The sequence below is a fragment of the Solanum dulcamara genome, chromosome 7 (genome assembly GCF_947179165.1).
Source record: "Solanum dulcamara chromosome 7, daSolDulc1.2, whole genome shotgun sequence".
NCBI classification, from domain to species: Eukaryota; Viridiplantae; Streptophyta; class Magnoliopsida; order Solanales; family Solanaceae; genus Solanum; species Solanum dulcamara.
In genome coordinates, this window is record NC_077243.1 from 4,165,073 (window position 1) to 4,309,251 (window position 144,179).

Genomic DNA, 144,179 nt, shown 5'->3' on the forward strand with positions numbered 1-144,179 from the left:
GCTCTGAATCTCTGAACATGTATATTTATGTAAGTTTCCCAATTATAAACATACATAGGAATGACGCTGATATATCGCGATTTGATTCATAAGTCATTTTCATTATACATCGCTAGTTGATACAAACCAAACACACAATGTATCAGTAAAATATAAGTTTTAATGCTATTTTTGTTGTGTTCATGATATATTAGGTGTTATTAGTTGATTCATAAGTTTTATAGATATTACAATATTTGGTTTGTATCAATTAGTGATATATCATGAAAAATACTTATGTATCAAATCGCGATGTATCAGCGTCCGTATGTATCAGAAATCTAAAAGAAAAAGGAAATTTGGGTAATTACCAAAAAAGTCAGAATAAATTATAATTGAGCCTTTTAATGATGGGATTTTGAAAAAATTACCATAGTTTTATTTTGGTAGTTATTTTTGTTTTCGGTTTATAATTGCACAATTAGCTAGCTTTTAGAATTCTTAGAAACACGCCAAATTATATTATACATTGAGTGAAGGAAATATTTTTAAGAATGTTTTTTAAAGCGCCTTAACCTAAATAATATTCTCCATCTTTTTTTATCAAAAGTTAAAGGGACAAATGCCAAATGGTTACCAAATAGTGATCAATGATTTGATATTTTGACAAACGATAATGTCCTCTCAAAAAGATGAAACAAATGATGATGCGAATTAATTGGGAAATAAAAGGAAAAGAAAAAGGCACCATCATATATACATGACAATTTTCTCTATAAGTGGCATAATATGAATTTGTTTTGATTGATTTATTTTAAGTGTTTTTAAATAATAGATTTTATTATTTGAATAAAATAAAAAAATTTGTTTATTGACATTTATTTTTTAAATCAAAAATAAAAAAATTATTTATAACTTTTGACTTATAAATCATAGGCGATAAATCCATTGAAGCAAATTCATAGCCATATATATATATATATATTTGTGCATGGGAAATTTGACATTGCACAAGTCTCAATCTAGTTACTGTATTATTTATATAATCACAAATTAATTGAAAGTGAAAGGCATGGCATCCAACATAATCTTAGGCTAAAATTTGGCCATATCATCATCTACTTCGTACATTAATATAATAAACTATTTGTGCCTTTTTCTTTTTTACTGATTATGAAGAAAATAATCAATGATTATTTGCTTAATTATACATATCTTGCTTTATTAATGTTATATTTATCATAAACAATCTTTTTATCTCATAAAGATAAATATAAAATATGCATATATTTTTGAAATCTATTTATGAGATTACACGAAGTATATAAATTGTTGTTGAGGAAATATTTAATGAATGAATAATAATAGTATAATAAACATTCTGTGTATTTGGATATAAAATCCAATTATTACTTGCAATTTTTAATTCACTCCTCACGTGCAAGCACTTTTCTTTAAAAATTCTATATTGATTGGTGAAAGGAGTCAAGAAGCAAGAGTACAAGAAACTTTGAAGAATCCCAGAAGAGAAAAAAAGGCTGCAAAATTAACCACAAGGCTGAATGATGTTTTTAATTTTTTTTTTTTTAATTTTTAGAGAGCATACTTTCAACAAGAGTATTCGATGGGAATCAAAGGCTAACAATAAATAAATAAATATGGTAGAAAACAAAAACACGCATGCACACAATATTACATTATTATATAAATAAACATTTATTATTTTGGTACATATCGACAGGACAAACCCACAAAGGTTTGTCTAGGGAAAGTCCGACCCAACAAAAGATGGTGGGAGACATGGATGAAAAAAGTCCTTTAATTTCTTTCTTTCACTATTATCTCTTTGTTTTTTTAATTTATATTCTATATTATATTGAGGTTCAATTATAATTATATTATTAACGCATTATAGTGTTCATTTGAGATAATAGCGCTTTCAATCAAATTTTAATTAAAAATAAAAAAAATTCAAACTATTTTATCACAATTCATATTAATTTTATTCTTTGATCAATTCCACAAATTTTAATTTGTTTGCTTATAAAATATCTCTTTGTGAAATTTCTGATGGAACCAATGCGATAAGGACAAGGCTTACGTCGTTGCCATTTCTCTGCTCTAATACAGGCAAAAAAATATTTAAAAATTAGCTATATACTTTATCGATAATTTATAGATAATAGTTCTCACTTGGGGGTATTTTATTTTTTTCTTAAAAGACAAAAAAAAAAGAAAAATAAATATGCTACATACAAGTGCGTGCCTAAATTCACTTTCCGTTGTTCATTCGACCAAAATTCATTCTTAATAATTCGATGTATATAATACATGGCAGCCCTCATATAGCTCCACTATTTTTAATCAGTTAGCATTTGTTTTCTAGCAATCACCTTACATTCTTTTCTTCAAAATATTGCACCGACGTACTTCACCTCCTCTCACCTTTTCTCGTTAATTTTTGGTATCTATATTAAAATTAATTAAATTTAAATTCACATATTGCATTGACAATTTATGAAATTGATACTTATAATAAGATTTTTTTTTTCAAAATTTGAATTTGAAATCTTTAATTAAATATGAAGAAATCTCAACCATCTCACCATATCTTACGTTAATTAATTTCTGATCTCACGTGACTAAAAGAGATATTGCACTTTTAGTTTGCCTTAACGACAATGAAGATCGATTGTTATTAATAATAGTTTCTACATTAGAGTAATTTATAATTGTCAAATTTAATGTGATGAACTATTATATGTTAAAGAGTTTTGCTAAACGTGTTGTACATTAGGCTTTTTTTTTTTCTTTTTAGTGTTTATAACTTTAATCACGATAACGAGAGAATGGGGCCCAAGTGCCATTTGCCAAGTTGCTCATAAATTATTCCTATTAAAGTCCGAATTATGTATTATTACTCTCTCCAACATTTATTTTGAAACGAAAGAAGTAGATATTTCCTCCTTTAGACATATACTTTTATCATATAGGTAACTTTGTAGACACTTAATGCAAGGTTGCAATCTTAAAGGGTTGAGTCATCATGAGTTAGCTCATGTGTTAAGCTCCCTACTTTCTATTTTTCAGATGGAGGGTTCAAACCCAAACATTAGTTATCCCCTTTTGCTATAAATAAATAAATATGAAAAGTTGCAGCCTCATAGTTTAAATATTTATCTCAAATATCAGAAAGATAGCTAACACGAAAAAAGAAAAATAAGGTAACATAATATAGCAGCTAATGTAGACCATAACTCCAGGTAGACCAACTTTACACCATTGTTGCACACTTGCATTGCATGCACTAGTAGATGATTTTTGAAGGACATAAAGGAAATCAACAAGTACGAGGTTAAAGTCCATCAAGCAAGAATTTTCCACGTTGGCAGTCACATTTAACGGCAGGAAATTTAAAGAAAAAAGAAAACCAAATTATAACAAGGAAATTAATTGGAACGAAATTTTCCGAGTATATTGTAAGTGTAACTCAAGTTTTCGTTTAAAGAGTTAGCCGTTTGATTTTACTAGTAGTTATTATATGCGAATATTGATTTTATTATATCAGGGAGGAGCGGGGAAAGAAGAAAGAAATATACTATGTTAATGATAGAGTTTGAAGTTTGAACCCTTCACCTCAATTGTGGAAGGTACGCAGGAAACTCATCAAGTTAATTAACTCTCAGTCTCACGATTTTGTTTTCTTCAAAGTTATTGGTCGATATAATTTCATGAACTACTATATGAATTATTACACTAAAATTTTAGTCTTGCTTGATGGGCTACCCTAACAAGTGTGATTGACGTATAGTTTCTTCTTTAATTAGCTAGAGATCATATAATAAGAATATAAAATGACTACGATAAAAGAATAGAGTTAAACTAAATGTGCACGTAAGTGATGATATAATTATGAAGAAAGAGACAAAAGCATAGAGGTTTTGAGAAGCAGAGCGTTTGGTATCCTACCAATAAGGCAGAAAGTGGGAAAGCAATCCCATCAACATTAGAGAAAATTACAAATAGGTGGGCAGACAGGGCACACATCATATATTCTCATAATTTTTGTGTTGAAAGTTGAAATATAACATGTCCCAAAATTTATAATAAGCATGCTAATATGTACTATGTTGAATTAGCTTTTTGTATTTAAGAATAACAATGATGGAGAGAAAGACTTAAAATACTAAACGTTATAAGAATTTTTGTTTGTCGATCGATCTCTTCAATTTCTTGTCGAAATAGCACGCTGATATATAAGTTCTTTGATTAGACAAACAAAACAAATCTGTTTACTTGATTTATCTTTTCACTTTTTTCTGCTGCTTCCTCTTAATTCACTTTGATGTCCTCCAATAATATTAATTTATAGGAATCATAGTAATCGTTTACGTTAATATATAACATTTGACTTTCAAATTTATCTAATTAGTTTTTATTCTCCAAAAATTATGTCATTCGCATGTTACGTGTTGCCATCAGTGTTATAAATATTGGAATACCCTTAGAATATATAGGCAACTTAATTATGACCTACCGAATTCTAAAGAAAAAGGGTACCACTTATTTTAGAATCGGAATAAGGAATTTTGAAATTCACCCCACCTATACTTTATGAAAAAAATTGAAATTTAAGAGGAACTGGAAGTCACACTTGACTCTTATAAGGAGAAGATTACTACCGACTAGGGGATCAAAATGAATTGTATTGAATGCCCTACTCTTGTGATCCTACATGAGAGTGTGAGAATCGAATCGAAGAAAAATCAGAAAAGAAATTAATAGTTCGGTGGAAGATCAGTACTCAGGACCCGTTGGAAAATCTATTCTAGATCCGTCTGCCGATGCACATCTTTTGAGAGTTACATAATATAGATTTAGATATTATATTATAAACATACATATAAACAAACTCCCCATTCCTTCGCTAGAAAGGTATTATTACTATTAGGGGTGTACATAAATCGGGTTGGTTCAGATTTTTTATAAACCAAATCAAACCATTTGTGTCGGATTATTAAATTTATAAACCAAACCAAATCAATAAAAGTCGGGTTTTTCGATATCAATTTCTCTCGATTTTTTCGGTTTTTTTTGGATTTTTCGGGTTTTTTCGGGTTTCTCGGATTTTTCATAGTATCTAATAAAAAGTATAGAGCAGTGCTTCTTAAAAAGAGTTCTAGTACAAAATATCAACATATAAGATGGAGACAGAACACTGTTTGAAGTTTTAACTTTATAATATAACTTTATAAGATGAGTTTTTTTTGTATATTATTTAGATGGACTTCTCAAGTACAAATCTAAATGTAAGAAAGAAAACATAAATTATGAAAAATTTTAATTTTTTTTTTATAAATTATATTTTAATAAATATTTTTATGTATAACATAATTTAAAAGTAGTATATCTATAATCGGGTCGGTTTGGGTTCGGTTTGACTTTTTTTAGTTAAAACCAAACCAATCCTATAATGGTCGGGTTTTTTTTCCAAACACCAAACCAAGTCAAACCAAATCACTAGTTGGGTTTTTTTTCCGGTTTGATTCGGTTTGTCGGTTTGTCGGTTTGGTGCGATTTATCGGTACAGCCCTAATTACTATTACAACACCACTATCACTAGAGGCGAATTTGGAGAATAATTAATGGGTTCTGCGAATTTAACTAAACTTACTTCTCCCTCCGTCTCAAATTATGTGATATTTTCTTGTTTTTCGAGAGTCAAACAGTTTAAGTTTGACCCAAAATTTGTGCCTCGAATCATAAAAAAATTTGAAATGAAATTTATATATTTGTAAATTGCATAAAAGTATTGTAAGTCGCAATAATGAACAATTCAAAATATTTAAAAGATATATGAAAAATTTACGATCAAAAATAGATTCATTTGAATCTTGAAATTTGTAAAGTGCCATGTAAATTAGGATAGAAGAAATATTTAATTTTCTACTCAAACTATTGGCTATGTATACGTATATGAATGAAGTTAAAAATTTATACATATATAATCTGGTTATATTTATTATTTTGAATTTATGCACTCAAACAAAAATTTTAATTCACTTCTGACACTCTCCCCTCTCCACCGGAAAAGAAAACGGATTGCATCATATGTAGAAATGATTGGTATCCTTAGTTTTTTCATGGAGACTATCTATTAGAAAACGGAAAGTAGGCAAAGGTCACCCAATTCTATGACAAAAGCATTAATATTTCCTCATTGCTTGCTCACTCATTCTACCACTCACCATAAATGCAATATTCTCATGATCAATTTATGTGGCAGTTTGAATTTTGAAAGTTAAATAATTTAATTTGAATTATAAATTTGGATATGAAATTTAATAAGTCAGAATTATTCATAACTCAAGATATTTAAAAGATGCAAGAAAAAAATTAAAATAAAAAAAAATTATTTGAAATTTTGAAATTAAAAAAATATCACATAAATTGAATGGAGAGTTACATATAAATTTCAGAACATCTCTTCACCTTTTCGATCGGAAACTAATTACAACACTCAATGAGTTCGTCCATGGGTATTATGGTTTGCTAAGGTGTAATCAGGATCGTCATGGGTCGGTTTTGGATTCATGTGAATATAATAATTTTAATTCAAATTCTGTAACATTACTGTATACTCCACTTAATATTTATAAATATTTTATTTTTGAATCTAGTTAGTATTGTACTATAAACTGGATAGTCTACGCTCGATCAATGTTTTGATTTTTTCTTGATGTACTAATTAATAATTATCCTTATAAGTTATAAACAAGAAGTTGATATGTCGTGTGAAATTCGAAACTCATATCTAATTAGTGTATAGTAAAGTTTAAAAAGGATGTGTTCGATATAGAGGAAATTATTTTGCCGAAAATATTTTTATTTTATTTTTTTAATGTTTGATTGATTAAAATTTTAAAAAAATATTTTTCCTAGAACACAAGCTTCTTAAAAATTAGGAAAATGTCCTATTTATTGAAATCAGAGAAAACTAGTTTCACAAGTACTAATATTCCACATTGATTATATAATTGTGTCCTTTTTATGTTCCAACACCTCGTCCCCATCCCTAACACCAGTAACTCACTCCTCCTTTTATAATATTTGTCTAAATTATATCTATACAAATAATTTTAGAATTATATTTTTTTGGCTACCTACTGAACACAAGAAAATAAGTAAGAAAAATAATTATTTTCTTATGATTTTTTTTCTTCTTACCGAACACACATAATTGCAACTAATATATTCATCAGTTAGGTAAAATCGCACATTGTTCCTTTCATATCAAGAATTTGTGAAGGCACTGAGGTTGTTAATTAAACATTAGATTAATGTTCCAAAGGTCAAATTAATTTTAGGATTTGGGAGGATCATCACGTGCAATGTTTAATTAAATTTTATTTTTGTGTTTGAAAAGGAAATTTAACTAGCTAGGGTAGAGATTATAGATGCTGTCAGCAAATCAAGGCTAATGGGTTGGTAAAAACGTCGTCTTCCCATTAATAATCATTATTTTTTACTAATAAATAGGATAACTTTAATTAGTAGTAGCCTAGTAGGTGCCAGACCAGCCTGACTTTCTTAATTATGATTTTTTTTAATTTTACCTTTTTCTTTATTAACAGTGATATGTGTTTGAGATTATACTTTAAATCATTTCACTACAGAATTTTGTGTTCTAAGTTACGTATGGATCGTTAATTACTATCTTAATCATGGTGGTCAAATTCAGGCTTATCCACCATATTATTAGTTATAGAAAAAGAAAAGAAAAAAGAAACGAGAGTTTGTCTCTTTTTAGTTGTCATGATAAGATTTGACAGAATCTTTAAGAAAAAAATTAATTAGAAATGTTGTTTGACTAATATATTCCTTATTAATTATTTAATTTTTATCTATATATGTATCTATTAATTCTAGAATAATTAATGCTAAGAGCAAAGTTGAAAAAATATAATTAATTTTTTCTTGATTATTTAAATTGATAACCATTTTAGAACAAGTACTTTTAATATACATGACAACTAAAAAGAGAAAGAGGATCGGAGTAACATTGACACTTAATTTCTAGTTCCAAACTTTTTACCCTAATTAAGAAGATGAAATAAGACAAGAAATAGAAACAATTTTTTTGTTGTTGTTCACGTAATACATAATATTTTGGTAATATACAAAAGATTTATGGTAGTTCGATGAAACATTGGTGTGAGCATGTTGAAGCAAAAATTTCAAATTCGAATCCTTGAAATAAAATCATTATTAATAAGGAAAACTTTACTTCAAAATAGGATTTTCTAGTGCAAATTTAAGTTAGTTAAGCCATAAAATGAATATCAAATGTAAAAAAATAATAGGTGCGACACTATAACAACAGATTATATTTATAGTAATAGCAAAGGCTTACAACTTAAAGAAAAGAAACAATATTAATGAGAAGCAGAACTCAGAGATGAGGAAATACAGACATTTGACTCCATAATATGCATAATGCTTTCTTTCAATCTATCGGCCTTTTAACCACTTGCTTCAAATAAAACTCTTCAAAATTTCACTCGGTTCAGTAATTTCAACTAAATCAACCTAATTCACCACTTCCATCCTATATACTCTTATAGAGCTCGTTTGGATTGGCTAACCAACTTAAAGCCCCTTTTTAGCTTTTGGACGTGTTTGCCTAATGCTGACTTTAAGCAATAAAGTTCTTAAAGTCAGTCAAAAATGAAAAGTTAGGATTCCTAACTTTTTTTTTTCCAAAGTGCTTAAAGTCATTTTCTTTGACCATATAAATTACTTTTATATCCCTTATATTTTAACTAAATTCTCAAACTACCTTTTTTTTATTCTTTTAACCCTAAAATTCACATCATAAACACTTTTATCCAAACACTCAACTGCTTATTTATAAAAATAACTTTCAGCTCTTCAAAATTCGAAAAGCACTTCATACATAAAAGTTACTTTTTTAAGTCAATCCAAACGGGCTCATAGAGTTAACTTTGTTAATAACAAACACCATTAAAAGTTATGATTATATGATACTATCCATTTATTTTTAATCAAAAATTTCAAATTCGAGGCATAAAAATATTAATAAAAAACACTTTAATCTAAAATGAAATTTCTTGGCATGAGCTGTAATTAGAGAGCCCAATGAATAAGAAGCAAATTAAGAATGAATCGTGTGACAATTTACTGTTGACCATAAATATAGGTATGTACCTTAGATATTTATCATTGCATTATTTTTGTCTGGCATTGGATATAATATTCTTAGTAAAATGTTACTACGTAGCTTATTAATTACTTGTTTAAAACCAAAGTATTTCCATGATCCCTACATTTACTTCTGATTGAAGAATTAAATTACAGGAGTGCATTAATCATTCTGATTTAATTGTTTATGCATTTGTTAATGTATTCTATAATCTGTATATAGTGCTATTTTTAAGGTCTCTCCAGTAGTAACTAGTAAGTTGCTCGATTTGATGTAGACCCCGTCTATTTCTTTGCTACATTTCTCAATCAATCACACAACATAATACGTCTTATTCATTTCCTTGTTTTTTTTCTTTAATATGATTTCATTTTTATCTTTTTTCTTTGTTTGTTGAAAAGAGTATATATTATATAAAGTGGGTTTTTCTTTTCTTTTCTCTATACAGCATCTATTTTTTCAATTTTTTTCCTATCCTAAATGTAGCATCCATATAGTAGTTCTAGCAAAAGAATAATATCAATATGGTTGTAAAGGGAGAATTTTTCAGCCGTCTGTATATTGCTTTCGTCTTCCTTTAGCCAAAGCCCTCACAAGTCATTTATGAAGAATATGCTTCTTGGGAACTTTCGAAAACTTTTATAAACCACCCAAATTAAGATTCCTTTGCCTCGTCGCAACGGATTTATGAGGATTTAGAAATAATTTTTTACTATTTTAAGTTAATATTATAATAATAATAACAATAATAATAATAATTAATTTTATAAGTAATTGTTTATAGATATTTCATAAAATTTCTTTGTATGTACATATAAAAATTTGAGCAAAAATTATTGAATTTATGTTAAATCATAACTAGGCCTCTTGATCCACCTTGCTGCCTCACACGTGATTTCTTTTAATGTACATATATTATATATGTTGAATTCTCTTAAAAGACGATGTACTTCCTCCTCCGTTTTAATTTATGCGGTATCTTATGATGTAAATTTTAATTTAAATTTTTTTAAAATTACATGTTCAAATTCATATTCCAAATAAAAGTGTTTTGACTATTCAAACTGTGACACATAATTGGGAACGAATCTTAATTCCGCCTCGCCCAACAACCAAAAATTTTCTTTTCCCCGCTAATTAATAGACTACAAACTAAACATGATTTTACAACTTGAGGGAGAGTTAATTAATTACGTTTCAGCTAATTAAGCACAGATCTTCTATTTTTCCTCTTCCCTCTACTTGCTTTTCGTCATCACTTTGTTACAACTTACATCTTTTCATTAACAAAACAAAAAAAAGCTGTGAGCTTTTTTTCTCTCCATGCCAATGACTGCTGCAGGCACTGATATTAATTTGCATGGAATAATTATAAGTCCCTCTTCAAAGTCCCATAAAAATGTAGTACACCAATGTAATCGGCAAGGCAATCAACATCCCAAAAATGACACTGCAAATTTGTTTACAAATAAAACAATCCAAAATTATCAGTCGTGAAATTACAAAAATTAAAAATAAACAATAAAAAGATGTTCATTAATTTATACTTACGCTGTGCTAAGAATGTCAGGATGAACGTTGTATTCCTTGGCGAAGACAAAGGGAACAATTCCTTGGGGTAGAGCTGCCTGTTTTTAGTAGAAATCAATTGTACACACAAAAGTATAATAAATAAATATGTCACTTTACCACGACACCCAGTGTAATTCTAAAAATAAGATATAGGGATGGTACCTTTAACAATTTAAGCCTAAATAATACATTCTAAATTGCAAATTCTAAAACTTTTCCAACAACGACAATATACCTAGTGGAATCTAGAAAGGGTTGTGTGTATGAAATTTTTACCTCTGCCTGTATGGGGTAGAGAGTGTGGGGTTAGAGAGGTTGGTTCCTAATAAAGCTTCGGCTAAATTATGAAACATTCCCTTTTGAAATAATTGTCGCCGTGCCAAAATCTTATATTTTATGAAGGAGTTTTTTCATATAAAAACATCCAAAGTTGTTGAAGGTTTTATATATATTAAAACTTAAAAGCACTCATATAAATTATGAATTCACTGGTAATTAAATTATTAAGTTTTGAAAGTGTATGGGCTCGAAGCAGCAGGTTGGTTAATTAGTTTATTTAGTGGTAGGTCATAGTGGAGAGTTTGAAAATAAAATAATTAACATAGCCATATATGTTTTATATATATGCTTTTAATAAAGAAAAAAAAAAGAATATATATATAGTTAATTAAAGTTTGCAAAGATTTGACGCTGACCTGTACAATTGCCACGTGTAATAGAGTTCCACGAAGACCAACAGCAATAGAAGCAGCTGCCATAACAGCTGGACCTGTAAGGAATCTCACAGCCATGGCAAAAGATGCAACAGAATTCCCACATGCTATGATCCTTGGTTGCAAAGCCATGAACAGACCTGTCATCCATCAAACTATTCATTTTCTTACATGCAAAAATATACAATTTTTCTACTTCCAACTATACCATTAAAATATATGTATGCAATATCAAATTGAAAAAATAATGAAAAAGTGGCTATAGATAGCCCCATCTCTTTTAAGTGCATGGCATCATGCACCAAGGGGACCATTACATTTTACTTGTAATTATAGTGGAAAGCAAAAATATTTGATGATTCTTTCTTTGGAATTACAGGATTACTCGATATTTATACTGGTGAGACATAACAGATATTCATAAATTTTATCGAAATGCACACAAACTGACAACTCTTGATTGACAGAATTACTTTGATATCTATACTGACGGAACATAACAAATATTGATAAAATCCATCGAAATGAATACATATTGACTAGTGTTGCAGATCGACAAAATTACTCAATATCTATGTTAACGAGATGTAATAAAATCTCTCGAAATGCACATACAAACTGACTCAAATATTACAATTATTAAAAAAAGCAAGTGCATGGCATCATCACATCCACTAGTGGGGTATTACTACTAGTAGTAGTTATCATGATTGTAGCCATTGAGAAAAAAGAAGGAAGATTTAGAGAAATAAGAAACATTGAGATGGGGTAAAGAAGATTTAATTAAAGAAATAAAGAGAGAGGCATGTTATGATGACCATACTGTTGGTTAACTTTGCTTTTTTGCACGCTCCCCCTTATAAACAAGTACTAATTTAATATCTTAGAGAGACAATAAAATAAAAGAGATAATGTGTGCACACACTAATGGCCTCCTTGAGGAAATAATGAAAGTACTCACCAAGACTGAACATTGCCATGCCAAGTCCTGCATCTGACAGTATAGATATGGACTGTGCAATTATAGCAGGCATCTTCAAATTCCACCTACATTTTTTTAATAATCAGAATATATACCAAACCAAAAACAGAAATTGGTAAATTTACCTGAATGAAACTAGAGACCAAGTGAGGCCAAACAAGCTTGAATAAGTGTTTGGGTTCCTAATAAGTTTTCTCCAAACCATGATGAGTATGAGCCTAGTCATTACACTTGTTGGTGGCATGACTTTTGCTTTGTTTTCTCCAGCTTTTTCACCATCTTGGTTGTTCATTTGATCAGCTCCATCTCTATTTGCAAAGCTGAAATCATCTCTCTCCATGCAGTTTTCTTGATTATTGTTTCTTTGCCCCTCAACTAATTAAGCATAAAAAGAAGGTACTTAATTAGATAATGTTTCTAATTAAAAGCAAAGTGATTAAATTAGGAACAAACTAATTGAAGCATCCAAAGTGTGGCCTAGTGATCAATAAAGTAAACTAATTACCGTGAGGCTTCAGGTCCAAATTCCAGTAAAGACAAAACATTTGGTGATTTAATTTCTTCTTATCAGTTTAAGCCTCGGTGGATAGAGTAAACTGATACGGGACAAAAAAAATTACCTTTTCCATGAGAGATAGGTACTCTCACATCCTTATTAGGTGCAGGCTGGTCTAAATTAGCTGCATAATCATGGCCTCCAAAAACATCAGAAACAGGAGAGTTACTTGAACTCCAAACAAACATATGAAGATCCTTGCCACCTTCTTGATCTCCCTTGTTAGCTGCTTTCTTGGGTGCTTTGGTGCCATTATTACTAGGTGAAAACATGCCAGGATTTGGTGCTGGATAATGAGTGTTACTCTGTGCTGCTGCTGCTCCACCATGGTAATTATTGAATCTGGATTTCCCACTTTCTTCCTCATAATTTGAAGGCCTTGGAGTTGGCCCTCTTGAATTATTAGACATCCCATAAACATCATTTGCACCAAAGTTTGAGTTCCTCCCACCAGTACCAGCCACCATTGAGTAAAAATCAGTATGATTGAAACTAGACCCTCTTGGGGTTGGGTTTCTTGATGACTGCAGAGAGTAAATCTCTGCATTTGTCAAATTTGATGGCCTTGGTGTAGTAGAAGAAAACCCCCCTGACCTTCTTGAGAATATGTCAGACCTTGATGCATTTGATTTTCTTACAGTGACATGAAGCTTCCCATCTTCTTTTACTTCTGCTTCAGTCTCCAAAACTTGTCTACCATCTAATGACATGACATCAGAATCAACATGGATAGAGACAATTGAGCCAGCCGTATCAGGAAATTGCTCAGAAATTAGCAATCTTGCACCTCTAAACTCAAACATAAAAAGCATCAAAGTGTACCAAATAATACACTGTAGTACAACTATTTGCACCATTAAGCTCCCAGAGAAATCACCATACATTCCTTTTAACAAAGGAATACCCATAACTAAAGTATTTGGAAGAGTTGACAGAGAAAAAAGTGTTATACTCCATTCCAAACTACCCCTTTTGCTCAAATTAGCCCAAACAGCAAGAACCCCAAGAACAATAAGTTTCTGAAGTGTGTCTGCAGCAATGAATCTTAAGTTCATAGTGTAAGGATCATTAGCAGCTATAAAGTGGAAAGACAGAAGAGGAACTGCAAAAAGTGCAACAAATCTGTTGATTCCAGAACACTGGTCTGGTGAGAAAATCTTCCACCACTTGACAGAGCCATAAGCTAGTATCATAGCTACATAAAGTGGCACAACAGCAGTCATAACATGGTAGAAATCAGATAAAGTTATCATCTTTGCTAAGTTCTTGAAATAGCCAAATCAAGAAAACATACAAGGAAGGTTTAGAAATAAGGAAATAGAAGAAAGTTTAGTAAGAAGGAGGAAATGGGGTTGGTAAATATAAGCAAAGAGCATGTGTTTTGGTTTATGGGGTTGTGGGGAATTTGCAGAAAGGAGGAATATAGAAAGAATACAGCTTTGAGAGTTGCGAGCAAGCTTGCAGTCTCCAAAGCAAAGGGGGGATTTTTCTAATTATATTTTTGCCTATTTACTACCCCTTTGTTCTTTTCTTCTTTGTTTTGAGCTGTGTTTGGATTTGAAAAGAAAGAAAGAAAGAAAAATGGGGTCTTATAAATTGGTATAATCTGGTCTGGTAATTTGATATATGGCTCTATCTTCAATGGTTCACAGAGTTGTGTAGAGAAAAAGCATTTTGGTTGGAGGTGGTGTCCCTATTAAGTACTTGTTTGCCGGAGCTTTCTTTTTTAAGTCATTTTCTTCTTGTTTTTGGTTTTTTGGCTCGTGGGCTGTTCATGGGCTACGCCTGTTCCTCTGCTGTTTATTTTTATCACCTTTTTTTCTATCCATTTAAATTTATTTGTCTAGTTTAATTTAACTTGATATAAAATTTAAAAAAAGTAAAAAAGGCTTTTGAATTTTATGATCTTAAATTAAATATATGTAGAATATACTAAAATATCATTTAATCTTGTGGTGTTTAATATGTGATGTGAAAAGTTAAAAGTAAAGAGTTGTTAAAAAATGAAAGAGATATTATTTTTTAAACCAACTTAAATAGAAAGTAAGATAAACAAATTGAAACGAAGAGAGTAATATAGTTGTATACAGTCAAAAGTATATTCAAATTGCTCTATAACAATATTTCACCCTAACGATCGTATTTCTTCAGAATTTGATATTCATATTATATATATATATATATATATATAACAATATTTCGCTATTAACCGTAAAATATATACATAAAAGATGTTATTATAATGAGATTTCACTTTATTTCTTTTGCCTTTTAGCCATTTTGTCAAGGCATGCAACATTCTAATGCATGTGAAATTGATACAAGGCACTATTGCCCGTCACTAATAAGTTCTATATTAATGTAAAAAAATATCTTCTATTTAGGTTCTGAAAATGGTGAATCTGAGTCCTGATTGAGGCCTTGATGGGGCATTGTGACAAGAACAGGAGCTAAAGAACAAGTAGGCTATGGTGAAATTAATGGTGCATTTTTGTGGTGGACCGGTTTAGTTTGTCCATTCCAAATTAGACTTATTACAGCCATTATTCTCAGGGATGTTCTCTTTATGATCAAAATGTTAAGGGTTGTTTGGTGGGAGGTATGAAAAATGAATTCAAACACAAAATAATCATGTTTAGTTAGAGGGATCAAGATAAAAAACAATATCTGCATAACCTATGTTGTAAAATATTTAATTAACCGTATAAGAGAAAAAATAGTTCCTACGTAATCTTATGTAGTGTCCCACACACCCACGATAGGAAAGGGTTAAACATACTACTGTCTCATATTAGATGGACACTTTCAACTTTATATGGTGATTAAGAAATCATTAATACATTAAAAGAATTTACCATTTTGCCCTTTGTTTATATTAATACAATAGACATAGAGTATAGAAATAGGTAGTATTGAGAATGGTTTACATTCAAAAGGTCATATTAATTGCAGGGATAAAATAGAAAAAAATTTAATTAAATTTATCTTGATTTAATAAGTGATCAAGTAATATGAGACAAATATTTTTAGTAAGATATTCATCTAATATAGGACTGAGGTAGTACTTCCCTAACATTTCTTGAGGTGGAAACTCCATGAAATACTTTCTCTATTTCATATTAACTGAATTTCTAGAGTTTTTTTCATTGTTCAAAATAATTGAATTGTTCAAAGTTCAAGAGAAATGTTTGAATCTTTTTTCATGTTTACCCTTCCCATTAATGAAGTTTTGTAATTTTCTAGACGTTAAACTACACTACTTATAAAATTATACTCCAATAAGGGACTTTATATTTATGATTTTACATTTAATCATCTTTATGAGGCTAATTAAACAAAAGGATAATCGAGAAAAATATGATTCAAATTTTGTACTTAAATGTTTTTCTTAATATATATGTATTATCTTAGAAATTCAATTAATATGGAATAGAGGGAGTAGTAAATGTTATTTTTAGAGGGAAGATAGAGATAATGGTAAAATAATGTCCTAGAAGTTATAAAAGCACAAGCATGCGTTGAAATGAATGATGGATAGCAGTGGCAAATTGGAGCAAATTAAGATTAGCGTGTCACAACTCTCTTGGACTCCCAAAAACAAACATTATGTTTAATTTGCACAAACTGCTATATATTGGTACTAGGAAATATAATGCTTATGTTTCCCATGGACTACAAAAGGGCAATGTATTTCTTTGAGCACATCTCGATTATTTTATCAAAGACATTGTTATTCAGTTGTAATTATAGAAATTAGAGCATAATATATAAATTCGGTAACTTTTTATGTGAACTCAATAACTCTTATTATTAAATATAATTCAAAGTTTCATACAAGTACAAAATTATTGAGTTCTGTCGAATTGATAGCTTTGATCTTGAATATAGGTGCTTTTGTCTCTGTTCATTCTTTACCCTTACCCTTACCCTTTTCTCTGAGGTTTTGGTCCGTTTTGGTTCAAATTTGGATTTGTTACTTTACAAGAAATTTCGTGCTGTTGATAGAAAATTAATAGAATATTTAGACCAATCTTTTGGGAATTTTATACATAATTTAAGTGCAGATGAAAGCTTTGAATTTCCCAAATTTTTTGTCCTCTACCTCTAGTAGACAACTCTGTCTATTCTTCTCTTTCCTCCTCTCATATAACTGATATCTATGTGTCCCATTCACACAATTTCATTGAAACATGCTTATACATATGTATATGGACAATGGTTGCTATCTAGGAGTTCTGGTCCAACATATATTAGTAATGAAATTAATCTGTTGCAAAGTAATCAGATTAATTAGCATAAAGAACTAAAAATTGCCTATGGTGTGTGGCAATCAAATGAGTAACTTGAAAATGGAATTGGCAATAAATGAACTATAGTACATTTTACATTTAGGGAAAGGTGAAACAAGATTTGGGTTTTGGACACCAAATTCTAATTATTTGGGCCTGTACAGCTTCAACAGCCATGAAAAAAGCCCTCCTATACTATATTAATGTGACATGTATATTTATTGTTAGAGAGAAAAAAGCATTTAATTGCGCAATTTGTCCTTGCTAGTCTTTGATTTTTGTCTTTAGAAATAAATTCTTTTAGGACGGGAAACATAACTTGTAAGATGCAAAAATATAAATTTATGTTATTTGCTCTGAGTGAAAAGAAACTAAAGATCGACACAAAATAGGGGGAAAGCTGCAAATGACCCGGGAAGAAACTGACTAAATAATGATTCAAAAGTTGGTTTTCTGAAAGGACAAAAAGAAAACATGGAATGTCTTAAAATCAACTAAAGGTCGTATATATTGGGAGGAAAAGAATGGAGAACCATTTTAGTTGTCTCAAATGTTCACTTTCATTGTTCATAAGGACAAGCATACAAATAAATACCATAATATTCACACAAAGGTATGCACTTTTCTGCAAACCTGTATACTGAGTACTTAGCATATATAACACGACAATGATTCCAGTGATACAAGAAAAAAGGAAGAGAATATTCAAACCACATATTCGGTAAGCTAGAAACCTTGCACAACAGATCAGTGCAGTGTGCAAAGGTAACTTAATTGAACTTCTATATAACAAACTCCACTTATCACAACTAGAGATCAATTGTGAGAGCACAAACTAGTTCACAGACAGCAGTTTACTGCAACCAGATGTATATACACACGCTGTATTCTATAAACCCTTGGAACCAGGAAGGTTGATCCACTGAAGTTGAAGTTCGACCTCTCCACATTCCACATTTCTCAATCTTAGGCACATATCTTGCACAACCTGCCCATCTTTCCATACAACATTAGACGCTTCGGACAGGCAGTTAGATCTGCATGGTTGTATTCTTGTAATAATGGTGCCATCTGGGAGGTCACTTAAGTTCATCTTGAGAGCCTCTAGAAATGGTTTGATGTCAAATTCAGCATCTCCCATTTTGTCATCTTTGCTGAATATGTCGTGATCATACACAGTCTGGAAACAGGCATAAACAAGAAAACATAAACAAGATATACAAACACTGGAAACTTTATATTATGTAGGAACATTTGAAAACACCCAGCAAGTGATCATTAGCGAGAAATGGTTATGTTTTCTGCGAAACAGAAGGGTCTTATCTTATAAGATAACCAGCAAACAAGAAACTTTACCAGCATAACAGGAAGATTGGGATCTGCAATAGAAAGAGTTAAATCATCATTCCACTCAGGATTAACATCCTTTTTTACAACTCGGGTCTTCAATTTCTGTGTTCAAGTTGAAAAACAGGCAAGTCAAAAAAATGTCAGAGAGAAATTAATAATATACATCAAAGAGGAAGAATTCACAATTTACAACACATTTCAAATCTGTGGCTTCACATCTTCCATGTAGTTAATAACAAAATAACACAGTAGTCAGAGCATTGAACGAAAAGAAGAGCCAAGTATTCGAGTCCTTATGTGTGTTTTTTCCCGCTCGCTGATTTGGAAGCTTGAAGTACCGAATGAGTCATGCATTATGGCAAAAAAACAGATATTTACAAGTCACAGAGTATTAAAGACATTGTTATCTTATGACATCATTTAGAACATGACACAGATACAAAAAATGATGCTCTTTTGGTAAACTCAGACGAGTACAAAAAGATTATAGTACAACAAATCAAAAGATTTGGCAACAAGGCCGCAGATATCTTAGAATTTATCTATTTGTTTGCAACAACTTTCCAAATCCTAGAAAATACATGGACAAGTCCCCAAAAAAATCTCAAAAACTTTTTTCTGAGTGATACAAACACCTGGGGCAGGTAAGATTCTCCACCAGTCCACCAACGTTGATGAACTATTCACCCCATCCCAAGATTTTTAACGAAGGATGTTCAACATCTACGATATATACATAAAAAAAGTAATTTTAACCGTGTATAAACAATGTAATTTTCTACCGACGAGGGTTTGGATGAACCTTTGGCCCTACCTGACTCTGCCCATGTCCATCACACACACATGACCCATTCTACCTAGTGGCCGAGCCAGGATTTTAACTCAGGAGGTCCAAAGTATAAAGAAAAAGCTCAGGTGCGGGATGAGCGCAGTAGCCCCCTTGACATACTCTTTGTACAAGAAATCACAAGTATTTCATTGGTTCATACAAGTAAACACCAAACTAATAAAAGATACCAAGGACAAAGGTACATTGATAAAAAGAATTTTAGTGGATCAGTTGTATTACATAGGTTATTCCTAAAACACATGAAAATTAAAGGATGAAAAAGGGAACGAGACGGGGAAGAAAAATATTTACCTTAACCCGCTAAATTTAACTTACCTTATCATACCCATTAAGCATTTCTTCCTACTTTTACCCAGCTCCATCGAGCATTCTTAAAATTTCGTGTTTTTTATACTTTAATTTTGTAATATTTTACTTAATTTTGCACTATTTTAAAAATTTTAAATTAGTATCCATTCAATCACATGTTAGAGGCCGTTTGGATTGACTTAGAAGTTGTTTTCAGTTTTTTTGTGTGTTTGGCTGGCCAACTTAAAGTCATTTTGTGCTTAAAATAAGCCCCAATAAATAGTTGGGTTTACTTGGATGAACTTATTTTAAGTAGTTTATAAGTTGGAAACAACTTATAAGTCAAAAAAAAAAGTTGGTCTACACCTACTTTTTTTTTTTTAACTTATAAACAGTTTTCAACTTATAAGCTGCTTAAAAAAAAGTCAATCCAAACAGGCTATTACTATGAAAATCGTCAAGATTTTCTAAAAGTGTGCAAGAATAGAGTTACTAATATTATAATGCATATTCAGAAGATTAATAAATGACATCGTCAATCTTTTAAGTTCATATAGTTCAATTAACTAGGTTAGTCATCATTTGTAAAAAAGATAAATGAAAATAAATCAAATAAGTTTAGTTTCCATCTCTCGAAAATAGAATTGGAAAAAACAGAAAAAGAAATTCCATGAATTCTATTAAATTGATATTGTTAAAATGATATTGATGATTTTTAAATTTCTTCATTTAATTACATCTAATTTACCTTATTTTTTTTAAAAAATAAAATCATATTTCTATCTCAATTTCAAGTTTAATATAATTCATCATTTTTAAAGAGTTTATTCAAGTTAAGTCTTTACTAAGCTTCTCACTTGTTATCAGTTGGTTCATTTTAATATATATACTCATAAAATCAGAATTTGACCTTATGTATATAGTATAATTTTTCGACGAAGGGGATTCACCTGATTCTACCCTATTACTGTACTTTTCAGAACCTGGAAGATCAAGCTCTCTGTACCTAGAACTTATTATGGTGTAAACTTCACAAATCTGCATCAGCCAAAAGGGTTTATCGCTCCAGACTCACCACCTAGAACTCCGAAATTCGGAAACCTTCGCAAGACAAGAATTACAACAGCACACCTTACACATTCAAAAGCCTCCTTAGTATGGACAAAACCTACAAAAAGGATATTCCTTTTTCGAAGAGATTACAACCCTTTTCTAGAAGGGAAGACTAAAAATATGATAGAATTGTTTAAAATAAATAAACTTCAACACCCCTTCCCCAGCCCCATTCTGGAACTCATGACAAAAAAGGACACTTAAAAATAATATTAATAACAGGAGATAATTAATTAGACTTAGATAATACCATCGGAAGACTTCCAGAAAAAGATTGTAACCAGAAAAACCACGAATTGCAAAATTAAACCCTGTGATTTTAATTCTGTACTGGGTTAAAATAAAGGGGAAAAAAAGGTAAGGGGCGGTCTCTCTTTCTTTTTTTTTCCCGATTGCAACATTAATAAATCCCAATAAAACGGAGCCCATTGTCAAACATGAACTGGTAACGCTAAAGATGACATCTTTTTAGCGTAATTTCCACATAAATTTTTTAAATACATCCTTCATATGTCAAGCAAACTGATTATAAACCCAGATGCATAAATTCAAGAAAAGAAAATTACAGCCACTGGGTGATCCATGCTCATAGACTTAATAACTTTCCTTACATGAAATTTCAAAATTTTCCTCCATAAATGATCATATCAGCAAATATCAAACATTACAATCACAGTAGTAGACCAAAAATTCGATAAATAGGAAACAGTTAAAGAAGAAGAAGAAGAAGTGTAATTGGGACCTGTTTAGCCATCTTGAGGACAACGTAGGGATCACTGCTGCAAACATCGCGAACAGCTAGATTCACACCTCTCTTGACTCGTACTCTCAGAAGACCCAAAAGATTTTCCATTTCAGACTATTGGTCGCTGTTTGCCGATGTTCTTGCTAATTAAAGCCGCCCCTACTCTTTCCTTTATAAAACCTCCAGTATACATTTTATATATAAATAACTTATTTTCCGACTATTTATCAAACGTTACATAACTTATGTTAGTTAAAAAATTATATAAGAATGAATAACCTTCTTATTGATTACCAAAAGCTCTCTGCTTCTCAATCTAAAATAAGTTGAAACAAACTATATAAATTCATATATTTCTATTTAAACTCAACTCATTTGTTATTATATTTAAATTAAATTAAATTAAATATATATAAATATTTTACGTGTTAATGGAGCTCTCACTTGAAATTAAGTTTCCGTGTTTAATGTAACCAAATGTTGATTTTGAATCAAAATGAAGTTTGACTCTTATTACGTCCATGAAAAGAGTTATAACCTATCTTTAAATAAGTCCATATTAATTAAAAGTAACTATAGATATTTCGAGACAATTTTTTGATAAGTAATTTATGTTTCTCTTATGTTATTTCTTCCTAACGAATACAACAACAACAACAATCCAGTGAAATTTTACAACGTGGGTCTGGAGAGGATAAAGTGTACGCAAACCTTACTCCTACTAGGACGGCTGTTTTCGAGAGACTCTCGGCTCAAAAGAAGCATAAAAGAGGTCAGATAAAGATAAGAAGTTCAAAGCGTTATGGAAAAGCAAATAACGAATAACGCAAATAACGAAAGCAATACAGATAAAATAGAGTAAATAATCATTTTTTACTCTTACCAGTAATTCTAGTTTTATGTGTTTTTTTTTTGTATAATGGAGTAATACTTTTGGATTAGCGTAAATAAAGTATTATGATATGTGAGATATATAACACGTAATATGATTGCAACAACTTAGTTATAACGTAATTTGATAGCAACTATGACTTAGTTGTGTTGGTGTAGTTGAATTTTCCCTTTCTGAGATCGTGGAGAAGACATGTACAGTTCAATAAATTTTAATTCATTATCTCTCGATTCGGAAGGGCACCAACGGTCGTGCTATCATACAGAATAGCTGAGATGCTACGACAATGGATATAGACCTCTTTCCTCCGCTGCTTACCCAATAGACTACAAAAAAATAGATCAAATAGCAACCTCCCACGTATACCAAGTCAAATAAACTTTTCATTGTTGAATCTACAAAGCCAGTATCTTTTTTGGGGGATTTAAAAAGGGTGGCGGGAGGGGCGAGTTCTCCTATAACAAGTCAATTTATTGGAGCAAAATACAAAAAATGATGAAAAGTCTGAAAGAGGCAATTTCAGAAAGTTGCAATTAAAAACAAAATTATTGTTTTGTTATGTATTGGATGTTTTTTTCCAAGTGAAGCCCACTTGAAAGTGGGCAAGTTGCCCACTTGATCTTCCTTTTCATTTCATGCTTTATCTTTTCCTCTTTTATAAAATGTTATCTTTGACATTAAGAAGTGTACACAGAAATACAGAAGAACATAGATACTACTTCCTCTTACTTTCTCTTTTTTTGTATTTACCGAGTTAATTTATTTTTATAACACGTTATTAGTACGAAACATTAATTTTTTTTCAAAAAATTAACTTCTATATCAGGTATATCTACTGAAAAATTTAATTTTTAGTTGTCTTTGTTATTTTTAAAATTAATTTTCATCATGTCAAAATTGAAATTTGTAGCACTTGATATTTCTGGCAAAAATTATTTATCATGTGTACTTGATGCTGAAATCCATCTTACCGTTAAGGGTCTTGGTGATGCTATAATCGAAAAAAATGCAGCATCAAGTCAGGATAAAGCAAAGGCTATGATTTTCCATCGTCATCATCTAGATGAAAGCCTAAAGGTTGAATATTTGACAGTGAAAGATCCACTTGAATTGTGGAAGACTTAAAAGGGAGGTATGACCACCTCAGGGCAACGGTATTGCCAAAGGCTCGTTATGAGTGGATGCACTTACGATTTCAAGATTTTAAAATTGCAATTAAGTATAATTTTGTTGTATTTAAAATAACTTCCCAACTAAAATTATGTGGGAAAACTATAAATGATGAGGACATGTTGGAAAAGACACTAACTACTTTTCATGCCTCTAATGTGATATTACAACAGCAATATCGTGAAAAGGATTTTTAAAAATACTCTGAATTGATCTCATGCCTTCTGATGGCTGAGCAACATAATGCTATTTTAATGAAAAATCATGAAGTCCGTCCCACTGGAACTTCTTTATTACCGGAAGCAAATGTGGTAGAAATATATGGCCAGTCTGAAAGAAGACAAAATAAAAATCAAGGTCACAATAATGTGCGTGGGCGTGGTAATGATAGAAGACAATATAATAATCGTTGTGGTGGTGATCAACATAAAAGAGAGAACAATATGAGTTCTCAAAGTGGATCTTCAAGAAGTAACTGTCATCGTTGTGGCATGAAAGGCCACTGGAAAAAATGAATGTAGGACGCGTGAGCATTTTGTAAGGCTTTATCAAAATTTCTTCAAAAGAAAGGCAAATAGAGGTGGTGCCTCTTCTTCTAATGCTCGGATAGAGTTACACTTGGCGTTTGAAAATAATGTTAATGCAGGATCTTCGCATAATAATAATATTGAAGCAAATTTAACTTTGAAGGGTAACGATTTTAATGACCTCAATGATATTACTCGTTTGGAGGTTGGAGACTTCTTTAAGAATTATAATTGATGTTTTATTTTGTTATATGATTTACAATATGTTATTGTTTTTTTATGTATTTTTGATTATCATATTTTTTTTTACGTTTATCCATTTAAAAGAAAACAATATTGTTACTTATTTTATCTCTTATAATGTATTTTTATTTTATGAAGATAAATAAATTCTCAGTCTTCAATTGGATCCAAGATAAATAATGGAGATATGTGCATTTTGGATAGTGCCACAACTCATACGATATTAAAAGAAAAAAAATATTTTTGTCATTTAATTATGAAAAAGGTTTATGTCAATACAATATCTAGTAGTACAAAATTGAGTGAAGGCTCTGGAAAAGCGGCCTTATTACTACCTAGAGGAATGATATTGGTAATTGATAATGCATTATATTGTAGTAAGTCTCAAAAAAACTTGTTAAGTTTCAAGGTTATTCGCCAAAATGGCTATCATATTGAGACTGCGAATGAAGAAAAAGTTGAATACATTTATATTACTACAATAAATACGGAGAAGAAAATTATGCACGAAAAATTACCTGCACTTTCTTCTGGATTATACCATACAAATATTGGTATTGTTGAATCACATGTCATAGTAAATAAAATATTTACTGATTCTAATAATTTTATCATTTGGCATGACCGGTTGAGCCATCCCAATCATAACATGATGCGCAGAATTATTGAGAATTCACATGGACACACTTTGAAGAATCAGAAAATTCTTCAATCTAAGAAATTCTCTTATGTTGCTTGTTCCCAAGGAAAACTAATTATTAAACCATCAGCACCTAAGATTAGGATAGAATCCCCTCCGTTTCTGAAACATATACAAGGTGATATATGTGGGCCAATTTACCCTTCATGTGGACCATTTAAATATTATATGGTCTTGATAGATGCATCTACGAGATGGTCACATGTGTGCTTATTATCAACTCGCAACATGGCTTTTGCGAGATTGTTAGCTCAAATTATAAGGTTAAGAGCACAATTTCCAAATTATGCAATAAAGACAATTCATCTTGATAATGCTGGTGAGTTTACATCTCAATCCTTTAATGATTATTATATGTCGATTGGAATAAAAGTTGAGCATCCAGTCGCTCATGTCCATACTCAAAATGGTCTAGCAGAATTATTGATTAAATGCCTTCAATTGATAGCTAGACCATTGCTAATGAGGACAAAACTTCCTATTTCAGTATGGGGACATGCTATTTTGTATGCAGCAGTACTTGTACACATAAGACCAACAAATTTTTATGAATTTTCCCCATTATAGTTGGCGTTTGGAAGGAAGTCAAATATATCCCATCTTAGAATATTTGGGTGTGCGGTATATGTCTTAATTGCTCCACCACACCTCACAAAGATGGGTCTCCAAAGAAGGCTGGGAATATATGTTGGGTATGAATCTCCTTCTATTATAAAATATTTAAAACCTATGACTGAAGATTTATTTACGACAAGATTCACTGATTGTCATTTTGATGAATTAGTATACCCAACATTAGGGTAGAATATAAGCAATTGAAAAATGAGATAGATTGGAATTCCTTATCACTATCTCATTTAGATCCTCGAACAAATCAATCTGAGCAAGAAATTCAAAAGATGATTTATTTGCATAATATTACAAATCAACTGTCGGATGCATTTACTAACCTTCCACGAGTTACTAAATCACATATCACAGCTGCAAATGCTCAAGTTCGAGTTGATGTCCCGATAGGATAACTTGTTCAGGCAAATGAGTCTAGGTCACGCTTAAAACGTGGAAGACCAATTAGTTCTAAAAATAAAAATCCTCGAAAAAAAGAAATAAATGATCAAGATGATCATAATTTAGAGGCAAGTACTCAAGAAGAGCCCAGAGACACAACAAATGGTGATACCACCGAGGAGGTCCAAGTACTTGAAAATAATGAGAATAAAGAAATCTCAATAAGTTATGTCTCGATGGAAAAACGGTGGAACCGAAATGATATTATGATCAATAATATTTTTGCTTATAATGTTGCCTTTGAAATAATGCAACAAGATAAGGATCTTGAATCAAAATCTGTCGATGAATGTAGACAAAGAAATGATTGACCAAAATGGAATGATGAAATTCAAGCAAAGTTAACTTCACTTGAAAAACGTAAAGTTTTCGGATCAATAATCCGAACACATGAAGGTGTCAAGCCAGTAGGGTACATATGAATTTTTGTGCGTAAACGAAATGAAAAAGGTGAAGACATAAGATATAAAGCACGACTTGTAGCCCAAGGTTTTTCGCAGAGACCTGGCATTGACTATATGTAAAATATTCCCCTATGGTGGATGCAATTACCGTCAGGTATCTAATGAATTTGGAGGTTCATGAAAAATTTAAAATGCACCTAATGGTCGTGGTCACTGCCTATTTATATGGCTCATTGGACCATAATATTTTTATAAAAATTTCCGAAGGGTTCAAAATGCCTGAAGCATACAAGGATTCTAGAAAAACTTGCTCAATAAAGCTTCATAAATCCTTAAACAGGTTGAAATAATCAGGGTGAATGTGGTATAATCGTCTTAGCGAATATTTGCTAAAAGAAGGATATAAAAATGATCCGATTTGCCCTTGTGTCTTTATGAAAAGATCTGAATCTGAATTTGTCATAATAGCAGTATATGTTGATGATTTGAATATTATTGGAACAATAGATGAACTTTTAAAGGCAGTAAAATATCTGAAAAAAAGTTTGAAATGAAATACCTTGAAAAGACAAAATTTTGTCTTGATTTACAAATTGAACATTTTACAAATGGGATATTTGTACATCAGTCAACATATACTGAAAATATTTTTAAAAGGTTTTTATGGATAAAGCACATCCATTGAGTATCCCAATGATTGTGAGGTCTCTTGATATAAATAAAGATCCATTTTGATCTCATGAAAATGATGAATAGCTTGTTGGTGCTGAAATACCATACTTTAGTGCAATTGGTGCATTAATGTATCTTGCCAACAATTCTAGACCAGATATAGCTTTCTCAGTAATCTTGTTAGCAAGATTTAGTTCTTCCCCAACGCGAAGACACTGAAATAAAATTAAGCATATATTCAAATACCTCCAAGGGATCATTGATATGGGATTGTTTTATTCAAATGAATCCACGTCACAATTGATTGGTTACGCAGATGCGGGATATTTATCTGATCTCCATAAAGATCTATCGCAGACAGACTATTTATTTACATGTGGTGGTACAGCTATATCACGATGTTCAACAAAGCAAACTATGGTTGTCACTTCTTCAAATCATGCAGAGATAATAACCATTCATGAAGCAAGTCGAGAATGTGTTTGATTAAGATCTATAACTCAACACATTCATGAAACATGTAGTCTTTCTTTGAAAAGAGACGTTCCAACAATATTGTATGAAGACAATGCTGCATATATAGCTCAACTGAAGGAAGGATACATCAAAGGAGACAGAACAAAACATATTTCACCAAAATTATTTTTTACTCATGATCTTCAAAAGAAGGGTGAAATAGATGTCCAACAAGTTTGTTCAAATGACAATTTAACAGATATGTTTACTAAGGCATTGCCAACTTCAACCTTTGAGAAATTGAGATACAAGATTGGAATGCGTCATCTTCGAGATATTAAATGATGTCTTCATCAGGGGGAGTAAAATATGCGCTGCACTCTTTTTTCCTTAACCAAGATTTTGTCCCACTGAATTTTCCTGGTAAGGTTTTTATTGAGGTAGCGTTCAAGGCGTATTACTAGATGTGTGCTATTTTTCCTTCACTAGGCTTTTTTTCCACTTAATTTTTCTTAGTAAAGTTTTAACGAGACACAATATCTATGAATGTTCAGAATAAATATGTATATTATTTCTTATAGAATTTTTAAGGAGACCCATTATATATAGTCATCCAAAGGGGAGTGTTATGTATTGGATGTTGTTTTTCAAATGGGGCCCACTTGAAAGTGGGCAAGTTGCCCACTTGGTCTTCCTTTTCGTTTCATGCTTTATCTTTTCCTCTTCAATAAAATGCCATCTTTGACATTAAGAAGTGTACACAAAAATACAGAAGAACATTGATATTGCTTCCTCTTCTCCTCTTACTTTCTCTTCTTTTGTATTTACCAAGTTAATTTCTTTTTATAACATGTTTGATCAAATAATCGAGTTGGGTCTGGGGTATATAAGTAATTTGCCTATTGATTCTAGTATTGCACAGGGCAACCACTACTTTGCACATTGTTGGATGTGTTGGGCGTTTCAATTTGGTATTTGAGGTGGGGCCTGCCACCAGTGGACAACCACGTGGAACTCTTTTTGATATTAAAAAAAAAAACGAGCCAATTGCATTTTGATAACTTTAATTAGTAATTAGGGCATATGTATCGGGTTTTGAATCTTATCGAGTCGACTTATATCCATTTCGAGACATATGAAATCATTAAGATATCAATTTATCGATTATTAATTATTATTGATTCGATTATTGATTTAACTATTAAGATTTTATATTAAAAAAATTATTGAAAATCATTTAGAATTAATGTGACAAATCAAACGAACCATGTATATTAGTTAACATATTATATTTTGGTCAAAAACAAACACTAACATCTTGTAGAATAATCAAAAGTATGAGACTGTCAAAAATAAAAGTCTGAAACTAAGTCCTAAGTCAAGACTCTATATGTTGAATGATACAAAAATAATTTATTAAATTACTATCAAATTATTGATTAACCCATTTTTTTTTAAAATAATCAAATCTTTAAAAATCGATAACCCAATAAACAAAAAAATTAATATTGTTACTGAAACCGCTAAACCAATAACTCATTATCAATAAATCAATAATTTGATTTGAGTTATTGATTTTGAATCAGTTTTGAACATCCCTATTGGTGATTACTTCATCTTTAATGAAGTCAAGTTACGCATCCAAATTCGATAAATGATATTTCAAATCAGAAAGCAATATAAACAGAAGAAAAGTATGGAAAGTGTTTACCCGAAAAATGGTGCAGTTGAATTTTTTAAAAATGATCTAAAGAAACGTGAGTTAGAGCCCGTTTGGATGAGCTTAAAAAAAATAACTTTTATGTATGAAGTGCTTTTAAAACTTTAAAGTGCTGAAAGTTATTTTTATAATTAAGCAGTTGAGTGTTTAGATAAAAGTGCTTATGATGTGAATTTTAGGGTTAAAAGAATAAAAAAAAGTAGTTTGGGAATTTAGTTAAAATATAAGGGATATAAAAGTAATTTTCATGGTCAAAGAAAATGACTTTAAGCACTTTGAAAAAAAAAGTTAGGAATCCTAACTTTTCACTTTTGACTGACTTTAAGAACTTTATGGCTTAAAGTCAGCAGTAGGCAAACACGTCCAAAAGCTAAAAAAAGGTTTTAAGTTGGTTTTGACCAACTTAAAGCCAATCCAAACGGGCTCTTAGATGCAAATATTAAATACCATAATATGCACACAAAAGTATGCACTTTTCTGCTGACCTGTATATTTGAGTACTTACCTTATATAACTATAGCGATACATATAAATTTGAAGAGAATATTCAAACCAAATATTCGATAAGCTAGAAACCTTGCACAAGCACAAGTCACAACAGATTGGTGCAGTGTGCAAAGGTAACTTAGTTGAACTTCTATATAACAAAACAATCTCCATTTATCACAGCCAGAGATCAGTTGTGAGAGCACAAACCAGTTCATAGACTGCAGCCAACTGCAGCCAGATGTCTATGCACACAGTGTGTTCTATAAACCCTTGGAACCAGGAAGGTTGATCCACTTAAGTTGAAGTTCGACCTCTCCACATTCCACATTTCTCAATCTTAGGCACATATCTTGCACAACTTGCCCATCTTTCCATACAACATTAGACTCTACGGACAGGCAGTTAGATCTGCACGGTTGTATTCTTGTAATAATGGTGCCATCTGAGAGGCCACTTAAGTTCATCTTGAGAGCCTCTAGAAATGGTTTGATTTCAAATTCTGCATCTCCCATTTTGTCATCTTTGCTGAACGTGTCGTGATCATAGACAGTCTGGAAACAGGCAGAAACAAGAAAACATAAAGAAGAAAATACAAACACTAGAAAGTGTAAAGTCTTATGTAAGAACATTTGAAAGCACCCAGCAAGTGATCATTAGCGAGAAATGATTATGTTTTCTGCAAAACAGATAGGGCCTTATATGATAACCAACAAACAAGAAACTTTACCAGTGTAACAGGAAGATTAGGATCAGCAACAGAAAGAGTTAAATCTTCATTCCACTCAGGATTAACATCCTTTTTTACAACTCCGGTCTTCAATTTCTGCGTTCAAGTTGAAAAATAGGCAAGTCAAAAAACTCTCTGAGAGCAATTAATAATATACATCAAATAGAAAGAATTCACAATTTACAACACATTTCAAATCTGTGGCTTCCCATCTTCCATGCAGTTAATAACAACACAACACAATAATCAGAGCATTGAACGAAAAGAAAAGCCACATGTTCGAGTCCTTATTATTTTTTTCCTGCTAGTACGGTAGTATCTGCCATTTCACCCCTGATTTGGGAAGCTTAAAGTACCAATTGAGTCATGCATTATGGCAAAAAAAAACAGATATTACAAGTCCCAGACAGTGGCGGAGCCACCTTGTGGTCATCCGAACCCCCTTTGGTAGAAATTATACTATTTATACATGGTTAAAATAATTTTTTATGTCTATATAATAGATGTCGAACCCCCTTAGTCAAAATATTGGGTCCGCCACTAGTTATCGAGTATTAAAGACATTTTTATCTAAGCCTTGAGAGGGTTTAGGCTTATTAGTGCATGTCGTAGTACTAGTCATATACTTGTAGTTCTTGGTTTTGTTATCTATAGCATATGTTGTTTATTGCCTTTGACTTCCCATAATATTTTGCTGCTGTTATTGCTGCTTTTGTCGATTGTACACTGTTTTTCTTCCTCTTCTCTTACTTGGGTTTGATGCACTTGAATTGAGAATCTTTCGGAAACAGCCTCTATAACTCCATGAGGTACTGATAAAGTCTGCCTACACTCTACCCTTCCTCTGGGTATGTTGTTGTTGTCGTCGTCATCTTATGACCTAATTTAGTACATGAAACAGGTAACAAAAATGCTGCTCTTTTTGTAAACTCTGAGGAGTACAAGAAAATTATAGTACAACAAATCAAAGATTTGGCAACAAGGCCGCAAATATCTTAGAATTTATCTATCTGTTTGCAGTAGCTTTCTGAATCCTAGAAAATACATGGACAAGTCCCAAAAAAATTCTCAAAAACTTTTCCTAGTGATGCAAACACCCAGGGTATGTAAGTTTCTCCATACCAATCCACCAAAGTCGATGAACTATCACCTACTCCTGCCTTCCTTACACCTCAGTCGAAAGGGAGCAAGAACATTCCCCACTCTAGGGCTGTTTATCGGGCGAATTGATCGGATAATTTCACTTAACGATTTGGCCTATCGGATATCAGTTTTTAAATTTACTAATACACTAGCCAACCTATAAGATATCGGTTGGTTCGGTAACGAATTAGTAATTATCGAATGATTATCGGGCAGTGTATCCGCTAACCTCTAATTAATTTTATGGTACATTTTTTTCGATGAACGCACCTTACAAAAGAGATGAATTCTTTTCACTATTTTAAATATAGTGAGCCAGGGGTTTCTTTACGCCATTATCTCTTTTAAACTTTAGTGTTTTTTTGAGTTTGCCGACTTGCTCTCTGTTCTTGAAGGCAAAATATATAATTATAGAAAAGTAAATAAGTTTTCTTGGCTTTACGGCTTTAACCTTTCAGAGTTAGGACTAACAAAGTAAAAATATATAATTACTCTTATATATTATGGTAAAATATTAAATGAGGCTAATATATCTAAAATAAAAGTATAAGTATGGTAATCCTTAATTGGTTAACGGTTTATCCGATAAGAAAATTAAATAATCCGCCCCCAAACCAATAAGCCATTAATTATAACTAAATACAGGAGATGATCAATTTGACTTACATAATACGACCAGAAGACTTCCAAAAAAAGATTGTAACCAGAACTTCCACGAAATGAAAAAACTTAACCCTGTGATTCTAATTCTGAACTGGGTTGAGAAAGGAGAAAAAAGAAAAGGGGCGGTGTCTTTTTTTTTTCTTCTGATTGTAACATTAATAAATTCCAATAAAAAACATGAACTGGTAACGCTAAAGATGATACCTTTTTAGTGTAATTTCCACGTAAAATTTTAGATAGATCCTTCAGATGTCAAGCAAACTGATTGTAGACATCAAAATTTTGTACGACTCAGGACGAGTCATATTTCAGTTATATTCACTTGAAAAGACCTCTCAAAAATTTCACAAATTCATGAAATATTCATAAAGAGATCAAAATATATCAAACTCTTCTTGATAATCAAATACTTCAAGAAGATACACAAATCCTTTCATTGGAGATCAAGTTCAAATCATTCTGGCTAGTTCGAGAAACACGCTACTAACAACCCTCGAATCACGATGCAAATCAAATCCAAATCATCCTGATTCGAGAAACATGCCATTAACAACCCTCGAATCAAGGAGAAATCCAGAAAGAAGAATCAACGGAATGAATAGATTTGTACCCACACCTTTTATCAATAAAACTATGTTTCTTCAGATTTTATATATGGTTGATTTATTTTCCATTTATTTAAAATTTGTTGCAAACGCTGATTATAAACCCAGATGCATAAATTCTAGAAAAGAAAATTACAATCACTGGGTGATCAATGCTTACAGACTTAAATGTAACTTTCCTTACATGAAATTTGAAAATTCCTCCATAAATGATTAAATTAGCAAATATCAAACATTAAAATCACAGTAATAGACCAAAAATCCGATAAAAAAAAAACAACATGGAACAGTTGAAAAAGAAAAAGAATTAAGTGGAATTGGTACCTGTTTAGCCATCTCGACGACAACGTAGGTGTCGCTGCTGCGAACATCACGAACGGCGAGATTAACACCTCTCTTGACTCGTATTCTCAGAAGACCCAAAAGATTCTCCATTTCAGACTGCCGATGGTCTTTCTCCTTTTTTCTTTAAGCCCCCTAAAAATTTAATGTTAGAACTTCTCAATCTAATCAGAATATTTTGTTACTATCTTACATAAAAATATTTTAAATTTTAAATTCCATCCAAAATATTTTGTTTTATATAATTAAAAAGATATTATTATTATTATTATAAGAAAACCTTATTTTTGGATGAGGTATGAAGTGGTAAATAGTTTATTTAGAGGTTCATTTTGTATAGTTTTTTATGGATTTACTTGCAACCTCAATAGCCCATTGGGCTTTCCTCCACCGGGCCAATTAGACTATTTCAATGCAATGGGCCAAGTCCAAATCCAATTCAAAACCCATTCCATCCATTCGGCCTCTACTGATTTTCCCTCCAAAAAGAACACGCTGCAAAGATGGAGCCATGGGAAGCACTGGATGTAGACGATTCCGATCTCCACTCTCTTCTCCGCCCTTGTAAGCGACACCAACAAAACCCTAATCTCTCCACCTCCACTTTCACTTCATCTTCTCCGGCGCTTATCACGCCGCCTTCTCGAACTCCAGAAACCTCACAACTAGAAAATTCTCATAATCAGTTACAATCGCCGCCGCAACGCCTCATTCCCGGTCCGGCGGGTGCCGTACAAGCTGCTATTATTCAACGAACTTACGATCGTCAATGTCATAGTTCGATTTCCTCTCAAAGTGACAATCCGATACCTACGCAAGAGTACATTAGGAGAGCAGTCGAAAATTCTACCGATTTCGACTATGATTTCCAGTCCAATCCGTGGCTTTGCGCTCTTGAGTTTGTTGGTATGTATTTTAGGGTTTTAGTCTTTGCTTGGAGGTAATACTATCGTTTCGTTTTCTTTTTCATGGATTAGGTGTACATGTATGTTTATTCAGGTGCGGAGAACGGGAAAATTCCATGTACACCGTTGAGCTCTGTCAATAAATGCCTAGAAACTGCTAGGGTCGATCAGGTATTTTCATTTTTTGTGCTACTGGATTTATGGAACAAGGATTAGAGAAATGAATACTGCAATGCTATTTTCCAGAAAGAAATGGGACAATAGTTGAAATACTAGGCTCTGGGCTGTATCACTACACAATTTCTGATAATCCAAATGAAGTCTTAATTTAACTAGTTTCACTTAACAAAATGCATAATTATGCGAATTATCAAATTTAGATGGTCATGCACTTGTGCTCACTTATTTCTGCAATAGCTCTTACTCCTGGCAATTATTGTTTTCATAGGTTGTGGCAGTTGTTAAGTCTTGCACACAGAATGGTCTTGGTGGTCTGATGGTGACTTTGAAGGTATGGTTCTTTTGAGCATAATGTTGATTACAGTTTAAAGAAGTTTGCAAGCAGCAACTGATTTTATTAGTACCAAATTTAGGATCCTACAGGTTCAATTGGTGCTAGCATTCATCACAAAGTACTTGGCGAAAGTCAGCATGGAAAGGACATTTGCATTGGCTCAGTTTTGATACTGCAAAAGGTTCTTCCAGTTACAATTTTTTCTTCTCTTTGACATGTTCAAACCAACCTCTAAACTCCTGTTTGGCCTTTTTCCTACTTGGCTCCCTTTGACATGATAGCCTTGAACTCTTGGTTGAAGATGGAAGGTCCTTCCCACATTATGATATCTCACTTGTCTTCTTCCTGTTATATCTAGAGATCTCCGAAACATAGTTGATGTGTAATATTTTCACATTACTTAAAAACAGCTGACCCTATTTTGGAATCCAGGTTGCAGTGTTTTGCCCTTCAAGCTCAACATATTATCTTAACATAACACTCGCGAACCTGACAAAGGTGCGCATGCTAGCCAATTATTTTTTGATAAGTCACATGCTTAGCTTACTATTATGGAACAGAAATCATTACACCCATACATTATCATTGACTGCAATCTTTCAGAAACAAAAGTAATACATCTGAGATATTTTTTCCAATTAATTTCTTGAAGTTATACTGTTCTAATTAGCTGAACCAGCTTCGTCCTCTTCATGTATGATGTACCTGGGGAGTTTTGTGCTAACCGCAAATCTGAGTTACTCTAGTTCTAAGTCAAAAGCTGTGTTCTAGGGATGAAAAACATGATTTCATAAGGAATTCTTTACATGTTGTCATGAAGCTCAATTATAAGCACCAATTAGACACGCTGAAAACTGTATGTCATCAATGTCAACTGACCTCATTTCTTCTTAGTGCAACTCGCATAATTGGATACGGTAGATGAAGAAAAGGATTTGACAGAAGTCTGTTCTGAGGACTGTCAGATCAATGATATTATCACCATATATTTGTTTGTAATCTCTATACATATGTGTGCTTGAATTCTCTGCTTATGTGGTTATGTTACTTTCTCCATGTAATGGATGTATAGTTGCCTGAGACATGATTTTGTTAACATGTATGGGTATATCTTCTTTCATCCTGAGTTAGCATTCTCTAGTGCGCTCTCTCTCTCTCTCTCTCTTGCTTGCTCTTAGATACTACAATAACTCAATATAAAACATCTGCAAGTCACAAAGGAATCATATGCAAAAGTTTTAGATCTTTCACTTGCCCATAAGGCTATCAGATGAGGACTACTGGAAATTGGTGTTCTTTGTCTTGTATCCTCTAATTTGACATTGTACAGTGAGCACTTATGCTTCATATGCACTTCCACTGGGTATCACATAAGCTTCATAATTCTGTAACAACAGAAGAACGCTATAAAATTTTGTCAATGATGTATCATAATTATTGAAGCCTTGAATGTCCTCCTAAGAGCATTAAGTGCCCTTCGTGCAGGTTTTCTGCAAGGAAAGTGGACCTCCATTAGTGAACAGCCAAGCAGCATATGAAGTCAGCTACAGTGATCCTGAAAGTGGTGAGGATTGATATTTCTTTTTTGTTGTTGTGTACATGGCAAGTCATTATAATAGGAGGATTTTCCTTGGACAGTTGCACTATCAATGGTTTATAAGAGAGGTTTCTAGTAATCTAGCTGATTATAGTATCATATAAACTTAGCAGCATCAGCCTCTGCTAGAAAAGCTAGTGCACTGCAGATCACGGACAAAGAAACAATTGAAGAAATCCTAGATGATAGGACCATAGAGTGCTCTGCAGGTGGGAAATTCTGGAGTGAGATTCTAATGGAGAAGGAAAATCAAGCTCCAGATAGCTACATATGCAACAACAGTAGTGGCTTTGAGAAGACCTCAGTTGAAGACAAAGAATGTTTACAGCAGATACAGAGTAGTGCCAAAGGATTTGAAGGAACAGTCAGAAACAGAGGCGCTTTTAACGAAAATAATGATCAGCAAATGGGAGAGTATTCTCGGCGTATCCTTACGCCGAGGAACAAAAGAGAGAGTCCAACAAAGAACCACTTTGATCCAGAAATTCTGGTTACTGATGAAGTCAAGGATCATAGACAGCCAATTGCTTCGAAGGTGTCACTGCCTCAATGGACAGATGATCAACTGGATGAACTGTTTGCCTGCGAGGATGATGATGAATGAACTGTACAATTTTTTGTGTTTACGTTGGTGTTATTTCCAGTCAACTCTAAAAGTAGTTCTCAAGTTTTCGACATCATCATCAGTAGGAAAGTATAATAAAGTGTTTTATACTATTTTGATGCACCTATTTCACCATATCCACCACCATCAGCAGCATTATTATTTTGGTAGCAAGTGCCTTCGAATATATTCGATTGAACATTGGATCAAGACAAATTCTAGTAGCGACTGGTGAGACTGCAATGATAAACAGCTGAGGTCGCACAGTCGATTTTGGTTTCAAGAATGGTTTAGAGCCTGTTTGGACTGGCTTATTTGAAGTGCTTTTAAGGTAAAATAGTTTAAACACTTATAAGTGTGTGGATGAATTAAAAAAGTGATAAAAATAAGTAGAAAAATAAAAGTCAATCAAACAGGCTTAGTACTCTACTAATATACCCAGATGTCCCTATTTTTGTATCATAGTAGTTAGTATCTTTTAAATTTATGCCAGAAGAATATCACCCATTTAAAAAATATTTTAAACTGTAAGGGTCCTTTTGTTTGAAGATAAGTAATGTTTGAATTATTTATGATAGTAATAAGTTATGATAGAGTTAATTTTTTATTAGTTGTTTGATTTGTCATATTCAAATAATATGAATGACATAATTTCTAAGAATAAACTATTTATTTATAAAATTATCCTCCATTTCATTTAGTTTTTTTTACACTTTCTTTGTAAGCTTTAGTTATTTATTTTTAACCATAATATAAATTTTCAAACACCATGTCCTATCAAACATTGTACCAAAATTGGGCCAGAGAGAGTAGTTCACTGACACGTTTCTGGACTTTTTCCTGAAATAATCAGTACTTTATTTAGGTTTTAGTCCTCCAAATAATGTTTATCCCCCAAAAAATTAGATTGGTTATGTTGAACGATGAAGTAATAGCTCGAAAAGTTACAATTTGAATGCAATATCTACTAAACGAAATTGCACAAGGCATCAAAACTCTATTATATTTTTAAGCTGCAGCCGAGATCTAAGGGGTCGCTCCTCATCTTCAAAGTGGAAAGAAAGAATTTCGACGCTTGCTTTCATTCCTCGTACTTTCAATCATTCCATTCATCATATTTCTGCTGAGATGACCCACTTCGACACAGAAAAGGTTCTGCAACAGCAACCATTTTAAACATGTTTACCTATGGAAACAACTTCTTCAGCCTGTCGGCAGACAGAGATGCTCTTTTGTTTGTTGGCTCAAGAACTAGTGCGTATCTGAAATCTGCAAAAGATAATAAGGAAATCGAGTGTAAGAGAACACTGCAAACAGAAGTTTTAGGATGGACAGGTCATCTATGAGTTCCCCACAACGTTTGCTCCAACGACTAGGTACAATTTTCTTTCAAGCACAACCAAATCTTTCGCACATGTTTTCTTAATTCAGAATCCAACTAAAGTAGTCCTAGTTGAAGTAGACCTTCACAGACCATCCTAGAGTACTTTTTCCCACAAATGTGCCTCAGGAGATGTGATTCAGCCGTTAAGTATGCTTATGAAGGAGATAGGAATTAACAGCTGAAGTTGTTTAGACTCACCTTCAATTGCCTCTTTATAGTAGCTCAGCATTTCTCGTGCTGTGCCCCTTCTTAAGTAAGCCTTGACATTCTGTGGAGAAGAAACAGCAAGAACGATCACCTCAGAAAAGTATATGAAACGTGGGCAAGACCAAGATGCATAGCAATTGAGAATCACAAGCTTCAAAAAGGAGACATTTGTATGGCATTACCAGCTTCTGCTAGTCGTCACTTTTTATCATGACATGCAGAATACTCAAGTCGACAAATAAACCTCATTCCTCAAACTCAAGCGCAGTACCCAAAACCTTCTTCTCGGATCCCCCAAACCACCAAAAGATTAAATCTACCAATAATTAACTGTCTCTACCTCACAAAACCTTTTGCAGGATCACCAAAGCAATATAATTTCTAAAGAGAACTAGAAACTCAATCACACGATACACTATTAAAGACCGCGGCATAAGAAAACAAACTAAGTTTTTTTTTGGGTAATATGTGTCTAGATCACAATGAATTACACTGAAACGTAAACTAGCAAAACACATGAGAGTTGGTGAGGTAGGAGACCACACCTTTTTTCTTTTTCTTTTTTTTGAGTAAGGTAACAATTGTATTAGTAAAAGAAAAACTAACCACCAGTAAGGATGCTAAGTTAAGAAATTTACAAATCCCAAAAGAGTATTAACCATCATTGTCCAAAAACCTATAATCTTATACATGGTCATGTTCCATTAACACCAAAAAAAGAACAAACTAAGACAGTTAGGAGGGCGCACCTTCTTATCAAGATCAATGGCTTTACTGCTATCGGCTTCAGCTTGGAGGAAGCTGGAACAGAGAACTAAAAATTAGAAAATACGAATTTTACAAACATGGTAATAGAAAAAGGGGAAAATGGAGAAAGAAATTACTTTCCAATCTCCAAATGAGCAGCAGCCCTGTTGCTAAAGTATGTTGCACTGTTACCATTGAGTTTGATAGCCTCTGTGTAGAAGCCAATGGCTTTCTGCCACTGTTTCTCTTTGAAGGCTTGATTGCCCTGTGAAAAAATTGCATAGTATAAGAACCAAATCTGTGAATATTCAGGGAGCTCCAAAATAACCCCAAAAATGACAGAACAAAGCAAAATAGTAAAGGTGCATTAGCAGAATAACCAGCTTGTCACTTTCACTAAATTTATAAGATTCTCACTCCTGAGTTCTAGTTTTTTTCAAATTTGTCAATCAAGCTCATTGCTGGGCTCGGAATTGCTCCAAGCATAACATCACTAAGCTCCCTCTCTTAGGCTTATGACTCCATACTATAATTCTTTCACACCCTGCTAAATGGCTGCAGAAACCTGGTCACGTCAGCTTATTCCTTTCCAGAATTTTGTCAGATAGGATATACAACACTTATTTGGCTAATGTTCCCTAATTGAGGAGGTAGGATGAACCCACGTAACTGATATAGTGTGCTAAGGGGAACTCCAATCTGCCTATGTTTTTTTTTTTGTTCGCTAAGGATTCACCTACAATTTCTTGTCCTGACAAACAGTTTCAGCACTGGTAAAAAAAAGCTACGGGCATCATGCAAATGCTAATCTCTTGTGTAAGTAACAGGGTATTGTGCACCAAAAGAGAAAGGCTTGATGTCGAAAAGGGGGATAGTTCAGGAAAACAAGTGAGTAGTGACAGGCTCAAGCAAAAACCATCAAGCAAACAAACACAGAAATTTGAACCCAGGTATATTTAGTATGTATAGCAGATAAATTTGACTGATGGTTATGGCGAACTCAACATTTAAGAAATCGACAATGATATCCTGCAAAAATCCACAGCAGGTTATCCTTTGTGTACCTTTTCTTTAGCCATTTCGGCAGATGTATCCTTGCTCAAGGCATTACCAGATGCTGATGATTTTGTGGCTAACTCTGCCTGTTCCTGGAGATCTGCATACATGGTCTGTATGGTGTCGAGCAAAAATCTGTCACCTCCCTGCCTTGCTAAAAAGGACACAGAAATTGGGCATTTATCATGAAATCCCACTGGTACGCAGACCTACAGTTGGGAAGCATTAAGTTTAGAGAAGTCTGATTCAATGCTGGGTTGATCAAATATCTAAGGCCAATTTAAATTTCTGTGTGCTTGGGGTTCAGAAGCACCAGAGAGAGAGAGAGACCATTCACCTGGCAGCCACCTGACATGCTAGCTATGCTTGAAAATGAGCATGACCTAATCTGATAGTCCTCGGATTGAATCTCCTTTGCACCAGTCTTTGGAGTAGGCTCAGAAACTGTGGGGATGACCAAAATTCCATCATCCTATAGAAATAGTTAAATTCAGTAAGATTAAGATGACGGCATAAGACAGAAGATATCAAGATATTATTCCAATAAGATTACTTAAACATAATAATAGCAGAGAAATAACAGAAGCAGAACTTCATAAAATTAGCTGAGATTGAGATATTTAGTCAGGTAGATACTAGGCTCTACCATTTAAAATATGTATTTAGATCATGCATGGCTCAGTGTTATATTCTCAAATAACGTTTCATAAAACAAAAAGCACATAAGACAGTATTTTTCCCAGGAGGTTCTGAAATATTTACATTAGGTTCAGCATCAAAAGACAAAAAAGCAACATTTTGGTTGGTCTGCTATAAATGTCACCAATCAATGTAGTGATTTTATCGTGTTTAGCACTCAGCCTCATTAATATACTCCATTTTATATTGTATTTATGCTTTTACCATGAAATACCAATAACCAAAGAAACAGTAAATAACAAAGAAATGTTGACCAACTAATGGTCAAAAGGGGGTATTAAATGTTACCAACTAACCTTTCAGTATGATATGATGAAGTACTAGCTGAAAGTCGTAAATCCTTATAGACAAGGATTTGTTAGAAGGGTTTTCCACCAAACCAAGGGGTAGGTTGGAAAGAAATCAGGCAGTCCAATCACAAGAAACATCAACTGAACAAATACTAATAAGTAATACTTATTCAACAGATAGATTGGACAAAAATCAGGCAACCCATTATTAAAAAAAACATCAACCAAATGAACACCAGCACTACTTACTTTCAAAAGATCACTTAGAGCTGAGCGCATTTCGTTCCTAATTGCATGGCAGCTATCAATATTTGAATCTGTGATTTCCAGCGCTCCTTGCATTTGGGCAGAAATAATAGGGTCCAGATTGGGCTTTGCAGCATTGATCCACTCCAGATGATTTTGTTTGAACTCGTGTCTGTGCACAAACAATAAAAACTAAATTTAGATAGGTGAATTACCACACTCAAAAAAATTAAATTTAGATAGGTAAATTACCACTCAACAGAAATACCAGGAAGATCACCTATGCGTAACATTAGAAGCACCAAATAGATGACAAAGAGTAAGATAGAAATTCAATAGAATTTTCTTGTGGTCAAAAGCTATAGCATGTATAGAACCCCCCCTTCCTCTCAAGCAAGTAAGTGCCCAAATATATATATGCTTTAAAATGTGGCCAAAACTAACACAAGCAAGATAATGTCACAACTACTTTCGCAAGCTTCCATCAGATAACGTGCTCCAAGCTTCAAACCAGTAAGAAATGTGCCTAGTGATCTATGTGGCATCAACCTACATCTCACCTCCTAAGTATATGCATAGCATATGATAGCAAATTCGTTGATGAAGATTTTCTTTCACCATTGGACTTTTTGTCAGCAAACAGTTTTAAGCTTGGAACTTTTGAGTTTAAATAGGCTTCCAGATTCTCATGTCTTAGGATTTGTCCTGCAAGAGGTGATTTTCAGAAGATGTGGAAAAAAAATCTCATAAGATGCACAGACTACAAACACATACTTCCAAACAGCTTTTCGACAGCTTTGGTCACTGCTTGACTGACGCAATCACCAGGAAACTTTAGTGACTGAAAGCAATCATCAGCTATCACAACATTCCTTGGATTACGTTGAGCAGCAAAAGGAACCTGCAGCAGCACATGCCCAACACGGCGCAATATGCTGGGATCTCTTGCAAACCATCCTGCAGTTATTTCAAATTCACTAAAAGCTAAACATAGAAGACCAGATAAAACAACACATGGCATTCAACTTAGTTCTTTTGCAAAATCCATATATACCTAAATTATATTCCAGACTTAACAATAGCAATATAAAATGTTCATCAAGAGAAATTCCGGCATGGTAACCTACATCTCTCCCACCTTCAACCCTATCGCCAGAATCAATGGTTCTTCCCATACTGCTCCCTTGGGTTGGAGGTGGAGGGTGCTTTTCACTTGAGCTACCCTCTCCTGTCTGATCATAAAGAGCAACTTATAAGAGTAGAAAACCAAGAAAAGTACAAGACCAAGTTGTTGGAAACCTTTGCCCGCAGTCTCCTTTTTACAGGCATTTGCCAGAATTCTCATGCTAATTCACCTTCAGCTATTATTACCCCTCTAGACCAAAAAAAAAATCAGCTATGAATACCTACAGGTATGAAAAAGACCGCAATTGTCCCCTTGTGCTGAGTCATTTTCAGTTGGAAAAAAATACGCTCAGTAGTGCTGGACAAACATGCGTGCAGTCAGTAGAGATAAGATGACCAGCATAAGAGCAATGCTGTATGGAATTCCTGATAGAAGGAAAGATAATAGCACTGCAACTAGATGATGGAAGAAACTTTAGCCAACTTAAAGTTGAGAAAACCTTTGCACACCCAAAGGGTAGCGGCTGCGGGTTTCCCTTGTCATAAAATAAAAAAAAAGAGTTGAGAAAACCTGATCTGCATATGAATAAAATATACCTAAATACCCGATTCCTTCCCATTCTTATAATTTATTTAGCTACAGTTTTTCCAAAGTAAATTATCCTTGATACTCCATGTTCTCAAATATAAGATTGTCAAATAGGTGATTATGACTTCCCGAAACTACTTCCTTGCAAATTTTTGTAACATGGCATGGATAGAAATAAGGGTACAAGGATACTACAGAGTACAAGTACGGGTAGAAAAACTAATATATAGAAGAAGATTTGGAGTGAGTAGACATGACTAAGTTTCTCTCTCTCTCTCTCTCTCTCTCTCTAGATCTCCAATCTTTGTTGTCAGACTCTTCTCTCTCCGGCTATATTAGCCGTTCCGCATCTTTCACTCAGTCAAAGCATCCCAATGTTGAGCATATCCGGTACAAATCCTGTACTGACCAGTATCGTGTCAAATTGCTGACACCAGTATTCCGGGGATGAAGGATCCAATGAATATAGATATCGTTACCAACACATCCAAAGGCCGCAAAGAAAGAGATATAAAACCAACTGGACTTTTAGTTTAAGTCACCCACATTGGATTCTTAATTCTTTTTTAAAATAAAGTGAACATTTTAAATTAAATCATTAACAGTCAATCTCATTGTTTCAACCAAAATAACTCGAGAACTCATAACTTTCATGTCATTCACTGGTAGCTCATAAAAACTATTTACTAAGCAACTAGCACTAGAAGAACCACGAGGAATAGATATCACCAAAAGACGAGCAGATTATTCAAACCCCAAACAAAAAGACAACTTTTCCTCATATAAAAAGGATAGGAATCTTAGCACAGTGCCATGATCCCAACATGTCAAGCTCAAAAGACTCCACAAAAAAAAGGATGAAGAGAAAGTGAAAGATGTTAAGCTGAATAGAAGATGACATGGACATACATACCAACTGTGTCAAGACTAGCTGAAACAGGAATTATGCCGGTATGAGAAACTGTCCCGTAAGATGGCCGAAACCCTAAAACTCCACAGTATGCAGCAGGTACTCTCACACCTCCAACAGCATCAGTACCTGGATAAAGATGTACTGTAACTTAGAAGAGCTTACCAGTTATTACCCTGTATTCATTTCGAATAAACATGATGTGCTAAAGTGAAAAAGTACCAGTCAATAAAACCAGTATAATATATCTATATTCAACAAAGCATCCTTTTCTTCTTGATCGTTTCTTTTAAATTTTGTGGCAAAAAACATTAAATGAGGTCAAGGAAGTTTATGCTTCTCTTGAACTTTACCTAACCATCATTGGAGTCCAAATTCATGGCAATTTGTCTTTATCACTTAATTACCTAAACCAATCAGTTGCCGTTATACTTGTTCAAAATAAAAGTTAGACCATCTGAATCGAGATTGAGTTAGAAGCTTCATTAGATAGTTTGTCCATATGAATAGAAAATAATACTTCTAACAACAACTACAAGATGTTGCATATTTCAAATGTTCAAGAGGATGTACACCAGTCAAAGTCCAAAGGGCTCGTTTTTTACATCGTGACTCAAAATTTACCTACATGGCAATGCATACTCAAGCCACAAAATGGCAACAGATGGGCAACGTGAGTTTGAGATGAAAAAGAACTCACCCAAAGAAAAATCAACAAAATTTGCAGCCACAGCAACAGCAGCCCCACTAGATGACCCTCCGGGCATCCGGGCAGGAGTAGCCGGATTTGTTGGAGTATCAAAATGTCTCTGTTCACCACTAATACTGTACAATGAAGATGACAAGAATGATCAATGACACAAGAAGGATTCTAAAGTGCAGCAGAAATATGTGTAACATGACACGAATGGGAACCAGCACTTGCTAAAGAATCAACAAATTAGAAAAGATTTCGAAATTTAACAAGTGAAAAGTTCAGGAACAAACCCAAAGGCCATGTCATCTACAACAGTTCTTCCAGTACATGTGGCTCCTCCTTCAACAAGTGTCGTGACCACGGTAGACGTCTGACTAGCAGGTTCGTGAGTCCTTGACCAGTCTGGGTTCCCAAACCCTGTCACAAATCCATTGATATCGAATCTGGACAATCAAAATTCAATATGACTTCAGTAGTTCTAACATAAGCAAATGAATTTCGAATAGGAATCCAATAGCAACGAGACAAGTAAACGGAATATGAGAAAAGAAGTGGGGATAGAAGTGCTGCAAAAACAAGTATACTACATCATGGACATTCACTAGATAGAGATAGCTTTTTAGAAACTTTGTCAAGAAATTTGAGAAGGCCCCTGTTAGGCTCTCCATCCCAACATATAAATCAGCAGTAGTAACCCAAAACTGATGAAAACAAAATTGTCAGCATACAGAACTATGTAATTTCCAGAATCTAGTTGAAACAAGACTACTTATTTCAGCCAACAAGGGCAGAACGCAAACCTCACACTCAAGAAAGACTGGTTATACAGTTACCAAATCAAACATCAACTGCGCCTCAATCACCTCAATCTCAAATTATGGAACTGTGGACTTCAGCAATCCAAATCCTCTTTGTGGATTCTTCTATATTTGAGTATAAAAATTAAATCTTTTTTTTGTTGGTGGGTCGATTTTTACAACAAGTCTAATAGTAACAAGACAAAGTTACGAATAAAAGAAACAGTAACAAGAACAAAAAAAACTAGTGTTCCCCAATTCTCAGTTAATTCTCAGGATACGCTGAAAATAAGAAGCTTACACATCGGAGATGGCAAAAGAAAGACCAGTAAGAGGATGAGGAGCTTTAGGTGGAGGGGGCTGAGGCGGTGGCAGAAGCTTAAGCCGTTCAACAAAGGCTCCAAAGTCTTCTTTAACAGCTTTCTTCAGCTTTCTGGTCATTATGAGTATTCCAGCCAATCCTAATCCCAACAAAACCCACAAATTTGCTGTCTGTGACGCCATTTATTCACCAACAAAACTCTCTATTGGACTACTGTTTTTGCTCAAAGATTGATTTTTTTGTAACGACGCTCAGTTTGGGGGTTTGTTTATAATACTTTCTTGGATTGTTCTTCCGCCCAGGGGGTGGGGGTGGGGTAGGGGGTGAGGATAGAGCAGTGGAAACCTAGAAAGAAGGTAACATTGAGCTGGGAATGGGATTCAACAAGTTGAAGGTATGAAATATTCGCAAATGTTACAAAACGCCCCACTAAGTTTCGCCTATTTTTAGATAAGCCTCGTTTCTTTTTGGAAAATATATGTAAATTACTTTACTAATGGCAATGGGAAGTTAATTAGACAATCTAATTTTGGTTCAACCGAAATCAACCCCCACCTTTTATTTAATAATGACAACATATAAGTAAAATATTTACGTTAATTATTTCTATCTTCATACTTACTTTATAAAAATAACAAGAAAAATGGGTGATTGATTAATTATTGTATTAACTTTGTATAAAAATTAATAATTATATAAACTAGTAGTAATAGTTATTCATATTTGTTTCAGTCACTACTAAGGTTGTTTATGGTTATGGTTAAAAAATCAAATCGAATCGCAATTCGAATCAAACCGATTAAAAAATTAATATTTGGTTTGGTTTGGTTAGGTTTGATTTTAAATTTTGAAAATCGATACTATTTGGTTTGATTTTGGTTTTACTAAAAATAACCTGCAAAAATAATCAAATCGAACCGATAAATTATATATATAAGTTTCATAATTATTTATATATTATTCATAAATAAAATATAGATATTTTACTAACTTAAGTCTCTGACTTATTATTTTCTCAAGCCCAACACTTAAATTTTGGTATATAAATTTCTTGTACCCCTCCTCCTCCTGGTAGTTCTTCAATTGTTGAGCTTGAGTTATTTTTTTGCTATAGAGATTTGATCTTTGGTATATAATAACTTTAGTATTGCTTAACTAATTCATTTTTTTCGTGTAATAATAACTCTGATATTGCTTAATTAAATCCACACTATTTTTCTTATGGATTGTTCATGTATTAGGTGTTGTATCCATCGAGATGTGGATACCTTCAATACATTTATTATTTTCAAACTGAAAAAATCAAAAAAATTGAACCAAACTGACAATAACTAAACCGATGGTTATTTTTTTGGTTTGGTTTTAGAAATTTTAAAATCGATAAAATTGATTTGATTTTGATTTAAACCACCAACCAATCCAAATCAAACCATGAACACCCCTAGTCACTACTTCAAATGAAATCACTATAAATTAAGAAGCTAATCAATATTTTGAGTAGGAATAAAAGAGTATTTACCGATATTAAAACTATTGAAATAACAAACGAATAGTATATTATTTAATATTCACTAAATTTAAAAACAATTGTCAATATCAGTCTGAATTATTTTCAACAAATTTTTAAAGTTATTACTCGATACTTATGATATAGGTCAGTTTGGTTAGCATCCTCCTTCTTTACTACAAGTTTTGTTGGAAGATTAAAGGGGACGAAAAACAAATAACTTCAACAAGTGTGCTAGCAACTTTGCAACTGGAATCACATTTTGCAACACATGTTCCTGCTATCCACTTAGCCTCTACTATAGCATGCAATATTAATAGATGTATGGTATCTAGGGTTAGGCCAACTTCTAGTGTATTTTTAAATTTTGATATAGGTAGATTTTATAATTTTGTAATGTACATTGTCTATATCGCACCTAGCTCTCTTGTGGTTTTTATTATATGTGTATATATATGATTAGGTAGTAGTATTATTATTATCTTTAACATATACATTTTGAATAGATTGTTCCATTCATTAGACGAACACTTGTAAAAATAATTTTATTGTATTAAACACACATTAAAAAAAAATTAAGAGGAACGAAAGTGTTTATCTAATGAACTTTCAAGGACTGGAGATGGAAATACCTTTCCTGGTATTTTTTTTTCACCCCCTTAATTTTTCTCATTTGCTGCTACTGTCAGTGTCGTCCATGAAAATTAGTCAAATTTGAACTCCAAAACCCTATCAAAAACCCTCCTACTTTCTTCAAGGTTTTCTGAAAAAAATGTCAGCTTCTAGATTGTTCTTTCTCTTCGGACCTTCTATTGTTCGCAACTTTAACAAGCCTACGAATATCTCTTCTCCATTCTCTCCAATTCGCTTCACAAAGCCATTGTCTTCCCCTGTTGTACGTTTCCGCAGTTACAATTGTACCTCAGATACAATCGAGACAAATACAATCGAACCATTGGTCAGTCCTAGAAATCATCCATGGCCAGAATGGGTTGCTTTCGTGGACCGTTTGAAAAGCAAAGGATACATCAAAGAAAGTACGAGCATTAGTGAGGACGGCGATGGAAGTATTTATACGAATATGAATTTGTTGAAAGACGCGTGCCTTAACTTCTCTCGCGATCGTTCAGACATTTTCAAGTGAGAAAGCTCCTGCTTTTTGACATTTTAGCAGTTATAGTACACATTGTTCGTCAATGAAATTAAGTAAAAGGGAAAGGAAACATGTGTTAAATCTCGAAAGTTGCAAATTAAGATACTTGTAGTCTCAAAAATTAAGATACTCGTTGTCTCCCATTTGGCTAGATTTGCTAGTCCAAACTTGAAATTTTGAGTTTTTGAAGTTGTGTTACCACATACATTTTCATTGAAGAAAATTTGAAGTTTTGTTTTTTAGAAGTTAAGTTTCAGACCAGTTTTTAGGAACTTCATAATATCTGAAGATCAAATTTCATGGCCAAATAGATAGTTAAAGATAAATTTTCATAATATGATCCAAAATAAATTTCAAGAAGCTAGAACCAAAAGGAAAAAAGTGGATAATAATAATAATAAAGGCCAATGAAATAACCCATTTTACTGGGAAGATGTCTGTATTGGTTGTCAGAGGTTTTCTAAATGTTTGCTTCTCGAGGAAAGTCATAGACCTTAATATCTGCTGAGACTATGTATTGCAATTCCCACCTCACTTGAGATTATGAAAGAACTTGACTATACTTTGCAGAAAGTTGTCTACCCAAAATATGCAGAGAGTTGTGGAAAAGGGTTGTCCTAATCTATTCAGGAAGGTTGTTAACTCTGCGAAAAGGCTAAGGATGCATCTAAACCTCGATGAGGGAGAGGTGAGTTGTCTTTTAAATTATTAGATGTCCTTGCTTTTGAATTTCTTTTTTCTGGTCAAGTTAGATTGATTGCAGTTCAAGGGTCATTTGACTTCTCTCTGTGAACGTGTTCTTTGAGGTTTTACGTAAGGAACTTACTTGCAGGTATGTGGTGCGTGCAATCTCCGTGGATCATGTGATAGGGCTTACTTGATATTAAAGGAGTCTGAGGGTGTTGCACGTACAGTGGATATTGTGCGAGTCTTGCTTATTTATGCATTCGATTCTGCTGTTATATCAAGTGGAGCAATGCCTCCTGGTAGCGAGCTTATCGAAGTATCTGCAAGACAATTGCTCTCAGAGTTGGCTGAATTATGTGAGATGCCTGTTGATCCTGATCATCCAACACCTGCCCCCAAGGCTTCTCCAAGGAAGAAACAGTCTGTTGGCTCAAGAACAGATGGTCTGGAAGATGTTGAATTGAGAAGAAGAGATTCAACTGGTCTTGAGTAAGTTTTCTTGGAGGTTATAATGTTTCTTTTTCTTAAAAAGAAAATACTGGACTTCTTGCAAGGTATAAAAAAAGGGCAGCCCGGTGCACTAAAGCTTCCATTATACTTCTTGCAAGGTATAATGGAAATTATATGCATTGTTTTGATACCGTAACTTATATGCCTTTATATCAATGTTTTAAGAGTCCTTTTAATATACTATAACTTGTACGCCTCTTATTCTGGACTACAAAGGTGTAGGCAGGACAACATTAATTCTATCTAAACTTGATTAACCATAGCACACACCCAGTGTTGAAAATGTATGGGCTTTTATGCTTTTCCCGTAAATTTTCCCTCCATCCAGAAGCTCCAATTTCATCCAAGTATTTAAAAATGTGTGGGCTTTTATTATCTACTGTATCAAATTCGAACATTCATGGTATAACTGTTAACTAATACATGCAAAATGCGCTCATTCAGCTTAAACTCTAAGCGGCCAAGGATAAGGCGTAGTAAGTTGAGTAGTACTGTACTGATGTGGAGTCCAGATATGGTGGTTACCGTTACTATTGTGTTCAGGGGCTGCTCATATGATTTATTCACGCGAATAATCGAACTTCTGCCTTATCAAAAAAAAACAAAAGCACTTGTAAGAGGTTTTGAGTTTTGATTTGAAGATTTCATCTTTCCTATTTTATAATTTTTCTTGTTGCTTATTAGCTGAAATGCATTGGGATGGGATATTCATTTTTCAATGTTATATTCTAACATGAATATTTTGATGCTCACTGGAACGCACCATGCTTCTCTGTAGGGGTGAAATGCCTAAAAGAGATGTTGAAATGAAGCAAGGAGATTGGGTCTGTTCGCAGTAAGTTCTCATTTACTTTCGGCATTTCTGATACGTTGTCTGCATGTGTATTTGGGTGTTTTACCTGTATATTTGATATGCTCTCTATAATTCTATCAAGTATTATTAGGGACTTCGAAATCAAGCTTTCCATTGAATGAATGATCTAGAAGGACCCCCACCCCCACCCTGCATTTTTATTTTTTTGGGCATTTAGTAAGCTCTTCACCTGTTTACTGTGCTCCCCACCCTGCATTTTTATTTTTTGGGGCATTTAGTAAGCTCTTCATCTGTTTGCTGTGCTCCCACCAAATATATCTTCTTAGAGCATTCAGGCAACTAAATTCTCTTTCTTTTTTGAATGACGGAAATTTCAGTTGATACATCAGAAAGGGCTCAATGAGTTGACTTCTCTATGTGTTAGCTTTTATGTTTTTTCCCTAGGCAGTGGACTTTTTCTGATGCTAGTAAATGGATTTGAAAAAGAAAAAACACTTTTGATTTGCCTAACTGTGCTTATTACAAACAAATTGTGTTAGTCTTTCCACTGATTGAATTATCAGAGTCCTCATTTTCCTTTTCCCTTTTTTATTTGATTTGGCAACCTTCTTTTTGGCTGACCACCAAAACCTCCAGCCACTGCCATTCTCTGGGGCAATGGTAGTTTTTCCACTTTCTTGTCTCCTTTGGTGACTTGACCCCCCTACGTAATGGCTAAAGTCGAGGAGCTCTACCATTAGAGCAACCCTCCCTCGTCCTCTGTTTTTCTTCCTTTCTTTTAGTGTTACTTCCTTGTGCTCATGTTCCCGGCATGTACTGACATTGACTTGCTGCAGGTGCAACTTCATGAACTTCGCCCGCAATGCACAGTGCCTGCGATGCAAATCAAAAGCACCTAGTCGAGAAGCTCCTGTGGTTCGAGAAATGAAAAAGGGTGATTGGAATTGCCCACAGTAAGTTGAATCATATGATTTACCAGCTACTATATATCTCACAGTTAATCAAAAAAAAATCCTACAGTTATGAAGCATATCTGTTCTTAAAACCCCACTTGGCAGATTATATTGTTTCATAGATGATGACCCCACTATGGATATCAATAGTGCCATCTTTCTTTTATAATTCTAGTATGAGCTATTGAATTCACTGGCCTAGTATGAATATCACCGAGTACTAACAGCTTAAAAAGTGACTTTGAACTATACTTATCTTTTTCTTTATAAACTAACGTCATTTTGCTTTGTACATGCACGTATACCTCCTGCAATATCACATTGTACGCTTATGATGAGAAAACACTCACTCTTCTATAACTACGAACAATATAAGATGTTATTGTCCTGCACACGTTGTTGTCTTTATGGCCTTCCAACTCGGTTTCCCTTTTCATTTTCAGTGGTGTTAGTTCTCAATTCTTTTCATGTATTTTTCTGGGTCTCTGTAGATGTACCTTCATGAATTTTGCTAGCAATACCAAATGTTTACGCTGCCAAGAGAGGCGTCCCAAGAGACAGCTGAATCCTGGAGAATGGGAGTGCCCCTCGTGAGTAACTTTTGTTGATTCTGCATGTTTCTGTTTTGTGGATTCTACTCATCATACTTTTGGATTCTTGTACAGATGTGACTTCTTGAACTACAGAAGCAACATGGTCTGCAAGAAGTGCACTTGTGAACGTCCCAGAGACGCAAAGACACAGTCAAAATACGAGCAGCAACTTTGGACTATGCCATACTAATGTAGCTAAAGATCAACTCATACAATCGATCGAGGAAATCATCACAACAAAATATAGTTGACACAGTTTTTTGATGTGTCAGGTGAGTGGATATGGAAACGGGAATAACATATATGCATACATTTCTTCCTCCCGATGTTACTTTAGCAACTAAGAGATGTTTGTGAAGTTTTATTTCATTTTTTTCGTATAATAGTTTCTAATTATAACATGCTGTAGAATCTAATTAACAGTGTTTCATGGTCACATTTTATTATTTTTTGAAAGTGTAAGAGTATATGGAAATTAGCTGTAGCCTGTATGTGGGAGCATATCCAGGGTTTCCGGGGAGTTTTAACTTTTTACTTTACTCTGTTTCAGTTTGTTCACTTTGTCTTCGCGTGATGAGTTATTATATTTTTCTGAACTTGTGGTAAAAGAAAATGAGTAGATTAGAGGACACGTTCAATTGATAATACTAATAAAAAGAGAATCATATAAATACTTTCTGTGCCATCCAAAACGTCTTAAAGCTTTTGATTGAATAGAAATGAGCAACATAACTAGGACTGGTGAACTTTATGTAGCATATTTGTTGCACACAATTTTTTTTCTTTATTTCTTTATAACCATATGTTCGGGCCAACTTCTTTGACCAATAGGTCACACCCTTGGGTGCAGTGTTACATACAATCTGAATTTTTTTTCAATGTTAGTGATGGTTGGATTGACTTGTGCAGACCTCGCTTATTTCACTAGGTATTTTGGTTAACTATGTTCACCAAAACTTGACTCATCAAAAAAGATCACATGTTTTTCCTTGTAAGATAGCTCCTGAATTTGCCAAACAGATTGTCCAAATTTGACATTTTGTGAAGTTGGTATATAGGAGAGTAAACATAAGAGAATTTGTCACCATAAAGATTAGGCATAATACATTAAAGTATACTTTATCTAAATCTCATAGTAAAAAAGTCCAATTACAATTTATCCTTCATTTTTCTTAAATTACTCGATTTTTCTGATTTTTTCTCTGATTTTTGATACATTAGTGGTTCTTTTGATACATCACGTTTTGGGTGTATAATAATTAATGTTGTTGATTTATTTATTGATAGTAATGTAATTTAAGTTAGGATTAGTTGTTTCGATCAATTACCGTGCTAATTAAGGGAAATAATCCTTAAAAAAATGTAACAGTTATGAAGAGAAAGAAAAACTCAAAAAACAGAGCATAACTGCGAACAAGAAATTCAATTCAAAATTCGATTTTCATCAAGCGAATCGAGATGAATATCTTACTGATAAAACTTCAGACATAACAGCAAGAATATTGGACTAAAAAAGGACCATTGATGTATACCAGAACCAACTGTTGTACCATTCACAAGTGCAAGTCCTTCCTTAGGCTGCAACTCGAAAAATCCACCTATAACTCCAGCAATGCGGAACGCTTCCTCAGCATTAAGTTTCTCACCATTGGGTCCAACAGCCTTGGAATTAGGCCTACCAGTGAGCAAACCAGCAATGTAGGACAACGGGACAAGATCACCCGAGGTAGTGATCGTGCCACATAGAGGCAAACACGGGGTTATGTTGTTGTTAATCAACTTTGTAATTGCTTCTAAGATTTCAAATCAACAAGATGTATCACAAATATTAAAGCTTGATACATGAGAATCTGTTACAAAAACAACATATATCAGAATCATTAAATCTTGATACATAAACAAGATGTATCAGAATTATTAAATCTTGATACATGAGAATCTAATACATAAACTAGATGTATCAAAAGTAGTAAAACTTGATACATGAGAATCTGATACATAAACAGGTTGTATCAAAATCATTACATCTTGATACATGAGAATCTGATACATAAACAAGATGTATCAGAAGCACTAAAGTTTGATACATGAGATTATGATATATAAACAATATGTATGAGAAGCATTAAAGAATGGTACATGAGAATCTAATACATAAACAAGATGTATCAGAAGCAAACAAGTTTGATACATGAGAATATGATACAAAAACAAGATGTATCAGAAGCAGTAAGGCTTGATAAATGAGAATCTGATACATAAACAAGATGTATTAGAAGCAGTCAAGTTTGATATATAAGAATATGATACATAGACTTTCATCTTATATTCGAGTTTGATACATGAGAAAAACTTAAAAGTTTGCTAAATTGTTGAATAGCCAAAAAAAAATATTTACTATTGGTGCAAAACCATAATTGTACATTCTATTACTACAAAATTCAAAAAAAAAAACTACTCGACGTCCATTGGTTCTCCTTTGCTAGGAGAGATGAAATCTCTCTTAGGTTTTTTTGGATCGTCGTTTTCGCTAACATAACTATTCTTGGCCTTCCGACAATCATAATTCCACAATAGTGCGACATATCTTGAACGGAAGAATTCGGCATGTAGTGCAGTAGTTGGAATAGAAATTCCATCACTAAGATATTCAGCAAAAATAGCCAGGAAAATACCACAATCCCTGCAAAAAAAAGAATACACAACTTTTTAAAAAAATTGACATATAAATGATTTAAATACAACTTAAACTTATACATAAACTAAATCTATCTAAAGCAGTAAAGCTTGATACATAAGAATCTGATACATAAATAAGATGTATCAGAAGCAGTAAAGCTTGATACATAAGAATCTGATACATAAACAAGATGTATCAGAAGCAGTAAAGCTTGATACATAAGAATCTGATACATAAACAAGATGTATCAGAAACAGTAAAGCTTGATACATGAGAATCGATACAAAAACATGATGTATCGGAAGCATTAAAGCTTGATACATAAGAATCTGATACATAAATTAGATGTATTAGAAGTAGTGAATCTTCAGAAAAAACGATATTTAAAAAAAACACATATTAGATGAACTCATACCTTTGGAAGATTAGGGCGTGTTGTAACCCCTTCAATCTTTTTGTCTCCTTCTTTGGGTGCATGTTGAACTGGAGATTTCGACTTCAATTTCGCACGTAGCTTATCCAACTCTGCTGGATCGTTACGATGTTTGGATCTAACCTCGTCGTAACCTTTCCAAGATGAATCAGAACCCGATGAAACAAGAATTCTTTGAACCCTTCCTTAACTAAAATGTATGAAAATAGAGAGATAATGCAGTTGAGAATCAAAAGGAGATGATAGATTGTAACGTCTAACTCGTGTGAGTGATTTTAGGCAAGAAATTAGGATATGCTCAGTGAATTTCTTAAATTTTTGAATCTTGAAAATGGAGAGAGAACGAGAGAAAAGGATTTAGAGGAGAGAGAATGTTTTTCAGTTATGTATCCGGAAGATGAAGAGGCAAACTGAAAATAAAGAATTTTAATAATTTTTTTAAAGGGTTGAGACTTTTAGAAAATATGATAATAAAAGATGTGTATTTTGATAATTTTTCCATACATAAATGTATAAATGTGCTCGTCCAAAACTCTTTCTCACTACGTTTCAGAAAATATTTTCACATGACAATTAAGAACAATGAAGGAAATTCCCGTCTAGTAATTATACAAATATAAACAAGGGATCAAATAGTAGTTAAGAGGGGAAATGCTCCCACGAACTTTCCCATCCCCCAAACAAACGAGAGAAAATGGAGAAGGCGATATTTTTTTTTTACTGTATCTTAGAATGAGCAATATACTTAAATAAGCCACAACATGGATATAATAAAGTATCGAAATCTATACTAATGAGCAAAAGCCAAATCATGCTGTGACAATCCTCCACTACATCCTATTAGTCACTGTGTATGACAAATATATAACATTGCCCAAAACAAAAGGGCATCTCTCTATGAGCAAAACAAGAAAAAAATTTCTACATATTTTTCTTGCGAAAGAATTTTAACTCTTTTCACATGAAGAGAATACAAGAATGGAATCTATCTGGAATCTATCTGGAAACAGATTACCGGACTACAGGAACACCTTGCTCCCCAAGTTGATGAGGAAAGGCGACCTCTCCAGCAGCAGCAGCAACATGCCTACGCTGCCGCTCGCGTAGGTAAAGCACCGTTAGAAGGCATACAAAGAGGGTGAGAATTGTTGCATTTCCTTCTTCCATTAGGACATCCTCCACCCATGCTTCCACTTTGGGGTAAACTTCTGGTAAGGAATCAATTAAGTGAACCTACAAAAAAGAAAATAACCAAAAAAGGGCCCATATCAATCAGAATATCCATTAAAAAGGAACAAAAATATAATATTTCTACTATTTTTTTCTGTCAAACTTGAGGATCAGTTACGACAGCCCCTCAACTTCACAAGTAAGGAGCCAATAAAAGGGTTTTGCAATGAAAAGAGTTCAAATAGTACTCTTTTGACCTACTCTTATTACATATACTAGTAGAGCACAGAAGTCAAGCTCCACTGATGTTGGACTATATTCAGCTCGTCGGATTAATCTGATCTCAACTACTTTCGCCGTCTATCTGATCTCAACTACTTTCGCCGTCTTTGTACTCTCGGTGGTTTCTATTGAGTTTCTTCTAAATATGCTTCTTAAGTCCCTAATCTTGGCCAAATTTACAACCCTGTCCAGTTGCACATCATGTTTCTTTGTAACACCACAACCTTGAGGATATCTTTCCACATTGTTATTCCTCTGCTCACCATCTCCCACAACTTCCACTAAACGATCCAGACTACACCCTTGCTGCCAATTATGATAACTTTGGGGCTTTGACATGGCAACAACACTCTGTTTGAAGCATCTTAAGAGACCCATGGCACCCTTGAATACGTCAAACTAGAGTATTGTACGATGTTTTCACAAAGCTAACACTATCACTCCTCCAACTCAAGTGCTATTAAACTTCAAAATAAGTAGTTCTTCTTACCCTACAGTTTTTTAGGATTTGGATTGCCCTTTGTCTTTCCACTATAAATGGACTCCTGTATTACCATCAGTTCATCCACACTCATACACATACAAAACCCAATTAGGGTGATTATTAGGACCAACATTCCCCAGTAAGCTAATATGGTAAATGGACTGCATTTGATAGCTCCTGCAAACTCTGGTTCAGTTTCTTTTTTTGAGGAAGGTAACAAACTCTGGTTCAATATGACTCAAGGTTCTTTTATACTCGTAGAGAATCCAATCATATTCTGCAAATGCCAAAGGCAAGGTCCCTCTGACAATCAGAGAAGCCTCATATTTCAATACCCAAGAACTGGTGACCCCACAAGGCCAAAATCGGTTGTATAAAAGACGTATACCAAAAAGTAAGGAACCTACAAACATATATGGTTTTCAATGAAAGACACCCAATCCTCTATACAACCCGGAACTACGTAGTGTACCAAAACTAAATAAGGGATCGAAGACTACTCCCGAACTGTCCAAAACTCATTTCTACCCTTCAAAAGCCTCCTGTTTCCTTTTAGGACATGAACTGATTAGTCTTCTCTCTTTATCACAGTTTTGACCAGTGAAACAAGGGATCATCCAATAAATTTATGAGTGCGAAGTGGCTAGAGGTACTGAAACACAAAATGAACAATCAAGTATGTGTGTGCATGTGTACATGTATTTGTATGCAGTGAGAGAAATGGAGGAAATATTTACCAGGATGCCATTGGCGTAGTTTTTCCTTATCCACAAGCTTGCAAGGGCCAATGTTACAGGCAACTTTGCAGCATGATCAGCATCCAATGCTTGATCGTAATAACGCTTGGCAAGATGAAGATCAAAAGGTAGTCCCTGGCCATGCTCATACATGTAACCCAGATTAAACATAGCTTGAGCATTAGATTGTGATTTTGCATGCATATATGCCTCAGCTGCACGGTCATAGTCCCGCTCAGTACCCTATAAAAGGAAACAGATGAATAGTCTTCCATAACTTCATTAATGTGCAATTCAAGCCAAGGAAAGAAGAGATTACAATAAAGATAAACAACTTAAGGCTACTACTACTGGATGTAAGCTAACATACCCAACCATAGTAATATGTGAAGAGATTATTAGAATAACATAAAACAACTTGAAGCTACTTCTACTGACTGCAAAATAACATACCCGACCATAGTAATATGCATCTCCAATAAGCAACGCAGCATGTTCATTACCCTGCTCTGAAGCTTGCCACCACAAGGCATGCGAGCGTTGATGCCTCTCTTCATCACTGCAAATTCCAGATTCTCCCAAACACATGCTTCTTTCTCCATATTTGTCAAGGATCCATGCAGCATTACTTTGTGCAATCTCATAGCCTAACTCTGCCATTCTCGAATATAGAAGGAAAGCCCTGCCCACATCTCCTCTCAAATACGACTCTAGTGCCCATCTAGACAAAGAACTCCATGGTCCACGTTCTGCAACTAGTTTGTACAAGGAAGATGCCTGAAATAATGGATGGCATGTGAAAAGGGGGAAGGACCACAAAAAAGGAAAAATAAAAACACATCATCCTTTAAGGTTATTTTATGCAACTTAAGAAGATAAAACACTTAGAATTTATCACTGTGAACATAAATGCTTCGGCAATTATTATATCATGCTTCTCTCCTTTTTCTCAGTAGACTAGCTTAGTGTACACGTTTGGCACGTGTATCTCGCGTCAATCAATAGAACTATATACAAGAACGAAATTATTAAAAAATAGCAATTGACGTTAAAATAATGTTATATCTATGTAAATGATAAGAATTTCATATAGGAAGGTTTAAAAGTTACTTTAAAAAATGTGAACCTCTTTTTTAATATTTTTAATTCCTTTATTTATTTATTTTGTTTACTATAATTTAAGTAAGATTTATATAAGGTAAACATATTGATTTTGAAGTCTTAAATGTTAGAATTTTTAATATAGTTCAAATAAGAAGCATAATTGTTGTCAACTTTAAAGTACTTAATATTAGGAGTTCTTACCCATAACAAATAAGTAAGATTGATTACCTTTAATTAATTTCCAAGTCCTACATATTAGGATAATAATTAAATGACAATTATTTGAGGAAAATAGTAAATGGCAATTGTAGAATCTTTTAATAAACGGCAAAAGGTTCAATCAACATTTCTAAGGACCTTCATGCTTTTAAAGTAACATAGATAAAGGAGAATAACCTTGAAAGCTGTGTGAGTTCACGCCTTTACAAAATTTATACATGACTCTATACAAGGCTATCTCCATTCTCCTCTTTACTCAAAAAAAATGTAGAAAAGATATGACGGGATATTTCTCAGTAGAGAACAATTTACTCAGTACATTCCATTTTTTATGACAGTTTTGATAGGACATAGATTTTAAGAATTTACTTTAATTGTTCGTTATATTAGTAGTAGTAGTAGTAATAGTAGAAGAAGAAGAAAATATTAACATAAATGATAAATAGCTAGTTTCATATAGAAAGCCTCACATCAAAGTTTTAGATACTTGAGAGTTGAATGAAACAAGATTCTTGGAAGTTGTCATAGTTGTACCAAAACATTATTAGTATATTGATGTCAAATATTTTGGAAGGTCTAATAATGAGACGTGACATATAAATTGGATTGGAGACGATATATTGCCACTCCACTCTATCAAGCTATTCTCATCAAACTCTTCATGATAAATATATGGCTAAGAGACTCTACTTCGGGATTTGAAGCCAGTTTCTAAATAAGGTCATTTAGTACAACTAGACACGAAACAGAAGGCATACCCGTGTTGTTGTTTCTTTGGGACAAGTGCCATAAAGCAAACAAGTCTTGTGTGGTGTTGCAACTCAGGCAGAATATAAGAAAGATCAACTAACAACCAAGTTCATTCATGAGAAAGTAAAATATAAGATACTGATATAAGGTCGATAATCCCAGTAAATGTACAAGTAGATGACCAACTGCATTTGACTCACCAGAGGAACATTCTTCTTAAGACCTACACCAGTATGGAACATTTTTGCCAGTTGGTAAAATGCTTTTGGTTGACCAGCATCAAAAGCTGTTATAAAATATTTGGACGCTATTTTAACATCCCTCTTCACCCCAATTCCTTTAAGATACATTACACCGAGGTTGTAGAATCCACCAGCCTCTCCATTGTCTGCAGCCTTCTCAAAATACTCTTTGGCCTGCAGCAGAGAGCAACCAGTATGTCAACTGAATCCTAGACAACTTTTTCAATAGAGTCTATACCATGAATCTAACTAATGAAACTTAAACATAAAAGAGTATTCCTCTTTTTATGAGAAAAGTTAGTAATCTAAAAAGGTGATTCGATGCGAGCAGCAAGCACATGAAAATGAACAAACCAGTGAACTGAGAACAATATAGTGTTAAAAGCTAAAGGTAAACCCATGGATAGAGAAAAGGAGATCCAAGATTGCTCTATTATTTTTATGGGGAATTAAAGATGATAAAATCTCTGTGCATTTACCTTGTCCAAAAACAGCAATGAAAGAACAGAAGTTTACCTTAGTGTAGTTCTTTTCCACTCCATATCCTTTGACATAGAGATAGCCCAAACCATTGTAAGCAGAAAAAAGTTGTTGCTTGGATGCAAGAGTAAGCCACTCCAATGCTTTAGTAAAGTTCCTTTCAACTCCAGCTCCTCTTGCATATATTTCCCCAAGGAGTTCCATAGATCTCGCCTCACCCTTCTCCACTGCCTTCAGAAACCATGATAACGCCTTGGTGTGATCACGTCGTACTCCCCTTAATCCAAAGTAGTAGAAGATCCCAATTTTATACATTGCACCAGCATTCCCTTTTTGTGCCTGGTATTCCAAAATCTGGAAGTCCTCATCCTCCTCACCTCGCGACTTCCTCAAGGCTTCCTTATTTTCCTCTGCTCCACTGTGGATCCTCACTGGTTCAATCACAGGTGAGTCCTTTGATATCAGGAAACTGTTAATGGCTACCTCTGCCAATTCAGCATACAATTTCACAGCTTTATCATGCATCTGCGATTAAACAAACAATCAGCATAGATGAGAAAATATAATCTTTTCTATTAACTGCAACAAACGAATAGAACAACTCAGACTCAAAGCATAAGAATGTTATATAAATGCAATTTCATGTCTCCAATAGCAGAGCTCCAAATTCGCCAGAACTACAACCTAATAAACCTGCTCGTGCTTTGCTGACATCTCTTTTTTCTTTCTTATACATCACCTTGCAAACAAGAAACCAAACCCAACTATAAGATCTCTCAACACAAAATTCACAATCCTCCCCGAGGAAAACTACCACGTTTTTTCCCTTGATGACTAGGAACCAGAAACAATTTAGAGCTCTGTAGCTCACTATGCACCAGCAACATTAAATGTTTCAAAAGCGCAAAAGCAGTTTTTTTGCATATTACAGACAAAATGTGAGCATTCCTAAACGCTTATGATTCTCAGATTGATAAAAGTTGAGGAACAAAATCTCACCTCTTGGCGAGAATACGTATAAGCAAGTGCCATTTTGGATTGCATATTGCCGCTTTCGGCAGCAAAATGGTGGTACAGAAAAGACTTAGATTTGCTCCTCTCTCTTCCAATCCCCATTCCATACAGAAAGCCCAAAATGGACTGCGCGTGGGGATGGCCAGCCGAGGCAGCCGCTTCGATCTCAGTCGCCGCCTCCTCCATCGCCCTTTCATCGCCTCTACTGTATGCCTTGACTATCTTACTGACCGAAGAGTAGTATGCGCCTTCATGTTCAAGGTGAATTTGCGGCGCAGTAGTGGGCTCGAAAATGGGGCTCCATGAGCCCGGATCAAGCATATAATCCGGCTTGGCTTCGGAGTCAATAAAATCATCGAATCCAGAATCCGACGGGTCATCAAAGAGGTTTGTAGAATCAGCGGCTGCTTCTTTGAGGTCTTCCTGAGAGAGGACGAGCACCATTTGGCGGCCGAGTGTAGAAATTGGGAGAAGAGTGAGGCATAGGAGAACGAATGCTATCTTTGAGGTTTTTCGATTTCTCATCTCCTTATAGAATTTTGATCCTTAATGGAGGCCGGTGATGTTCGTCGGCTGTCGTTCGTTAGCTTCCGGTGAAAGAGTCGAAGACGACGGGAACGTAGAGCTCTTATCGTGTGTTTCAATTGACACGTCAGTGGTCGTCACCTGAACCATTAAGAACATGCCACGTCATTGTAATCTTGAAGAAATAAGATTAAAGGAAAGAAATAAAAGAGAAAATTCTTTTACCTTAAGAAAGTAGAATTATGGGATGAATTGTTTTCAATCAAATTAAATACGTCATTTTGATTCATTTTTGCACCTCTTGTGTTCTCACCTTATCAAAGCACATGAATGTTTAATAAAATAGCTTACAATATAAAGTAGTCATATGGCATTGCAAATTGAATTTTTCTCTAAATTTCTTTCCCAAATTAATTTAAACACCATTGATAGCTATTAAACCTTATTGGAGTATAACCGAGTTAACACTATAGTATTTTTTGAATTTCGATTCACTATAACAAAACGAGTATTTTGTCAAGTCATCATTAATCATCAGACTTGTCATTTTCTTTTTCTATCTTCTTCGTTATTGCAATGGTACACAGTAAATTATCATCATCGACGTTTGATTTTTATGATAGTAATGATAGAAAGATATAAAAGTGAAGACAAAGAAGATCATTGTAAGCCACCATTTTATCAAGCGAAAATATATTTTTCAACAATAATTGCAGAATAATGATTATTAGCCATGGTTGCTTCACCCATCGGAGGAGAAAAGCTTCATGTGCTCATAAATATATTTATATAATTTCAAGGATAAAGAAATAAAATAAAATAATGATTATTTTCTTAAAATTACTGTAATAATAGCATAAAACAGTGCATTGATTCGTATTTTCCATTTCTAAATGAAGTTCACTGTCATTTTTTTATTTGGCGAAGAAGATTTATGGAAATAGGAGAAGTAGGTGAAGCTGGGAGGAAGTTTTTCTTCTATTTTTATAAAAGAATAGTCCTTTTTCATATTTATTTTTATAATTTATGACATTTAACACTTGACAATTCAAATTTGGGGCGTGAAAAACACTTACTATTTTTCTTATAATTTAGATTGATCGAAAAAGAAGATTATAGTATTACTTTCAAGTTGTTCAAGGGGGGTATATGACTGCCCCCCCAAAGTTTGTCCCCTTTTACAAACATGTACTAGTTTAGGGTATACTTATTATATTTTCTCTCAAATTAACTGTCATAAAAATTAGAAAAAATTATGGAACTAGGCAAAAATTTCAACTTAATTACGGAAAACAACTATAGTTTAAAAATATTTTAAAAAATTACTATATGTTGGTTTTATAGCAAATTATATATTTATAATTATACTCCTAAAATACATCCTATTTTCATTCCCTTTCAACCCATTCTCTCTCTCTCTTCCTTACTACTTCTCTCTTATTTCTCGCTTCTCTCTCTCCTTTCCTTCTAATTTGTTTTACTTTCTCTCTCTTATTTCTCACTTTTCTCTCCTTTTATTTTAATTTCTTTTCAATATTCCAATTAGATTTTTAAGAATTAAAAATCACAATTTCATTAAATTCGGTAGCTTTCTTTCGTGTATGTATTCATCGAGGTAATCTCAGCATTATTTAATTTTGTTTTGTATTTTCATATTTATTCATATCGTACTCTCAATCTTTTGTATTTTATTTTTGCATTATGTATCTTTGCGTTTAATATTGCTATTCATTTTTGTTTCCGAAAATATTGATGCAATGTTCATTTTCAATTTATGCATGTTAATTATACTTATTGTCGCCATTTGATTTGTATTTTCATAACAAAATAACATTTGTATTCATTTAAGCATTAGTATTCTTGTTTATTCAAAGTGATTAAACAACTAGTTTGGTATTCAAAGTAAAAATGTAACCAGTTGTATTTTACATGTTATTTTTAAATCACAATTTGTACTTGTATTCAAATTCAATGTATATTGTGTAGTATTCTAATTAAGCAAAATGTATACATTTGTGTTCAAACTATATTTTTTTGTGTGTTATATTGAAATTCATTAAGGAGAAATTTTCAGAACTAATTGTATGTATATTGAATTCAAGATAGCTTTTGTAGGTTGTATTTCAGTTAAGCATGAATGTATTTGTCTTCAAATTCAATCAATAATTGTATTATATTCATATTTTATCTTCAGCTTCATACAGTTGAATCTCAAATCTATATCAATTTGTTTAGAAACTTATTTGACTAAATCTTTATATGTTGCATGCTCCTTCAACATAATCGTCTCGATCGTGTAATCAATGTAAGAATTATTTTGGTTCCATCTTCCAGAGTGCATGATCAGAAACCTAATGCTTCCCATTCTGCATCAAATTAAATGTATCATTATTTCAAGTTATACTAATATATTTTATATTCTAAACTTAATTGCAAATAGACATTTTGTATCACATACCAATTTGTATGCTAAATTTTTCATCTATTATCACCTTACATCGCACATAAAACATTTTTGTATTCCAGCCTTACACTTTATATTCCACAACAATTTGTATAAAAAAATTCATTTGAATTAAAAAATAACATGTATCCTCAACTTACTTGTATTATAAGTATATTTGTATTATAATACATTCTTTGTATCTAAGATTTATTTGTATCTCAAATTTACTTGTATTCTAAAATTATTTGTATTATAATTATATTTTTTTAGTTCAGTCTCAAATTTATATTTTATTCTTATTTTGTATTACATTAGTTAAACTACATAAGTGAATTCACCACCAACGATATCAAAGTTGTATTTAAATTCATCTACATAAAAATACGTTTCTTTTTGTATTCCGAACTTAACTCACCACCAAAGAATCAAAATTGTATCCAAATTCAAATTTATATAATGTACACGTTTGTATTCAAATCTTTCAACATTATTTATACAATTCGAATGATATATCAAAATTATATTCGTAACTTATTCGGCATATAAATCTCACAATTATGTAATCCAAATTATTACAAATAGAAAATATAAATGATGTATAAAAACAGATTCAACAACTATTGGGAATTTAAATTATAATATATTTGGATCGAAATAGGGAGTCATTTACCTAAACAGTTTTGGTTCATTTAACTGTAATGACCCTCAAGGTCATTTTTTTGGGAATTTTTGTAAAATGACCATTTTATCCATCCCTTTAGATGCCTCAAGTCATTTTTAATTGTTACCGGGTGTTGATTTTTAGAAAATCTTATAAAAAGTTAAGTCTTTGGAAATTTTGAGTTTCATAAGCTTTAAGTATTAAAAAGTGGTATTTGGGGTCAATCGGAGCTACGGGTCTTGGAATGGAATTTTCTCGATTCCAGCAACTCCGAAATGTCGAAATTGGCTTAGGAGACTTTACGGAATCAGTTTTGGAGTTGTAACAAAGTTTTGAGACCTTGAGTTGAGAAATTGAGGAATTTTAAGCTAAAATTTAACTTTGGTCAACTTTTGGAGTTCCGATGCTCGGAATGGAATTCCGACGACTCCGTTGGATTTGGGAGATGGTTTTTGGTCTAGAAGAAGTGTTGGTTGAATTTTTAGAGGTTCCGAGTCCATTTTGGTATTTTGAAGGCCTAAGTTAGTTTAGTTGCGACTTTTTGAGTTTTGGATCAACGAGATCTCGAATTCAAATTCTGATGGTTTCATCAGCTCCGAAATGACCAAATTAGGCTAGTAGCACTATTGGAATGACTATCGAGGCAATGGATACGAGTTTGGGGCCATTTGACGCTTTTGACTTTGAAACTTAGCTTATGGTTAACTTTGGTCAACATTCTTGGAAAACGCGCTCGAATGAAAATTTTGACAGTGCGGTTAGTTTCGAAATATTGATTTTGATCTAGAACGACCCTTCGTTCATTTTTCAAGGCTTCCGGACTAATATCGAGACTCGTTGGGGAATGAGACTTAAAATGACTTTTGGGTGTGGGATCTACTTTTTATTAAAATGATCTCGTATGGGAATTCTGAATACGCCATTGAGTCCAGAACATCGAATTTAGTGTGTTAGCATATTCATTTTATTTTTATCGGGTTCCGAACAAATTCCAAAAGTTCGTTCGGAGACTTTAAATTGTGGCAAAAATCAGAAAATCTGCAGCAAGAGTGCAGATTTTTTTTTTCAAATTTTCTCCTCAATTTTGAACCCTCATTTCTTGAGTTCTAGAGCTCCAAATTGGGTGATTCAAAAGGAAATATTGTGAGGTTTTTCGTGGAGAACGCATTGGAGACATTGAAAACTGATTTGGAGTATTCGATTCAGGTAAAAATCGTAATTTTATTTGCAGCAGTATTCATTTTCGGAATGGATTTTTGAAGAACTTTGACAAGTTATATTTTGACCAATATAAATCCGATTTTGGTGATTCAAGGGTCTAAATTCAATAGAATTTCGTGAGGAATCTCGGGGTAATCTCATAAACGCTAGGAGAAGCTTCGTTTGAGGTAAAAATACGTTTTTAGTTACTGATTTAGTCATTTTCGGAATGAAATTTTATGGAATTTTGAAAAAGTGTATCTTGGTCAATATAACTCCGTTTTGAGTGATTCTTGAGGCTAGATTGTTGGATTTTTCGCAAGAATCATCATAGTACAATTTGTTTGGGTTGAAAGAGTCTCGTATTTTCAAAATCTACTGATTTCGATGCTGCCATTTTTGGTCCTTTAGTTCGAATTTATGAGTTTTGGTTGTTTGATCATCTTGTGTAATTTTCCACCCCGAATTGTATTATAAATCTGATTTTTGAGCTTGGGGTGACGTTTAGAAACTATTTTGGGGGTCAAATCTGGAATTTCGTATGTGAGTCCTACAATTTCCGTTTTAGACCCCAAAATTGGTCCGTCTCCAAAAATTATGAAATTAGTGTCTAAACGACCGTATCGACGTTGTGGTTCTATTTTTGATAGCTTGGCAGCGTTCCGAGGCCGTTTAAAAGGGAAAAGCTCTAGCACAGTGATTTAGAGCCCGCGTGTTTGGCCTACAGGTAGGCTACGGTTTACCTATCTTTAGATTGAGCTGGAATGTGTGAAAGTATGTTGAAATAGTTGGAATTTGGGTTGGGTAGTTTGATTGTATATCTTAAGTGGTAGAAATCATGTTTTAGGCTTATTATCGGGTTTTCGGATATTTAGAAGCATGTGTATCGTGTCGTTATTTGTTAGTATTATAAGGAGAGTTGAATGAGCATGTTATTGATACTGTGGGGTATGTTGGCCTTAGTATAGGATGTAAACTTGCTTTAGATGTCTCGGCGTCGTTCCGATGGACTTAGATCCTTGTAGAATGGTGTAGCGGGCTAGTGTCTGGTACTTTGGCCTTAGCTAGGCGTTACTCTTGCTCTTAAAAATACCATCATTCATAACTCGGTATAATCGTGACTTTCGTGATGCATCGGCAACACTAAAATTCGTGATCGTTGACTTTGGCTCCGATTTTAGTTTTGGCGGCCTATTAGTTAATTCATTGGGAAGGAAATTCTCGGTACTATTATTTTTTTTATTGGAAAGGATAATATTCGGCACCATAGGATAAAATATCTGTGAGCATCCGAGTACCCAGTCCCGGCCTCTATTCTGAATTATCGGGGAGCATCCGGGTACCCAGCCCCGGCCTCCGCCGACTTGCTAGTATGACGAGCATCTGGGTATCCAGTACTGGCCTCGATCATATCGATGTGTTACGGCGAGCATCCGGGTACCCAGTCCCGGCCTTAACCGCACTTATGTATTATGGCAAGCATCCGGGTACCCAGTCCCTGTCTTGACCACTTTGAACATTCGGGTGAGCCTCTGGGTCCCAGTCCCAGCCTCGACCCCTAAGTCACCACTAGATCGATTGACTCTTAGAGATTCTGGGTTTGGAAATGATATAGTACTTCGGCTCCTAACATCGCAGATTCTTGGTTCCTAGCCTTGGTAGTTGTAGCTATTCTGTGTACTCGGCGGGCTTATGGGGGGTCATCCGAGTTTTTATTTAACTTGCGCACAAGTGTCCTGGTTGGGCTTATGGGGGCCCAGTTGGGTGTAGTTAGCTGTAGTTTTCATAGGTAGTACTCGTTTCCCTTTTAATGCTTATGTTGACTCCTATTTAGGCTATTCTTCTTTTTCATATTGTTTTTACCTTTTTTGCTCAGTCGGCCTATGATGCCTACTGGGTACCTGTTGTCTTGGTACTCATACTACACTTTGCATCTACTTTCGTGATGCAGGATCGAGCACCAGCTATCGTTGTGGATAAATCGAGCCTATTGCAGTCAACTTCGGAGACTAGGGTGAGTACTTGGCGTTTTTAGATCATTTCTGTCTCCTTCAGCATGGATGACCCGTCTTTTGCCTTCTGAGACTAGCCAGTTGTTTTATATCTTTTCGGTCCACTTTTGGAACTTGTACTCGTATTTTCTGTTGTAGCAGCTCTATACTTGTGACTTCCAGGTTCTGGGAGGGATCTTTAGTTGTTTAAAACATGTTTTGATTTACTTCCGCTTACTCATTCTGTTTACTTTTATAATTCGATGCTCTTATATAGTTTTTGCCCTCAAACACATTACTTGAAGTTCCGGGTTGACGGTTTGGCTTACCTACTAGAGGGTTATAGTAGGTGCCATCATGACCTAAGAAATTGGGTCGTGACATTAACAACTGCGATGTCTCCAAAACGAGTCTTGTTTTGTACGAGTATGGTGGAAGAACAATTATGAACTGCTCCAAATTTCCTTGCAAGATGTGTCAACGTTTTGAATTTTTTTAGAAAAACAAACTAAGAAAATTGATAAGTTTTTGAATTGGGTTTCAGAAAGACGAGAGAGAATGAGGAATAAAGAGTCCTGTAAGTAACAGGAATAATTAGGGAGTAAATTATAGGAAGTTACCAAATATAATCTGAAATTTAATACATTCAGTTATTTGGTATTTTTTTTTGTATGCAACATGAGAAAAAAATCACAATTTGAAGGTATAGCAAATAAAGGTATAACTATTAACTGCGATTTGCAAATATTGAAAGTATAGCTATGGAGTCCTATTTAAGACTTTAAATTTGCTATTTGTAGAAAATTTACCTTTTAAAATGATCTATGATATACCATTTCGAACCATCCAATTTAATTCTCTCAAAAAAATTATATGCTCTCAATTGCTATTATAACCCCAGATTTTGACGATCACAAATAGTATTGAATATGATTTTAAAAGCTAATTCTTTTTGTGCTTAGAAATTGTTTTAGCACTAAAGAGCTAATGTGGTGCTCTGAAATCGAGCTATTGATGTGGAAATATAGTTTATATATATGCAAAAAAAAAAAAATTGAAATAGAAAGTCTATGCAAGTGAGTCTCGAAAATAATTAATTTGAATATAAATATTGAAGAAGACGACAATAGCGACGTTAAAGCAATAATAATGTTATTGAAAATTTATGCTACTAAGTACAAATGAATTGGAATATAACAATTACTATAATACTGATTATTCAATATTCCTTTAACTCATTAATTGATATACATTTCTTTGATTCATTAAACTTAACTTAGTAATTCACAAATTAACACGTTAGTTGTTGATTTACCTCAAATCAACTTTTTGTTTATTTTTAATTTCAATTTGTTAAAAGTAAAGACTAAATACTAAAAGTGAATTAGTATCACAAGAAAAAATCAAGAAAAAGGAGAAATAATAGAGAGAAACTGAGATAGGAAACTTGTTTCCCTTAGTTATGTTTGTGTTTTCTATCCAATTACAATGGGCATTCATAAAATTATTTAGAACACTCCACCTTGGATGCCCATATAAAATAAAAGTTTTATTGAAAGAACAAGTATATATAGTTATTTAATACATATTGATTGTTGTCTCATTAAAAACCTTACAAAAAAAATTTAGTGAGACAAAACCTCGTAAGAAAAAAAGAGTACAATGTGTATTAACTCTCCTTGATGAGAACATCAATTCAAAAACTTGAATCTTCGCATTCCAAGTTTGTGTACTATCTTCTTGAAAGTTGCAGTTGGTAAAGACTTGATGAATAAATTTGCCACATTTTTACTTGAACGAATTTGTTACACGTTGATATCACTATTCTTCTAGAGCTTATATGTGTAGAAAAGCTTTGGCGAAATGTGTTTCGTTCTATCTCCTTTTATGAATCCTCCCTTTAGTTGTGCTATGTATGTTGCATTATCTTCATATATAATTATGGCTGTTTTGTCATATTTCAAACCACATTTTTCTCGAATGAGATGTATCATGGATCTCAACCACACATTCTCGACTTGCTTCATGAATAGTTATTATCTCAATATGATTTGATGTAGTGGCCACGATAGACTGCTTTGTAGATCTCCAAGATATTTCTAAGCAATGATCTTGTTATCAACTGCAGCCTTTTAATTAATGACTTGGCAAGGCCATTTTGAATATGAGCATAAGCTACATGATGTTTTACTCTTATCCCAATCGATGAACAATAATTATTAAATGTTTGGGATCAAAACTCTGCAACGTTATCAAAGAGAATTGTTCAACTCTGATTATCGTGAAACTGTGCCCATAATTATATAATTTGTGCCAACAATTTTGTAAATGCCAAATTGTGATATGACAACAAGCACACATGAGACCATCTACAAAAAACATCTATTAGGGCCATAAAGTATCTAAACGATCCACTATGTGGGTGAATAAGTCCACGAAATCTCTATGTATACTTTTTCAGAACACAGGAGACTCAATCCCAACTTTTGTTGGTGACAGTCTCACAATTAACTTGCCTTGATAATTAGCAGTACAAGAAAATTCACCATTTGAAAGAATCTTCAAGTTCTTTAATGGGTGACATTTGAATTTTTTATAATTCGTCTCATCATTATAGATCCAGGATGTTCCAGACGATCGTGCCATAGTCCAAAAATATTGAAATTAAAAACTTCTGATTTACTATAGAATGCGCCTCAATTGCACTAATCTTTGTCCAATATAATCCAGAATATAAGGTTAGAAACTTTTCTATAACATATGTCTAGCCCGGGACATTTTTGGTTATACCAAGATATTCAAGATCTATTTCATCAAATGTCATGATATGATAACCATTTTCACGGATATCTTTAAAATTCAACATGTTTCTCTGAGACTGAGGAGAAAACATAACATTATTTATTATGAGTTTAGTTCCTTTGGACAAAATTATAATGACTCTTCTGAATCCCTCAATCAAATTAGCACTATCAAAAATCGTAGTGACATTTATACTACCCGTACTTAAATGAGAAAAATATTTTTCATTTTTGAATATCGTATGCATTGTACCAAAATTAATCAAACAAATATTTTCATAATTGTTTTGAGAATTATTCATATCTTCAAAAAAAATGAAATAGATTTTTATTTATTTATTTCAAAGTAAGTTAGCTAATATAATAATATATAAAAATGATGATGATTATTTATGTGGATATAAAAACTTTTATCTAGTCATCATAACAAGCTTAAAGTCTCGATTAATTTTTATCACAATAATATATATAAAATAAGGACTCACTTTTATTGCAATAAAAAGAATTAAATAAATTAAATAATAGAGAAAAATAGTAGTAACAAATGAGTGCCACATTTTGCTAAATCATGTCTAAAGAAAAATGGAGGAGGCAAATCTTATTAAGAAAGTGATAAATAAAGTGGAGCAGTAATTTTATCAGAAAAATGATAAATAAAGTGGAGGGAACAAATCTTATCAAAAAATTTCAATAAAGTGGAGGGGACAAATTTTATCAAAAAGTTTTCATTATCATAAAAAATTTTCATTATCATTAAAAAAAAACTCATTATCATAAAAATATTTCTATTATCATAAAAAATTCCCATTATCATAAAAAGATTTCCATTATCATAAAAAATTCCCATTATCATAAAGAGATTTTCATTATCATAAAAAAATTCCCATTATTATTAGTCGAAATATGTTACTTTAGCATTATTTTTATGTCCATTATTGAAGGTAAGTTAGTAGTAATGCATGATTTTCGGTCATAAAATTAGTTTTTTATCCTTTTTTCTTAGTGATGTCTGGTAAAGCTCTACCAAATATTCGGAAGTATGACAATCACGTTCATAGTGACTCCTTCACCACATCGAAAGCAGTTTGTTCTAACTGTTTCATATTTCTCATCTTTTTCTTTTCCCTTTTTATATTGATTTTTCTTTGGTGAATGATTAATACCAGGAAAAGAATTCATTCTTGGTCATAATTACGGCAATGGTCATGTCCATGACTAGGACCACAAACTCCTTCATGTCTAGCATGGTGGGCGTACACCTTATTCTCTTTAGAAAATGGTGTAGATCAGTAGGTCAATTCTCATGATTTTTCATCAACAAATCATTAATTTGTTCATCCACGAGAAAATGAGAAATCAGTTCAGAATACTTTTTTGAAATTTTTCTCTCGATATTGCTGCTGAGGAGCACATTTGAGACGTGAAATGTGGAGATTTTTTTTATTATTATATCAACATCATTAACCGTATGTCCATATAATTTCAATTGAGAAGTAATTCTGAATATAACAGAATTATATTCATGAATAGACTAAAAGTCTTGTAACCTTAAATGCATCCAATCATATTGTTCCTTTGGATGTATGACAATTTTCAAGTAGTCATATCTTCCTTTCAAGTTATTCCACAAAACAAGTGGATTTTTTACATTGAGATATTCAATTTTTTAAAATTTCAAGAATATTATTGGTCTAGCGCAATCTTGTTTTGATGCTTTATTTTTAATTTTAATGGTGTCTCCAAAACCCATTGAATCCAATAATATAGTGTCTTTGGATGTATGGCTATTTTCAAGTGGTCATATCTTTTTTTGAGTTATTTCACAAAATGAGTAGATCCTTGACTGCGAGATATTCAATTTTTAAAATTTTGTCAATATGATGACGCAAGGATATTTGATGCTTACTTTCAATTTTAACGGTGTCTTTGAGACCCATTGCATCCAAATGGATTTCAGCATCTGGTATTCATTGTGTAATAATTTTAAATTTAGTAAGATTAGCCATAATAAATATAATTAAAATTATAATATCTTAGCCTTCAAATATTGAAACGGTAGAGTCTCGTACTGATAACGTGTTATAAAGTAAAAATTAAATACTAAAATCGAATTAGTATCATAAGAGAAACGACAACTTTTGAACGCCTTTACGCTGAACTAGAAGAGAAAGACGGGGATATGAAATTGTTCAGGCTAGCCAGGGCGCGGGAGAGAAGGGCACGCGATGTGGATCAAGTGATGTGCATTAAGAACGAGCATGGAAAAGTATTGGTGGACGAGACCCTCATTAAACAGAGATGACAGTCCTACTTCCATAAACTCTTGAATGAAGAAGGGGACAAAGAGATTGTGTTGGGAGATTTGAAACATACAGGGAGGTGTCACGATTTTGGGGGGTTGCAAGAGTATTACGGTTGAGGAGGTTAATGATGTTGTTCGTAGGATGCGCTGGGGAAGAACGACCGGACCTGACGAGGCTCATGTGGAATTTTGGAAGAGCGCAAGCTCGATAGGTTTGGAATGGCTGACTAGGTTATTTAATGTTATCTTTAAGAAGACAACGATGCCCGAAGAATGAAGATCGAGCGTAATGATCCCTCTATACAAAAATAAGGGGGATATCCAGAGCTGCAACAATTATAGAGGTTTCAAGCTTTTAAGCCATACTATGAAAGTGTGGGAAAGAGTGGTGGAAATGAGGGTAAGGAGAGGCGTGTCTATTTCAGAGAACCAGTTCGGATTTATGCCAGGACGCTCAACTATAGAAGTCATCCATCTTATGAGGAGACTGGTGGAGCAGTACAGGGAGAGGAAAAGGGATTTGTATATGGTATTCATCGACCTAGAAAAGACCTATGATAAAAGAGATACTATGGAGATATTTGGAGGCTAAAGGTGTACCTGTGACATACATTAGGGTGATCAAGGACATGTATGAGGGTGCCAAAACCAGGGTAAGGACAGTCGGAGGCGACTAAGAGCACTTCCCAGTTGTGATGGGGTTGCATCAAGGATCAACTCTTAATCCATTTTTATTTGCCTTGGTGATGGATGGATTGATGCGATAAATTCAAGGTGAGGTGCCATGGTGTATGTTTTTCGCGGACGACATAGTCTTGATCGATGAGACTCGTAGCGGAGTTAACTCTAAGCTGGAGGATTGGAGACAGACCTTGAAGTCTAAAGGGTTTAAGCTGAGTAGGACCAAGACATAGTACTTAGAGTTCAAGTTTAGTGAGACACCTCAGGAGGTTGGCACTGAAGTTAGGCTTGGTGACCAGGCCATCCTAAAGAAAAGTAGTTTCAAGTACCTTGGGTCTATTATGCAAGGCAGCGGGGAGATTGACGATGATGTCACACATCGTATTGAGGCAGGGTGGATGAAATGAAGGCTCGCTTTCGGTGTGTTATGTGACAAAAAGGTGCCACAACAACTTAAGAGCAAGTTCTACAAAGTGGTGGTTAGACCGGCTATGTTATATGGGGCAGAGTGTTGGCCAATTAAGGTATCTCACGTTCAAAAGATGAAAGTTGCTGAAATGAGAATGTTGAGATGGATGTGTAGGCATACCAGGAGCGACAATATTAGAAATGAGGCTATTCGGGACAAGGTAGGAGTGACCTCGGTGGAAGACAAGATGCGGAAAATACGACTGAGATGGTTTTGGTACGTGAAGAGGAGAGACACAAATGCCCCAGTGCGGAGGTGTGAGAGGTTGGCCATGGATGGTTTCAGAAGAGGTAGGGGTAGGCCGAAGAAATATTGGGGAGCGGTGATTAGACAAGAGATGACGTAGTTACAACTTACTGAGGACATGACCTTAGATAGGAGGGTGTGGAGGATCCACATTAGGGTAGAAGGCTAGTTCATAGTCTCGTTATTCTTTATTTTTAGTAGGTGTATTAGCGCACTATAATTCCTTGTGGTCTGATTTCTGTTATAATCTATTACTTTCTGTACTTTGATTGCTCTATTATATCTGGCTTGCTTTTGGTATTTGCTTAGCTTTGAACTTCTTATCCTTATCTGACTTCGTTTATGATTTTACTGAGCCGAGGATCTTTCGGAAATAGCCGTCCTATCTTGATAGGAGTCGGGTCTGCGTACACTTTTCCCTCTCCAGACCCCACGTGTGGAATTTCACTGGATTGTTGTTGTTGTTATCATAAGAGAAAATCAAGAAAGACAAAAAATACTAAAGAGAAAATGAGATAGAAAACTTTGTTTCTCATAGTTATTTCTATGTTTTCCATCCAATTACAATGATTTTTATAAGCATAAAACTGATATAATAAACTTTCATAAAATTATTTACTATACAATTCGAATCGTAACCCAAATTTTGATATTGACTTCAAAAAGAAAAAACAAAAACTCGATATAGAGCCCGTTTGGATGGACTTAAAAAAAGTAACTTTTATGTATGAAGTGCTTTTAGAACTTTGAAGTGCTGAAAGTTATTTTTATAAATAAGCAGTTGAGTGTTTGGATAAAAATGCTTATGATGTGAATTTTAGGGTTAAAAGAATAAAAAAAGATAGTTTGAAAATTTAGTTAAAATATAAGGGATATAAAAGTAATTTCCATGGTAAAAAAAAATGACTTTAAGTACTTTTGAAAAAAAAAAGTTAGAAATTCTAACATTTCATTTTTGACTGACTTTAAGAACTTTATGGCTTAAAGTCGACATTAGTCAAACACATCCAAAAATTAAAAAGAACTTTAAGTTGGTTTTGATAACTTAAAGCCAATCCAAACGGTTCATACTCTTCCTATCTGAGAGTAATATTCGCGGGGGGTCTCGGGTTTCTGCTGACCCGTCCGGTGCAAATAAATCCCGGCGAGAAATCCGGCGAAAACTCCCGGAGTTTTCGCTCTTAGCAGCTTCGTTCCTTGTCGTCGTCTTCATCGCCATGTCGATAGAGATCAAACTTTCGCGATCCAACCGCATTTATCGCCCTAATGTACTTGAAATCTGAGCCGATTGCATCTCTATGTTCACCTATATTGTGCAAATTATCAAAAAGAGGAAGTATTCTACTGTTCCTCACTTATTTAGTAATGAATAAACTTCAATTGCAGGAACTAGTGGAAGGCAAAATCGTAACGAAGCTCTCTTCTTCCATTTCCCATCAAGGCATTCGACTCAATGTCAACGCTTCAGTCAACTTGCAGGTACTTATTTCTCATATACTTAGTTTTATCCTTCGACTAAAATTAGTTTTATCCTTCCACTAAAATTGTAGAATTTGAAATAGTCCAGTCCAATGCTTTAGCTTATTCGTATGTTTAAAGTTGAATTTCAGGTTCGAGGAGGATCAGCTGGTGTTATTGAATCTTTTTATGGTGTTATCAAGCCTATAACAATACTGTAAGCATGCTTCAAATTCACTTTAAACTACTTGTTTAAGCCTGTATTTGTGGAAGGTTGTCAGGCAATTTTGATTTAGGAACTTGTCAAGATCAAACACTTATCATTATGTGAAAATCTATAGTTGATAGCAAAGGCGCAACTTTATTTTTTAACTAAATACACTACGCAAGCGCCATATTCGATCATGACTCCGACCCAGGCCGTCCTAGCCCCTCGTGGGCCTTGCCATAGGCAAGATGTTGGCATTACAACAATCCCCCTTCCAACACCTGCCTCATGCAGCATGTTGCTCTTGGGAATCAAACCCATGACCTTGTCTCTGATACCCCTCTTGTTAGGATCAAGCGCTTACCATTATGGCAAAAGCTATAGCTGATAGCAAAGGCGCAACTTTATTTCTTAACTAAGTCCACCACGCAAGCATCATGTTCGATCATGACTCCGAATCGGGCCATCCTAGCCCCTCGTGAGCCTTGCATTACCCAACAACATGCAATTTTCACTGACCTGTACAACATACTCAAATAAGTTAATTATGTCAATATTGAATATCTCCATGGTTTCATCCTTTATCGACTTTCTCATTTTATCCGTCGTGACTAGGAAAAAAAGGCGCTTCAACAATTCATGCATTATTTTTAGTCTGTTTGTATATGCCACCCAAAAAATCAAAACTTTTTTCTTTTTTTCAACTTTGTCCATATTGTTTGTTGTACAAGAATGCAATCGTGGACAACTGTCTCGGAGACATGTTTTCTTCACTTTTAAATGATTCTGATTTTTAAGTTTTGATATAAAAGCATTTTGATTTTTGTAATTTGTTTATACTAACCTGATTTTTCTGGGGAAAAATGTAGGAATAAGACTGTTGAGGTCCTAAAATCTGGTAGGATCAGCTCAGGTACTACAGAGGTATGTTTTTAGAATTAAGTTATGGTGAATTTTTGTTGTTTTATGCTTCTTCGATTCATGATTTCTTTTGGTTGCTAAAAGACTTCCTATCTGGTAACACATGCCAAGGTTTTGAGTTTCCTCTTCAAAGTAAAAACTTCATTGACTTCCTGCAAATTACATATATGAGAACCAGTAGAAGAGAGGAATTATGACAAAGAGAAAAGAGAAGCCATCATTGGTTCAGGAGTGTATGAAAATTATTGTGGTACTTGGTTGTGATCTATCTATCATGGCTTTTCTTTATTCCTCAAGTACTACACTTTTTAAGAATAGACGACTGATATTTAGGTAATGACCCCTCCATCTGTTCCTTTGCCCCAACATCCCATCCAAAAAGAGAAAAAAAGAATCCCTTTTCTTGTTCCTGATCCTGTGGTTGAATATTTTGAATTCACTTGTTGGGCTTTCATGTTAAACCTTTTATTCAAAAAAAATTGTTATCATCCTTAGTTATGTTAAATTATCAGGAGAAGTTCTTATAACCAGTCGCAGAAAAACAAAAATGTTCCAGAAATCAGGAGAAATCATATCAACTCCTCCCCTACCAGCTACGCAGGGCAGTAGTATTTTATATCATTGTAGATACTTATATCAGGTTTCTGTCTTGGGGAGAATTGGGTTGTGAGAGTGAAAAATGCTTCAAAGGAATCTGTGAAAGGGAGGAAGGAATCTTCAGAATATTACACTTGAAAAGTGGAATGCAACCCTTTCATTCTCCTATATTCTACATGCTCTAGTTTACTTATAAACTACTTTTCTTGAGCCACTCAGAGTGGCTGTTTTTTATTTTGTTTATTCCTTTTCAGTTCTTGATTATTCTTCTTGTTGCCTAGATTCCATTTTCCTTCATGTTGAAAGATCCAGGAGAAAAACCCTTGGAAAATTTTTATGAAACATATCATGGTGGGGATATTAGCATTCAGGTACATTCTGACAAGAATTTGCTGTGCCCTATATGTTATCAATCTGTTTCAGTTTTCTTGTTTTTTGATGTATATTATATTTCAATGTAGTATCTGGCATCTGTAGACATTTCAAGAGGATACTTACACAAGTCTCTATCTGCCACAGTGGAGTTCATAATTGAAAGTGAAAAGGGTCTGGGCCTGATCTCTCTTTCCTCCTCTTTTTTATGGGTCATATAATGTTCAGTACATGAAAAGCACTAAATCTGCCTTCCTAAAATGCCTAATTCAGAGAATCTTCCAGAGAAACCCATTTCTCCTGAAATGGTCATCTTTTATATGACCCAGGACACACAGAGGCATTCACTACTTCCAGAGCTAAAATCAGGTTCTTACTTTTTTTTTACTTTTCCTGGATAAATAATCAGGTTCACTTGTTATAGATTAGAAAATTACTCTATAAATAGGAAAACAGATTTTGTGTTTGTATCTAAACTTGGATACAATTAGGAGAGAAGGTTTGTAACCCTTATTATTGAGTACCAGCTTCTTCTTTTTTGATTTGGAGTTGAAAGAAGGGAAACGAAGAGTAAAGAGGAGGAATGGGAGAGAAATAAAACTGGAGAGGAGAGGAGAGGAGTGATAGTAATGAGTAGACGCAGAGATTGTGTTCCTACCACAAGTAGGTAGAAACATCAGGAAAGAAGACCTCTTCTAATTAAGCTTGTTGTAATTCCCAAACCAAGAAGGAACGTGGTGGATTATGATAGAGATAAACATATATGAAGATGTTTGATTTCCCATTTAAAATCATATTAAATGAGTGTTTGTTGCTGTATAAAAAAATGCCTGTTAAGCTCTGAGTTGTATTTGGGATCTTGATTCCAGGTTCATTCTCCATTTTCTTCCACTTGTTTAAGTAATACATAGGAAGAGGATGAATGATGCATCAAAAGTATTTGCAATAAAAATCCTAGAAAACTGAGTGCTTTTTGGAATGTGAAAAATGTGGATTTTCAAGAATAAGAATTATAAGATATGACTTGAAACATTGTTCAAATTAGGAATTTCTGTTTGTTCTTAATCTTAGTACACGGGTAATGGTCAAATCCCTCGATACTTTAAAATCAACCCTGGAAGAAGCCGTGTTTTTTTTATTTTATGTTTTGCATCCAGAATTATGTCTTGATGTATAGCATTGTTAGTAGAACGAGAACATAACAGTTGGATGGTTGAAACTCTTATCCTGAATAGGGGGATTTAGGGTAAGCGGGAAAGTGTGCACGCTATGTTCTTTGTCGGATCCTATTGAAGGTGAGCTAACTGTTGAATCATCTGCTGTTCCTATCCAATCCATTGACATTCACTTGCTCCGGCTGGAGTCAATTTTGGTTGGAGAAAAGATAGCAACCGAATCCTCTCTGATACAGACAACTCAGGTTTGTAACTGCTCCTGTGTTTCCATGAAAAGTTGTATACCATATTCCTCATACTGATAGTGTGCAGAAACTTATCTGTTTACTAGATAGCAGATGGAGATGTATGTCGAGGCATGACAATCCCCATCTACATTATTCTTCCCCGTCTTTTGACTTGTCCGTCAATCTTTGCTGGGTATGTGCTTGATCCAATTACTCTTTCTTCTTTGCAAATTCCTAAGATTTTATCTGCAGGCGCCGTTGTGGCCTCTCAAGAGTTTCATCTCGTTTGTACATTGTACATAAATGTAATGCAGAGAGAATTTTGGATTCCCAATTATGCTTGCAATTGAGTCAATCCAGATCTATAATTGCTCTGCTAGACCATACAGAGGAAAGAGTGTGTTTATACGTTTATGCACCGTGGATGAGTTGGATATTTTCCCAGCTCATATTTCTGAGTTCAAAGCCTCTGTCTCGTGGGTTCCCAAAGCGCATATCTACTGGAAACTTTCTGATAATTAGATATCAACCAAAAGAGAGTTAACCTTAGCTCAATGTATTTCAATCCATAGAAGTTGCTCCATTATTTTTTTGGGATATTGGTGAAACTTTCAATAGAATAATGACCCGGGTTAGTAATTAATCTGTTTGGCTTTATTTGACGTGCTGGCCTTATGTTTACATTTAAATCCTTTTTCTTCTCTTGCTATTATATTAGTAGTCTCCACTTGTGGGATTTTACTGGGTATGTTGTTGTTGTTGCTATTATATTAGTAGCAGAATGACTGATATAATCATCTGTGCAGTCCCTTTTCCATAGAGTTCAAAGTCACCCTCGTAATAACCTTTCATTCAGAGCAATCGAAGGTGCATTCGAAATCCAATTTCAAAATTCTTAAATCATGGGTGAGCATCTCCATCTGTGTCAATAGTTGCACACATGTACGGTGTCTAAAGTTGTCAATCTCTTCTGTAGCATGCAGCGGAAAGTGTTCCCCTTGAACTAATTCGGACAAAGTGAGATGCTGAAATCAGGTAATTATCTGAGATTGAATAAGTAATTGGATTTCTTGATATAACCTCATTAGTCCTGCACATTTTAGTGCTTTGTTGCACTTTTGTAAATAATTTGTAAGTATAGCCTTTTTTAAATATCTTTTTAGGGATACTGAAGTTATTGCATAGGTCAAGGGACGAAGACCCACTAACTGATACTGGATTTGGCACCTTGAGGATAGACTTATTATGTGTAATCTTTCATCTGAAAGATGACTATCATCAAGCTCATTTGGTCGCCGTTATGCCCATGAAAGAATGTTCTTGTTCTACATGTGGAAATTTTCCAGGACATCGTGCAAAGGAGAATTGCACATCTAGATGGACAAGTAAGCTGTAATTGCGGGATGTGAAGATGAACTTATTTTACAGTAAGAGATCTGCCTGTTTTTGTTTCTTATGCTTACTCTAGCGACTAGCTGTTTAGAGTCTTACACTGGAGAAAAGATTGTACATGCAAGTGCAAATTTGCCAAACTGGTCTCATGCAAGAGACAGAAAATCTGTCTACTATGTCAAAAAATTGACCCACAAGCCTTGGTTCTTAATATATGCTATATGTGTCTTTCATGTTGGTATAAAAGTAACTCTGGATGTGTTCTTTATCTGAGGTATGATAATCATTAGATAATCCATTACTGTTTCCTCTTCGGGCTAATTCAATTATACAAGGTATTGATCAATATAAACTTGCTGAAATTGCGTGAGAAATAGTGTACTAAACAAATGAAGATTGACATTTTGTTAATCAATGACCAGAAAATCTGGTGGCAAAAACTATCTTAAAATCTCTGAACTTTGTGGTTTTTTTATATCAAAATCCTTCCCAACCCTCTTACGGGTTTTGATGCTATAACTAAATGAGGTAATCCACACTACGCCATTTAGACAAGAATCAAACTTCAGTGTTCAGTCGTCACTTAATTAAAAATTTAGAAACCTGAGAGGTGCTGACCATTTAGTCAAATATTTGAACATGAGTTATTGTTGAAAAAAACAAGTATTTCAAGTTAAGTTAAAAGGGTATTTGGAAGTTGAAATTGTGTTTGGACATGCATTTCACTTGAAAAATCTTGAAGTTTCTACCAGTTTTTCAAACTTAAAAAACTTAACTTCAAGTTGGAGTAAAAGTTGACTACCATTTATAACCAAACAATTATTTGAAAAAAAAATAAAAATAAAGTTGAAAGAAGCAAATAAACTGACAAGTCACTCACTCAAAAAAAGCCTAAACAATCTACTGATAGTCACAACTTATACTTCAAACGTTTTCATCTTGAAGAAGCACCTTTATTAGTTCTAGTAAATAGGACACAGAACTAACAAGCTAAAAAGAAGTACCTTTATTAGTTCATTTGCTCCTGAAGAAATCCTAAAACAATCTATTCAACTGAAAATTCATACACCATGTTGTGTATGTACTTGTCACCAGGCTGAACAACAACAGATGGGAAATTTGGTGTGTTGACAGCATTTGGAAACCCTTGAGTCTCTAAACAGACTCCAGCATGTTTGTTATACACAGCTCCACCTTTACCAACAACTCCATTCACATAGTTTGCAGTGTAAAACTGCATGCCAGGAGCATTGGTCCATAAATTGAGTACTCTGGAGCTCTTAGGATCCTTGATTTTTGCAGCATGCTTCAAGCTGTCTTTCTTGTCTCCACAGTCGAGCACATAATTATGGTCATACCCTAAGCCAACCTGCTGGATATCACGGCCAATCTGCTTTTCAGAGGTGAAATCAAACGGAGTGCCTTTAACAGGCATTATTTCTCCAGTTGGGACCGTGTACTGATCAACAGGAGTGATATGATTTGCCCATATTTGGGCTGTGTTGTCGAGAATATCTCCTGAATTATGGCCACCAAGGTTCCAATAAGTGTGCTGGGCTAAACTAACAGGAGTAGCCTTATTTGCAGGCACAGCTTCCATGTCAAGTCTGAGTGTCGTCTTAGAGGTAAGCGTGTAAGTTGCAGTAACAGAAAGATCTCCCGGGTAACCTGTATACAAGGTGAATCAGAAAGCAAATCCCCTTACATTAGTCGAGGATGAATGGCTAGAAAGAAGAGAGAAAAATACCTTCCTCGCCATCACGACTATGATACTTGAAGATAACTGATGGATGTTCACCCTCCTTATGTTCAACAACCTCCCACATAACCTTGTCAAAACCCTTGTGCCCACCTTTGAAGAAATAAAAATAGTAGCATTAAGAGTACAAACAAAAGAGAATAAACCCATTGAATTACCAAAGACTTCCATCCGCTGGGAAATAACATAGTGTTTAGCAGGAAGTCTCCAGTAAACAGAAAATTCCCTTTCTTATTAGTGCAATACTTACTGAAATAACCAGTGCAATATCATAGTAATTCACTATCCCGAAACATTGTACTCAACGATAAAGATTCTTGCAGAATCACCAGACATTTGGAAGGAAAAAAGAATAGAACACACGACTATGTATTTGCTAACAGTAAAACAATATTCCTTGAGAATTTGTTACCACATGAGGGTATTTAACTTCCTGAAATTGGTGAAGCTCACACATGTTCATCAACAGCTATCTATCCACTGATGAAGCTTACGAATGTTCTTATTATAGAACGCAATGTACGCCAATTTCCAGGTCGACCATTAATAATGAACTATAAAATTCTGACAGAATATAATTTTTCTCAATGGCATCATTTACGAGAAGCAGATCTAACAGCCGAAAATCGATTGAAACGAGTAAATTCTATACAATAGTCTAACCAGAAATATAGTAACACCCCCACTCCAATCCCTTCTTGTTGTGGCGCATCACCAGTGATGATCTAGCATATAAAGATCAAAATTTTTGGACACAACTGACTTAACCAATAGACAAAATAAGTACACAGAGTTGAAAGCTAAGCCCAACTATGAGATGATTATGAAAAAAATATACAAGATCTTACCATGGAGGCTGTTTGGGGGCTTATTGATGGGTAATGTGTAATCAACTCCATTCAGAGAAAACTTCCCATCTTTAATCCTATTTGCCACTCGACCCACAATGCAGCCAAAGAATGGGGCTAACCCTTTCTGATCAATTAAGATAAAATCAAAATCAAAATCAAAAGATCAGAAAATTCAGTCAAAGATCAAGCCATGAAACAAATTAAAGATTGAAATAGAATTCGACTAGCCTGGTATGGCTCGAGGGTATCAAATCCAAGAACCACATCACCCAAATTCCCTTCAAGAAAATTCAATCAAATAGATAATCAAAAATCAGTAGAAAAATATTGAAAACAAGAAAGATCCAATTTTTATGATATCAAGAAGGATGAAAGATTGAAAGGGGATTTTTCAAAGAAAAGAAAAAGGTACCATCTTTATCTGGTACAGACAAGGAGAGAATAGTGCAACCCAAATTGGACACTTTGACTTGCATGCTTCCATTGTTGAGTTCCAAGATTTTAGGTTCCGCCATTACTGTAAAAATTAAGGATTTTGATTTTTTGCTGACAACTAGAACACTGAAAGAGGTGTGTGTATATACAAGTGATGACAAGATAGAGAGAAACAGAAGTGGCGCGAGGACAAGGTGGTAATTTCAATGAGCATTAATACGTCAGTATTTATCCTTTTAAATGAAGTAGATTATTTTTTTTGAAAAAAAGATTCAAATATGCCATTGAATTTGAGAAAAGACTTATTTATGTTATCCGTTAAAAGTTTGGCTCATTTATGTCATTTTCGTCTGAAAAAAGGCTCATGCATGTCATTATTTGTTAACTGAAATGACATATGAGTCAAACTTTCAATATGCCAGTAGTGACGGATGACACTCCTTTACTCTAATAAAATTTTCCCAAAGTTTTGATATATTTTGTTTTATGAATCTTTCTCTAATGTGAATTGCGATAGTGGGGCGTGGGGCTGGTATTTTTCTCAAACAAAAATTTATAATTATATCACTTAATTCGCTAATAAATAATATTTGAGACAACATTTTCAAGTGGATTTATTATAAAGTGGATATATCATACATTTTATTTTAGAAAGACTTCACATGGTTAGGGGTTGTTATGGATATTTTACATCAAATCTAACTCAATTACTATAATTAAGCAATTTCAACGTAAGAAATCAATCTCAACGTAAAGCTGGTAGACATAACAAAAATAGGATGTAGATTGCAAAACAGGACAAAATTCTGGGGGAGCAAAATGCTAAAATGCCAACCCAAAGAAAAAGAAAAACCTTAAAGTTAGGTAGGTCATAGATTATTGATGAATTTTAATTGGAGCAGGGAAAAAAAGTTTTATATATAGGGACTTTTGTGTTACAGTGCTAAAGTAGAGGACTATCTCACAAATGAAAGTGAACATGAGAGATTATTATCTCTTCTTTATTAGTACAGGATAATTAGTGCGTTTACGTTGAATCAACCAAATTCGAACTTTATCGAGTCTCAATGCAAGTATCAGACACAGACACATAGGAGGGAAACAAAAATGAAAAGTAAAAACAGACATCTAGTGTTACAACTTGCACTTTTATTCTTCTTACATGCTAGGGCTGATGCATTAACAAGATATTCAATTTGTGACAACGAGGGCAGATAAATAAGATAATAATCTTTTCTTGACCCCAACGCTAACTACTGGGCATTTTCTTGGCCTAGCCCGCCTGATCAGGAGTCTTACACCTTAGTTGGTAAGAAGAAGAATGTTAGCAAGCTTTCCCGGCTGAGCCAAACAGACGCATCTTTTCCGCAATCACTGCTTTCATGGCTTCTTTTGCAGAAGCCATGACATTGATGAGATCCTTCTTACTGGGGCTACTCAATGCATCCATATAAGCCTTGCGCACTTCAGTATTAACATTGAACTTTCTGACACCTAGCTTTATACATTCCTGTTCATTATAAGTGAGAGTAAACTGAAAATTAATCTCGGATTGTCTATCATCTAATCCTAGCAGTAAAAAGGAAAACATTTTGATAAGTTGCCTACCAAAACTAAATCTTCAAAAGAATTGATAACTGAATTAAATCTTGAAATGAAAGAGCATAGATGGATGTTTTAAGATTTATATGCCTATCTAAACAAGTTTGTGACTGAAGCGTAGTTGTTCTTTTGCATTGCTTCAAGGAGTCTCTCAAATCATCAAAGGGACATCACGACCCCCAATTACCACTTAAGACTGTCCTTTTATCAAGAATATGGATAGGACCTTCAACACCGAGAGATTTTCCACCATTACCCCTTTTAAACTCCGTTCTTATATTTGTACTCAGCCTGTTCAACTTCCCCCTTGCCCTTTATGTATTTCACTAAAATGAATCAACACAAAGATGTTAGAATTTAGTATACCTCTATTATTTCCTTTGACAGTCCAGAGGCTCCATGAAGAACAACATGAACTCCTTTCTTTGAACACAAGCCATAGAGGTCCTGTTCTCATAAAAAGAGGAGAAAGAGTGAGTTCAACTTAAAGTAGGAGCAGATGCAGCTTTACTTGGAACATAAATACAGATTCAAAACAATCTTTCGAGAGATGCTATTTCACAAGGAACTCATCTATTATTTTGTTTCCAACTGATGCGTGATTAAAAAACAATCACAATTAGAGAGTGATTTTGGAATCAACAGGCACAACAGAAAGAAAAAGATTGTTGATTTTCTTCAGAGCATGTATCAGTATAGCAGACCAATTTTATAAATCAACATCAATGTACTACAAGTTCGAGAATTGCTGCTCTTATTTCCAAGTATATAATGTGACATGAATAGGTCACAAAATGTTTTAGCATCACAAATCATCACAAGTGGTCATGTTCTCATAGAAAAGGCAGGCGTCTGATATATGAAGTGTAATTGACCAAATATTGACCTCCCTCATGGTCTATATTGATTGCCATATTAAAAATACCCCGGACAGTTAACTCTGATCCTAAATCAAAAAGATGTAAAGGAAACAAAAAGAGGGCGGGAATATATGCATTAGACCTTCAGCAAATCAAGTCTAAGATTTGGACCACTTGGAGGATATTTTCCATGAACATTTCCGATGCACACTGCCAAAGCATCTATGGCCGTCGCATCAATGAATTCATGTGCCTGAAAAGTCATATGAAAGCAAGTTCAGAAATTGAAAGAAGTTGATTTTAACCTGTGGGTGGAGGGTTCGGGGGAGAGAATGAGAGTGAGGGAAAGGGACCTGATTAATATCAGTCAGCTTTGCTTCATAGTCTTCTACAGTCAAATCATCTTCAGTACCTGACAATCTTCCCAATTCAGCTTCTACCAACATCTTTTTCGAGTGCGCCATGGAAGAAATGTACTTCGTATAGGAAACATTATCCTTGAAAGGAAGGTGTGAGCCATCTACCATGAGTGAGTCAAATCCCTGTGGTGTGGTTGAAGTTAGGAGTTAGCACACTGACATAAGAATCTTTGAGCTCTATTTGGTTGGGGAAAAAGTTAAATTAATGTGGAGAGCATAATAAATATGCTCACTACTAGCAAATGAAACTAACCATCTCAAGAACTTCCAACAACTCTTGCTTGGAATTTCCATGGTCAAAGTGAACTGTTATAGGAACCTGTCATTATGAATATGGTTAATGCTTTCTCGGAGATCAAGCAAGATAAAGAACGTGCAGAGGCACAATGATCACCACTCAGATTTTCCAAGTTCAGTTCTCAGTCATCAAAAGTAAGCTGTTTATACATACTTATGATAGAACTTCAGATATATGACATAACAGAAACTAATTACTCCAAAAACCCTACATCTGCTCATAATTTCCAACATTAAATTTTTAATCAAAGAGCATAGATATTAAGAGAGGAAAACCTTTTCTGGATCACAGATTTGACACCCGACCGAATCCATAATATATCGGACACTAGATGTTTTACCGCTTCAAAATCCTGTGCAAGTATGCCAAAAAATTCTGGAGCTATTTGATCATTACTAAGTAAATATTTCTTCTTTTTTTATGCTGTTCAATCTTATTGAAAGATTTAAAGATTCCATATAATTAGTAAAGAAACATATTTCCTTTTGATTGATCGCAGCTTATATTGTGGGACTACACGGGGTATGTTTCTTGCAGTTGTTGATCACTCCTTATATTGATTTTTTCACTTATCCACAAATTGCAGCAGAAAACAGGTTCCCTTAGTCACTGTAGTGCAAATCCATGTTTATTGTCTGGTAGGAGCAGCACTGCAGCAGTATGCATGATTAAATCTAGTTCAATTTTTATCCATTATTCCAGAGTTGCTACAAGTTGACTCACTATCTAGAATATCACTTACAGATGCTTGTTCTGCAGCTGATATGCAACATGCAACAAGTGGAACTCCTCCTTCCTTTAGTGCACTAGGATGGATCTGGAGAATAAAAATAGGCAAAGATTCTTATTGTCACACATGAACCAGACATTATGTTCAAGTAGAAATGTCTTCCCTTCTTTTCCTCCATCAACAGATTAAGCATTCAGAAGAACATATATGAAGATGGAAAACGAAATGGGAAAATCAAGAACTTCAAATTAAAAGATAATAACATAGATAAAATTAATAAATTAAGATAGAGCCCTCAATAAAAGGACCACAAAAAGAATGTCTTAGTATCTCCTGTAAACTAACTTATATACTCTTTTGGTACAAGGGATAAGGAATAATATCCCACGATTTGTTCTATAATGATGGGATAAGTTATCCCATATATAAAGTGGGATAACTATCCCATCGGATAACTTTGTCTCCCATGCCCCATACCAAACAACCCCTTAAATACTACTTCAGTTCTTCTGAAGTAAAATATTAAAAGTGAAAATTAAAACAGATTAGTAGTATGAAAATAACAAAAAAAAAAAACACAATTCTTTCATGATTTTTTAGCACTACCACAAATTTAAGAAAAAAAATGTTATCTTTCAACAGTGCATGCAAAAGTGTATTCAGAAGTTGTAAATATGTCAACTTTTCCGAAGTAAACTTATCAGGGCTAGCAATGACTCTGCTTAAACCTGTAAGATAGCAGGACTATTTTCCTCCTCTGCTGCAGCAACAACTGCCTCAACTCCTTCCAAATTGTAGACGTTAAAAGCACCAACAGCATAGCTTCCCCTCTCAGCTTCCTATTGACAGAACTGAAGTGTAAATCAAGATGTAAAAAGAAAGAGAAAATCATCAAAGCAAAGCCATTCTACCAGTAAGAGTTCCTTAGTTGATAATCTGCCAGGATGAGCCCAGCGTTTCACCACTTCTGCCAGAGCTTTACTGTCGCCAACATTACCTGATATTCACATTGATAGATAAATATTAGGGACCAAAGTACAGGTATTCAACGGAAATACAAAACTTCCATAAATTACCTGGGAAGACAATATATGGAACCTCTGGATGTCTGCTTTCAAGACCCAGCTGCCACAATGGAATACCCGCAAGAGCTTGTCCCACTACTTTAGCACGTTTTGCTTCTAAAGCTTTTGTGGCAAGATCTGATGAGGTAATTCCCCCCTAAGAAAGAAGAACTCAAGCAATTGGTCAAACACTACAGCAATTTCTGTTTATTAAGTTCTCCGGACTTGTTCAGAGAATATGTCAAGATAATGAAGCAACATAGAGCTGTTGTGAAACCTAAAAGATTTACGGCACATGCTGTCGGGGAAAAGAGTTTATAAAAGAAGTTTAGGTTCCCCTTAAACAAGTGCAACTAGGAAAACAGGGAGAACAAAAACCCGGATCAGAAAAGTCGGCCATAAAACAGTGTCCTTAGTTTCGTTGCCACATCCATCCAATACCTTGCCAGGGTAAAGAACATCACCATCTTGGACCCAATCATCAAAGTCCTCTTTTTGGGACTTAAGAGGCATAGCTTCCATCCTACGTTGACTACGCAGTTCTAGGGTTTGAGTCAATTAAACTCTTATCCAACTCGGTGCTCAATACTACTCCCAAAACATGTGCTCATATTAGCCTCATCATCTAGTCCCATTGAACTTTAATTTAAAACATCAAACTCATCATCATCATTACCTCTTCATCAATCATTACACTTCAAAACATCATTTAACCCAAAGTATCAAATTCATTTAAATTCAATGCTTTTGTTCTTTCAAAACTCAATAAAATACATATATAGTATTAGGGTTCATGGGAAAGTAGCCACGAATAACAATTCCAATAATATGAGGGATAAAATTAATAATAATCTCAATGCATAAATATATCTAACTCAATAGAAGAAGAATTAACGCATTTAGAATTCAAGAATTAGGGTAAAACTCAACTATAACTCAATTACGATGAATTTAAACATTGGGTGCGTGGACGAACTCAATCCAATGCTATGAATAGCCTTGCATACCTGAAATCCGAAGCTTTACTTAGAAGAACACTCTTGAACCCTAGCCTTTTCTCCTCGCCGGAGCATTTTGTGTACTTCCTGGAGTATATGAATCACCCGAATAGTATTTCTACACTACTAAAAACTAAAACTATATTTGAGAATGAGTAAAGAAGTGTATAGAGAGAATAGTTGCTTGAGAAAGCTTGATGAACAAAATGAAGAAATAAGGTGGGTATTTATAGGTGTTAAGGAGGGACCTAACAATAAATAAAATAATTACAAAGAATGATCCTGAAAATTTAATGGAGGATTGTGATATCATGGGTCTAGATCCTCCATGGATGGTGAGATGAATAATCTTTTAACGGAATACCCTTTTTCGGAGCTACGTTTGAACAAGATAACTTCCTAATTAGGATTTGGTGTCTTCATATGAATTGTGGCTCTAGAAGTCTCATTTCGTGTTGTTCAAGAATCAACTGAATTGGATCATCCTACAGTGAGATATGATTTTTCTTCTACAAATACTCCATTTCGTCACAACACCAGGTTTTGCAAAAATTAATTTATTTGACCTACTTAGCCTCCGAATCTTAAGTTATGGTCTTCACGAATGTTGTATAGAATGATGTCGGGGTTCTTCAGCAACTTGAATCATTCGAGGAATGAAGATTACTCAAATAGTCAATGACTCAAACTCAAGAATACAGGTAGATACTTAGCCTCTGAATCTTAAGTTATGGTCTTCACGAATGTTGTATAGAATGATGTCGGGGTTCTTCAGCAACTTGAATCATTCGAGGAATGAAGATTACTCAAATAGTCAATGACTCAAACTCAAGAATACACATCGAGTCAAACTCAAGAATACAAAGGTAGAAGTAAGGAATATTACCTTGAACATCATCATCGGAAGGCACAAATAGATGAGGATATTTAGCCTTCATATCTTCTTCAGCTTCCCATGTAGCTTTCTCAACAAACTGATTTCTCCACAAGACTTTGACTGATGCAACCTCTTTGGTTCTAAGCTTGCGAACCTGACGATCAAGGATTTGGACAGGAATCTCCTCATAGAAAAAAATATCTTTTACTCCAATATTCTCAATAAGGACAACCAATGAAGGATCTCCCAAACACTTCTTAAGCATCGAAATGTGAAACACAGGATGAATAGCCGCTAACTCTGGTGGTAGCTCTAACTCATAGGCTACATTACCTACTCTCGTCACAATCTGGTAAGGACCAATATATTAAGGACTTAACTTCCCTTTTTTCCCAAATCTCATCACACCCTTCATGGGTGAAACCTTCAAGTATACCCAATCATTCACCTCAAATAACTTTCCTTTCTTTCCAAATTTCATCACACCCTTCATGGGTGAAACCTTCAAGTATACCCAATCATTCACCTCAAACTCCAAATCTCTTTTCCTAACATCGGTATAGGATTTCTGGCGATGCTGAGCAGTCATCAACCCCTCTTGGATGATCTTCACTTTCTCCATGCTTGGTGAACTAAGTTTGGTCTAATCAACTCAGATTCACCAACTTCAAACTAACCAATTGGTGATCTGCATCTCCTCCCATAAAGGGCCTCATAAGGAGCCATCTGAATACTCGAGAATGGAAACTGTTATTGTAAGCAAACTCAATAAGGAGTAAGGTCATTGTGATGCAGGGGGGACTGCAGTCATCGTAACTAAAGCAACAAACATGGAGAGGCAAGTAGAGTAAATAACACAACTGAATGATCAGAATGATAGTAGCATGGAGACTGAGGATGCAGTACCACTGATGTTTCAACTACCAACAGAAGGCCAAGCTAATCCAGTAAATCATCCACACTGGATTAAGCAACACATACTCAGATTGAGTACAAAATTTGGGGTAGACTTAAGAGGATGTGAAGAGAAAGCAGAGGAGCTCTTCATGAAAATCGATAATAACAAGCAAGGCAACAAGGGAGACAGGGGGAAGTCATGTCTATTAACAAAAAAGGGTGAAGGAATTGAAAGGTCTTGAATTGGACACAAAATTTATGAGCTTTGGTACTAGAAGTTGAGGGGGATACCTGGCCATAGAACAATGATGAAGCTAAATATAGTTTCATGGAACATAAGGGGGATGAACTGTGCTAGAAAGAGGGGAGTGATTAAGAACATTATGAAGTGCTGGAAGGCTGATGTGGTTTGCTTTTACGAAACAAAGGTGGAAGGGGAAATTGCTAGTATTGTTAAGAAAGTATGGGGGAATAAATGGTTGAATTATGCTCAGTTAGAAGCCAGTGGAACCAGGGGAGGTATTGTTATTATGTGTTACAAAAGGGAGTGGGAAGGAAAAATCAGAAGTGTGGGGAAGTACTCTATCACCTGTAGCTTCACAAGGTTATGTCAAGATTTTAGCTGGCATTTCACAGGAGTATATGCTCCAAATGATAGAGAAGAAAGGGAAGAGACTTGGTGGGAAATCGGGGCTGCCAAGGGTCTGATTTCAGGTCCTTGGGTTCTTTGTAGGGATTTCAACACTGTGAGGTACCCATCAGAAAAGAAAAATTGCAACAGAATCAACAAAGGAATGACAGACTTTTCAAACTTCATAGAAGACATAGAGCTAGTTGATCCTGAATTATATGGGGGAAAGTACACCTGGAAGAAAGGAGACATATATACAACAGCAGCCAGATTGGACAGAATCTTGTTCTCTGAAGAGTGGGAAACAAATTTCAGAAATATAAGACATAATATACTTCACAGAGTGACCTCTGATCACTCTCCCATAATGTTACAATGTGGTGATTGGGAAAACACAAAGTCATACTTTAAATTTGAGAACTGGTGGTTGGACATAGAGGGTTTCAATGGCAAAGTAAGAGGATGGTGGAATTCTTTCAACTTCAGAGGGAAACCTGATTATGTACTGGTTGCAAAGCTCAAAGCACTAAAAGAGAAGCTAAAAGAATGGAGCAAAACTGCACAAGGGAACTTCGGAACTCAAAAGCAAAATGTTCTGAAACAACTAGCTGAATTAGAGGAGATACAGGAGCACAGAACCCTGGGGACAGAAGAGATAACCTCTAGAATAGCTTTGAACATGGAGTTTGAAAACATAACTAAAAGGGAGGAAATTGCTTGGAGACAAAGATCCAGGGCAGTGTGGCTAAAGCAAGGGGACAGAAACACTGCATTCTTTGATAGAACTGCAAATGCACATAGGAGAAAGAACACAATTTCAAAGTTGAAAGCAGGAGAAATTTTGAATAAACCAGATGAGATACAGAAGGAGATAGTTACTTATTATGAGGAAATATACTCTGAGCCAGAAGACTGAAGACCCTATCTGCAGATGAGAGATTGCCCTATGATTCATGAAGAAGAGAACAATTTACTTCTGGCACCTTTTGAGCAGCAGGAAATACTAGAGGGCATAAGAGCATGTGCAGGGGACAAAGCACCAGGGCCAGATGGTTACTCCATGACTTTCTTCCGTCAGTGCTGGCACACCATTAAACCTGATCTGGTGGCTACAGTGCAGAATTTTCATGAGGTAGAAATGTTTGAGAAGAAAGTGTCCTTAATTCCTAAGAAAGTGGGAGCTGTGGAACTGACAGACTTTAGAACTATTAGTTTAATAGGTGGGGTTTATAAGATCATAGCTAAACTTTTGGCAGAAAGGCTGAAGAAGGTACTACATAGACTTGTATACAGACAACAAATGGTATTCATAAAAGGTAGACAAATTATGGATGCAGTCTTGATAGCAAATGAATGTGTAGAATCTAGACAGAGAAGTCAATGCCCTGGAATTCTATGCAAGCTTGATATTCAGAAGGCCTATGACCACTTAAATTGGAATTTCTTACTACTTATGATGCAAAGGATGGGTTTTATAGGCAAGTGGATTAGATGGGTGAAATTCTGTATAAGCACAGTTAAGTTCTCTGTTTTAGTCAACAGAACTCCCAGTGTCTTCTTTCCATCTCAGAGGGGACTGAGACAGGGTGACCCCCTATCACCCTTCCTATTCATTCCAGCCATGGAAGGATTGAGTAATCTGATTAAGACAACAAAGGTGAAGGGTTGGGTAAGGGGCTTCCAGGTCGACAACACTACACAAAATGACATGGAGATCACTCATCTACAATATGCAGATGATACTCTTATATTTTGTGAAGTAGTGAGAGAGCAAATGGTGATTTTAAGAGTAATATTCATCATCTTTGAAGCAGTTTCTAGATTACACATCAACTGGGGAAAGAGCTTTATTTACCCCATTAATGAAGTGGCTGAGGTGGATAGTTTGGCAGACACTTTGGGTGGTAGAATAGGGGAGCTACCAACTATATACCTAGGTAAGCAATTGAGGGCAAAGAGCAAATCAAAGGGGATCTGGAATGGGGTGATAGAAAAGTGTGAGAAGAAGTTGACCAATTGGATGAGCCAATATTTGTTTAGGGGAGGTAGACTCACTATGGTTAACAGTGTGCTTGATGCATTACCAGCTTACATGATGGCTGTGTTCCCAGCACCAGACAATGTCATAAAGAGGATAGATGCTTTGAGAAGAAACTTATTATCGTAGGGAAATGAAGATAAAAAGAAGTTCCATTTAGTCAAGTGGGAAGAGGTCATTAAAAACAAGAAAGAAGGGGAATGTGGATCAGGAACATGAAAAGGAAAAACAAAATCCTTATGTTCAAATGGTTGTGGAAGTTTATGACAAAAGAGACTATGCTATGGAAAGATGTGGTCAAGGCAAAATATGAGATGGAGAATAGATGGATGACAAAGATGGTGACTACACCATATGGATGTGGTATCTAGAGATCAGTAAGAAATCTCTGGCCTTTGCTTCTATCTAGAATCAGATTCCAGGTGGGTAATGGCATGAAGGAGTTATTTTGGGAGGACAAATAGATAACCCAAAGACCCTTGAAACAATTATTTCCAGACTTATACTCACTAAGCCTCCAGCAAAATGCAACAGTCTCTGGGATGTGGACAGGAGAGGGGTGGAACTTGCATCTTAGGAGGAACTTAAATGACTGGGAGATGGGAAACATAGAGGCTTTTCAAGACACAATGGCACAATTTAGCAATCTGGCTGATGGGGAAGATAAGGTTGTTTGGAAGATTGGCAGCAAAAGGGGTTTTCAATGTCAATTCAGCTTACAAAGACCTCAATCATCCAAACGACAGGATGGAGCACTGGCCATGGCAGATGATCTGAAGAACTAAAATCCCATACAAGGTAAATTGCTTCACGTGGCTGCTAGCCAAGGAAGCAGTGTTGACACAAGAAAATTCGAGGAAGAGAAAGTGCCAACTATGTTCGAGGTGCTACTTATGTGAGGAACAGACAGAGACAGTCAACCATCTCTTTTTGCATTGCAAATGGACAGATCAACTATGGAGAATATTCAGCAGTCTTAGAAAGATCACTTGGGTGAAACCAAGAAACATAGCACAACTTCTAAGTTGCTAGATAAACGTGGGCAACACTATAATAAAGGAAGAGATATGGAAGATTGTCACAGCTTGCATATGGTGGACAGTGTGGAAAGAAAGGAATCAAAGCTGTTTTGAGAGCAAGAAGAACAAATTACAGACTTTTAAGATGAATTGTTTAGCTCTTTATTATTTTTGGTGTAAACAAGTAGTATTAGTACAGGCAGAGGACCTTTTTGATGTTTTAGACTATTTGTGACAAAAAGCACAAATAGAGTATGTTAGGTTGTAATATGTTTTGAAAGGGGGACTACATTGATGTAGTATACCTGTGGTTATATAGAGGAAAAAGTTACCATTATCAAAAAAAAAAAAAAAAGAGGCAGTGTCCTCAGATATCCCCCCCCCCCCAAAGGTTTCCTTAGTTCTCAAATCTTCAAAAGAGTTACATACTGGAGTAAATTTCAAGTTCTACATCTGTTGATTTTTGTGTCTCGAGATTCACAGTGATTCGTCATATTCATCCTGCTTTTTGCTTCCATCCAAATACATAGATGAGCATGAATAATCCCCGCCCCTGCTTTTGGATTAGGAAAGTGTACACATGTTTTAAGACTCTTCAATAAGAAGGATAATATTAATTTACAATTGCAACCTAGACCCGGGTTTTGACTTTAGTCAGTCAATCATTAAATTAACAAATCCTTCGAACTCCGCCCCCCTAATTTGACACCTCTCAACAGAAAGCTAAGTGAGGAAAGAAAGAACTATAGAAAAGTAATGAACATGATGAATGTCCCTTCCACTAACATGCACATAATATAGAAGAAAGTGAAACAAGCATACGGGGATAAAAGAAGTACCTTTGCAAGAATATAACGAGGCCTCGTGGTTATCCGCCTAACTATCTCCACCAGTGCTGAGCTTACCTTGAAATTGATCTCTAAACTCTCAGAAGGAGCTGGGTATTGTAAGATGATCAGCAGCCAAAATTAATTTTTTTTAGTACAGTATGTTAAAAGCACAAAAAAGTGAATGCAAACAAAATCAGGATGGCAAGGAATTAGCATTCATCATTAGATAATATGAAAACTCACTTTTGCCTGTGATCAGCTCTCTACTGGTCATTATGAGAGTATCTTTATGATTTTTAAGGTACATGTTTGCCATTTCAGAAGCTCGATTGATTTCGTCCTCCCTCGTTTCTGATGACTCCATGGCAACTTTATTAACTGAAATCTACTTTTCAGGAAAAGGATTTTAAAAATTAGCTTCATATTTTCAGCAAAAGTATCACATACACTATTCAGTTTTACCTCTATAGTCTTCAAAACATGACCATATTGCAGTTTTAGTTCTTCAACCTGCAGTGAATTTGAAATATAAATGTGATCGAAATGCCAATAGAAATTAAGCTTAAAAATCTTGTTATATTTGACCTGCTTTGTTGTTTTTGGAACATATGAACCCACAACAATAAGTCCACCATTTCTTTCTCTATTTATTCCAATATCATTTGGCAAAATTGGATATTTTTGGATGATTCCAACTCGAGCAGAAACAAAACTGGCAGCAGTACGGCACAAAAAGTGTTTTCCTTTTAGTTCTGCCTGCATATAGAGCAAAGAAAATGAAGATCAACTTACATTTCGCAGACATGAAAAAGAACACATATCAAATGTAACGGGAATGCTATAAAACCTTTATCATTCCAGCGGCAAATACAGTCATGTCTCTTTCACTAGCTGCATTGACTATACATGTTGAACCCTGTTTACATGAAATGCGATCAGGAGCAACAAATAATTAAGGTCAAGTTTTAGTAAGAAAAGGAAAACTCAAGCCAGCAAGAAGTTTTCCAAGCCCACAGAAGAGTGCAAGGTTCCTTCTCACTAGCCCTAAGTAGTTCAGGGACTGAAATCAAAAGTTTCTGTAAAGCTCTTCAGAAGGAAATATGGGAAGTTTGTACAAGATGATTGTGCTTATGCAGAAAATTGTCTAGCACTTGGCTGGCAGTTGTGAACATAGATTGCTCACTACCATCTACAACTCTGGCATTCACTCGCAAATTCAAAACATATACAGCCTCAAGGGTCTTATTCTTCCCCTACACATCGGTAACTGTCAGTGAACTTCTCTATTAGACTCTCTGGACATGACGGTAATGTTATGGAAGAAAACTAAGAGAAGTTTAAGGGTTCAGTATGCATAATTCTAAAAAATGAGCAAAGTTTTCGGCTGTAATGAAGGGTTTGAGAAGGTACGCATCTATGATTTTGTAATCTCATAATTCCACGTTTAATTCAAATTCAAGTTTTATGCGTATGAACCAAAACTCACATACAAAGCTCCAGATGTAGAATACCATCACCCAAAAGACTCACAAAAAGCAAACTTCTAGCATGAAGTCTATTCTCTAAGGAACTTTGAGATCATGTTAAGAGCTGTACAAAAGACTAATACATCCCAAAAGAGGAAAGTGCCAAGCATAAGCTAGCCATGTTGATAAACAGAGTCAGATGATGGATACTTAATGAATCAGTGGAGGTAATAAAATGAAAAAAGCAATTATGTAAGAGTAAGGTGGTGATGACGCTTATGTACCTTCTGCAAATTACAGAGATGTTCACAAACAGCATCTGGTCCACCTTTTCTTAAAAGCTGGATGGAGATGGACGAAACACTGCTAGCAGGTCTGTGGCCCTTTGTTTTTTCTTCTACCCACTAAAATATCAAATGGCAAAAAAAAAAACAGAATAACAACTACATCAGTTTAGTGTGAAGCAGAAAACATGTTTTCCTTAGAAACAGGCAAGGCTTGACCTCACGGAGGTTGGAAGATTTGTATCCAAATGCAGCATCTTTAGCAAATTCTGTTTCACCTGCGGGAACAAGTCTATAGACAAGAAGACATAATTAGTGATTTCTGGAGTGCTATGTGACAAGAATGTGCCACCAAAACTTAAGGGCAAGTTCTACAAAGTGGTGGTTAGACCGGCTATGTTGTATGGGGCAGAGTGTTGGCCAGTTAAGACTTCTCACATTCAAAAGATAAAAGTTGCTGAGATGAGAATGCTGAGATGGATGTGTGGGCACACCAGGAGCGACAGAATTAGAAATGAGGCTATTCGGGACAAGGTAGGAGTGGCCTCGGTGGAAGACAAGATGCGGGAAATACGACTGAGATGGTATGGACATGTGAAGAGGAGAGACACAGATGCCCCAGTGCGGAGGTGTGAGAGGCTGGCCATGGATGGTTACAGAAGAGGTAGGGGTAGGCCGAAGAAGTATTGGGGAGAGGTGATTAGACAGGACATGGCGCAGTTACAGCTTACGGAGGACATGACCTTAGATAGGAGGATGTGGAGGACCCACATTAGGGTAGAAGGCTAGTTCATAGTCTCGTTATTCTTCTCTATTCATAGGTGTAGTAGTGCATTACGATCTCTTGTGCTTTGACTTCTGATTTCTGTTATTTCTGTTATTATTTATTACTTTCTATGCTTTGATTACTCAATTTTACCTGTGACGCTTTCATTATTTATTTAATCGTTATTTGTTATTAGTATTTATTTATTTGTATTTATTTGTTATCTATTCGTTATTTGTTTGTTGTTTTTCTCATAAAGCTTTTAATTTTCTATTCTTATCTAACATTTTTTATGCATTTATGCTTTTACTGAGCCGAGGGTCTCCAGGAAACAGCCGTCCTACCTTGGTAGGAGTAAGGTCTGCGTACATTCTACCCTCCCCAGACCCCATGTTGTGGGATTTCACTGGGTTGTTGTTGTTGTTGTTGGCAAGTCCAAACAACTAATATACGTCAAATTAGAAAAGTACCTATCAGAATCTGCAACATAATGTGTATCTCCTATGGTATAACGGCCTCCTTGTAAGAAAAAGGGACAGATAATCCATGCATCCATCTCACCCAGTACAGAAACAGCTGCATGTGCTTCCTAGGTAGCATAAAAGGATATCTTATGAAAGTGTGTCAAGAAAGGACGACAACTAGAACTCAATCCCAAACAAGTTGGGGAAAGAAAGGCCCCCAAAGGTTTAATTTCTGTCAGCTGATCTCCATCCTTACCTCAGGGAAATGACCTCGTAAGGTTGAATCACCCCTCAGAACCACTGTGTAGTCTGCTTTTTCCACTGACTTGGCAGCAGAATCAATGTTCCTACAGATATCTGCTATCAATGCACTAGCCTGTAGTGAGAAGCTTCAGTTAATGATGTCACAATCAACGAGATAGGTAACTTAGCCAGCAGCTGTTAGACTTTAAATACAAAAATTCATTGAAGGGATTCGATGTAGAAACTCTTCTTCAACATAAGTCTTTTACCTTCTCAGAAGTCAATGCTCTGGAATTAGTCAAAATGAAAAAACATTTAGGCCTCTTTTTGAACTCTTCAATGAGTGACTCAATGCTCCTGCAAAAATTAGCAAGTTCATGACTGGTAAAAGTAACAAAAATATTTTGAGGTTTTTATACCCTGCGCATAGCGGGAGCTTAAGTGCACCGGGCTGCCCTTTTTTATCTGTATAAGAATCAAATAACAAAGTTTCATCTCTGATGGAGATAAGAAGTACGTTTACCAAGAGCACTATAAAGCCATATGGAGAGGAGAGAATGATGGGAATTCAAGCTAACAAGGAAGGGTAATTCTATTATTATCATCTTCTATACGATTCAATGTATTAAACAAAATAGATCTCAACTCTCTTTGCTTGTAAGAACAAGAGAATGAAGGAAATAGATAAAGAACTGAGCAACCTGTATCTATAGCTAGTTTATTTAAGTTAAACATTACAAGTATCTAGTTCCACAAATAGCTGGACTCTACTTTCTTTTGTTTGGTCTCACACCTGTAATACAAGTGATTGGCCTATAGACTACACTTTACGAATGGGGATTTTGGTTGATTATTTCAAGCTTGCCCACTTCCACACCTTAAATAACATGCATAATACACAACACATATTAAGGAATGAAGAAAGTACACTCCAAAACTCAATCTTCCTGCCACACCATTTTGAATTCGTAACACTAGCTAGAGTCTCTGTTTGTGAATCCAGAAGGCATTTTTTTGGAAAATATAAAACTGTCTCTTGAAATTCATAGAAGCATCTTACCATTCTGTCAGGACCTCAATATCGTGAACAGTTTGAGTCCCAGTTGGATCATCATCCAGAACAATTAAAGTCCTCAAACTATTCTCTGTTAAGGTACGTATTTCGTTGATCGGATCCGTTGGCCACTCAGAAGGAAGGGACTGCAATGCAGATTCTTTATTGAGAACAGGAAGTTTGCCTTCAACTTTGACTCCACTCAGCGTCTCATAGACCTGCAGAAGTTTGAGATAGAGTAGATGGTAACTATTAGCTGAACCATTTTCCTAACAATTTATGCCTATCAAATAGCTTTTCATGCTGCAGTATAATTGACAGAGAAAAACTACATTGTCTTTGGATTAAACTGAATGATACTTGAGCATATTTTCATAAATTCAAACATTAATTAACATGACATCTCTTATTATACACAGCTGGCCATACCTTCACTACAGCAGCATCATCCAATCTGCCCCATCCAGCAGCAGAACCTAATCAAACAGTATGAAGACAGGTTACACAACATGAAAGAGAGTGCTTTTGCAATACAGCAGTTCAACTTACATGCTCAAACGCCATTAAGTTAAACATAGGTTAACTAGAAAAAAGAGTAATTTGTGTTGGTTAAAATAGGGTTACGAGGACAGGTCCATAAAAATATCTGGTTAAACCCATGGCTGAGATGGCACAGAACTGACAAATCTAAGCCATTTAACACTATTTAAATGCTTTATTGGAAGCCATGATAAATATTGGCTAGCATAAGGGGACCAACTCATTGGGCCTCACAAACTTCTACATCTCATGATTGAAAAGAAAAGAGGAAAATATGCTTTGAGAGAATGTCTACTTCATCCAATTTTTCACCCAAAGAAAAAATTAGTACTTCATCAAGTACTAATTTAGCATGATATTCAGGGACAATTTGCAAATATATTTGGATAATAAAATGGTGAAGCAAGTAAAGCTGAAATCAATGTCCATAGACCATAAAGCAAACAATGAGAAACCCAAATTTGTTGTACTTAACATTTTCTTCTTTTTAATTAGCAACCGTAGACTTTCACGGTCTTTTGAGCATAAATTATTAAAGTTCCACCATATGACAATAATATGCATCACTAGTTTTCTTCTTTCTAGAGGAGTGACTCGACAAAGAAACCAAATATTATAGTGACAACAGTAACAAGCAATCCTAGACAGTAGACAGTGCCAGTATCTTATCGTTGTAATTCTTTTAGGTAAAACAGAACTTCAAAACCGTCACTATTGCTGCAATCAATGAAACTGCACTTGGATACCATTGAGACAGGTGGGGGGTGAAAATGGAAAATCTCATTTGCTGGAGTGCTGGACCACTGTAGAGTGAAAGATACACAGAGTTAAAATAGAAAGTAAAAGATCTCTTAACCGCACCTGACAGGAATAATTGGTGTGCAATGTTTGCAATATGAAGCGGTACTCTGCATGAAGAGCCTTCACGAGAAACAATGCCCTGTTAAAACCACAAGAATAGACTTAACGAAATTAAAAAAATCAATGTTAACACAGCCGCAATATGAAATGTGTTCAATGTTTATTAGCCTCACCAGATCCTTCACGAAGATATCAAGTGCCGACAGCGGCGTATAATCATTTTCTATCATGTGCGGCCCGCGATTCTCAAACATCCTGCAAAAAGACAAATCCAAATAAATCCTACTGTTCACACATTAACACAAATCTCATGCCACAGATTAAGCGCAATTTCTAGAAAGAAGTAAATAGCTCCATGATGAAATAGGATTGAGGGACAGAATGAAAGAGGTAAAGCAGGTAGAGAACCAGAAATTCTCAGGCATCAGTTAATATTTTTTGAGTTGTGAGGAAAGCAGAAGACTGGTAATTCATGTTTGAACTAGGATATTACAGGAGCTCAGAACCTCATTTTCCTACAGGGTGATATATTAGAAGACACCATAAAAGTTAAGCAAATATGCTGGTATTAGAGCAAATAAGTCAAGGTTACTCATTCTAACATCATCTCAGTTCCACTAACCGACGAATTAAACAACATGATTTCCTGCTTAATACCACGAGACAAACCAATACATCTGTAAACTCTCTCACAACTCATGAAACCAACCTCCCCCGAAAAAAAGAAAGAAATACAAAGACATGTTTTTACCATGTCTTATGAAATTACGACTTTGCTAGTAAAATGGGTTACAATAAGATGAAAACGTCGAAGCTTTTCCTCTCATATCTCTGAAAATGACTATTGTGGAAGACAAAATCAATTATTGAAGAACAAATAATTAAACAAATAAAAGCATCCATTCACTAACAATAATTTTTTTTAGATGAAATGACATACACAATTCAAAACAGTATAAAAAAGGAAGTCTTGATTTGAGTCTTGCAACTGTTAAAGATACAACTAAATAAATATAAGTATCCCTTTTTTTTTAACTAATTTATACTTTTAGATGAGGCAGTACATACAACTCAACAACTATTTCTACAATGACCAAAGAACCAACCAGCAACTCATGCACAACACTGTGAGATGATTCCTTGAAGAATAAAATTTTTAAAGGTTTCCTGGTTAAAGTCAATCATGAGTGAGCTTCTCGAAAAAATGATACTCACAAGCATAAAGACCACTTTTTACACAGAAATATCTAACTAACTAAAAAAAACTGACTTCCTTTCCAAACACAAATTCAAAAAATATATAGCTTGGACGCACTCTCAATCATAAATGAGTCCACGATTCCCGTCTCTCTAATTATAGGACCGGGTTCTGCATTCAGCAGTAAAGCATTATAATATTCATAGCTACAAATCGGAAAAATCAGGTTCAGGGTAATATCTAATAAACTAATTTAATGTCATGCATTGCTGCAAACAAAACTAAAAACTGAGCAAAACACAGCTTCTTTTTATCTATACTTGAATGTAAAGAAAGAAATTGTTTTCTTCAATTACGGTATGGGTTACCTACCAAGATGTTCCCCCACTATTTGCAATGACATCAAACAAAAGTCTTGTATTAAGACCCAATCGAGCACCAAATGCCATTGCCTCAGCAGCTGATGCAATATGAACTCCAGCAAGAAGTTGATTGACCATCTTTACAGCACTGGTGGATACACATATATAGAAGTCAAAAACCGATGTACTATTTCAAGGACAATCATTGAAGAAACAGCAAGGTCTTTATAAGGTGAAATGATTGGAGAAGTATTTGCATGCCCAAATGAGAAACTACTATGAAATCAAGTGATACAGTGAGGTCAGGAAAGATGATACTCAGATTAGAGGTACCTGCCAGCTCCACAACTTCCTCTTATAATATAAAGCTTCTCACTTAATGCTGTTTTAGGAAAGCACGCAATGATCAGTACCTTAACAGAAACATTTGATATCACACAGTAAAAACTAAAGGATATTTTGAGATAAAATAAAAGATTCCACTTCTTACCAGCAAGAACTGAACCAGTGTGCTTGAGAGCTTCATCCGTACCTGATGCCATTATCTAGGATTGGTTGTGATAACTTCAGTAAGTCACCAGACAAGGTTCACCCAAACAAAAAACACTTTGGAAATATGAAAAGCGATCACCAAAATCTAGGATTTGAAAGGTAATTTTTTCATATTCGCACCGTAAGGGTTCCATTAGCAGCCTTTTTGACCCCACCAGAAACAGGAGCATCCACTAATTTTAATTTCTTCGAGTCACCTATCAGATGATAAAGGAGAAGCATATGTGAGTCACAAGAATGATAATAGGTGGATGATATGAGGATAATGCCTGCAATATTTCGAAAAGAAAGCCATTACTATCATACAATTGGAGAAAACTCAAGATTTTATAATCTCTGATCACAGTTTGGCAGAAAGTGCAAGTGATGAAGCATCAAGAGTTCATTAAACTCCATTTAGTTCTCTTGAAATTGGCACTGTCACGTGTTGGAAGAGGCAGTACATTCAATCATAGGGCCAATATTCCAGTCTATTCTAAATCAGAAAGCGGTATCATATTGTCAGACAAGGCTATCATCCCCCAATATAAATCTGAAAACAAAACAATGTGCTTGCGCACACAACATGTCACTTTTGCTTGAAGGTGCAAGTAGCTCATATCCTTGACATGGTTTGGTCATGTCCTACGTTGACCTCCAGATGGACCAGTTTGCAGGTGTGAAACCATGTTAAGGTGTTAAAAGGGGTGATACATACCAAAATTCACAGGAAAGAAAGTTTTTTTGGAAAGGCTTAAAATCTCATGGAATGAATCCGTGTAGACTTAGTGAAAAATAGGACACAATTTAGAAAAAGATTTTAAAAGGCGATAACAATTAGTTAAGAATACGTGTTAGTCATGTTAGTACGATTACTTCAGATCTTGCTTTCTATTAGTCTTTTAGTCTTGTAGGAGATTTCTACCAGTAGAGAATATACAAAACTTCTAACTTTCTTTTATTTTTATTTTTATTTTGTAAACTTGTTTGGAACTGAGGTTTAATCATTGTTGTATATATCTACTCCTTGAACTGGTATATTCAGGAATGGACTTACCTCGAAAAGAATGAACAAGAAAATGCAAGGAAATGTATTACAAGAAGGAAAGCAAACTTCAATGGAATTTGAGAGGAAATACTTACTCTGCAAGCGCTTCTCGAGCTGGCTAACAAATGATGGAGAAACTGTTGATGAGAGGATAATAGATGCTCCAGATGGAAGGGCTATAAACACCAGGAGAGATGGTTAGTCTTGCCCAAAGATGCAGAAGTGAGAGCATAGTATTTACCTGACACAGCGCCTTGATCACCATAAAGAACACTTTCAGCTTGCAGTTCGTTTGTGACCATTACTACAAGTACGTCTACATCTGAAACAATTAAGGTGGAAAAACAAACATTTAAAAGGATCAGTAAACGGCAAGCAGCATCAAACTTTTGCATTAATGCTCATCAAAAAGTAAAGAAGCAATTTTTAATCACATATTAGGGTAAGCCTCTGCCAAAAATGTAAGGTAAGGCTGCGTATAATAGACCCTTGTGGTCGGTCCTTTCCCCGGACCCTGCTGCATCGGGCTGCCCCTTTTATATTAGGGAATTCATCTTATAGCTAAACTACTTAACATTGGAATTGTTGAGCAGAAAACAAAGGATTATCTGACAGATACTTGTTCTAAGTCATGCCGTCCAGATCCAAGAATGATGGAAGCGGAAGCACAAGACCCTTCTCATTTTCTTCTTGACTGCAGGGAGACAGGTGAACTTGACTTCTATAAGATTGTAAGTCAACCTTGTTCTCGCTTAGTCTTGTCCAGAAAATAACTCATACAATTAAGAAAATAAACAGAATAGCGCAGACCCCTAGAACTTAAAGCTCTTTGTCAAACAGACAAGATTTTCGGACAACACAAGACCTGAAGATTGTCATCAATTTCTTTATGTATGATGCACACTTCAAAAAGCATCTTAATACCTTGAGATACTTCTGCAGGAGTACTCCCAGTCAATCCACCAGCATCTGCAAATCGAGATAGTGACGGTGGATATACCTACAATTTCATGAGAAAAGGACTGTCATTACTTCCACTTAGTTATTAACTTTAAATAAATCACAGCAAACATCTGAATTCAGCAAATATAGAACAATACACAACAAAAAGCATGTGGATACACTTCAAGGTACTTTGTAAGGAGAGATGTTTATTGACATAGCAATATGCACAAAATGTTGTTAGTGATCAGAATAAATTAATGAACCCAGTATTTTCATTAACTCAACAAAAATCTGTCTTGCAAGTCATTTTCAGCTTCTATTTTCTTGTAGAAATTTCTTTGACGATTCAGAAACAAAAGCCACAAGTAAAGACATATAATCTCAGTTACTGAACAAAATTGAAGAATTTGTTCCTACTGTTACTTGCAGTTTAATTCCTCAAAGTATCTCTTCGGATGTAACGGCGGAGAAGGGAAGGAAAGAATATCAAGAGATTAGCTTTTCCCTTCTGAGTAGGTGGGACAAAAAGATGACCAAGTTTTTCCAACCACTTCCTTACTTTGAATTATTAAACACACCCTAAAAGTGAATCACCTTCTACACTTTTTCAAAGGGCAAAAGATGTTGCCCGAAAGCCATTATCCTAAACTTTGACATTGCTTTATGTGCAGATACTTCATTTTTACCCCAAATTTAAATCTACAGTGATTCTGATGCACTTCCTGAAATTCAGCCTTAGACTGAGGAGTGTGCATTTCAAATTAAAATTTTAAATTTCCCACCACTTGTTTAAAACATTTCAAAATTTCTAGTAAATGGAAAATGTATTATTTTCCTTGAGAGTCTTTGGGAAAACACTATCATTGACTCAGGTAGGATATCTACTACTTAGTCATCCAAAATTACAACAAAATATAAGGCATTACATCATAACCAAGGACGCAGAAATTTGATTTCAGCAGATGAGTTGCCATGCCAAATCCCATAGCACCAAGGCCAATGAAACCAATTCGCTTGACAGTATCAGATTGGGAAGTAATTTGACTGGCCAGTTCCTCAGGGTTGTAACTTTTAGAATTGACTGCATCAGCTAAATTTACCCCAAGTAAACTTTCCCAAACCTGTAGCACATCCTGCTGTTAGTAGCAGATAAAAGAAGCTCATGCTACATTACCGTAGCAAAACCTTGTGTACTCAAACCTGACCTTGAGCAATGTAGAATCATCATCTTTCTGCTGTTGGGGATGTGAAGATCCTGTAAATGAAATGCAAAGCAACTGAGATCACGTCTAAATGTTACTATTGTCTTCCACAAAACAAAATATGAAGGAATGTGTACTATGCCTGCTATGAGTTGCTGATGAGCAACCGTTAGAAGTGGAACGGGGAATTTATGTGATTTCGCCATGTCTAGTACATTACCCTGAAGTGCCCCAAAAAAGAATCAGGGAATGGGAACTCTACAGCAGTAAAGAGATGACAAAAATTATTATAAGAATTTTCAAGCTGTAGCCAGACGCAACACCATGAAAGAGAAAAATCATGCAGAATTTCTTTAAGTTCTTCCCTGTGCCCCAATAAATTGGATGTTTGCTTTTGGGCTGATTTTGAAAAGCTTGACCAATTTCCTTTGATGAAAAGTTTTCTTCCCTCTAAACTCTTCAAACTAATATGAATTATAATCACTTTATGTTATTTCAAACTGGACGTGACATCCTTTTAACACTCCAATATCATTTTAAGCATTTGTTATCAAATTAACATAAAATCTTTTCAAACATCGTATTCTTGACACCAGCTCAAAATGAGTCTATCTCGAAGGTAATATATAATTAAGGGAAAACCCAGGATTAATAATAGAAAAGAAACACTGAGAGGTGCCTTTCTGAAAGAATGCGCATTTAAAACTTATGGTTTCTCGTCTGAAGAAGGCATTATCTGCTCTAACCTGTTATAAGCCATAAATCATATTATGGACAGAGGATTAGAAAGAGCATTTCATCTTACAACAGAATCTGAAGAGTAATGTTAGCTCTCAAAAGAAAAGAACTGTGGAAACTCAACACGAGAGTCTTACCAAATTTTGAATGAAAAGGTTGAGAAAGAGATGTTTGGTCTGGTTGCCCCTCAAAAGCTGGGGAAGAGAATTCTTGAAAACCCTGCAAAATTTGAGTATTAAGAAAAAATTGAGAATGATAGCATGTGGAAATAATTAATCATTACATAGAGAAGTAACACAAAATAAACAGAGGACACGAGAAATGAAGTGCATAGTAACAGAGCTAATTCAACTGACAACTATACATAATAACATATGAAGACTTTTACAAATGACTAATAATAGATCTAAGAAAAATTGAATTCTCGTGGTTCAACAACAACACAAACTGACCCCCAAAGACATGCCCATGTGTACACCTAGTTTATAGCTTTCAGCATAAGACTACACATTGAACTGGTCGAATCAATGATACCTAATCAAACACCCAACTATATACTTAAGATCAGTTCGTACACGAGTATTCAGCAATGATTATGAACTTGAACATAAAAATCGAACTCTAAGACTTCTTAACTAACTATCCCTTTAAATCAGCACAAATGTTTTCAAGCATTTTTTTTCTTTCAGCACTAATTCTTGCACTCATGAAGAAGATAGGATAGATCATTTTTTCGCTGACATATTCCAGCAGTAATAGTACTTGGAAACTAAGTGATCAAGTGCAAGATAAACTTTAGCAACTGAGTAGGAGATTGAGAAATAACGGTGATGCACTAATATCATACTCTTTTTGGAAGAATAAACTATCTAATTTAAGATATTACACTAAACACCTTCATAAAAGCCTTGAGGATGATTATCTATAAAATGAGACTAAAATGAAATGAAAATGTAAATGCAGTCACCAAGAATTTCCAGCAGCATTAGATATTATGTCATAAAGTATCCATGGATGAATTCCAGCTTGAGCACCAAGACCGATGGCCTCCACCGAAGCAACAGAATGAATTCCTTCAAGGAGCTCAATCACCATTTTAGCTTTGCTGCAAGCATATTTGTAACAGATAAATAGATTGCAACAAAATCATTATACTAACACAGCTACGCAGATTAAATCATGATATTTAAACTTAGCATACTACTATAATTCAAACTGAGCATATCATAATTGCTCGACTTCTCTCAACAATGACATGAAAAACAGCAAAAGTTTGTAGACATGACAGATATACATAATGTACCTTCCGGCACCAAGTTCACCCTCAAAGGTGTATAGCTTTGCGCACATGGCTGTCCACAGGAAAAAGCTGACTCAGAAAAGCAAAGAAATATGAGAGTAACCAATTCTCTCAGGTTCCTGTAGTTTTTATATTTTTTAAGAATAATGATTTCAATAGTGAAATTCCGCAAAAATAAATCCAGAATAGCAAGACAAACTACTGCACCAGAAAGAATGGGCTGTGCTCTAGCAATGGACTCCGAACTTCCAGAGGAAATAATCTATCATCATTGGAAAGAAAGAACAAATATTCCTGGCATCAGCAAAGGATAAAAGTAGAAGATGAATTTCTAGTGAACTCCTCAGGAATGGGTTTCACGGGGAATTTTATGTCTTACCATAGTTTTATCATTCAGAACATCTGATACTGCTTTTGAGACATATATATCAACAATGAAGTTTGTGCCATAACAATCTGCATTAGTCAAAAGAAGAACAGTTTGAAAGATTAGCAGATGTCTGTTAATTTTTTACGGGCAGTTACACAAGTGTAAATCCCTATATTTCCATCTTCCTCTATTTTATCCTCAAAATGTCAATCCCAGGCATGTGCCCAGTTCACCTAGATAATTCACCCATCACAAAGAGTAAATGATAAGAATCACGAACGCTAATGCCCTACAGGTCTTAGCTTATGCTCTAGTGGACTATGATATCTTACTTAAGTTCTTATCACAAATGCTAGTTCATCTTACAGAGTTACATTCAACAAAAAAATAATATTAAGGCCAATTTTGTTGTATCTCATATGTCTAACAAATCATCAAATTTGCTAAGATTCAGCAGTAAAATGCCAGTTGAACTCAACTGGACAGAATATTAAAAGGAAACCCGAAAGCACTATAGTGCAAGAAATTTAAAAACCACAAGACAGATATTCTGCGTAGTCATCCATCAATTAGACTTCAAACGTCACACGAAAACTCAATTATACAAGGGGCATGATAAGAAAGACACAAATTTACTTTCACAAATATGCAACATTATTACTTCTAAATATGGAAATAAAATTAGAAAATTATCCAGATCAAGATGTTGCCTCTTAGAGTCAGCTCCAACTTCTGAATCTGTGAAGGTAATACATTTGAATGGAAAATGATGACTGTGTCTTTGCTTAATCCTGTAGAGCAAGAAAAACATCAATAGAAAGGAAAGCAAAGACAAAAGCATTGCACCTTCATCAAACTGATCAGACAGAAAACTAGGATATATTATCTGTACATAGACATTTACCGTTTAAAACGCCCTTGTCCCCCAGGATTAAATCATTTATTTGATCAGCATGAGATAACAATATGACCAGTGCAGCTACACCTGAAAATGGTGAAGTGGATCAGATAGTATTTTGGTACTTAGCAAGACACCTGGAAAAAATGTAAACTTTCACCATATAATGTCAAGCAAGGTAAGCTATAAAGATTGTTGCTTCACTCCATCGTATTTATTGGAGACAGCAGCATGATTGTTGCTTCATTGCTACAGGCAATATTAAACAGAAGGAGAGGTCTATCTTCAGTATACATCAGAGAACGAGAACGTAGGAGACATCACCTTCTTTTAGGTCTTCCGATAATCACGAAAGGAAACATTCTAGATTATATTGGTGCAAAATCTTCTGGAGGGCTACTAATAGATTACATCTAATGTTCCAGATCACCACAATATACTACTTCTATTACATTCCCAAGTCCCAACATCTTTTTTGCTCCTTCAAAAACATAGTGTTCTAACACATTAGCAATAGGGCGTCCAAAAATATCTTTCGATCAGAAAAAAAGGAAATAAAGACCAGCCGCATAAAGACAAAACAGACAAGAAAGGCCAAACTCCACAAGGAAAGACAAAGCTAAAAATTTGTAATGTGAGATCATTTCCTCACAAGGGAGCTGAAAATGGGATTTTCCGTCCAATTTTCAGTATCTTAAATTGAACTTGAATCATGATGGCAAATCTATTAAAATTTATGGATAATTGAGAAAAAACAGAAAATTCAAAATGTTAAGTCAGGAAAAAGACGAGAGTTGAGAACATGGGGATTATGGCAGTTTAAACAGTTGAATAGAACTATGAAGGAAGGATGAAACAAGAGGAGGAGAATTCTTCAAACATAAGAGCAAGGTTTGATTTACACTAGGTTTTGAGGTGTTCATCAATTCTCTGTACATGGTTTAAACTGGGACATATAGCCAAACATTACAAGGAAAATCTGAAAGAGAAGGTTGTGGGATATGAAACAAAAAGAAAATGTGAACTCAGATCTCACCTTTCCTTGCCTCAGTAGGGTTGGCACATACTTTACCGCCTAGCTTTGAGAACTTATCAACCAAAGGACTGCCTGCCTGTTGATATCACATATCAAAACCACCAACCGTAAAGGGCATTACCAATCTTAAGCAGATGACATTGAGAAAAAGAAGCAGACGAGTGTAGAGAGAACATAGGTGTCCACTTTCTTTCAAACACATAGAAACTTTATGTCAGGTGCCGAACCAAGAAAATCATCCTAGCCCCAATGCTAGAGATCAAAGAAATACAACTTCACATATTTTTAAATAAGTGGAAAGAAGATTTAACATCTACAATATTCTATAAATCTGTAAATAAAATTAGCTACAATTCTGAAACAGACCCAAGCAAATGTTCATATAAACCAATAGTAAATGGAAAACATTTCAAAGAAACTCTTCAATATCAGGCATTTCTCGAAAACTTAAAGTGCTTTTCTTGAAATCTTAAAGTGCTTTTCTTGAAATCTGCTTTCTCAAGTAAACCACCCATGAGAACTTACAATTAGAAACCTCAAGGCACTGCATAATGTACTTTCCATCCCCCACGGCCCACCCACCCACACCCCAAGAAAAATTTGAAGGCAAAAAAAAGTCATCTAAAGCATTAGTTAAATTTTTAATTTACGATCTTCATCAATCATTGACTACATCTTGATAATTATCTTGATGAAAAAACACTGATCGTCTAATTATCTATTAAAATCACAAGAAAAACAACTGATAAGTACTAGAATGATCGAAAATCAAGAAATTAGAAACATAACAAGAAGAACTAGAATTTATCAACAAAAAAAAGTAAGAAACCTCGAATGCCTGAAGAGAGTAACCCGAATGAAGAAGCGAAGTAGCCAATTCCAAGCTGATATCATCCAAACCGACGAACCCAACTACCCTCCCAGTAGCCATTACTGAAGCAGAGAGAAACTGAATCAATGGGGGGAAAAAAGAGAGCAGCGTGGAATGCCTTTGGGTTGGTAATTTATATAAAGAAAGTCTTTAAGTTGACGCACTTGAAAAATAAATAAATATGCCAGCAAATAGACTGACAAATATGAAGTATTGCTAGACTAACACTTGATTTAGTTAAACATTAGTTAATAATTAACTTCAGATAGGAAACTCAATAAAATAAATAGTTTGGATATATTATTTTTATCTTCCATGTTGTTGGATATGTTACTGCTTATAGATTTCTAAAATAACTTGTTGTCTAGTTATAGAAATAATTTAGTGAGTACTTATTTGATTTAGTATTTATTATGTTTATATTTGAAGGGGAGCCTTGGAGTAACTGGTAAAGTTGATCCTGCGCATAGCGGGACCTTAGTGCATCGGGCTGCCCTTTTTTTTATGTTTATATTTGGCTTACTTTTTTTTAGTTTATTTTTAAAAAAATATATTATTATTATTATTGAAAAAAAAAATATTTTTTATTTGACATATTTAAAATTATAAAATTAAAGAAGTATATTTTATATATTTTTTATTTATGACTTCAAATTTAATATTAAATTAAAATCAAATAGATAAATTGAAACGAAATACATATTCAGTTTCTTAATTATAGTAAGAGCTTAATAATTTAGTTATATATGGAGTTACTTTATTTATGCAGCTATCCCTAAAGCATATTTCATTAATTAAAATTTTAGACTGCTAAAATATTACTCTCTCCATCTCATATTAGATGGATATTTTACTAAAAATATTTTTCTCATATTATTTGATCACTTATTAAATTAGAATAGAATTAATTAATTTTTTTCTCATTTTACCTTTACAATTAATATGCTTTGGAAGTTTAAACAAATTTTGAAGATTCAATTTTTTTTCAAGAGGCTACTTAATATGAGCAAAAGACAAATTAATAAAGTTAATCAATCTATTAATAATTTGTTAATCAATATTTAAATAAAAAGTATCTATCTAACATAAAACGGAGGAAGTAATAATAAATCCATGCTTAGTTATATTAAACCTACAAAGAATTAAACTCTCTAAAGCACTTACGTCAGTAGCTAGTGTTTTGTATTGTAAAAAAAGAAAAAAAATCCTCCAATTAAGACCTAAAACTACTTTTCTTCTTTTAAGATCACAAAATCATTCAACTATTATTAATTTTATTTTTGAATAAAAGAAAACCACATAAAAGCCTCATTCTCTCCTACTTGCATATCGTGTTTTATTAAAGTCTCATTTTTTTTAAAAAGAAATATATTAAATTAAAATAAGATAACTAAATTGAAACAAAATATATATTCAGTTTCTTAATTATAGTAAGAGCCTAATAATTTGGGTATATGCAGCTATCCCTAAAGCATAATTCATTAATTAAAATTTTAGATAGCTAGAACATTAGTCTCTCTGTTCCATATTAGATAAGCATTTCACTAAAAATATTTATATCATATTACTTGATGGCTTACTAAATCAGAATAGAATTAATTAAAAAAAAAATCATTTTACACCTATGATTAATATACTTCGAAAGTTTAAAGAAATTTTGAAGATCCAATTTTTTTTCCAAGAAACTAATTAATATGAGCAAACGGCAAAATAGCAAAGTTAATCAATCTATTAATAATTTTTTAATTACTATATAAAATATAAAATGTTCATCTAATATAAAACGGGGAGATATTGATAATAAATCCATGCTTAGTTATATTAGACCTACAAAGAATTAAACTCTCGAAAGCACTTATGTTAATAGCTAGTGTTTTGTATTATTAAAAAAACAATCCGTCCAATTAAGACCTAAAATTACTTTTCTACTTTTAAGATCACAAAATCATTTAACTATTATTATTTTTATTTTTGAATAAAAGAAAACTACACAGAAACTTCATTCTCTCCTAATTGCATATCATGTTATATTAAAGTCTCATTTTTAAAAAATGTACTAAATTCATATTAAACTAATTTATAGGTGTGCTAAATCATGGCAAGGTGGCAATGTTGTGGACACTGCTATTCGATAATTAATTGCTCAATAAGTATAACTTGCATGTAAAATAATCCTCCTTCATTTTTATTTGTTTATTATTTTAAAAATATTTTTATTTTTATTTGTAATTTTAACAGATTGAATTATTATTTTTTTCATATTTTACTGTATACGTAATACAAATATCAAGTAATATGAGCATTATAATAGAATATTTATTTATTAAATAATCTTAACTACTTGTGAAGTCTTCTTATATTTGAAAATTCATTTATTTAAAGATAATTTTGAAATCTCATATAAAGGCCTCCCTATATATAAGGATACTCCTTATATTTATATAATACAAGTAGTAATTTATAATCTTAAAAATTACCCATAAAATATATTGGAGTACCTTTAAAACATAATATAATCTCATAAAAGAGAATGTAATTCACTATATAGCATATTTGGTCAAGCTTTTGAGAGGCCAAAGGTATTTTGTTAAAAATTAAAAAATATTTATTTTGAAAAAGTGGGGTGTTTGACTAACTTTTTAGATGAAAATATGTGTTTCTTAAAAGTAAAGGAAGCTAATTTTTCAGATGCTAAAAAATTATTTTTTTCCCAAAAATTATTTTTTTGAATAAATAATACATAAGCACTTGTTAAAAGCTTTAGTCAAATATTATTTATTTTAAAAGTACTTTTTAAATTAATTGGTCAAACATAAATCATTTTTCATAAAAAAATTAAAAAAATAAATGAAAATCACTTATTAATCTCCACAGAAATTTATTATGAAAAAGAATTTCTTCTTTTGATGACAAAGTCAAATTCAAATAAGTTTACTAGCCCAGGTAACATTAGTTTACACTTTTTTAAAAAATAATAATAATAATGGGAAAGATCCAAATTAACTCAATTTCCAAAAATATCAAAACTCAAGGTCAAACAAACTTCAATATTTTTCAAATCATTATAATATCATCTTACAAATAGAGCAAAACCAATTTTCATTTGCATTCATGAAACACTATGTCTCTCAAAGTGGCCTATAACCCTTGCTCAAAAATTCTACTTCAATTATTTATTTTTTCACTCTTCAACATTATGCAAATAACAAATGATTTCACTTTGAATCCAAAATACACCCTTTGTTTTGTAAGTGGTCTCCCTTAATATACACATTTAGTCAAAATTTATTGTCAATCTAGAGATGATAATATTGGAGTTCGTATATTAAAATCGAGTAATCAATTTGATTTCTCGTTCTATATGTATTTACTAGAAAGTACTCTTTATCATTGTAGCTTTTTATGAGGTTTAAAGTATAATAATTTTGATGCCTTTAAAGCATGGCATGGCATTTGCGGAAGTCTTAAACTTTTTACAAGATGGCTATTGCACATGATTGACGAAGGATTCTGGTATTTTCTCAGCACTTGGTCATAATCCTTCATCTAATGACTTCAGATTTCTGTCCCTGATTATAAAAAAGAAAGGAATGTATTACATGGAAATATTTTGTCACGATTCGAATCCGGATGTGATGGCACTCATCTCAACCCACCGAGATAAGTCATCCTAATACCCAACGGAAAGTAAATGCAGAAGTAATTGAGATAAAGCAAGGTTTAACTTAGTCAAAAATAAATAAATAATCTCAAAATTCCCAAGACTGGTTGTCACGTGTACAAACCACTAATACATTACCGAAGTACGAAAGAGAATACAGTCACAATGTCTTTGTCTCTAGAATAGGAGTAAAACATATTAAAGAGTAAGAGGTGTCCGCTAGATGGATGTAACAGTTACCTCAACACTCGAGATGATAGCCTCAGACGTTGTAGAGAACACTAAGAGATTAAGAAGGTCCGGGCTCACAACCTACACAAGTGTAGAAGCAAGGGGTGAGTATCAAACAACACGGTACTCAGCAAGTGGATAACTAAAACTAAGCAAAGCTCAATAAATACAAGTACTCCTATCCTCCCAACCGAACCTCCTTAACTACAACCTGCATAAAACCAGCCCAACTCTCCACTTGTACAATAATAACATTAATACAGTCCACGAATACTCATCAATAGTCTCATCAATGAATCATATAAAGTCAAGTTCAGCATATACAGAGCGATAAAGGGGTAAACACGAATTCACAAATATCAACAAAATGCGGTGCAATGCAATGAGATGATGCATGTTTGTCCTATCGGTACACATCCGTTGAATTACAGTCCGGAATCCATGGGGGACATTTTTGTCCATGTAACCTGCCACGGAGCGTGTGGCCCGTCCCCTCAATATATATATATATACTGCCACGGAGCGTGTGACCCGGCCCCTTTGTTTCATAATACCTTCCATGGAGCGTGTGGCCCGACCTTTTTTATTTCATATCATTTTCAGTCTCAACACAATATGTCAGAACCAATGCAATCAATTCATGTTCATATAATTCACGATAATAACATGACAAAAATAATATTTTTTCCTATCTCATATCAACATAATCATTTCACATGTCCAAAATAAATCCATAATCACAACATATCAATTCCACCAATACATGTCATTAGATCACCATTTTATACCCCTCGTCTCCATTTTTAAGGCCAATCATACAATCAATAACCAGTCTAATTCTCATTACTCCCCAGTACACATAACACGGAAATACAAGCATCTACAAGCTTAAACTTAGGTTTAGAAATTTATTTGCCTTAATTAATCAAGCAATCACTCCGGCACTTGAGACTTTCCTTTTCATTAGGCCTCCAAATAAACGTATTCTAGTCAAATAAATAATCACAGTAAGATTTTCGAAACTAACAACACCCTTATTACCATATGTCCAGCCTAGACCCAAAAATTTAAGCAAATCTATAAACACGTTCCTAATCTTGATGCCACTTAACATGTCAACTCCCATATTTTCTGAATTTCAAAACTAAGGTTAAACCTCAATTAAATTGAATGATCACTTTAAAACTTGAGTCTTTCGTAACGCTTCCTAACGATCAAAATTTGTTCAAATACATAATTTTCATAAGAATACGAATTCAATGACACTCATATTGCTATATTTATTTTTGGATAAAAAATTGGGTCAAAAAGTCATCCCGAGTCATTGAAGTCAAATTTGAAATTTTCTTTCCGATTATATTCATTCATGATAAAATAAACTCACATGTCAAAGTTCAGCTAAAACAGATCGTTATTCGATCCCCAAATCAAAATTTTATGTGAAGAACTCTAGGGTCATATTTTTTTATTTCTGCGTTATTTCTCCACCAATATACCCTAAGAATATGTTCATAATCACATGAAAATTTAATGAAAAGGATGAGAATAATTACATTGACGCTTTGTATTGAAAATCCTTATTTTTCTCTTCTCCTTTATTTTTCTTTTCCCCTATCTTTTCTTTCTTCCTCCGTATTTTTTTCTCTCTAATTTTTGTGTTCGTCGTCGTTATTCTTTCTTTCTCGTTACATCTGATGGCATTAAGCCATCAGATTATATATATATATATATATATATATATTGTTTTTTATTTTTTTTCAAACTAATTATGTATTAAAATTTCCAAATCCTACTAACCTATTTTAATAAATACAAAAAAAGTGGTATAAGTATTAAATAAATTAACACTTTAGCCCATCAATTAAATTAATTATTTAAAATCACCCATCAATTAATTAACTGAAGTTATCGAATAGTCCAAAATCTCAATTTAAATATACGAAAGGAGTCTTTTATGAAGAGAAAAAGACTCGTTCTCAAAATGACTTAATGGGTCATTGCATATTTTTATATATAAGAAGTAATTTATGTATACCTGGGCACATGGACAAGTAATTTATAATTTCTACAATGTCTTTTATGTATACCTTGGCACATGGACAAGTAATTTATAATTTCTACGATGTCTATTGCACATGAACAACTACATTTTAAGGATATATTTTTTTTATGAAACCGCTCATATATTTCCATCTTTTCTCCTGCGTCACAATGGAAGACATTACAATATTTCAAAAGTATCTTTAAAATAAGTAAAAATAATAATAATAATAATAATTGATATAAGTATTTAGTATAATGTCCATATTAATTAATGTTTAGTATTGCGTCTTGAAAATAAGTAGTTAATACAAATTGTAAAACATGAGAAAAAAATAATTGTCTCTTCATGATTTGTTAAAAATAACAAGTAAAAGTGAAGATATATTTTTGAATAGTAAACAAGTAAGAGTGAACAAAGAGAGTAATTAAAACATGTTTTTACAATTGTATATATTATTATTATGGCCAAACACATACATAACCCCCTTTAACTTGTCACTAAATTTCATTTCGACACTTGAACTCAACATTGTTCTATTTTAACCCTTTAACTCTGTTTTTTACGTACCATGTAAACACAAAAACATATCACTCAATATAAATATTCAACGCGTGTTAGACAAACATTAAAAAGGTGGAAAAAATATTCAATTAAATAACGCCACTTTTTTGTTTTCTCCAAATCAACAGATTTACATGACATTTATATTAATGATATCAATTTATCATCTTTAAGCAATATAAAAATATATATTAATTAGCTATATTCAATATTACAAATGATACAAGATAGCTTTAGTACTATCTATTCTATTGTTAGTGCTATAAAGCGATTTGGACAAGGGAGAATAATTTAAAAGGGAAATGAATATCTTTTTATTTCTTACAATTTTGATTTTAAATAGGAAATTCACGTCAGAAAATTTTAATAAAATAAATCAATTAAATAGGTTGGGTGATTCTATAGGTAAAATATTCATAGTTGAATAATTTTGAGGTTATAGCATAAAGTTGAGTGATTTTCTGTGAGAAAAATCCTTAGTTGAGTGGCTTCCTCATTGACTTTTATTTTTTCATTATTTTGAATACATTTTTATTTTTATTTGTTACTTTTAACATATTAAATTTTTTTCTCATATTTTGCCTTTTGCAGACATAATACTAAACATCAATTAATATATTATAATAAAATATTTATATCAAATATTATTTCTTAAGATGTGTTGGAAGTTCAACATGGACACATAAAAGTGAACCTAAGGGATACTTCATCTATTTCAAAACTCATTAATTTAAGGATAATTTTGAAATTGTGAAGTCTTCATCTATTTCAAAATTCATTTATTCAAGGATAGTTTTGAAATCTCATATAAAGGCACTCCCTATATATAACGGTACTTCTTATCTCTATACTAGATGCATAAGTCCATATTAGCACAAATCCAATATACGTTATTTTGTTTGTTCTGATTTATGTGATATAAATGGAGTTTAAAGAGTCAATCAATTTTTTATATATTTTTAAAAATATTTTAAGTTAATTCTTATGAATTGTAGTACTTTTTATATAATTTTAAAATAATATATGTTATTCCTTCTGTTACAATTTATGTATCACATACGTAATGAGAGTCAATAAAATTTCTTATCTAATCTTTAAATATTTTCAGTAGTTAATAATTGTGTAGTACCTTTTGTGTAATTTTTAAATATACAAAATTATTGTGATTTATAACACTTTAACGTAGTTTTTAAACGTATAACAATTTATTTTTTTAAAAGTAAGATAAGTAAATTAAAACATAAAGTCCACATTTGACTTGGAAACACATGACTCAAACAGACCCGTCGTTCAATAAGTATATGCTTCCTAGCCTCTTATATATAAGATAATGCAAGAAGTAATTTATTATCTTAAATTGTACCTTAAAATATATGTGAGGAACCTTAAAATATCATACAATCTCATATAAAGAATAAGTTCACAATTAAAGCTTATCTGGTCGAGTTTTTGAGAGATTAAAGATGTTTTCGCCTTCTTAAAAAATAAAATAAAAAAATACTTATTTTTAAAAAACTAACGTGTTTGACCAACTCCTTTAGAAGAAAATATGTGTTTCGGGAGAGTAGTGAAACCTATTTTTTGAGCTAAAAATAATATATATTTTCCCAAAAATGGAAAGTATTTTTTAGTAAATAGATAAGCACTTGATAGAAGCTTTGGTCAAATATTAATCATTTCAAAAGTAGTTTTTAAATTGATTAGTCAAACAAGATTAATTTATATTTTTTAGTAAATAGATAAGCACTTGATAGAAGCTTTGGTCAAATATTAATCATTTCAAAAGTAGTTTTTAAATTGATTAGTCAAACAAAATTAATTTATCATAAAAGAATTTTAAAAAAATGAAAAAAAAACATTAAAATAGAATATTCAAAAAAATTATCAATAAAACAGATCTTTTGTTTTACTGACAAAATCAAATTTAAGTAATTTTACTTGTCAAGATAGCATCAAATTAATTACACATCTTTTCTTAATAATTGAAAGGATCCAAAAAAAATAAAAAATCAGTCAAACAAACTTCAATTTTGTTCAAACCACTGTCATATCATCTTATAAATAGCAAACCAATTTTATTTGTATTCATTAAACACTATGTCTCTCAAAATGGATCATTACCCTTACTCAAAAATCTTACTTCCATTACTTATTTTATCCCTCATCAATATTATGCAAATAACAAATGCTTTCACTTTCAATCCAAAATATACCCTTCGTTTTGTGAGTGACCTACCTGAAGATACACCTCCGGTCATAGTTCATTGTCAATCTAAAGATGATGATCTTGGAGTTCGTACACTAAAAATGGGTGACCAATTTAGTTTCTCATTCCGTATGAATTTATTTGGAACTACTCTTTTTCATTGTAGCTTTTTATGGGGTTCAAAGCATAATAATTTTGTTGTCTTTAAAGCACGGCATGGCTATTGCGGAAGTCTTAAGCATTTCGAGAATGGCTATTGCACATGGTTAATGAAGGATTCTGGTATTTACTTCGCTCTTGTTCCTAATCCTTCACTTGGGGACTTTAGATTTCTCTATCCTTGGTTATAAAAAAAAAAGGGAAGGGATGTATTACATTTCTTTGTAATTATTACATGGAAGTATCTTTATATATAAGTTGTACTTTCTCTATTTTAATTAACTGAATTCTTGAGGCAATGCACATTTATTAAGAAAAAAAGTTAAGAACATAAATTGAACATTACTTTCCTCTTTTACCTTTTTAGTAATTGTCAATCTATTATTGAAAATAGAAATAATTCAAAATAAAATCATACATAAATATGAGCAATTAACTCTCTTGAATTTATCACCTAGAAAATATAAATGAAGGATAAGAATGGAAAAATATTCAAATATTTATCTTTGACTTTGAATATTCACTTATATTGAACTATGATAAAAGCCTCAAAAATTTAGTTAATATGAAATAAATGGAGAAATTTTTAGTGTAAGTGTGCACATAGACAAGTAATTTATATTTTTCCAATGTCTATTGCACGTGGACAACTACATTTTGAGGATACTTTTTCTTTATGAAATCGCACATATATTTATATATTTTTAGATTTTCAAAGTACTAATTTATGTGATATTATTTGACTGAACATGAAATTTTAAAAATATAGGAAATTTAACAATGTTTAAAACTATTCTTAAAATAAATGAATTTATAAATAGAAAGTATACCTTTGGTTCACTTTTACTTGTCCACTTTAATTTTGAATTTTGCACGCTTTTGAAAAACTCCTAAAAAATAATGATTGATATGAGCATTTTACACAATGTCCATATTAAGCGATGTTTAATATTACATCTTGAAAATAATTTGGGAAATAGATAGTTAATGCAAAGGGTAAAACACGAGGAAAAATAATTGTTTTTCTTGATTTGTTAAAAATGACAAGTAAATGTGAATACTTTTTTTTGAAATAGTAAACAAGTAAACGTGAACGGAGAGAATATGAAAACATATTTTTTACAATTGTAACTATTATATTATTATGTGATTTTGGATGCTCAAAATTCCCACCATTTATATTCATTGATCTTCCACACCTTCATATTCTTTTTCACATTCTCGTTGAATGTCATATTTATGACATTCTTTCATATTTCTCAATATAACCGTATAAATAGAGGTATTGAAATCACATTATACATACCTGATATAACAATAATATTTGGGACCAAATTCGTACGTCTTAATTTAAAAGTTGCACTATAAAAACAGCGAAACTAATAACGATGATGTAATTTTTAACCTTTTTCACCTTTAATATTTTACTAGTGTGTATAGAAAAATATAACATTTACCCTTAGAAAAGGTAAGATACAAAAAAAAGTGAACTACATATGTGTTTGCTACAGAGAAAAATTGTGTTTGAAGAAAAATAAGTGATTTTTTTAAAAAAATATACTTATTTGATAAATAAGTAAAAAAATATTCTCTCCGAAATTTTTATACGTGATCATATAAATACCATGAGAGATTAGGGATGTAATTTAGGGATGGTGGGATTGAGGCTTTGGGAGTGGGGGTAGGATGGGTGTTGAGGGACCGAGAAAAATTAAAGTATTATTTGTGAAACTTATTTTTTTTACTTTTATATATCTAAGAGTATCAAAAAGATGTGAAGATTCCCATCTATGGCAAATGTCATCTTCTTTTTGGTGAGTTTTCCATTCGATATTCCATACTCGTATTGAAATTTAACTATATTCAGATTCACGTTGCATAAGACCCCATTTAGATAGAACCGCTCCCTATTAAGGGTTTTTTTCATAGTCAATGATCGAACTCAAGACCTCTAATTAATGAAAGAGAAGCAACATCCACTGCACCACAACATGAATTTTACATTTTGCATTTTCGTGAAGTGAAGTCCTTGTTGATTTTTACTTATCTATTATTTTAAAATATTTTAATTTTTATTTGTTACTTTTAACATATTAAAATAAATTCAATACTTTGTGCTTTACATATATAATAGTAAACATTAATTAATATGAGCATTGTAATAAAATATTTATATTAAATATTATTTTTTAAGGAGTGCTCAATGTTCAAAATGGACACATAAAAGTGAACCTAGGGGATACTTCATCTATTTCAAAACTCATTAATTTAAAGATAATTTTGAAATTGTGAAGTCTTCATCTATTTCAAAATTCATTTATTCAAGGATAGTTTTGAAATCTCATATAAAGGCACTCCCTATATATAACGGTACTTCTTATCTCTATACTAGATATAGGAGTCCGCGTCACCACAAATCCAATATATGCTATTTTGTGTATTTTGATTCATGTGGCATAAATGAACTTTGAAGAGTCAATCATTTTTTATATGTTTTTAAAAATATTTTAAATTGTTAATTTTTATGAATTATAGTACATTTTATTTTATTTTTAAATAATATATGTTATTTCTTCTATTACAACTAGAGGTGTTAATGGGTCGGTTATTGATGAAAATCAAAACCAAATCAATTAAAATATATATCAATCATTTGGTTGTTATCGGTTTCGGTTTGTTTTGGTCCAGTTATTCGGTTATTAACCATACAAAAAAATAAAAGAAACTATTCATTCAAAAGAGAAGAAAAGGCAATAATTCATTTAAAAAAATAAATTATCTTCGTTTCATTTTGGATCTTATAATTCTTATACCAAAATTTTAATTATTTTTAATTTTCTGTTATATTGTTAGTTAATCCAATGTACTAATCAACATAAATTTACCGAATAATGCATAAGTTAATGATATGATTGTATAAATAAAAGACGTATCATATTATACTATTTTGAATTAGTGTGCTGTATTTTTTGCATAAAAAAGTGTCCATAAAAAATAATATATTATTTATATATAATTATAAAATAATATGTATACAATTTGTCGATTTGGTTCGGTTTGGTTATTTCTTCGATTTTTTCGAACAAAACCAAAATCAAACCAAATATAATCGATTTTTAAAAATGTAAAACCAAACCAAATAAAAAATTGGTTTGGTCTGGTTTTTCAGTTTGGATCGGTTTTTACCCAAACCGTGAACACCCCTGGTTACAATTTATGTATCACATATGTAATAAGAGTCAACCAAATTTCTTATCTAATCTTTAAATATTTTGAGTAGTTGATTATTATGTAACACCTTTTATGTAATTTTTAAATATACAAAATTATTGTGATTTATAACATGTTAACGTACTTTTTATAATAAATTTTAAAAAATAAGACAAATAAATTAAAACATAAAATCTATATTTGACTTGGAAATACATGACTCAAACAGACATGTCGTTCAAGAATTATGTGTTCAATAAGTAATTTATAATCTTAAAAAGTACCCTTAAAATATATGGGAGTACCCTTAAAATATCATACAATCTCATATAAAGAAAAAGTAATTCACCGTTACACTATATTTGGTCAAGCTTTCGAGATATTTAAGATATTTATTTATTTTTTATAAAAGTCGGGGTGTTTGACCAACTTTTTTATAAGAAAATATGTGTTTTTGGAGAGTAGTGGAACCTATTTTTTTGAAGCTAAAAAATAATATATATTTTTCCCAAAAATGAAAAGTATTTTTGAGTAAAGACACAAGCACTTGATAAAAGCTTTGGTCAAATATTAATTATTTCAAAAGTACTTTTTAAATTGATTAATCAAACACAATACATTTATCATAAAAAAAATTAAAAATGAAAAAACACATTAAAGTAGAAGATTCACAGAAAATTGTCAATAAAACATATCTTTTCTTTTACTGATAAAATCAAATTTAAGTAATTTTACTTGTCAAGATAGCATTAGATTACACATCTTTTTCTTTATAATTGAAATGATCCAAATTAACTAAAGAGCAAAAATTACAAAACTCAAAGTCAAACAAACTTCAATATTGTTCAAATCACTGTCATATCATCTAATAAATAGAGCAAACCAACTTCATTTGTATTCATGAAACACTATGTCTCTCAAAATGGATTATTGCCTTTACTCAAAAATCTTACTTCCATTACTTATTTTATCACTCATCATGCAAATAACAAATGCTTTCACTTTGCATCCAAAATATACCCTTCGTTTTGTGAGTGACCTCTCTGACATTACACCTCCGGTCAAAGTTCATTGTCAATCAAAAGATGATGATCTTGGAGTTCGTACACTAAAAACGGGTGACCAATTTAATTTCTCTTTCCATATAAATTTATTTGGAACTACTCTTTTTCATTGTAGCTTTTTATGGGGTTCAAAGTATAATAACTTTGATGTCTTTAAACGATGGCATGGCTATTGCGGAAGTCTTAAGCTTTTACAGAATGGCTATTGCACATGGTTAATGGAGGATTCTGGTATTTACTTCGCTCTTGGTCCTAATCCTTCACCTGAGGACTTTAGATTTCTCTATCCTTGGTTATAAAATAAAATTTTTAAAAAGGGAGGTGTAATGACCCGTTTGGTCATTTTGAGAATGAGTAATCTCTCTTCCATAAAATATTCTCTCCAAAAAAAAAATAAAAAAATAAAAATAAAAAAAATAATAATAATAATAATAATAAAATATAATAATTATAAATTTGGACTATTCAATAACTACGGTTATTTAGTTGAGGGGTAACTTTAGATAACTAATTTAATTGGTGGGCTAAAGTGTTAATTTATTTAATTTCATATACCACTTGACCTATTTATTAAAATAAGTTAAAGAAGGTTTTTATTTACAACACAATTAATTTTCAAACCCTCAGACTAAAAGAATTGAACGTGGCTTCGGCGGACGCTTCAGGTAATAGTCGGTTACGTTTTCTGCTAAGATTAATGATTGCATTTATGAGTAAGGAATTAGTGTTATAATTCTAGATTGAAAAGAAAAAGAAGAAGAAGTAAAGGAATACCAAATTTTAGTATTTTTGTCATGAGTCTTGAACCTGGAATGAGAAAGTATGAGTGGAACATTCACTGCCAATGGTAAGGCAAAGATTAGTGAAGATTTCCAATGATTAAAAAAAAGGAGTAAATGCCATGAATGGAAAGTTGTTCACGTATGTTCAATTGTCGCCACTGGTTTCGTAAACCAGGTGGTTTCAATTGTCAACAATTTTATTTTGTATCCCATTATAAATTAAGTTTTGATATATTGAGATAGGTAATTAAATATTAGGCATATTATGTTATATAAATTCTATTAAATTTATGATATTGGGGAAATTAATACTTAACCCTAGGCTTGAAATTTAGAAAATATAAGATTTGGTTTATTAATTGGCATCAAGATTTGGGAACTTGATTATAGATTTGTGTGAGTTTTGGGTCTAGGATAGACATGGGTGTCGTTAGTTTTGAAATCTTATTGTGGTTAATTATTTGTTTAGATCATACTTATTGGGAAACCCAGCGAAAAGGGAAGGCTCAGGTCTCGGAGTAATTGCGTGATTATTTAAGGCAAGTGAATTTCTAAACCTCAGTTTAAGCTTATAGATGCTTGTATTTCTGTGTTATGTGTATTAGGAAGTAATGAGAATTAGACTGGATTATTGACTATATGATTGACCTTAAAAAAAATGGAGATGAGGGGTAGAAAATGGTGATCTAATGACATGTATTGGTGGAATTGATATGTTATGATTGTGGATTTATTTTGGACATGTGAAATGACTATGTTGATGTGAGATAGGAAAAAATTATGGTTGTTGTCATATTATTATCATGAATTATATGAACATGAATTGATTGCATTGGTTTTGACATATTGTGTTGAGATTGAAAATAATATGAAACAAAAGGGGTCGGGCCACACGCTCCGTGGCAGGTATTATGAAACAAAGGGGTCGGGCCACACGCTCCGTGGCAGGTATTATGAAATAAAGGGGTCGGGCCACACGCTCCGTGGCAAGATATATGTATTGAGGGGACGGGCCACACGCTCCGTGGCAGGTTACATGGACAGAAATGTCCCCCATGGGTTCCGGACTGTGATTCAGCGGATGTGTACCGATAGGACAGACATGCATCATTTCATTGCACTGCATTGCACCTTTTTGATATTTGTGACTTTGTGTTTACCCCAATATTGCTCTGTGTGCTGAACTTGACTTGGTATGATTCATTGACGAGACTATTGATGAGTATTTGTGGATTGTATTACTGTCGTTATTGTACAAGTGTAGAGTTGGGCTGATTTTATGCAGGTTGTAGTTAAGGAGGTTCGGTTGGGAGTACAGGAGTACTTGTATCTATTAAGCTTTGCTTAGTTTTAGCTATCCACTTGCTGAGTACCGTGTTGTTTGGTACTCACCCCTTGCTTCCACACTTGTGTAGGTTGTGAGCCCGGACCTGCTTGATCTTCTAGCATTTTCTACTACATCCGAGGCCATCATTCCGAGTGTCGAGGTAGCTGTTACATCTATCTAGCGGACACCTCTTGCTCTTTTCTTATGTTTTAGTCCTATTCTAGAGACAAAGACATTATGACTGTATTTCTTGTCGTACTTCGATAATAAATTAGTGGCTTGTACACGTGACAACCAATCTTGGGGGATGTTGAGTTTCTTTTACGTGTTTTCGCTTAAGTTAAATTTTGATTCTTTTCTTTTTCTTCTGCATCTACTTTCGTTGGCTATTAGGCTGACTTATCTCGGTGGGTTGAGATGAGTGCCATCACACCCGGATTCGGGTCGTGACAAAGATGGTATCAGAGCCCCAGGTTCATAGGTCTCACGTGTATACAAGCCAAGTTTAAGTAGAGTCTTGCAGATCGGTACGGAGACGTCTGTACTTATCTTCGAGAGGCTATGAGAACTTTTAGGAAATTTTCCCTTTGTTCTTTCACTTTGTATCGTGCGTGTTGTGTTGGTACTGAATTTTTGCGTGTCCCTTCTAACAGATGGCCAGGACCAGAATTACGACTAGAGGTAGAGGAAGGGAGGCACTTCCTGAGGGTGATGTTGGGACCCCAACTAGGGGTAGGGATAGAGGCCGGACTAGAGGTCGTGGTCGGGGTATGGCGACAGGCAGAGGTCGTGCCCGAGGGGCGGCGCCAGCTAGAGGTCGTGCTAGAGAGGCTTCTCTTGAGCCACAAATTGATGGTAGAGAGGAACAGGTCCCTCAAGAGTCTGCTACTACACCATTGCTTCAGGCCACTTTGATACGAGTATTGGATGCGCTTGAAGGATTTAATCAGAGTGTGAGGGTGAATGGTACACCTGAGGGTTCTCAGACTAGAGCAGGAGCTCAGACCCCACGGCAGCATCAGATTCCAATTGTTCAGGGTCTGGTGGACCAGCCACCTACGGGCCCTAGAGCGGATGAGGATGGAATACAGGTAGGAGGAGCCCAGGTTGCACCTGTGCTCATGTTGACTGACGACGAGCAACGCCGATATGAGAGGTTCCGAAAAATGGACCCTCCACAATTCCAGGGTGGAAAGACTAAGGATGCACACGAGTTTTTGACCATGTGTCGAGAGTTGTTGGAGACAGTAGGGTTAGCTGATACTCATGGAGTTCGTTATACTACACTACAGTTGCGTGGACCAGCCAGAGAGTGGTGGAGAGTGTATACGAGTTCCAGACCAGTTGGGTCACCCCAGATGACTTGGGATGAGTTTGCTAGTGCCTTTTATGACCGTTTCATCCCCTGGAGTGTGAAGGAAGAGAGCCGATTACGGTTTGAGAATTTGAGACAGGAAGGACTTACAGTTGCTGAATATGAGACTCGTTTCTACCAGTTGTCCAGACATGCCATGGCTGTCCTTCCTGATGAGACAGAGCGGATTCGCAGATTTGTGAGAGGACTGAACTATACTATTCGTACAACAGTTTTTCGACCGGCCCGTGAGGGCGCTTCTTTCCAGTCCATTGTGGGTGCTGCCAAGGAGGCGGAGTTGATGGAGAGAGAGGAGTTCGGGGACCCCAAGAGGGCCTGTGCTTCTGGTCAGTTTTCGGGTACCTCATCTGGAGGTAGAGGGTCCTATAGAGGAGGTGGTTCCTTTCAGCGTAGAGGACCAGTTCATGCATTTATGCCAGCTTCTGAGGATGGTCAGACACCTCGTGGTTCCTACAGTACAGGTCAGAGTTACCAGGGGTCACAACAGAGGCCGATGAGCCGGAGTAGTTATACAAGTTCTGCAGGTTCATCGCAGAGGTTTTCACACGGAAGAGTATGTTATACTTGTGGTGATCCAGATCATCTTTCATGGCAGTGTACATCTCAGGGTCGAGGAGGAACCCAGCCTAGTTCTTCAGTTTCAGTTAGAGGACCAGCGTCGCCGGTCAGAGGTCGAGGTAGAGCCCAGACTAGTAGAGGTGGTCGCACTCCTGGTAGGGGTGCTAGTGGTGCTATAGCCCCTCAGGGAGGAGGTAGAGGTGTTGGGCAGGTCGGAGGTGGTAGGGGAGCTCAGTGTTATGCTTTTCCAGGGAGACCCGAGGCTGAGGCTTCCAATGCCGTTATCACAGGTATTGTCCCAGTCTGTCATCGACCTGCATCTGTATTATTTGATCCAGGATCTACATTTTCTTATGTGTCTGCCTATTTTGCATCTAACTTTGATTTGACATATGATCGTATGTCCGTGCCCGTTCATGTTTCTACACCCGTGGGTGAACCCTTAGTGGTGGATCGAGTATATCGATCCTGTCTTATTTCCTTGGCCGGGTATGATACTTGGGTAGATATGATTATTCTGGGGATGGTAGATTTTGATGTGATATTGGGTATGAATTGGCTTTCTCCCCATCGTGCTATTCTCGATTGTTATGCTAAAACTGTTACCTTAGCGATACCTGGTGCCCCGAGGATTGAGTGGAAGGGTACTAGTGGCTCCTATCCCGGTAAGGTTATCTCATATATTCGTGCTCAGAGGTTGATTGATAGAGGGTGTATGTCTTATTTAGCCTTTATTCGGGATACCAGTATTGAGTCACCTCCTATAGATACTGTTCCAGTGGTTAAGGAGTTTTCTGATGTATTTCCTACTGATCTTCCTGGTATTCCTCCGGATAGGGATATTGATTTTGCTATTGACTTAGAGCCTGGCACTAAACCCATTTCTATTCCTCCATATCGCATGGCTCCAATTGAATTGAAGGAGTTGAAGGATCAGTTGCAGGACTTGTTGAGTAAGGGGTTTATTCGCCCTAGTGTGTCTCCTTGGGGTGCACCGGTTCTGTTTGTAAAAAAGAAGGATGGGACTATGAGGATGTGTATCGATTACAGGCAGTTGAACAAGGTAACTATTAAAAATAAATATCCTCTTCCCCGTATTGATGATTTATTTGATCAGCTACAGGGAGCGGCATTGTTTTCCAAAATAGACTTGAGGTCCGGTTATCATTAGATGAAGATTAGGGCATCCGATATTCCTAAGACAGCTTTTCGGACTCGTTATGGTCACTACGAGTTTTTGGTGATGTCATTTGGGTTGACGAATGCCCCCGCAGCATTCATGGAGTTGATGAATGGAGTGTTTCGCCCATACTTAGATTCTTTTGTGATAGTATTCATTGATGACATCTTGGTGTATTCCAAAACTGAGGCAGATCATGTCCGTCATTTGAGGTTGGTACTTCAGAAATTGAGGGAAGAAAAATTGTATGCAAAGTTCTCCAAGTGTGAATTTTGGCTTAATTCTGTTACATTCTTAGGACACGTGGTGTCCAAGGAGGGGATTAGAGTGGATCCAGCTAAGATTGAGGCAGTTAGAGGTTGGACCAGGCCTACTTCTCCTACTGAGATTCGTAGTTTTGTAGGGTTAGCCGGTTATTACAGGCGGTTTGTGCAGGGCTTCTCCACTATTGCAGCTCCACTGACTAGATTGACTCAGAAGGACGTGTATTTTCATTGGTCCGATGAATGTGAAGCAAGCTTCCAAAAGCTCAAGAATTTATTGACCTCAGCTCCTATTTTGACGCTACCCGAGGAAGGTGTGGGATTTACTGTATATTGTGATGCTTCTGGTGTTGGTTTAGGTGGTGTGTTGATGCAGAAGGGGAAAGTGGTTGCCTATGCCTCAAGACAGTTGAAGGCCCATGAGAAAAACTATCCTACTCATGATTTAGAGTTAGCGGCTGTGGTTTTCGTGCTTAAGTTATGGCGTCATTACCTATACGGTGTGCATTGCGAGGTCTTCACCGATCATAGGAGTCTTCAGTATATATTCAGTCAGAGGGATCTGAACTTAAGGCAACGTAGATGGCTTGAGTTACTGAAGGACTACGACATGACTATTTTGTACCACCCAGGAAAAGCCAATGTGGTGGCGGATGCCTTGAGCAGGAAGTCCTCTAGTATGGGGAGTCTTGCCGCGATCCGAGTTGAGGAGCGACCATTAGCTAGAGATGTTCAGAGGCTAGCTAATAGCCTTGTCCGGTTGCAGATTTCAGAGGATGGTGGTGTTCTTGCCTTTATGGAGGCACGTTGTTCCTTGATTGACCAGATTCGGGAGAGACAGTTTCAGGATGAGAAGTTATGTATCATTCGAGACAAGGTATTAAGAGGTGAAGCTAAGGAGGCGATACTTGATTCGGAAGGTGTACTGAGGATTGAAGGCAGAATTTGTGTGCCTAAGGTGGGTGACCTAACTAGACTTATTTTGGAAGAGGCTCATTGTTCAAGGTATTCCATCCATCCAGGAGCGGCCAAGATGTATCATGATCTGTGCCAGCACTATTGGTGGTGCGGGATGAAGAAGGACATCGCAGAGTTCGTATCCAGGTGTTTGACTTGCCAGCAGGTAAAGTGTGAGCACCAGCGGCCTGGGGGTATGAGTCAGAGGATGCCTATTCCCACTTGGAAGTGGGAAATGATCACCATGGACTTCATTGTGGGTTTACCTCCCACCGTTGGTGGCTACGACTCTATATGGGTGGTGGTTGACAGACTAACCAGGTCCGCCCATTTTATTCCAGTTAAGGTAAGGTACACCGCGGATAAACTAGCCCAGTTGTATATTAGCCATATCGTTCGGCTTCATGGTGTCCCAGTATCCATCATTTCGGATCGAGGTTCAGTATTTACTTCACATTTTTGGCAGGCATTACAACATGGTTTGGGCACTAGACTTGATATGAGTACTGCTTTTCACCCACAAACTGATGGTCAGTCCGAGCGGACAATCCAAGTGTTGGAGGACATGCTGCGAGCTTGTGTTATTGATTTTGGTGCTAGATGGGATCAACACTTGCCCCTAGCGGAGTTTGCCTACAACAACAGTTATCACTCCAGTATCCAGATGGCTCCATTTGAGGCTTTGTATGGTAGGCGGTGTCGATCTCCTATTGGCTGGTTTGACTTAGCTGAGATGGACTCCTTAGACACAGACTTGCTTAGAGATGCTATGGAGCAAGTTCGTAGAATTCAGGGTAGACTCTTGACAGCCCAGAGTAGACAGAAGAGTTATGCAGATCGGAGAGTTCGACCATTGGAGTTCATGGTGGGTGATCATGTTTGGCTTCGAGTGTCTCCCATAAAGGGCGTGATGCGGTTCGGGAGAAAGGGCAAGCTCAGCCCTCGATTCATTGGCCCATTTGAGATTTTGGCACGAGTTGGAGAGGTGGCTTATAGATTGGCCTTGCCACCTAGCTTATCGGCTGTGCATAACGTGTTTCATGTTTCCATGCTTCGGAAGTATGTTCCGGATGAGTCTCATGTGTTATCACTCGATTCAGTGGAGTTGGATCCAGACTTGACATTTGAGGAGGAACCTATAGCCATTCTAGATAGGCAGGTTCGTAAGCTTAGAACCAAGGAGATAGCTTCAGTGAAGGTACAATGGAAGCACCGTTCCGTCGGAGAGGCGACTTGGGAAACAGAGGCTGATATGCGCGCTAGATATCCCCAGCTTTTCGAAGCTTCAGGTACCTCCTTTTACTTTATGTTCGAGGACGAACATGATTTTTAGTGGTGGATAATGTAATGACCCGTTTGGTCATTTTGAGAATGAGTAATCTCTCTTCCATAAAATATTCTCTCCAAAAAAAAAAAAAAAAAAAAAAAAAAAAAAAATAATAATAATAATAATAATAAAATATAATAATTATAAATTTGGACTATTCAATAACTACGGTTATTTAGTTGAGGGGTAACTTTAGATAACTAATTTAATTGGTGGGCTAAAGTGTTAATTTATTTAATTTCATATACCACTTGACCTATTTATTAAAATAAGTTAAAGAAGGTTTTTATTTACAACACAATTAATTTTCAAACCCTCAGACTAAAAGAATTGAACGTGGCTTCGGCGGACGCTTCAGGTAATAGTCGGTTACGTTTTCTGCTAAGATTAATGATTGCATTTATGAGTAAGGAATTAGTGTTATAATTCTAGATTGAAAAGAAAAAGAAGAAGAAGTAAAGGAATACCAAATTTTAGTATTTTTGTCATGAGTCTTGAACCTGGAATGAGAAAGTATGAGTGGAACATTCACTGCCAATGGTAAGGCAAAGATTAGTGAAGATTTCCAATGATTAAAAAAAAGGAGTAAATGCCATGAATGGAAAGTTGTTCACGTATGTTCAATTGTCGCCACTGGTTTCGTAAACCAGGTGGTTTCAATTGTCAACAATTTTATTTTGTATCCCATTATAAATTAAGTTTTGATATATTGAGATAGGTAATTAAATATTAGGCATATTATGTTATATAAATTCTATTAAATTTATGATATTGGGGAAATTAATACTTAACCCTAGGCTTGAAATTTAGAAAATATAAGATTTGGTTTATTAATTGGCATCAAGATTTGGGAACTTGATTATAGATTTGTGTGAGTTTTGGGTCTAGGATAGATATGGGTGTCGTTAGTTTTGAAATCTTATTGTGGTTAATTATTTGTTTAGATCATACTTATTGGGAAACCCAGCGAAAAGGGAAGGCTCAGGTCTCGGAGTAATTGCGTGATTATTTAAGGCAAGTGAATTTCTAAACCTCAGTTTAAGCTTATAGATGCTTGTATTTCTGTGTTATGTGTATTAGGAAGTAATGAGAATTAGACTGGATTATTGACTATATGATTGACCTTAAAAAAAATGGAGATGAGGGGTAGAAAATGGTGATCTAATGACATGTATTGGTGGAATTGATATGTTATGATTGTGGATTTATTTTGGACATGTGAAATGACTATGTTGATGTGAGATAGGAAAAAATTATGGTTGTTGTCATATTATTATCATGAATTATATGAACATGAATTGATTGCATTGGTTTTGACATATTGTGTTGAGATTGAAAATAATATGAAACAAAAGGGGTCGGGCCACACGCTCCGTGGCAGGTATTATGAAACAAAGGGGTCGGGCCACACGCTCCGTGGCAGGTATTATGAAATAAAGGGGTCGGGCCACACGCTCCGTGGCAAGATATATGTATTGAGGGGACGGGCCACACGCTCCGTGGCAGGTTACATGGACAGAAATGTCCCCCATGGGTTCCGGACTGTGATTCAGCGGATGTGTACCGATAGGACAGACATGCATCATTTCATTGCACTGCATTGCACCTTTTTGATATTTGTGACTTTGTGTTTACCCCAATATTGCTCTGTGTGCTGAACTTGACTTGGTATGATTCATTGACGAGACTATTGATGAGTATTTGTGGATTGTATTACTGTCGTTATTGTACAAGTGTAGAGTTGGGCTGATTTTATGCAGGTTGTAGTTAAGGAGGTTCGGTTGGGAGTACAGGAGTACTTGTATCTATTAAGCTTTGCTTAGTTTTAGCTATCCACTTGCTGAGTACCGTGTTGTTTGGTACTCACCCCTTGCTTCCACACTTGTGTAGGTTGTGAGCCCGGACCTGCTTGATCTTCTAGCATTTTCTACTACATCCGAGGCCATCATTCCGAGTGTCGAGGTAGCTGTTACATCTATCTAGCGGACACCTCTTGCTCTTTTCTTATGTTTTAGTCCTATTCTAGAGACAAAGACATTATGACTGTATTTCTTGTCGTACTTCGATAATAAATTAGTGGCTTGTACACGTGACAACCAATCTTGGGGGATGTTGAGTTTCTTTTACGTGTTTTCGCTTAAGTTAAATTTTGATTCTTTTCTTTTTCTTCTGCATCTACTTTCGTTGGCTATTAGGCTGACTTATCTCGGTGGGTTGAGATGAGTGCCATCACACCCGGATTCGGGTCGTGACAGGAGGTATTGTATTTCTTTGTAATTATTACATGGAAATATCTTTATATATAAATGTACTCTCTCTATTTTATATTAACTGAATTTACGAGGCAATGCATATTTATTAAGGAAAAAAGTTAAGGATATAAATTGGACATTACTTTCCACTTTTACCTTTTTAGTAATTGTCAAATTATTATTGAAAATAGAAATAATACAAAATAAAATCATACATAAACATGAACAATTAACTCTGTTGAACTTATCACTTAGAAAATATAAATGAAAAGAAATTAAAAAATGTTCAAACATTTATCTTAGATTTTGAACAATTCACTTATATTGAACTACGAAAAACGCCCTAAAAATTTTGTTAATGTGAAATGGGAGTAATTTTTAGCATACGTGTGATGTGTCACATCGACAAGTAATTTATTTTCTTACAATGTTTATTGCACATGGACAACTACATTTTTAAGGATACTTCTTTTTTATGAAATTGCTCATATTTTTTTAGATTTCGTAAGTACTCATTTATGTGATATTATTTGACTGAATATGAAAATTTAAAAATATAGGAAAATTTAATAATATTTCAAAACTATTCTTAAAATAAAAGAATTTATAAACAAGAGAGTACTCCCTCTATTCACTTTACTTGTCCACTTAATTTGAACTTTGCACGCTTTTTATAAATACTCTTAAAAAATAATAATTGATATGAGTATTTTACACATTGTCCATATTAAGTGATGTTAAGTTTTAGCTTTTGAAAATAATTTGGGAAATAAGTAGTTAATGAAAAGGGTAAAACATGAGAAAAAATATTTGTCATTTCTTGAGTTGTTAAAAATGACAAGTAAACGTGATTTTTTTTTAATAGTAGACAAGTAAGAGTGAATGGAGACAAGTACTGTTGTAAATGTTATATTATTATGTGATTGGGATGCTTAGGCGGAATCCATCGGTGACCCCCTAAAGTTGACAACAACTTTCACTTAGACACCTCAACTAACCTTTGTTCATTTTAGACACCTCAATTAAGGTTCTGATGTGTCATTTTTACACTTTGTGCTGACTTGACACATTGCGTGTGCTGCACCCATTTTGAGAGCGTGAAGACCATATTTTTAAAAAATATTTTTTTTTAATTTTTTTTTTCTCGTTCTTCTTCTTCTCCTTTTTCTAGATGTTTTCCTCCATAACTTTGGACCTTGATTTTGTAATCTCATTGTCATTGCCTAGATCTAGTTCTTGTTTTTCTCCTATTGTTAATTAGTAACTGATTTTTTAAAAATAAAGTAGAAAAAATTATATCTTTGTAAAATAAAATTTTCAAAATAGTTTTTTTTATAGTGTTTCTTGAGAATACAATATGGGTGGGGAAGGAGTTGGGGTTGGGGTGGGTGGAGGTGTAGAAGACGACAACGACTGGGTGGGGTGGGTGAAGAAGACAACCAGGTGGGGGTGACATTTTTTTTTTTGAAAATCACTTTTTTTTAGAAGATGAATTTCTTCCTTTTTTTAATTATTATTTGGGTAAAAAATGTCATATGTCATCAAGTTAATGGCCACTTTTTTTTTCTACTCAAAAGTCATTATTTTAAAATTATTTTTGATATATATGTCACGTGTCTTCATTTAATTGGTCACTTTGACAGATCATCAGCAAGTGTATTAAACACACTTTAGATATTTGGGTGATTATAAAAAAGTGTCAAAATAACACATCGAAACCTTACTTGAGGTGTCTAAAATGAACAAAACTTAGTTGAGGTGTCTAAGTGAAAGTTGGTGCCAAATTTAGGGGGGCAACGATGGGTTCCGCCCATAATTTCCACCATTATATGTGTAGTAATACCTATACCTCTTCATTCATCTTCCACACCTGCATATTCTTTTTCACATTTTCAAGGTTGAATATCGTATTTATGACATTGTTTGATAATTCACAACGTAAATATATAAATAGAAGTATTGAAATCACATTGTATACACTTGGAAATAAGAAAAAACTCCCTCTTTATTGTTCTTACTTTCATCTTTTAATCTATTGTACCAAATTTTTAGATTGATTTAATAATTTTTTTACGTTATTTGTTTAGTTGTTGTTTTTTTTTTTGGGGGGGGGGGGGGTTGTTTAGAAAATACGTAATTTGTATTAATTAAGGTCACTAGTACACGATAGCTTCAATACTAGCTATTCTATTGTTAGTGCTCTAGTTAACTTCTTACTTTTAAATTTTCTTTAAAGCAAATTTGATTTGTTAGATGTTATAAGTTATTCGGTTATTAACCATACAAAAAAATAAAAGAAACTGTTCATTCAAAAGAGAAGAAAAAACAATAATTTATTTTAAAAAATAAATTATCTTTGTTTCATTTTATATCTTATAATTCTTATACCAAAATTTTAATTATTTTTAATTTTCTGTTATATTGCTAGCTAATCCAATGTACTAATCAACATAAACTTACCGAATAATGCATAAGCTAATGATATGGTTGTATAAATAAAAGACGTATCATATTATACTATTTTAAATTAGTGTGCTTTATTTTTTGCATAAAAAAGTATCCATAAAAAACAATATATTATTTATATATAATTATAAAATAATATGTATATAATTTGTCGGTTTGGTTCGATTTGGTTATTTCTTCGATTTTTTCGAACAAAACCAAAATCAAACCAAATATAATCGATTTTTAAAAATGTAAAACCAAACCAAATAAAAAATTGGTTTGGTCTGGTTTTTCAGTTTGGATCGGTTTTTACCCAAACCGTGAACACCCCTGGTTACAATTTATGTATCACATATGTAATAAGAGTCAACCAAATTTCTTATCTAATCTTTAAATATTTTGAGTAGTTGATTATTATGTAACACCTTTTATGTAATTTTTAAATATACAAAATTATTGTGATTTATAACATGTTAACGTACTTTTTATAATAAATTTTAAAAAATAAGACAAATAAATTAAAACATAAAATCTATATTTGACTTGGAAATACATGACTCAAACAGACATGTCGTTCAAGAATTATGTGTTTCCTAGCCACTTTTATATAAGATAATCCAATAAGTAATTTATAATCTTAAAAAGTACCCTTAAAATATCATACAATCTCATATAAAGAAAAAGTAATTCACCGTTACAGTATATTTGGTCAAGCTTTTGAGATATTAAAGATATATTTATTTATTTTATAAAAATCCGGATGTTTGACCAACTTTTTTTATAAGAAAATATGTGTTTTTTGGAGAGTAGTGGAACCTTTTTTTTTTAAGCTAAAAAATAATATATATTTTTCCCAAAAATGGAAAGTATTTTTGAGTAAATACACAAGCACTTGATAAAAGCATTTGGTCAAATATTAATTATTTCAAAAGTACTTTTAAATTGATTAGTCAAACACAATACATTTATCATAAAAAAAAATTAAAATGAAAAAACACATTAAAGTAGAAGATTCACAAAAAATTGTCAATAAAACAGATCTTTTCTTTTACTGATAAAATCAAATTTAAGTAATTTTACTTGTCAAGATAGAATCAGATTACACATCTTTTTCTTTATAATTGAAAGGATCCAAATTGACTAAAGAGCAAAAATTACAAAACTCAAAGTCAAACAAACTTCAATATTGGTCAAATCACTGTCATATCATCTAATAAATAGAGCAAACCAACTTCATTTATATTCATGAAACACTATGTCTCTCAAAATGGATTATTGCCTTTACTCAAAAATTTTATTTCCATTACTTATTTTATCCCTCATCAATATTATGCAAATAACAAATGCTTTCACTTTCAATCCAAAATATACCCTTAGTTTTGTGAGTGGCCTACCTGAAGATACACCTCCGGTCCAAGTTCATTGTCAATCTAAAGATGATGATCTTGGAGTTCGTACATTAAAAATGGGTGACCAATTTAATTTCTCATTCCGTATGAATTTATTTGGAACTACTCTATTTTATTGTAGCTTTTTATGGGGTTCAAAGCATAATAATTTTGTTGTCTTTAAAGCACGGCATGGCTATTGCGGAAGTCTTAAGCATTTCGAGAATGGCTATTGCACATGGTTAATGAAGGATTCTGGTATTTACTTCGCTCTTGTTCCTAACCCTTCAGTTGGGGACTTTAGATTTCTCTATCCTTGGTTATAAAAAAAAAGGGAAGGGATGTATTACATTTCTTTGTAATTATTACATGGAAATATCTTTATATATAAGTTGTACTTTTTCTATTTTAATTAACTGAATTCTTGAGGCAATGTACATTTATTAAGAAAAAAAGTTAAGAACATAAATTGAACATTACTTTCCTCTTTTACCTTTTTAGTAATTGTCAATCTATTATTGAAAATAGAAATAATTTAAAATAAAATCATACATAAATATGAGCAATTAACTCTCTTGAACTTATCACTTAGAAAATATAAATAAAAAAAATAAAAAAAATTCAAACATTTATCTTAGATTTTGAACAATTCACTTAAATTGAACTATGAAAAAAGCCATAAAAATTTTGTTAATATGAAATGGGAGTAATTTTTAGCATACGTGTGATGTGTTACATGGACAAGTAATTTGTATTCTTACAATGTTTATTGCACATGGACAACTACATTTTTAAGGATACTTCTTTTTTATGAAATCGCTCATATTTTTTTAGATTTCTTAAGTACTCATTTATGTGATATTATTTGACTGAATATGAAAATTTAAAAATATAGGAAAACTTAATAATGTTTTAAAACTATTCTTAAAATAAAAGAATTTATAAACAAGAGAGTACTCCCTCTATTCACTTTACTTGTCCACTTAATTTGAACTTTGCACGCTCTTTATAAATACTCTTAAAAAATAATGATTGATATGAGTATTTTACACATTGTCCATATTAAGTGATGTTAAGTTTTAGCTTTTGAAAATAATTTGGGAAATAAGTAGTTAATGAAAAGGGTAAAACATGAGAAAAAATAATTGTCATTTCTTGAGTTGTTAAAAATGACAAGTAAACGTGATTTTTTTTTAATAGTAGACAAGTAAGAGTGAATGGAGACAAGTACTGTTGTAAATGTTATATTATTATGTGACTGGGGATGCTCATAATTCCCACCATTATATGTAGTAATAGCTCTACCTCTTCATTCATCTTCCATACCTGCATATTCTTTTTCACATTCTCAAGGTTGAATGTCCTATTTATGACATTGTTTGATATTTCACAACGTAAACGTATAAATAGAAGTATTGAAATCACATTGTACACACTTGGAAATAAGAAAAACCTCCCTCTTTATTGTTCTTACTTTCATCTTTTAATTAACATCTACTTTTGAGAAACTAAGGTATAATATTGGAATGCGTCGTCTCTAAAATATCAAATAAAATTTTCATCAGGGGGAGTAAAATACGCGTTGTACTCTTTTTCCTTTCATCAAGGTTTTTTCCCATTGAATTTTCTTGGTAAGTTTTTTAATGAGACAGCACTCAGGCGTATTATCAGATGTGTGTACTCTTTTTTCTTCATTAGGCTTTTTTTCACTGAATTTTTTCTAATAAGGTTTTAACGAGGCACAATATCTATAGGTGTTCAGGATATTTGTTCTTTCACTATAATTTTTCTTTTGTACATGAACATCTAAGGAGGGGTGTTGTAAAATAAGTAAAAAAATGGATGTTCATGAGACCTACTTTCACTATAGTAAATAGTATTTTTACTGTAGACGAATAATATTTTTACTGTAGTATTTTCACTGTAGATGAAGTTTAAAAAATATGAAAATATTTTATAATATTCTAAAACTATCCTTAAATTAATAAAAAAAATAAGTGGATTTTTAAAAATATATTTAATAAGTAAAATTATTATCTCAAAAATATATATACACTATTCAAGCAAAAACCATGAGAGATGGAAGTGTAATTTAGTGATGGATCCTAAAAGACTTGTTAGTTCTACAGTTCCGCGAGGTAGGACTCCAGTTGTGGGAGTGGGGGTAAGATAAGTGTGTTGAAAGATGGAGAGAAATAAAATATTGTTTTCGTTTGTAATTAATATTTACATAACAACCCATACACTTAGCTGGCATGTGAACCAATTAATTAATAAGCTCTCTGTTGATGATTGGGATTAAACATGTCATATATGTTGTACTGTAGCTTGCCATCTTTTTTTTCTCCATAATTTATCTATAAAAAGGCACCGTCTGCAATATAAATGCACACTAAAATTCTCTCAACTTTCTTTTTTTTTACTATTTTTCTTTCTTATTAATTTGTTAAATTAATTAATTTTATAACAATATAACATCAATTAAAATTTCACCAACAAGATATTTTGCAATTGTCTTCTCCTCTCACTTAAGGACAAATAAACTCGGGACCTTGTGAATTAATTAACTCATTAAAATCATTTGATAAATATCAATTGTTTAGAATTTTATTTAATTATTTTTTAGATGGATGGAAACTAACTTTTAAATAAATAATTACGTGTTTTGAATAAATATGTTGAAATCAATAGTTAATATATTTACTAAAAGAAGAGTAATAATTATTTTTCTATAAAGATGATTCAAATATTGTTAACTGAAATTAACAAAATAAATAGATTTTTTTAAAAAAAAATCCATATAAAGAAGGATGTATATATAGTTGAAATAGACCAGAGAGGTGATTAAAGGTTATGTTTTAGGAAGAATAATGGAATTTTTACAGAAGTGAACTCTTTTAGATTAATAATTATCGTTTTTTTAGGATTTTTTTTACTGTTCATAGCATATTTATCTTAATTAATAACTAAAATCACTCCATTCTCTCTCTCTCTCTCTCCTTCTTCTTCTCTTTTTTTTTTCATTTTTCTCTTTCTCTTTCTTCCTCTTTTAAAAATAATAATTAATTATCCTAATTTAAAAATAATTTAAATAGTACCAAAATATTTTAAATTCACACATAATACTTATAATATGTTTATATTAAATATATTTTAATTATAATATATTGTATTCAAAATCTATTATAATTATGTTTCTCTTATTAACGGGATATATTGTTGTATTAAAAATATTTTAGTTATATATTCAGCACGTGCATTGAAACATGTATAATATGTATAACATATTGCATTCAAAATATATTACAATTCGAATTCAATATTATATATTGTTGTGAATTCGATTGTTGTTTTTTCAGCAAATATAATACATTTCTAACAACGAATTTGAATAGTACTGGAATGTTTGAAATTCACACATAATGCTTATAATACATTTTATTAAAAATATTTTAGTTATTTATTTACCACGTGTATTGAAACATGCTTATAATATGTATAATATGTTAAATAAAAAAAATCTTATACTTATTTTTATTTTTTTCTTATTAACTGTGCTAAAATATATTATTATATTAAAAATATTTTTAGTTATATATTCACCACGTGTATTAAAACATGCCTATAATATAATATATTGAATTCAAAATCTACTATAGTTATTTTTTTTTTATCTTTTTCTCTTATTAATGAAATATATTACTGTATTGAAAATATTTTAGTTATGTATTCACCATTTGCATTGAAACATGTCTATACTATATATAATATATTTGAATTCAAAAAGTATTACAATTATCGATTATATTTATCTCTTTTAGTGAGTTAGAAATGTATTATATATGCATTTACATAAAAAAATAATTAATTTAAAAAATAATAAAATCATCATTTCCGTAATATCCAATTAAAAATTATATTTTAAATTAGAATAATTAATTATTAATTTAAAAGAGTGAGAAACATAAAGAGAAAGAAAAAAACAGACCAAAAAAGAAAAAAGAGGAGGAGGAGAGGAAGAGGAAAAAAGAGAAAGGAGAGAGAGGA

The 144,179-nt window shown here is 33.8% G+C and overlaps 11 protein-coding genes across 13 annotated transcripts; 4 read left to right on the top strand and 7 right to left on the bottom strand.

Moving 5' to 3' along the window:
* Positions 1 to 10,300: 10,300 nt before the first annotated feature.
* Positions 10,301 to 14,791, bottom strand: LOC129895761 (probable auxin efflux carrier component 1c). The gene is made up of 6 exons (XM_055971522.1): positions 13,090 to 14,791; positions 12,595 to 12,844; positions 12,449 to 12,534; positions 11,470 to 11,627; positions 10,754 to 10,830; positions 10,301 to 10,652 (listed from the first exon to the last, which is right to left on the bottom strand). The coding sequence occupies exons 1-6, from the start codon at positions 14,276 to 14,278 to the stop codon at positions 10,586 to 10,588; spliced, it is 1,827 nt and encodes a 608-aa protein (XP_055827497.1). The 5' UTR covers positions 14,279 to 14,791; the 3' UTR covers positions 10,301 to 10,585.
* A 3,125-nt stretch (positions 14,792 to 17,916) lies between these two features.
* LOC129896486 (protein C2-DOMAIN ABA-RELATED 4-like) lies at positions 17,917 to 21,899 on the bottom strand. Its single transcript, XM_055972406.1, has 3 exons — positions 21,658 to 21,899; positions 18,671 to 18,766; positions 17,917 to 18,494 (listed from the first exon to the last, which is right to left on the bottom strand). Exons 1-3 carry the CDS (start codon positions 21,766 to 21,768, stop codon positions 18,204 to 18,206), a joined length of 498 nt encoding a protein of 165 aa, XP_055828381.1. The 5' UTR covers positions 21,769 to 21,899; the 3' UTR covers positions 17,917 to 18,203.
* An 8,039-nt stretch (positions 21,900 to 29,938) lies between these two features.
* Positions 29,939 to 33,663, bottom strand: LOC129896738 (protein C2-DOMAIN ABA-RELATED 4-like). Its single transcript, XM_055972701.1, has 3 exons — positions 33,464 to 33,663; positions 30,729 to 30,824; positions 29,939 to 30,552 (listed from the first exon to the last, which is right to left on the bottom strand). Exons 1-3 carry the CDS (start codon positions 33,572 to 33,574, stop codon positions 30,262 to 30,264), a joined length of 498 nt encoding a protein of 165 aa, XP_055828676.1. The 5' UTR covers positions 33,575 to 33,663; the 3' UTR covers positions 29,939 to 30,261.
* A 265-nt stretch (positions 33,664 to 33,928) lies between these two features.
* Positions 33,929 to 37,288, top strand: LOC129896737 (uncharacterized). 2 transcript variants are annotated; one of them, XM_055972699.1, is made up of 7 exons: positions 33,929 to 34,387; positions 34,481 to 34,557; positions 34,835 to 34,897; positions 34,980 to 35,081; positions 35,333 to 35,398; positions 36,386 to 36,464; positions 36,608 to 37,288. In XM_055972699.1, the coding sequence occupies exons 1-7, from the start codon at positions 33,985 to 33,987 to the stop codon at positions 37,099 to 37,101; spliced, it is 1,284 nt and encodes a 427-aa protein (XP_055828674.1). In that variant the 5' UTR covers positions 33,929 to 33,984; the 3' UTR covers positions 37,102 to 37,288. The 2 variants fall into 2 exon arrangements, with proteins under 2 accessions (XP_055828674.1, XP_055828675.1); XM_055972700.1 differs by having other exon boundaries at positions 33,935 to 34,387; positions 36,611 to 37,288.
* Positions 37,289 to 37,995: 707 nt separating this feature from the next.
* LOC129896736 (outer envelope protein 64, chloroplastic) lies at positions 37,996 to 46,546 on the bottom strand. The gene is made up of 13 exons (XM_055972698.1): positions 46,150 to 46,546; positions 45,342 to 45,494; positions 45,055 to 45,179; positions 44,358 to 44,483; positions 42,505 to 42,687; positions 42,291 to 42,435; positions 41,734 to 41,902; positions 40,833 to 40,967; positions 40,504 to 40,704; positions 39,577 to 39,704; positions 39,442 to 39,493; positions 38,684 to 38,753; positions 37,996 to 38,370 (listed from the first exon to the last, which is right to left on the bottom strand). Exons 1-13 carry the CDS (start codon positions 46,350 to 46,352, stop codon positions 38,288 to 38,290), a joined length of 1,773 nt encoding a protein of 590 aa, XP_055828673.1. The 5' UTR covers positions 46,353 to 46,546; the 3' UTR covers positions 37,996 to 38,287.
* Positions 46,547 to 48,364: 1,818 nt separating this feature from the next.
* LOC129896456 (zinc finger protein VAR3, chloroplastic) lies at positions 48,365 to 52,945 on the top strand. Its single transcript, XM_055972368.1, has 7 exons — positions 48,365 to 48,817; positions 49,401 to 49,518; positions 49,663 to 50,006; positions 50,806 to 50,862; positions 51,678 to 51,794; positions 52,286 to 52,384; positions 52,460 to 52,945. The coding sequence occupies exons 1-7, from the start codon at positions 48,450 to 48,452 to the stop codon at positions 52,575 to 52,577; spliced, it is 1,221 nt and encodes a 406-aa protein (XP_055828343.1). The 5' UTR covers positions 48,365 to 48,449; the 3' UTR covers positions 52,578 to 52,945.
* A 3,250-nt stretch (positions 52,946 to 56,195) lies between these two features.
* LOC129894395 (ERAD-associated E3 ubiquitin-protein ligase component HRD3A) lies at positions 56,196 to 62,796 on the bottom strand. Its single transcript, XM_055970069.1, has 7 exons — positions 62,733 to 62,796; positions 61,968 to 62,648; positions 61,005 to 61,493; positions 60,447 to 60,662; positions 58,627 to 58,950; positions 58,174 to 58,416; positions 56,196 to 56,733 (listed from the first exon to the last, which is right to left on the bottom strand). The coding sequence occupies exons 2-7, from the start codon at positions 62,505 to 62,507 to the stop codon at positions 56,512 to 56,514; spliced, it is 2,034 nt and encodes a 677-aa protein (XP_055826044.1). The 5' UTR covers positions 62,508 to 62,648; positions 62,733 to 62,796; the 3' UTR covers positions 56,196 to 56,511.
* Positions 62,797 to 76,372: 13,576 nt separating this feature from the next.
* Positions 76,373 to 81,922, top strand: LOC129896093 (uncharacterized). The gene is made up of 12 exons (XM_055971916.1): positions 76,373 to 76,572; positions 76,691 to 76,783; positions 76,915 to 76,979; positions 77,840 to 77,894; positions 78,770 to 78,859; positions 78,950 to 79,034; positions 79,134 to 79,229; positions 80,096 to 80,280; positions 80,367 to 80,455; positions 81,069 to 81,168; positions 81,239 to 81,297; positions 81,426 to 81,922. Exons 1-11 carry the CDS (start codon positions 76,522 to 76,524, stop codon positions 81,281 to 81,283), a joined length of 954 nt encoding a protein of 317 aa, XP_055827891.1. The 5' UTR covers positions 76,373 to 76,521; the 3' UTR covers positions 81,284 to 81,297; positions 81,426 to 81,922.
* Positions 81,923 to 82,519: 597 nt separating this feature from the next.
* Positions 82,520 to 84,838, bottom strand: LOC129896081 (uncharacterized). Its single transcript, XM_055971898.1, has 5 exons — positions 84,677 to 84,838; positions 84,493 to 84,542; positions 84,262 to 84,388; positions 83,402 to 83,506; positions 82,520 to 83,322 (listed from the first exon to the last, which is right to left on the bottom strand). The coding sequence occupies exons 1-5, from the start codon at positions 84,777 to 84,779 to the stop codon at positions 82,700 to 82,702; spliced, it is 1,008 nt and encodes a 335-aa protein (XP_055827873.1). The 5' UTR covers positions 84,780 to 84,838; the 3' UTR covers positions 82,520 to 82,699.
* Positions 84,839 to 85,667: 829 nt separating this feature from the next.
* Positions 85,668 to 113,273, bottom strand: LOC129895198 (uncharacterized). Of its 2 annotated transcripts, XM_055970879.1 has the most exons (42): positions 113,098 to 113,271; positions 112,269 to 112,344; positions 111,239 to 111,319; positions 111,045 to 111,125; positions 110,344 to 110,420; positions 110,172 to 110,226; positions 109,968 to 110,016; positions 109,632 to 109,769; positions 108,802 to 108,883; positions 108,069 to 108,147; positions 107,930 to 107,979; positions 107,651 to 107,845; positions 106,704 to 106,779; positions 106,021 to 106,101; positions 105,875 to 105,955; positions 104,873 to 104,949; positions 104,691 to 104,745; positions 104,534 to 104,582; positions 104,211 to 104,348; positions 102,814 to 102,895; positions 102,641 to 102,719; positions 101,669 to 101,715; positions 101,246 to 101,457; positions 100,455 to 100,542; positions 100,199 to 100,318; positions 99,949 to 100,067; positions 98,932 to 99,004; positions 98,713 to 98,832; positions 97,810 to 97,878; positions 97,548 to 97,718; positions 97,425 to 97,472; positions 97,206 to 97,347; positions 96,972 to 97,069; positions 89,685 to 89,829; positions 89,520 to 89,605; positions 89,337 to 89,447; positions 88,621 to 88,695; positions 87,834 to 87,899; positions 87,515 to 87,703; positions 87,304 to 87,414; positions 86,668 to 86,748; positions 85,668 to 86,209 (listed from the first exon to the last, which is right to left on the bottom strand). In XM_055970879.1, the coding sequence occupies exons 1-42, from the start codon at positions 113,197 to 113,199 to the stop codon at positions 86,024 to 86,026; spliced, it is 4,140 nt and encodes a 1,379-aa protein (XP_055826854.1). In that variant the 5' UTR covers positions 113,200 to 113,271; the 3' UTR covers positions 85,668 to 86,023. The 2 variants fall into 2 exon arrangements, with proteins under 2 accessions (XP_055826854.1, XP_055826855.1); XM_055970880.1 differs by lacking the exons at positions 85,668 to 86,209; positions 86,668 to 86,748; positions 87,304 to 87,414; positions 87,515 to 87,703; positions 87,834 to 87,899 and adding an exon at positions 87,918 to 88,528 and having other exon boundaries at positions 113,098 to 113,273.
* A 16,669-nt stretch (positions 113,274 to 129,942) lies between these two features.
* Positions 129,943 to 134,087, top strand: LOC129896122 (uncharacterized). The gene is made up of 2 exons (XM_055971951.1): positions 129,943 to 130,607; positions 133,818 to 134,087. Exons 1-2 carry the CDS (start codon positions 130,040 to 130,042, stop codon positions 134,048 to 134,050), a joined length of 801 nt encoding a protein of 266 aa, XP_055827926.1. The 5' UTR covers positions 129,943 to 130,039; the 3' UTR covers positions 134,051 to 134,087.
* The last annotated feature ends 10,092 nt before the right edge of the window (positions 134,088 to 144,179 follow it).

Coding starts and splice junctions, on each gene's coding strand:
- LOC129896737 (XM_055972699.1), top strand. CDS start 33,985: ATGGAGCCATGGGAAGCACTGGATGTAGACGATTCCGATCTCCACTCT. Junction 34,388..34,480: donor TTGCGCTCTTGAGTTTGTTG/GTATGTATTTTA, acceptor ATGTTTATTCAG/GTGCGGAGAACGGGAAAATT. Junction 34,898..34,979: donor GTCTGATGGTGACTTTGAAG/GTATGGTTCTTT, acceptor TACCAAATTTAG/GATCCTACAGGTTCAATTGG.
- LOC129895198 (XM_055970879.1), bottom strand. CDS start 113,199: ATGGCTACTGGGAGGGTAGTTGGGTTCGTCGGTTTGGATGATATCAGC. Junction 104,950..105,874: donor GCTCGAGAAGCGCTTGCAGA/GTAAGTATTTCC, acceptor ATCATCTGATAG/GTGACTCGAAGAAATTAAAA. Junction 100,068..100,198: donor TACGAGGTCATTTCCCTGAG/GTAAGGATGGAG, acceptor TATGCTACCTAG/GAAGCACATGCAGCTGTTTC.
- LOC129894395 (XM_055970069.1), bottom strand. CDS start 62,507: ATGAGAAATCGAAAAACCTCAAAGATAGCATTCGTTCTCCTATGCCTC. Junction 58,417..58,626: donor ATGCATATTACTATGGTCGG/GTATGTTATTTT, acceptor TTCCTTTTATAG/GGTACTGAGCGGGACTATGA. Junction 56,734..58,173: donor ACTACGCCAATGGCATCCTG/GTAAATATTTCC, acceptor TCTTTTTTGTAG/GTTCACTTAATTGATTCCTT.
- LOC129896738 (XM_055972701.1), bottom strand. CDS start 33,574: ATGGAGAATCTTTTGGGTCTTCTGAGAATACGAGTCAAGAGAGGTGTT. Junction 30,825..33,463: donor TCGTCGAGATGGCTAAACAG/GTACCAATTCCA, acceptor ACTTGAACGCAG/AAATTGAAGACCGGAGTTGT. Junction 30,553..30,728: donor CTAATCTTCCTGTTACACTG/GTAAAGTTTCTT, acceptor GCCTGTTTCCAG/ACTGTCTATGATCACGACAC.
- LOC129896122 (XM_055971951.1), top strand. CDS start 130,040: ATGGAGAGAGAGGAGTTCGGGGACCCCAAGAGGGCCTGTGCTTCTGGT. Junction 130,608..133,817: donor TTCCAATGCCGTTATCACAG/GTATTGTCCCAG, acceptor CACTCGATTCAG/TGGAGTTGGATCCAGACTTG.
- LOC129896081 (XM_055971898.1), bottom strand. CDS start 84,779: ATGGCGGAACCTAAAATCTTGGAACTCAACAATGGAAGCATGCAAGTC. Junction 84,389..84,492: donor ATACCCTCGAGCCATACCAG/GCTAGTCGAATT, acceptor TTAATTGATCAG/AAAGGGTTAGCCCCATTCTT. Junction 83,507..84,261: donor GCCCCCAAACAGCCTCCATG/GTAAGATCTTGT, acceptor ATTTCTTCAAAG/GTGGGCACAAGGGTTTTGAC.
- LOC129896093 (XM_055971916.1), top strand. CDS start 76,522: ATGTCGATAGAGATCAAACTTTCGCGATCCAACCGCATTTATCGCCCT. Junction 77,895..78,769: donor TCAGCTCAGGTACTACAGAG/GTATGTTTTTAG, acceptor CTTGTTGCCTAG/ATTCCATTTTCCTTCATGTT. Junction 80,456..81,068: donor TGTCCGTCAATCTTTGCTGG/GTATGTGCTTGA, acceptor TCATCTGTGCAG/TCCCTTTTCCATAGAGTTCA.
- LOC129896736 (XM_055972698.1), bottom strand. CDS start 46,352: ATGGCGTCACAGACAGCAAATTTGTGGGTTTTGTTGGGATTAGGATTG. Junction 45,495..46,149: donor TCTTTTGCCATCTCCGATGT/GTAAGCTTCTTA, acceptor TTGATTGTCCAG/ATTCGATATCAATGGATTTG. Junction 44,484..45,054: donor TTTTGTTGATTTTTCTTTGG/GTGAGTTCTTTT, acceptor ATCTTTATCCAG/GTACTGATGCTGTTGGAGGT.
- LOC129896486 (XM_055972406.1), bottom strand. CDS start 21,768: ATGGAAAATCTTTTGGGTCTTCTGAGAGTACGAGTCAAGAGAGGTGTG. Junction 18,767..21,657: donor TCCTCAAGATGGCTAAACAG/GTCCCAATTACA, acceptor ACTTGAACACAG/AAATTGAAGACCCGAGTTGT. Junction 18,495..18,670: donor CCAATCTTCCTGTTATGCTG/GTAAAGTTTCTT, acceptor GCCTGTTTCCAG/ACTGTGTATGATCACGACAT.
- LOC129895761 (XM_055971522.1), bottom strand. CDS start 14,278: ATGATAACTTTATCTGATTTCTACCATGTTATGACTGCTGTTGTGCCA. Junction 12,535..12,594: donor TGGTCTCTAGTTTCATTCAG/GTAAATTTACCA, acceptor AAAAAAATGTAG/GTGGAATTTGAAGATGCCTG. Junction 10,653..10,753: donor CCTGACATTCTTAGCACAGC/GTAAGTATAAAT, acceptor ACAAATTTGCAG/TGTCATTTTTGGGATGTTGA.
- LOC129896456 (XM_055972368.1), top strand. CDS start 48,450: ATGTCAGCTTCTAGATTGTTCTTTCTCTTCGGACCTTCTATTGTTCGC. Junction 48,818..49,400: donor GATCGTTCAGACATTTTCAA/GTGAGAAAGCTC, acceptor TATACTTTGCAG/AAAGTTGTCTACCCAAAATA. Junction 51,795..52,285: donor GGTGATTGGAATTGCCCACA/GTAAGTTGAATC, acceptor GGGTCTCTGTAG/ATGTACCTTCATGAATTTTG.